The sequence below is a fragment of the Pecten maximus genome, chromosome 9, assembly GCF_902652985.1.
Source record: "Pecten maximus chromosome 9, xPecMax1.1, whole genome shotgun sequence".
Classification (NCBI taxonomy): domain Eukaryota; kingdom Metazoa; phylum Mollusca; class Bivalvia; order Pectinida; family Pectinidae; genus Pecten; species Pecten maximus.
Window position 1 is genome coordinate 20,879,639 of NC_047023.1, and position 141,268 is coordinate 21,020,906.

The 141,268-nt window shown below is 37.6% G+C and overlaps 6 protein-coding genes across 11 annotated transcripts in view; 3 read left to right on the top strand and 3 right to left on the bottom strand.

The window, feature by feature from the left end:
* The first annotated feature begins 1,272 nt into the window (after positions 1-1,272).
* LOC117334501 lies at positions 1,273-39,673 on the top strand. 6 transcript variants are annotated; one of them, XM_033894161.1, is made up of 3 exons: positions 1,273-1,445; positions 28,892-29,093; positions 37,782-39,673. In XM_033894161.1, exon 3 carries the CDS (start codon positions 37,888-37,890, stop codon positions 39,205-39,207), a length of 1,320 nt encoding a protein of 439 aa, XP_033750052.1. In that variant the 5' UTR covers positions 1,273-1,445; positions 28,892-29,093; positions 37,782-37,887; the 3' UTR covers positions 39,208-39,673. The 6 variants fall into 6 exon arrangements, with proteins under 6 accessions (XP_033750052.1, XP_033750051.1, XP_033750048.1 ...); XM_033894160.1 differs by lacking the exon at positions 1,273-1,445 and adding an exon at positions 2,261-2,472; XM_033894157.1 differs by lacking the exon at positions 1,273-1,445 and adding an exon at positions 12,796-12,926.
* Positions 39,674-48,435: 8,762 nt separating this feature from the next.
* Positions 48,436-50,091, bottom strand: LOC117334502 (purpurin-like). The gene is made up of 2 exons (XM_033894163.1): positions 49,772-50,091; positions 48,436-49,153 (listed from the first exon to the last, which is right to left on the bottom strand). Exons 1-2 carry the CDS (start codon positions 50,010-50,012, stop codon positions 48,921-48,923), a joined length of 474 nt encoding a protein of 157 aa, XP_033750054.1. The 5' UTR covers positions 50,013-50,091; the 3' UTR covers positions 48,436-48,920.
* Positions 50,092-52,979: 2,888 nt separating this feature from the next.
* LOC117334503 (purpurin-like) lies at positions 52,980-55,559 on the bottom strand. The gene is made up of 2 exons (XM_033894164.1): positions 55,042-55,559; positions 52,980-54,281 (listed from the first exon to the last, which is right to left on the bottom strand). The coding sequence occupies exons 1-2, from the start codon at positions 55,388-55,390 to the stop codon at positions 53,782-53,784; spliced, it is 849 nt and encodes a 282-aa protein (XP_033750055.1). The 5' UTR covers positions 55,391-55,559; the 3' UTR covers positions 52,980-53,781.
* A 27,183-nt stretch (positions 55,560-82,742) lies between these two features.
* On the top strand, positions 82,743-94,837 carry LOC117333922 (putative ammonium transporter 3). The gene is made up of 9 exons (XM_033893340.1): positions 82,743-82,884; positions 86,015-86,083; positions 87,446-87,995; positions 90,024-90,095; positions 90,277-90,336; positions 90,738-90,814; positions 91,865-92,013; positions 92,493-92,660; positions 92,963-94,837. The coding sequence occupies exons 1-9, from the start codon at positions 82,743-82,745 to the stop codon at positions 93,314-93,316; spliced, it is 1,641 nt and encodes a 546-aa protein (XP_033749231.1). The 3' UTR covers positions 93,317-94,837.
* A 6,705-nt stretch (positions 94,838-101,542) lies between these two features.
* LOC117333923 (pantetheinase-like) lies at positions 101,543-110,029 on the bottom strand. Its single transcript, XM_033893341.1, has 2 exons — positions 109,790-110,029; positions 101,543-103,401 (listed from the first exon to the last, which is right to left on the bottom strand). The coding sequence occupies exons 1-2, from the start codon at positions 110,027-110,029 to the stop codon at positions 101,917-101,919; spliced, it is 1,725 nt and encodes a 574-aa protein (XP_033749232.1). The 3' UTR covers positions 101,543-101,916.
* A 6,680-nt stretch (positions 110,030-116,709) lies between these two features.
* LOC117334681 (alpha-2-macroglobulin-like) overlaps positions 116,710-141,268 on the top strand; it is a gene marked incomplete in the record, with an annotated part of 42,803 nt that continues 18,244 nt past the window's right edge. Inside the window, 18 exon segments of the mRNA XM_033894438.1 lie at positions 116,710-116,821; positions 125,324-125,475; positions 125,711-125,890; positions 126,443-126,495; positions 126,870-126,942; positions 127,362-127,475; positions 128,845-128,929; positions 129,115-129,238; positions 129,815-129,929; positions 131,084-131,199; positions 131,934-132,107; positions 132,556-132,780; positions 133,176-133,335; positions 134,242-134,339; positions 135,084-135,290; positions 135,898-136,047; positions 138,147-138,258; positions 140,654-140,721. Coding sequence (XP_033750329.1) covers positions 116,766-116,821; positions 125,324-125,475; positions 125,711-125,890; positions 126,443-126,495; positions 126,870-126,942; positions 127,362-127,475; positions 128,845-128,929; positions 129,115-129,238; positions 129,815-129,929; positions 131,084-131,199; positions 131,934-132,107; positions 132,556-132,780; positions 133,176-133,335; positions 134,242-134,339; positions 135,084-135,290; positions 135,898-136,047; positions 138,147-138,258; positions 140,654-140,721 — 2,262 coding nt within the window.

Below are 141,268 nucleotides of genomic sequence, written 5' to 3' on the forward strand. Positions count from 1 at the left end.
TAAATGTTGTCATAGCTACACTTCCGGCGTGTAGCTCTGTTTCAGACTGTCCAAACATTTCCAGTACGCCTGATATTTACTGTTGACGGTTGTGTAATGTTTTGTCCACCTTAAACATCTCTACAAAGCGAAGTATGACAGTCGCCATGAGTTATAGGCGAGGACGCGATAGGACTTTGGTATTTTCCAGACACTAACGGCATAACTAAACGCTTCACGCGTCTGTGATGGGGAGTTCCCACGAGACCGGAAATCGATAGATACGAAACAGAGACTCGGCACAGGTGCAAAATTCAGCCCAACATACGTATGAATTATTGAATATGGAGCATTAGTCATGAAACTTACAGATTATTCATAGACAAACTACTGTCCATTCTTATTTACTGTCGTAGAATATCTCCGCGCAGATAGATAAAACTGACATGGAACAGACAGGCCACCCAATTTCTGACATATGCAGTATGAAACAGGTCTACGTGACAGTCGTGTGGTATATTCAGTAGCTCGAAGGCAATAAATATGCTGATGCGCATGTCTATTCGTGCCACTTTAAAATAAAGTTTATTTCAGGTTTAAGTCAGAAATGTACAGTAATGTTGTCAAAATGTATAACTTAAATTACACGTGATATTTGATGTAAGGAATGTGATATTTGTGTATTTAACGCTCGCGACGCAGGATGCAAGTGGCATGATCAGGGCGTTGACAAAACCGGAAGTAGGCCAGACACCGCAGTCACATTTAACCGGAAGTGGCACAGACATCGCCATGTAACCAGGTCAAACACTTTATTAGCCATGGGAAATTCCGGCTATGTTTACAGAATAAATTACACATATTTGTAAACATGCAAAGAACCGAATCTAATAAACTTCTGAAAATCGCGGACCGGATTTTCCAATCTCCAATGTAAGGAGAGCTCATCCTAATCCAATCACGTGACGTACTGCTGAAGCTGAGTTGTGTCTATAGCTTGTGTATTCTGTTTAGAAGGACCTTTATTGACATTTAGTTCCATACAATACATTGTATTCGCGTGCTGAACTTGATATTCAGAACGTTGCATGACAAATTCCATGTTTTAAGTAGACAGTCGTATGCGTCATACAAATGTCCTGCATAAGCTGAATGTGATGCAGCTTACAAAAAAATAATATATTAACAGAAGCATCTTTAAACTTTTATATCGCTATCATTGATAGCTGGTCCTTGGAGACGATCGGTGTGATGTCTGTTTTGATGATGTGAAGAATTGCTGCTGTAACTGAGATTGACGGATTGGTACGGTGGGAACAGTCGTTATATAGATGTCATTATTCTCCGTATCCGACTGTCACTGAGAAGTAACCCTACACGTTCTCCACCACAACACTACAACGGCAGTGCCACACATATAGATGTTTACAAGACTCAGAAAGAGACACGATCTAAACCAGGAAAAGGTAGGCTTACCTTTGTTTGTTGCACGTGCTGCATGTTTATATCAATTATCAACGTTCCCTATTCTAAGGAAATTCCTTAACTTCAATTTCCCATAGGAAAGCATTACAGAATTTAAGGGGAAATTATTAGTTAAGGAACCATCCTAAAATACTATGGTGCTCCTAAGGAAATTTTGAGTTAAAGTATATTGAGGAAACTGTGGCCTGTGCTACATGTGCTAGTGTTCTTTAGTTCATTCATATTTTATAAATTCATTGTTTGAGCGATGAAAATGTTTCTCGTGGATGAACAGTAGCTATAACCATTAAACAACTGATCTGTGTGTACACACGTACAGTATAGTTTGTAGGTTACCTTTTTGTTCCCGAGTTTTATAGCATACCTGTAACATGTAAGTGCATAAAGCGGAAGCAATGTGGTTTGTTCTCGCCGCATGTGAATTGTCAGAGGCGGTGAAAGGTCAGTGGAGTTGATAAGAGGAGGTGACTGCTGACAGATTTCCCGAGTATAGATAGTTTGTTATCTACGTATTATCGTCTTCTCGTCTATAATACATAATGCCCACGTGTAAAGAAAAAGCTGATTGAGACATGAATTGTTTGTTTTTGACCGAACAGAAACGGCTTTGAAGTTGTCAGAGGTTGAAGGAGTACATGTTTTACGGTAATTCAAGCTATGTATACCTACCCACCCGTACATGTAACTTGTCAGCGATTATCGTATACATGTAGGGCTCAGGAAACACAGTTTTGTGGACTTGACCCCCGGGGATAATAGTGCAATATATTATTTAAGATCCTGAAGCACTGTAAGCCACGAGTTTCCATAAAACAAAATCCTACGGTAGGGGTTGTTCCATGTTTCCCGACCCTCAGGATTTATAGAAACATGTGCTAGGGAATTCTGTGAACACTGTTGAATCATGTGTGTGAAACCTGTCTCTCCGGATTGACATCGCCGGGTAAGACAATTTCCCCGGATACTAATACACTGTCAGGATTCCGCCGGATTACAGCGACACGTAAGGTACGTCTTGTGTCTAATATATATATATATGTATATGTTTTGCAATTAAATCCGTATGTTATCGGTCGTCACCATCTTGGTTGTACACCCTCGTCACACTTATCTCGTACATACTCGTCACACTTATCTCGTACATACTCGTCCTATCTGTTATCGTGAACACCCGTCACATTTATTGTTGTACACACTCGTCACATTAATCGATGTGCATACTCGTCACATCTATCGCCGTACACACTCGTCACATTTATCGTCGTACACACTCGTCACATTTATCGTTGTACATACTCATCATTTCTGTTATCGTACACACTCGTCACATTTATCTTCGTACATACTCGTCACATATATCGTCGTACACACTCGTCACATATATCGTCGTACACACTCGTCACATGTACAATGTATCGTCATAAACACTCGTCACGTTGATCGCCACACTAATTACACCTGTCGTTGCCTATGGTGAGGTGTTCAGTTATACTTGCTTCAATGAATTGTCGAGAAATTCCGATATAATCTTATTAGTTATTAAAGGTCAAGGAACTTGTTTGGTATTTGGGTTTTAAATGTTGGTTTAAATGTGTCTGCTTTGTTTGAGGTATTACGTAATGAATGCAAGTGTTGTACCATTGATTCTCGGCAAGGAACACAGCATTGTTGTACGTAATGGAATCAGTCTGGAATAATTCAATTGTGAAACTCCGCCGCCTCCATGTATAAGGGCAGAGGGGAGAAATTAAGTTAACACAAAGATTTGAGAATCACTGCAGTGCATATCACGTGATTCTTTGGTTTGAGAGAAATGCACCAAGGACTGTCATGCCAATAGCACTGACAACGTCATGCCCTTACTTTTTTTTTATTTTTTTTTTTTATTTTTTTGTTACTTTGAGTGAAAATAGTTCTGCCTAGTAAAGCCCCAATTTAACCCATCAACAGACTTTCTAATTTCACCAATTTAACCACCAGAGAAATATCCCCACTAAAATCTTCCAGCAAAATAAAACTGAGTATGCTGATTTAGAGAAGAAGTCGTAGTCAAAACCGACGAAAAAAGGGGAAAATATGAACATACTATATAAATACACTAAGACCAAGTGGTCCGGAAGAGTGAACGTTTCTTACTTCATCGACGATATCCGGGGCAACCGAACTATTAGTCATATCAATAAGCATCGGTCATGCATTCCTTTATATCGCAGAGGGAAATAAAATATTTTGGAATCAGATAACGATGTCGGCCATTAAGAGAGGTAAGCGAACGTCTTCATGTTTTCTCGGTCGTATAAAGACACTAATAGTCGTCAACAGTTTGTTTTAGATAAAAGATTTGACAAAATAATTACTAGGTACCTTGAAAAATAATGTCTGAATCAGTATTTACAAGAGGCTTTAAATCAGAACACAGGAGCGTTGAAGAATGCCTTACCTACTATCCCGAAACAGAACAAAATTGTTCCTACTGTGTTTTCTAGAATGTGAAAAATAAATGAAAATAGAAATAAACTTTTTTTTACAAGTTTATCAAACTACAGTGTCACAAATGGGACAATTATTGATCAGGGTTCGTTAATTCCCGATTTCTAATAATACCTTTAGTATTACAGATATAAACGTTCTAATAAAAATATCCAGTGATCTCCATCAAACGTCATCTCTGGAAACAATTTACTGGTAGCAAAGTTCTCATTAACAAATTCCAGCAATATAACTCCTAGAAATAATTCCAGAATTTTTATCGCGGAGCTTTTAAAACAAATAATACAAGAATACAAAAATGTGACAAGGAAGCCGTTTATTTGCGTACAAATAACTTGAGCGAGAGCGACAAAGTGCATCTTTGAAGCAATAACTGTCGTGTGACGTTGGGTTTATAAGATATTTCTTGCGTTGGTGATGGAATGATGGATGCTATCTATATCATACATTGATCTGGATCTCGATATTTTCTGACGATATCTTTCCTTCTCTGTCATCGCTGGTTATTCTATTCCTCGCACTTGGTTTCGGTATTGTTCTTGAGCATTTTTTTTTCAATTTTTATTGATTTTTGATCGCCGGTTGTAATTTCTTTGTCATTTCTTGCCGACATTGAATGTTTATCCTGAAGGTAAATAGATGCTAGCTTTGAAGACCAACCGTCTCATTTATGTAAGTCTGAAGTCTTTAAATCGCCCTATTGTCGTTTCCAGCTTTCACATCATTCGAAATTTGTGTTGTTCCGGGTTTCCATATTTGTGAATATATAGCTTTATTAAAGGAGCCAGACGTGGTCTGTGTGCTTCCACGTAATTAAGAAACTGTAGCTTTTATGACACAAATACGGTCTTGTGGCAGTTCATGTTGTGATAAGCGTCAGTCATGGTTTTGGCCATGGACGTACGTATCGATAAGTTCCGTCAATATGAGCCGTTGTATTCTGGTCGTTTCCTTTGAGACCGAACATCACCTAAGGCCACCGTGCTAAGAGGTTTAATAATTCCTATACGTACAAGTCTGGTTAATTGGTCAGAGGCGTTCATCTACATGTTGTTTCCGAAGTGGACACTTCCGCACGCTAAGCTAACGTTATTGACTATCTTTGCTCTGATTGGCGTCGAAGAAAAGCAGTTCATTCAAAATACTCTGCTGGCCTGTCAGTCATCTTAATGGTGTTTTCATATGACCTTAAACCTCAGGTCAGTAATGTTGTTATGGGACGTCTTTGAGGGGTTCCGTGACTGACCTTTTTGAACTCTTGGTGACACTGAAGTTCGAATTGTGGTACTTATACACAACTGTACAGTTCTGACCCAGACAGCGATCGATATTTTACGAAACTACCAATAAACAGTCCGTAGCCGCCATTAAACGATCACTAAAGATATTAATTGCCACAACATTCGTTTTAGATGTTACGTCTGAGGGCCATTAAACACCGCTGTGGTGAAAATTCGACGAGGGACAGGCTGCATTTGGGGATGAAGAAAAAAGACAAGGAGAAGTAACTGATGCTGAGAAAAGGATAAATAATGTCGAAGGGGCAGGCAATATGGATGGGGAGTCGAAGGTAGGGGAGTAGGGAGACAATAGGAAATAGTGAGGCAATAGGGAGTTGGGAGACAATAGGGAGTTGGGAGACAACAGGGAATAGGGAGACAATAGGGAGTTGGGAGATAATAGGGAATAGGGAGACAACAGGGAGTTGGGAGACAATAGGGAGTTGGGAGACAATAGGGAATAGGGAGACAATAGGGAGTTGGGAGACAATAGGGAGTTGGGAGACAATAGGGAGTTGGGAGACAATAGGGAGTTGGGAGACAATAGGGAGTTGGGAGACAATAGGGAATAGGGAGACAATAGGGAGTTGGGAGACAATAGGGAATAGGGAGACAACAGGGAGTTGGGAGACAATAGAGAATAGGGAAACATTAGAGAGAAAGGAGACAATAGGGAGTAGGAAGACAATAGAGAGGGGGTCGCAAGGGTACAAAAGAGGAGTGGTATAAGATTTGGTTTGTTTGTTTTGTTTGTTTTTGTTAAACGTCCCATTAACAGCCAGGGTCATTTAGAGACGTGCCAGGTTTTGGAGGTGGAGGAAAGCCGGAGTACCCGGTATAAGATAAATTACATGCTGAGAAAATAAGCATTTGCATAAACATAATGAAGAAGGGTGAATTAATTCTTCCAGGATGTGTCTATGGTATCGATTCACAGAGTAACAAGTGGAGACAGGACGTGTACAGTCGCCATTACGCCAAATACTGATTGGTCTAAGTTAGATAAATCGTCAGCATCTGTGATGCTCCAACAGGAATAACTGCTACGATAAAGTCAGCCTGGAAAAGTAAATTGTATTTTACAAGTGATGAAGGCAAAGTATCACATCCAAAATAATAAAATCAATTCCAATGCATAGGTTCGCATAGACAAGAGCGTTTATTGCATGTTCTATAACTATATCGAGCTATCCAGACTCAAGTACGAGCTGAATGTATCACCTGCTATACATTAACAATGGGATTGGCTGTGGGGAGAATCAACGATAAAACAGCAACATGTGTTTACTTCTCTTAATCCAAAACTGACAAAAATCCAATTTAGAATATTGTCCACGGTAATACATTTACTGATATTTTGTGTTGTATTTACATATCTTAAGCCTTGCTATGTTTTAACGTTTGACATGAAAGTAGCACGTCTCTCGGGTGTGACAGCGTGGGGACGGTTTTTGCTTATCATACTAACTCATTCGGGGTATCAACAGGGAACTGTTCTGATATCTCAGGGCGCGTTAGGTCACCGAGCCGCTATGGGTCGTTTGTCTGGTGATAGTTCTTGTGATCAAGGCGCGTTTGTCCGGCGAGGGCGAACATCATCGGTCCAATTGTCAGGTGACATGACAAGGCGAATGGTCGGTCTGGTGACCAGAGTGCGTTTATCTGGCGAATGTCATTGGTGGTCCAATTTCCAGGTGTTGTGACATTTCTAGGGTTCTCTGGGTCGATCTGGTGATCAGGATGCGATTGTCCGGTGAGGGGAACATCATTGGTCCAGTTGCCAGGTGACAATGCGAAGCGAGGGTTCTCTTGATATATCTGGTGATCAGGGTGCGATTGTCCAGTGAGGGGAACATCATCGGTCCAGTTGTCAGGTGACATGACATTTCGAGGTTCTCTGGATTGGTCTGGTGATCAGATTGCATTTGTCTGGCGAATGTCATTGTCGAAATGCCAGGTGACTTGATATTTCGAGGGCTCTCTTGATCGGTCTGGTGATCACTGATCAGAATGTATTTGTCTAGCGAATGTCATTGGTCCAATTGCCAGGTGACAAGACATTTCGAGGGTTCTTTATTGGGTTTTGTGATTTTACATAACAACTGTATGTTGTGTAATAGTTTGACGCGTCTGTGTGTTCTGTCTTTGTCATTAAGTGGCTTCTATCAGTTCCGGAAGTACGCTTTTTGTAGCTTCTCCAATATATCATTTCCACTTAATGCATTTGACGGCTTCGAAACCTCTTGTGTTGACACTGGACACATTAATTGTCTGGAGTTCAAGTAAACCAGCACCGTAGGACATATACTCACAACCCCCGGAATCAAATAGAGGCTACATATACAATTTACTGTCCAATGTAATGACAAATATAGTCAAGTCAGCCGATGAAACGGAAAACTTTATGAAGACAGCAACAGGCAGGGATCTTATGATTTTGGGGTTGGAATACAGGAACAACATAACACGTAGTGGGTTTCACCGATACCGAGTATCTATACATGGGGGATATTCGGGACGGACAACAATTGGATCATTCAAACACATTAAAACCAAAAGAAATAAACCAGGAATGTAAACTAATGTCACTTACTTTAGAGCAGTTATGGTCTTGTTCTGGTGGATATCAGGCAGCGATAAAAGCTTACATCATGCTTTAGGATTGCATCATTTTATTTTTCATTTTTATTTATTTATTTTTTCAAAACGCTGGTTAATGTCCATGATACGACCTGCCTCGTTTGTATTGGATTTCGTAACTCCAAAATAAACCTGATATACTACGTTTTATATCTGACTCAAGCCGTTGTATCACTAAGCCTATATCCAAACTTCTAACTATCATTCTTACAGTGTAGTTTCATTAAGGTAGGTTTACAGTTGTATTGTGGTACTGTATACACCAGTAGGAGAATTAAAGGTGTGTGGATTTTGAAGAACTCCAAAGAGCTTTTAATCAATATCGAATTTCCGTGTCTAATCTTGTTCCACACAAAAGTGTGGCTGAGCAAAAATAAATATCGTTGAAATCTCGTTACAAATGACAAATCTATCAAAACACGCCTGTGGATTATCCATTCTTAACACTATCATATTCCTAACGGGCGACATTCTATTTATCTGTCATCCAAATTGTATTTATATCGACTGTATCCCAGCATTTGATAACTGTTCAATGCTTTAGTAAAAGCCTTGTGGTATGAGATAGCCTGTCGATATAAACATATAACCTTTTATCATGTTTTGGCCTTTTAGTAGCATGGGTTTGTGTGTAAATGGTCCAAATGATGAATAGCACACTGTACTGACATTTTAAAATTAAAAACTGTTCTAATTCTGTTGAAATATCTTACTTTTTGTACAATTGCACGGCGGGAATAATTACGGTGTCATAACCTGTAAACCGCCGGAGCTAATTGCAAAGTGTGCCTAATGACTTGTTTGTTCCTTAACGACTTCCTTAACGACCACAGAGGGACAAGCACATGCACCTTGTTTGAAAGCGCAATTGCAGTCAAGTTCCTTTAACCCTAATTCTCAAATCGGCGGATCCAACAACCACAAAAATTGGGTACGTGAGGAAGTCCTACTGGGATAGATGGGAAATATGGTAAATCTCTAAGTCTGACGTCATCATAGCCCCTTATCATAACATTGGGCTTTATCAATTAAGACTAACGTGAACATAATTGAACACTGCTGTAAGTATCACGTGGTCCACGTGTTCGTGTTTTATGTTCATATGGATTTGGGGTTAAAATGTCGGACGACTGGAAGTGAAGATTGTTGGCGGCGTTTTAGATATAAAGTCGTGCTGGTTTGCTGTCTAAATAATATGTTCATTGCAAATTAGTTCCTTCTGTACACATGATATGATTTTGTGTTTTTCGCTAGCTTATGTGTGGCTTGTGAGAAGTTAGAATCTCGGTCTGACTGTCCAGAAACCCAGAGATGTATTGATGATACTCATACAGCTCCTAGATCTGGGAATAATCAGGAAGTTCGTAGGACGCCTTCCAAGGTCAGAAAAACAGGGAATGTAATCGGATCCTGCTATGACGGTGTGATTGTGTTTAATAATAGATTTGATTTAAAGTGTTATGTTACATTAAATTAGGACCTGATTTTTAATCAAAGTTTCTCTTCCGTCTTATCTGTGCCACAGATGTCTGCTAGTGACAAGCTGAAGGTAGAGAACACGGAAAATTAATATGATTTCCTGTAAGGTCGCTCCCTCTATATCGGCTCTAATATGGACGGCAGCCGTTGGCCATCCTATGATAAATGGATCCGTGTCTTCTCAATCGTTCGTGTCTTTTCCGTATTATGTATACAAGGACTGTGGTATCGTTTTCAACTGGAAGGCGACGGCAATGATAACATGCCCGTATAGTCTTTTAACCTTTAACTTGTTTTTACCTTCCAATCTTTTTTAAAGCCAAAGTATGTTTTCGGTGTTTAGCTTCGACGCAGTATTGAAAAAGAAAAAAATATATATATATAAATTGCTTAGGATGTACATTGTATCTTACTAAAACATCATTCACAATTTCAAGCTTAGAATTATCCCCTCCTAGTATTGTGAAGCCGTTCGTCCTATAGCTCTTATTGCGGCCTTCACTATTGGAGAATTGGGGGCGCTACTCGGACCGGATATGTGTCTAACTGGGCCTATGTGTTGACATTTCCGCTTCCGGAAAAGCAGACTATGTTTCATCTGTAATTCGTTTTCAAAATAAATCTTTCCAAGATTCACTTTTCTGTCAGGTGACAACATAAACTAAATAAAAATAATTTTGTATCAAAAAGCAGGTTAACAAAAATGTCGTGGTAAGCTATCCTATACAGTGATGTGTGAGTTTCTAAGAGGATGGGGATTAGAGGAAGGTGAATGCTTTATTCCTATTGTTCGCTGTCGGATAATATATATCTCAGACGATCTTCCGGTATGGAAAGTGAGGCCCAGGAGAGAAGGAAAGCTAAATTGGCTCGACGTTGAAGAACAATAAAACTTACATAACAACAAATTACACATCAGGTTTCTCCAGTGTAAATCAAGACAACACAGGATAGTTTTGTTATCCCTGTGTTTGATAAACAGCTGGTATACGCGTGCCGACTGCTTTCAAAGTAACCTTTCTGATAACACTCGTCAAAAGGAGTGCTAGATTTATCTATCATTTAACTTGCAGGTTTTCCTGCCAATGGTATCAAAATCTGTCTATTTAACTGAAGGCAATTAGCTTAAATGCATTGATCACTTTTCCAATTCACGGGGACTATTTCTGGATTTTGGAAACAGAAGAAAGTTTCTGGTGTAATTCTGATCCAGATATACTGGTAAAGGTGAGATAATGAAGAGTTGTTATAAACTTATGACGATGTATGTTATCTAATGACGTTTAGATAAGTAAGAAATCTTTTTGGTGTAATCATCTACAGAGAGTATTCGATGATTTAACGCGTGCGCGTAAGGAACGAATACCAGAACGGACAAATAAGCTTTCAATGATAAGAATGAAGACGTAGTGAGGGAATCCAACTGCAGGTTGTGTTGAATTACTAGAGTAATGAATGAATGGTCTGTACAATACCAAACCATTAGGCCACTCCCTCTGTGGTGGATCTGTTTGGTCTGGTTTCACTATAATTAGCGGTAAATGTCGTCGTGGAGCTCTCAGTGATATATGTAGCTCTCAGTCTGACGAGCTATCGTACGAGTAACAGGAAGGAATAATGAAAAACACCCTGTCCGCGTTCGGCCTTGAACAAGCGACCTCTCTCACTCTCCGAGCGGAAAGCCTACAGGAGATTCCCGCTTGCCTAAGCTGGTAAGGTGACATACACTTGCTACTCGCAGGTTCTTTGGTTCTAAGGAAGCCTCATTCTCATATACCTTACACTTGGAGTGGTCAACGGCACCAGCAGTAGTGATGGGCAATCGTTTTAAAATCATAATCGATTATCGGTTTGTGATCGGATGGCATATATACTGTCCAGCAGCACCCTGCCCGCGCTGGACGTCAAACTAGCGACGTCTTGTTTCTTTCTCCGTGCGAACATCCTTCGACTATGCGTAAACGGGGGAAACCGACCCCGCCCTCGGTCGCCACTTCATCATATATTTTTAACTATTCGTCGGGTAAATAGAAAACAGACATACGTCGAAACAACAATCAGTTTAGACATACCTGACCGTACAGACATACATATGTACATGTCAGTATCGTAACTTGGTTGGTTTTATCTCGGTCTCCGGTTAATATCGTATTATAACTCTATCTACCATTGTACCACATTTAGGATTGAATTCACGACATATAAAATATTCCACGTTTGTGATCAATCTGTCTCGCTACGTTAATATACTGTTTATCTAACTGTATTTACTCCGATTTCACACTGAAGTGTCCCCACTTTAAAACTCGAATAATTTGACTCGCAACAGGTCGTATACATATATTTATAATAAATGTGATCGTTACAGCATGTATGCTGTTTCTGAAACTGATAGTCATCAGGTTGAATTTATTAAATGCGACCAAGCTTTTACAACAAATGTTAGGAGTAAAACAAACTCCAATGTACACTGGGTTAGGCGATTTAGTGTATATATACCAGGGATCCTAATGGTGAAAGTTTTGGCATCGACGTTAAAGAAATGTTTTATTCATTGTCGCGACACTGATCTCCAAATCTCGCGAGATTTGATATCGCTATTACGCCGTAAAGTTAAAAAAAAATGATGAACATGAATATTTGCATGTGTCAATCAAACGCAGACTTACTGAATGAAGCATTCCAGGGCACGTGCCGTTTGCATAAGAGACCATGTGGTCGTTATATTTATATATAATGTGGATTGTGTCAAAATCAAGTGTTTTAATGACCAAAATACCGTCGAAGTCTAGCCAGCTGTCATTTTCTGTCTGAAAACTTGCCAACTCTCCATATTTCAATGAGAAACATCCGATTTTTTCATTGACATTTTAGACATTACTTACGGTTTATTATTCATAATTTCAAAAATCTAATTAATCCACCACAAAGGCGAGCTTAAAATGTATGTGCGTGTTTTTTATTGTATTTTTTTTTTTTTTACAATGTAGTATTTTATTACAATGCAGTATTTTTTTACAATGTAGTATTCTTTTTTACAATTTAGTATTAATTTGCTAAAAGGTCTGTTAATGTGCATTTCTGAATTGAAGGCGTGCGGTTTCTTCACCGTGAAATTCTGACATGGCGGATATATAATCAGCCTTAATTAAACATTGACGTATAACATGAAAACACCTCTACACCTTAATGTTACATAAAAAGAAACAATGTTGGGACGTCCTCTCACAGCAGTCTAAAGCCGATGGGTGTGATATATATAAAAGAAAAGAAAAATCTCCCATCGGTAGAACAAGCCGCTATACTGAAGCCTCTTTAGTAATGCTAATTCCGCTATTGCCCACATCCCAATGATGAATTGTAATGTATGTAAATTATCGTGTAGTGTGACGTCTGAGGTTTACAGGCCCCGGGCGGAGCACCATCCGAACCTCGACATTACGTAACGACCGTGTAAACACATTTTATGGATAAATGAGAGTAATGTAAAATGGCGTCGTTACACCATCTGTCTGGAAATGTTTTGATTGCTGGATGTAACATCTGTCTGAGAGCGGTCCTAATTTGATAACTGTAAGTACATAATTACATACCTACAATCCAACATTTCAATTATCGTAACCTGTTTTGACTATACACTCGCAGTTTTTCAATTAACGCTACGCCATGTCGACATTTTCTAACTTACACGCGACTTTTTTAACAACCGTTATACTTGGCATATTGCTTGAAAGAAATGAGATGAAGCTCTGTTCCGCGCGTGCATTTTACAATATCGAAAGGGAGTGGACTTCTGAAATGACATTTTGGGTAATTTTCATCCCGATAATATTATTTTAAAAATGAACAATCAACGAACACATACATGCATGATATGGTACATGTATATTTGCCGTCATGAATATAAACAGTTTGTCTTTAGAAAGTTCTATGAAATAAATTTGGATAAATTGGTATGTAGTTCATCGCCATCCTAAAATATTTGAACACTATCTGCATATCATATTTCATCTCTAATACAGGCGACAACATTCGTTAATCATAAAACAATACTTGTAGTGATATACATTCCCACGACAGTCACATCAACGTGTCTGGCCTCTGCTGGTTAAAAAATGGAAATACCACATTTTAAAGTTCCTATTGACTCTAAACATGTACTGTTAGGCTAATGTACATAAACAATAGTTAAAGTAGGCCATAAACTGTCAATCCTGATCATTACGTAACAAAGTACAATCCCAGCTCAACCATTTTGGTAGTTTTTTTCCTCGCGAATCGACTTGTAACGCACGAAACAAAGATAGGCAAAAAGTTATTATAGACCGCACGTGAGGCTTGCCGTGTATATTGATTTTATCACCTTACGTCCGGGAGAGTCACTTGAGCGGGAGGGGTAACTCTCGACGTCAGTCATTTGGCGGTCGATTGGCAGTATTTATGAAGCGGGAAAGGTAGACGTTGTGACGCGACTTTCGTGATGCCGTAATAGCCGTGCTCGGTATACATGTACCTCTGACGTGAGGCGCCGTCTATCAAACACGGCTGGTATGGCTATCTCCCATGTACTCCTCCGTATTACGTTGTAAACAAGAACACTGATGTCCCGAGGCTGGTCTTCAGTTTCCAAGGCGAAGTTGATCAGAATGAAGACATTTGTCATCAAAATCGATACGGATAGTGTCATTTGTCTGTCGACTTCTTGGCAATGTGTAGATGTAACATATATTCGTGCCTCGAGCGAGATATCCTGTATATTTATGATAAGACATCGTTGCTATGTACTTGTTAGTGATATCATTTCCCATATTTATGTTGAATGGTACGAGACAAAGCAAATGTTATTGGCCTCCCTTCAGTATTTTTATCAATCCCTGTGTATCTGGATAGGTCTGTTTTCAGTGCTCGAACTGAGCGCCGCCATTTTAAAATCCGTGTTCTCTAAATTACAGATCTCGAAACCCAAACGTAACATTGCTGTTCAGAGCCGTGGTTCTTGTCTTGCTAATTGATCAACTGTCGTAAAAATATCGTTTGTAATCCCGTCAAGTACTTTATGGTCTCGATAATCTGACGTAGGTTATCAAATATTCCTTACTAATTACAGAACTGTTGAATCGTGGCGACATGTTGCATGCAATAATTCAAAATCATTGGAAATGATCATTTGAGTAAGATTTCTTTATGTTTTTTTTTTTTTTTTTTTGTCCATGATTTTGAGAAATATGGCCCGTTTTTTGGCTAATTTTTTTTTTTATTTATTCTCATAAAAAGGGGATCGGACAGTGAGACACTGTCTCGTTGACTTGTTCTTTCAAATTTTTGATGTTATAATTATATTAATTAAAATATATCCGATAATCGTATGGTCTACTATACCTAGTAAAATATAAATTTAACGAAAAGAGTAGTCGTGAATGTGTTTAAGGTCCCTTGTCGCCTTTGTCTTGATAGTAAGATGTCCGTTAATTGGTAACGCTGGAACAACCAACAGGTGTGTGCATGCTATTGACACAGTTTCATTTTACAGAGAACGTACCATTTTAGGTCAGATATACAGTAAAATATGGCCTCCAGACACTGGAGAGATAGATGAACCGTGAATTGATACAGAGACTGGTTGTGTTTTGGCCAGTTTCCCACTTTAAAACAAAGTACATTGGGGCTGTAGCTCGCGTACTCGCTAACACGAATTCTGGCAAATAACGTACAATTGAGGGAAAGGGTAGAACTATTGTCGTCAGTCTCCTTGTCGCCACTGGACCGGTCGTTATTACATAACTGACTGTGTCTTTAAATTACCAGTTATGGTTACGAGCTGGGTACGGGAACTCGTGATACCACAGGGACTTGGCATGAGCTCCGAACCTGCTGTCTGTATGTTTGTATTCAGGATACATTTAGCTGTCCCTGTGGCTGATGCATGTAACTTACTGATCGCTACAACGTGGAAAACGCCAAGCGACAATGCGAAGAAACGATAAAAAAAAACCAAAACGAAGTAAAAAAGAAACGTAGAGTTAATATGGCGTCCTCTTCCTCCCACTTTGACCTTTTTCGTCTTTTCGATTTAGCGCGTTCGCAGGTCGTCTTTTCGCTTTGGCAGTTTTCGTTTTTTCGTCATTACGCTTTGCAGCTTGGTTTCTTTATGGGGTAACGACGGCTGCCATATCAACCGTCATACCATGCTGCAACAAAATAACATACCACGTAAAATGTCTGAGGTAGCAGTACATTCATCATCGTGAACGAAACTTGTAAAATTAATTAATTTACGTTCTATATATGGAATCAAAAGACTTGAACTTTCATCTACTAACCTTTCAGCTGTTCCAAAGTTAATACACGTTTTTTTTATTTTGAAAATGCAACCGAGATATCCGTAAACACATTTGCGTTGGGACGATGCTTTATGTCATATTTTGACACTTTGAACACTGTTTTGATAAAACTAGTCTGAAATTGATTATTTAGGGTCCTTATGGAAAATAGTTTGCCATATGCGCTGGCACGAAGTGTCACGTGATCAGCGAATTTGGATGGTGTTTTGGGAGAGAATGTATTCATCACTTAGAATCTTTGTGTTTCTTATGTTTGAGAAAGACGTACGTTTGAAGACAAGATCCAAACGTTTGATAGATTAGAGATAATCCAATCTTTGTACCATATCGTCCATGTTCTGTATTTTGTAATACATCATTCGTTACGCATACGTCGGTTTAGAGAGGCAGAAGCTTGAGTAAACGGTACCAGGAGTTAAATAAACAGTGTAGGTATTGTTGTAGTTTACAGCCATATAATAACACATCATTACAGATCAATTTCAATATTCTATTGTATCGTCATTATAATTGGACTGGATTTATAGTCTGATAACGTTTTAAGCCTCCCTCAGATCAAGATGGCTTAATAAGAACTCGATCATTAATTCTAAGTTTAGACGATATTTTTTTACTAGTTCGTCCAAATTGTACTATCTCCAATTTTCCTTGTCAGCAGAAAAGACATTTTCTACTGTGCCTGCTTTTTGCTTTTGTTGGTGTTTTTTTTTTTCTTTACTTTTTTCTGTTTGTCAAATCCTGTTCTCTTCATCGTCAGGTGACAGAATGCAAGCGCGATTTGTCAGCGTAAAACCCGCTAGGTGCCGCCACAAGTCTGCATGTTTCTCCCCGGGAGCACGTTTAGGCTCAGTCATGGATTTCCGTGGTGCCAAAATTGTGAAATCCTTAATCGGCTGTCTCAGCTTGAAGTCTTGGTTGGATCTCAAGTTGTCTTAAATGGTAGAAGTATCACCGGAACAGGTCCGCGGGGAGATGTTAATTACCCATATTTGGTCCTTATTACGTATGCACGTTTCTTTGTAGGAGTTCCATGATGCTGAATGTTACCAAGGAAATAAAAACTGAAGTTTCATAATTAGAAACGCCAATCGGTTACCGATTTACTTTTTTGAAATCGAATATGTGAAAGTGAATTAGTTTAAATTTAACTAATTTGATTTTTAAGTTTAACTTTAAACTATCAATATTTGATTAACCAACTGGGTTGGGCGGGTATAATGGGCATGTATTTGCCAGAATTACAATGAAACAGACAGATGGTCGGGTTAAAATGAATTATTACTGTCTTTAATGTACAGAAACAAGCAAACCATATTCCTAAGCCTAGTGAATTTCTTTCCGAAATCTAAGGAATAATTACCGATGTTTTGGAATCATATCGGGCTGGTTCAAATGAGTCTGCTTTCTTTATGTGAGAACCTAAATTTCGACCTTATAATAAATGTTCTATGTCGGATGTATACAAAGACAGGCCCTGTGTTATTTCCCTTTCTTACATTTGTTACAAGGTACATTAATAACAAAATATCGACAGTCTATTTTTGTTCATTTCCGAACTATGCGGAAAGAATGCCACGTGACGCCATTGAATACATAACATACCGATTCCAGACTTTCCGTAAGCTCTGATTTATCGCGCGCAGATCCTGTTAAGACATTCGATTATAGAATTGATATGTGGATATTTTACTCGGCAGTTCATATCCAGTACACAGAGATGATTAAAGCGGTAGACATGTACGCCTGACATTGTTCATGTTCCGAGCGATAACGGAATCTCTCCTTTTGGATGACCCGGAGCGCGTTCGAGACGCTGTCCGGAGCATTCGATAGTTGTTCCGACTGCAGGACGGCCCAAACACACCATGTGCTTAGTAACTTTTGCTGAAAGATTCTCAAACTCCTTCAGCTGGAATATTTCCACGTGACTTTCATCACATGAAAAATAATGCTATTTGCAACGTTTTCCCTCAAACACCACTTATTTTTCTGAGCAGTCCGATCACGAAAAACATCTGAGAACCAGTCGTCAACTTTTCATTTTTAATTACTTAACGTTATTTCCCTGCCATTTCCGGACATGCCTGATATCCATCGGTGGCGCTCGCTAGTTCCAGTTTTACTTAACTTTTCATAAAAAATAATGTCAGTATTTTTAAGTACATACATTGTACTATATATCTATTTTCCATTTTGACCAATAAGAGCACATTTATGCAATTTTTTACCGGCGAACATTGCAAATGAACTAGATATGGATACTGTGACTGTATATAATTAAATTGAAATTGAAACATCTTATTTAAATTACTATTAACGAACACAATTTTTAAAAAATGTATATCGACCATGATGATATTATAAAATAACTTCGTTTTTGAAAGTATGCAAAATAAAGTGCTGCAAGTATGTTTTGGAATATTGAAAACGTCCATAAAATAACTTATCTCGGCACCGTTATTAAAGAATAATTGTCCATACAGGGTAGTTGAAATGCGAAGAATGCAGAGATACGATATCTTTAGAGGCAGAGAGAGAGAGAGAAGAGCAGAAATGGGACGTTTTAAAAGCTGAATAGAGAGAAAACATGTTATTCACAATCCGAAACCAAGTTTGATTGCTACTCAACAAAATTGTAATTTGATGGCAACAAATCACCCACTATGTACATATGTACAGTATATCTAGGTGATGGAGTTAACTATACATATCACTACCAACTATAAAAGTACCACTACAATTTTGTAGGAGCCCCTTCGAACCAGTTTTATGCGAAATACACTAGAAACTTCTCAACGGTTTCTTGTGCGCACGTGCCGCCTAACTACGTGAACTCCGCATGATACTTATCACTAAATCACATTTGTCAGAACGTCATCCATATACAAACTAGTAACTGCCTAAGTATGATAAATGGCACCTCCCTTTATGTGAGGATTTCGGATTGGATCCGAGATCCCGTCGGTATCATCGTGGTAGAATTCTGCGGTGACAAGTAGGGGCTGAGAAATGATATATTCTATCACAGTATTACATTATGTCTTCATCAGCTCAGTGTCCAGATAATGTTGATCATCCGCCTGGAGATTGATTGTTCATCAACAGTTGGGGTATTAGACAATATAGACTAATTTGTACTGCATAGATGGTCAGGTTTTCTGGACAAACAGACCGACGAGATCGGAGCTTTGTAAGCTCCTTTACGATTGTGATTTATAGCCTGGTGTCGTGTATCATATACCACTATCTTCTCATTCTAACAAGCGTCTGTTCGAGTCTGATCGGGCTCCAGTCCGTTAAACTATAGTGACTATGGTCTAAATAGAGAAGGAGCGAACACACTTTGGTTTATGTAATACGCATGTATACAGAAACAAAAAGTTAATGTGCGCATGTTTAGTCAACTATGATTCAACAACCAACTTTACTTTGGTCCGACCAAAGTAACTAGACTTCATCTGCGCATGCGTCAACATTTGGAAGCACGGTAGTGATTGGTTGTTGTTTTTCCGCATATGTAATCACATTAGATGGAACAGCCTAACTAAAGTAATGATCGAACTCGCCCGTTTTTGTTCGTCTTTTTTCCTGCTCGTCCAGATTTCGCAGTTCACATCACGCGGTTGACCCTGATTAGCATTTTAAAGTCTAGTTGATGTCCAGTGTCCGTTTAATGTATCTGATGGAAACCTATCAGTATGTCTATAGACGTCGTGCAACGGGAAAACAGACCGACCAACAGACTTTAAGAAAAACAAAACAAAAATCTTTCCTTTATCGCTGATAGACAGTTGCCTCCATTTGGAAGTAAGCTTTGAAGTTTTCTAATTACAAAAACTGTGCAGAACAATGTCCGCCTCGTTGTGATTGGGTTAGGGACTCGGATAGATGTCACTGTTAACGAGGTAGGATGTTAAAGTAAGTAATTTCGCCGTGTACTGGTACACCAACTGATCTATTAGGTATTAAGGCCAAGTCTGTAACACTCTCATCCATCTCTGTAACTTAATTCAATGGAGATCGAATCTAATCACATCTGTAGAATATGGCCCTGAGGCAACCCCAACCGGTGGATTCCATTACGAACTCTATTAAAATAAAACCGTGTAACTATTATCTCAGCCCTGAGATACAGCCTAGTCTGTACACTGAAGTTTCAACTATTTCCACTTTTTTTCTTCAAATTCCGGAAATCAACTGCCGGACTCCGGCTCCTTATCGATTGGAACTAGATTTAAGCTAACGAAATGGTGGCAATTTCTCTCAAAGCAGTAGTTTCGCTCGATTAATCAATATCTTATCAATCCTCTCCAATATTCCAAACAGCCTGGTTTCAGTGGTCGAGTTAACGATGTTTACGAGAGTTTAATACTCTTTTCGTTTTGTTGCTGATGGTTGCCATGATAACGAGCCATGACAAATAATTGTTAATAACCCAATGTATCTGCCGGAAATAATACATTACTGTTTACTCGATTTCTTTATTTGACGTCAATAAAACAAAGGACAGTATTTTGAACCATAAACTTGTCGATTCAGCACGTTCTCCGCCATGTTGTATATTACTTTGGACCAAAGGCATTATGGGAAGATGAGCAATGCATTCGAAGATTTTGCTTTTGTTGGTTTTTATGCTTCAAGGACTCCAGTTCGTTTTTTCGACAGAAAATGGCTAGAACCGCTGACGAAGCACTCGACCGAGATACAGATTGTCTGATTAATGGTGGATCATCTAACGTGAAAAAAATATGTGAAATATTCAACAAATGCTGCACGTTTTTTTTATCCCACACACGCTACAATTAAAATAAATTGTCCGTGACTGTTTTGAATGAATTAAAATAAACACAAGAAGTTCAGTGTGTCTTCATCAGAAGAAGGGAAGCAATGTCGATAGTCAAGTGATGTATGTTCACTCATGACATATATTTTACTTAATGTATTCATGCGAAAATGAAAGCTGTGAAGAAATCACGTGTGAAAGCGTTCAGTCGTTCTAAATATAGACCAGTGACACAAACTACAACAACCTTTATATAATATGCGCTGACTGTTTCGACAGATCAAGTCAATGTTTTATAGAAACAGCTGCCTCATTTAGACGCTTTTGGATTAGCCTCGTGTTACATACGGGTATTTATGAAGGTGCCAAATCGTAATGTCAAATAGACGTCAACTACGACGCCATTTTTGTAACGCATGCTGGCTTGCGGGTGCATTTCTGAGAATGGTTCCCGCCCTAATTGATTGTTGTTTGGTTGTTCAAACTAAATACCCACGTGCTTGATTGTTTCGTTCACTAAATAATTGTGTAATGTGGACGTCGGTGTTTTTGGGTCAGTTAAATGTTTTGCTTGACAATGTTTTCTTCAGGCAGAACTCTGGATGCAATGCCTTCTATCATGATAATGAGGCCTCTATCTGTCAATTCATTGGGCCCCGGGTCCTCCCGCCTGCTGGAGACACTACTTGTAATACAGGAGAGAATGTTTAATCTAGTAAAGCTGATCGTAGATGTTTTTTTGGTCAATCAATCAGGAATATGTGCTTAAGGGACAAAAATCATGAAGTATTTGTCGATAAAAGCTTCCATTAGCCATTACGTAATCGGGTCGATCTATTGCCACCGAGCTACATAACGCCAAACGGTTTACGACTTTTAATTCTCAAAACGACAATCAAGGCATGCAGATATAACTATTGAATTATTAGGGTTAATAAATTGTGGTTTTAAATAGTTACGTCAGTGAAATGTGACAGTTTCTTGCGATGGGATGGGGGTATGTGAATTAGAAATATGTTTGCCAGTATCAGTTGAAGTGAGACAAATGGTCCCAGTGTTACATACGACGTAAATCTCTGTGTAGATAAAATGTAATTTTAATCTTATTTCATAATGACTGATGCACGATGCGTTTTCAAGTTTCAGATACATGTATATGTGCGCAGTCCATTGCTCGCGGTACCGCGTTTTTGACCTTGAGATTTATCCTTGTACAAAATATAAATAAATGCATCGTGTGTTCCTCGCGGATCCATGAGAGTCCCGTAGAGGTAAACTCTGCCACGTGCAGCATGATGCTTCATAATTACACTGCCGTGCCATTGATGAAAAAACAGACACCAGACCTCATGGGAAGATTTAGTGAAGACGACCCATTACACATTACAAATATTAATCTGAGGAACATGTATGCCCTCGCACGAATATGTATTTAAGGAAGACTTGAGCCCACGTGCAAAGATATTTGAGGATGATGGCCGACCTCGCCTGGATGTGGTTTTATAATGTCTGTGGTATATTTGTATCACACGCCCTCAACTCTTTAATATATTATACAAATATGTCATAGTTGTCTGTGCAATAGTCCAGAATGTTTGACACGAGGCACTGGTAACCGACCGCTGTTTAGTCCAGAATGTTTGACCCTCGGTACTGGTAATCGACCGCTGTTCTATCGTGCAATAGACCATCGGTCGATTACCAGTACCTCATGTCAAATATTCTGGACTATTGCACAGACACCCATGATATACTTGTTGCATTACATAATCGCTAAAACACACTTAGAATCACTGAAATCTAGACTTTCTTGTAGACCAATAAGTCGCCATGACTGTCGTCTGGCAGTGTTGACATCTGAGTGACTAAGACGTTTAAAAGGGTAGGACTAAATTTCGAAACGTCATAGTGTTCAATAGTTCGCACGTGACCGTGCAATAGTCATTTTAGCCGTGCAATAGTTCATAATATACCTTATGATAGTTTCGGTTTCTGGTTATTGACATCTGGTGTGTATTAATAAAATGTATTAAATAAAAAAGATGATGTTATGTGGAACTCTTTTCTGTTTTCTACCTGAAGTTGACAACCTCTCCGGCCAAATTGGGATCGGCTTGTTTGCTATTCCATTTGTTCCGTTTGTGGGTATAACGTCCAACGGATGAAGATAATGGTTTTTTAAGTAGTATAAAGAAAAAGGTATTGTCAAAATGTATATCTGTAGAAATAGTCTTCTTAATAGTATATTAAAAAAACTTAGGTGAAGACATGCCCTTGAAAAATGGGACCACTGACGAGCAAATTTCCCATCACACCGCTAGGCACAGTAACAAGACACCCCAACTCGTCACAATATTAACACCAACATGAGATTGGAACGACAAACAAATAGCAACTATTGAAAATTTTATAGACCATGGTTAGTCTCGGTCTGGAGACAGGATCCATAACTTCCCTCGCTTGGACGGGCGCTCAACACCAAGGTCAAAAGTTACGTATCGCCAAGTAAGGCGTGAGGACAAGAAAAGTAATTGGGAAATAGAGAAATGGCAGATCTTAAATATTTCAATGTCGACAGAAGATTTATTTGGTTCCTTCGCGACGCCAAACGGAAGCCGCGACGGCAATTCTGCAGAGAAATACTCTTGTTATTATCTGACCTGCAGGGACGATATCAAAAAAGACACCAGACATTGAACTTATTTGTGACCTAATGGCCATATACAAATGTAATAAACTACACAAAACAGGAGATTATTGGTTGGATGGATATCCTGTATATCTTGTACATTTGTTTGCCCTCAAATGTCTGCCATCCTTGTATAATTAACAACCTGTAAGGATGGGTTTTCCGACTCTCTACCCGTCTCCAGGTCCCGTGGTTAATTTTTCTAGTGCAACCACGTGTCAGTCACGGTTTGTGACGAGTCACGGGTCCCCGAACTCCATATTGACATCAGTTGCGCTCCACTACCACGTGGCTCTCTCTTCATTAATATTACTGTACCTAACGGCCGTTTTATTTCCGCAGTGAGTCCCATGTATAACGTTTGAATGCGTAATATCGAGAAAATGTTACTAAAGTAACAATGTTACTGTTTAACCTTTGTTTAGCTGTCAATCAGCAGTGTCGCGTGTCTCTCTAAACACATCTACTCGCACCGCACGTATGAATATTGAATGAACAAACACGCCTTTTTGTAATGTAAACCGTTTCTGTGACGTCTCTTTTTGAAATATGGACACGTACGAGTTTTGTAATAATGCACGGTCTTATGGGTATAGATAGGTACCCTTTGTGCATCGTCGGCTGTGTAATGCACGCGCTATTGGTACTAACGATGCGACATTATGACATGTCGCCAGGTTCATGCCATTACGCCTTATTAACGTTCGTTGCAAATTGCCCTTCTGGAAACGGGCACCATTGATCTAGAGCTTTACGATATTGTATAGGCAGCCTTTTGTCTGGCACGTGTCGATGTGCAGTGATTAATTATATGGATAGTGTCGGGATCAGCTGATGAGGCAAGTTATGGACATCCACTTCCGGAATAATTTTACTAAGACGTATATATCACATACGTAAAAGATATACATGTACGTCTCTGCCTGCCCGGTGATCAGGATGAACTAACGAACCTATGTAGTAGTGAAATAGAATATTGTGTTAAAAGTTAGATGTAGGTAGAGCTGTACGGCTGATAAACCACATATCACGCATGCGTGAACATATTAGTATACTAATAAGTCGTTTACCGTGTGTTCATTGCATGTACTGTAGTAATTATCGCTGTGAACTGGTACTACATTGCATTGACATGCGGTCATTACTCCATGAACAACACGACACAATTTGTATGCTTTTTTTAAAGATCCTAGTAACACCTAAAGTCATATGGATACAGACACATAATGCAGTCGCCCCACACGTTAGCCTGTTAAAGAGCGAATCAAGTGTGTCCTTTGAATCGAATCTACAGAGTTTATTATGTAAATGTACTCTTAGAATAAATATCAGCTGGTTTATCATGTGTGTTTTATACCTGTAAACGGGTGTATAGAACGGACACGTGTGTTACTATGTGTATGTGAAAACGTGGGAACACAGGTGCTAGATATAGCGGGCATCAAATATAGCTTTACATTGTAAACTAGACGTAAGCTACATTGTTATTACAGATCATCAGTGACGGGATCTGTACAAAATTACAGGGGACTGTCACCCTTGATCACGACTGTACCTAGCGATGCGTGACTTCCTCCCCATCACGGGCCGTGTCTAGTGAAGCTGTACCTGGCGGTGTGTGACTTCCTCCCCATCACGGGCCGTGTCTAGTGAAGCTGTACCTGGCGGTGTGTGACTTCCTCCCCATCACGGGCCGTGTCTAGTGAAGCTGTACCTGGCGGTGTGTGACTTCCTCCCCATCACGGGCCGTGTCTAGTGAAGCTGTACCTGGCGGTGTGTGACTTCCTCCCCATCACGGGCCGTGTCTAGTGAAGCTGTACCTGGCGGTGTGTGACTTCCTCCCCATCACGGGCCGTGTCTAGTGAAGCTGTACCTGGCGGTGTGTGACTTCCTCCCCATCACGGGCCGTGTCTAGTGAAGCTGTACCTGGCGGTGTGTGACCTCCTCCCCATCACGGGCCGTGTCTAGTCAAGCTGTACCTGGCGGCGTGACTTCCTGTCAGTCGTGTCTAATGAAGCTCAATGACTAAAGCTGTACATCAGTAATATAGCCAACCGTAATGTTTGAATGGGCACAATGTTCCTGATTAGTTTTGGGCCGGAGTTCCATTTCCGGGTCCTCTGGACATTGTATACCGTCCGTCACTGAAATTGTCATGTCTCTGGACCAATCAGAGGACTAAAAATAGCTCTACATAGAACCTTAATTATCTTCTTGTTTGTAGAGAAGCGAAAGACCGGTTTACTGTGGACACTGGACAAATTACTTTCCATCCTTTAAGAGACTGGAGTATAAATGAAAAAGAACTGTAGAGTCGTTTAATCAACGGAACCTGGAAATTGGACAACAAAGGCATGACGTCACAGTTCCGGTGTAGACTAGACAACAGAAGTTTAGCATGATAAAGCCGCATTATTTTTATGAAGCACGGTTACGTGGCTATGGTTCATTGAGTATGAAGTATGTACTAGATAATGTCGACTATATTTTGTATTTACATATTGAATGTTGTATAAATAGAGCGATTAAAAGACCCTCAAGGCTTGTGGATGTTATTGCGTTTTATCACACACACACACACACATATATAGCGCTTATGTAAGTGATACTGACGGCCCTCTGTAACTCATCGGGAGTTATCTTATAAAGATATCATTAAAATGAAATATAAATGAATTCCGAATATTTTACATTGTGTCGTGGCATTTAACTCTGGAAAACATGGTACTAAACAAATACACATAAACGTAACAAAAATATTTAAATATAGATATATTTGCATCGCGTTACTGACGTCAATCCGCCTCCGATCCCGCTCGACACCAACACCTACCTAAACTGACAAACACATAATAGACTATAGCTACTCTGCCTTGAACGGCGGACCGACGTACAATGTAAGGTATGTGTGATACTAAATTTGGTTTTGTTTAGCACAACTGCGGATTATATTACAGATTCATGTCATTATGACGTCACCAAATAATTTAGTCGCGATTACCGGATGCACACAGTATTGCTTCATAACAGTTACAGAAATCAAAGTACGTATTTCCTATATGAAGCTAGAGACTTTCAACTGACAACTGACAACTGAAGCTTCAAAGCATGCCATTGTATTTAGGTAGAGACATACAATTTAGCAATGTCGTCATACTAACGGCGTTTAATGAACGCATGCTTATTCAGTATACAGAAGATATACACTATCACACGATGTCATTCCGGTTATGACTTTGTTATATAATATCGTACACATGGTGTCACATCCGGTTATGACTTTGTTATGTAATATCGTACACATGATGTCACATCCGGTTATGACTTTGTTATATAATATCGTACACATGATGTCACATCCGGTTATGACTTCGTTATATGATATCGTACACATGATGTCACATCCGGTTTTGACTTTGTTATATAAATATCGTACACACGATGTCACGTCCGGTTATGACTTTGTTATATGATATCGTACACATGATGTCACCCGTTTTTTTGGGTTTTTTTTTTTTTTTTACATAATATCGTACACACGATGGCACGTCCTGGTTCGAACCGGATCACACAACAGAGCTACAGATTTAAAAACGTGACGTTCCACACATAATGCTCTTTAAATAACACGTTGCGCAATACATGTGCATGTGTATCGCAGTAGTTTATAAAGCTATCTGATTTTCCGATTACAAAGGCTAAACGTTTAAACAGCTGATAAGCATATACGTAATTCAATAAGAAGGGAAAACAAACAGCATCGTTTGCCAAATTAAATGTCCATTGAACGAGTAAAAAAGAGATCCGAATTAAAGGAAACCCTATGCCGAGGCTGCCAGCGATAGGGTTTTCACTGTGCTCGGCTGGTAAAGTCGCTAAGCAGTATTAGTCGAGAAGCAGTGTATAATTTCTTTGTGGTAAGTTAAACCTGCCCAGTATTTCGATCGTCTCAGCAGGAGGAGGGACAGCTTGTTGAAGGCTAGCCATTACATGTTGATAGATGCTTCCGTGCATTTTCAAGATCACGCGCTTTTAATTGGAGTCTAATCGACAAGTTTGGTGTTGCATGGTGTATTTCCTTTATTGATTTCGAAAGTATGTCGCTTTTACAACGTTAGTTTTTAAGTGTTCAAGTTGACCAAGCATGTCTTTATCACTCACCTGGAACCTGCAATGGATTGTTTGAAGTTTAATTCCTCCAGTAAGACATTGCATCAAACAAAACACCAGTTAATAATTTACTTCGTCGCTCCATGTGTTTTCATTCATAAATAATGCGGAGGACGTCACGCCTCCTGCTCCAAACATGTTCGAACGCGATGCTTATAACGGAATTATTGAGGAAATTGCGACTGTGTATTGAAGGTTAATAGTGTGGATGTTAGGCGATTGTGACGTGGATCTTCCTTGACAAATTTCAAGGGAGGGAGAGAGCCCACAGCGGGAGGGACGAGGGGAGGGACATATAAGGAGAGAGAGACAAGAGAAGGGACATTCTGCTTCAGTAACACAAGTAAAACAATGACTGATGGAGAAATGTGTGAGATGTATTAAATAATTCCGCTGTCACGGACCCTGTATACGGTAGGTAGGTCAGACGCATAGTCTTAATAATCAATAATAAGATCATGTCTTTGATACGACTGATCCAGAATTTATATAGGACCTAGGTAGAGTTAGGGCTTGTGATTGTTGCTTCGGGGATAATACGGAGTCTGTGATGAATAAAGGTAAAAGGAGAATGCAGGTAAATCTCGCATCATACTTGCCTAGTGAAGAATATGTTTAAAGACACAGCGTCTACACAGGTTTAATTAAAGTAGCATCATTATCAAAGTCTGTCTGTATAGTATTAATTGGTTAACTGATTCATTTTATGATGCACAAGGGGTTCGGAATAATTCGGATATCGTAATTATTCCAGATAAACATGGCTTCTCGATATGGTCTATTATCGGATTATGTCTAGTCTCAACTTTATGGTCCCAATGCCTGTTCCGGTTAACAGTTTCATTCTATTTCCTGTTCCGGTGTGGGTCGACACTAGTGATGTGCATGTTTCCGTATAGCGGTGTCATAAGAGATGTGCATAGTTTATTGGAGTCAGGTTGTACACGTTTCGCCAGCTGTGGCAAAATAGTAATGACGTCTGATGATATGATTCCATTTCTGTGTGAAATGTACAATATATACATGTACAATGTATATTACAGCGTTCTGGTTTTATAATGCTGGATCTATTTCACCTTACACTGATGTACTCATACAGGGATAATCACGTGACAAAGATCGCGTGCTTGTGAACCAGGTTCGGGTTTTTGTTTGTAAGTTTATTCCGCATTCGGGAGAGTATTTTATCTAAAGTACACGTAATGTCGCTCACTCCAAACAGACTCCCGGACCGCCCAGCGATTGATCCGCGAGCCCGGGAAGCCTCCCTCGCTCCACGGTCTACTATACATGGAAAAGCTATGCGCTCATTTTACTTTAATGTGGAAAGGATGAGAAAATGTCATATTGTGTATGATGAATGCACGTGTTTTTAATTGGAAAGGCATTACGTGAGGGGTCGTTTACGTACAGGGAAGAGCGCGGTACCCTGCGTGATATGCAGGATTCAAAACAGAAAGGTTTCACCAACTCACTTCTCAATCAGCAGACCTACATGATCAATTTAACCATCTAAGTTCGTACAGGTCACAACTAATTACGTCCTTTTTCACAGGAACACTGGTGCGACCGATGATGGCTGTCCTTAGAAAGTGGTGTTTGATGTGAACTCCAAGAGAAATCCGATACGGAGGCTGGGCCTGGAAGTATTTTAAACAGGACATTCCGTGTCGGATAAAACGATGGGAACGTTCGAGGAGACTACGGTGCAGGACGTTATATACCTTGTACCTATGTAGAGGACTACTTGTTTATGGGTAAGTACCGTACACACAGTTATAAACCACGAACAGATTTAACAAGACAGTATAACAAGGTATTTATTCTAATATTTTGTCGACATGATGAGCTTGAGACCTGGTCCTATAAATGTCTAAGAAAATCTAACGAAGGAGAATAAAGGTAGTCAAAAACTTGATAGACATTCGTCTCCTCTCAATGAATGTCGGAGTAAATATTCTCTCATTGAACATAGGGGTAAATATTCTCTCATTGAACATAGGGGTAAATATTCTCTCATTGAACATAGGGGTAAATATTCCCTCACTGAGCACTGGAGAAAGTGTTCTCTCATTGAACCCGAGTAAACATTCTCGCATTGAACTAGAGTAAATGTTCTCTCATTAAATATATATATACCCCATTGGGGAGCACTGGTCTACTTCCCGAAAACATCTCTGAACGTTTTTGTGTAGCTATTTCCTCTCTCATATCGACATCTCTGAACGTCGTTGTTTAGCTCTGGTTTCACTCCTGTCAACATCTCTGAACGTCGTTGTTTAGCTCTGGTTTCCCTCCTGTCAACATCTCTGAACGTCGTTGTTTAGCTCTGGTTTCCCTCCTGTCAACATCTCTGAACGTCATTCCCTTATCTCTGAATCATCATATTGAGAGCTGTCCCCAGTCTAGGCCTACCCTTGTTTGGAGCTGGCCTCTTGTGATTAAATTTCCCTGTTCGCTACTCCATTCAAAATCCCTGTATACATTATTTGTACACTGACTCATCCTTGCATTACAGGTGTAATTTGTGATGTGCATGTTACACGTGTATTACATGGCCCTGTCACGCTAGCAGCTGTCATCCAGTCGAGAGTTTGAGTCATTAGCAGAATTGGTGGAACATTAAATGTGCAATTTATCAGGATTCATACCAGTAATAAGCTGGTAGTTCTACTTGTCAATGTACCGGTCTTCTTAAGTCTGTAGTACTTCATGTCAATTTACTGGTGTTAAGTCTGTAGTACTTCATGTCAATTGACTGGTCTTAAGTATATAGTCCTCCGTGCCAATTAACTGGTACATATTATGTGTGTAGTACTTCGTGTCAATTAAGTGGTGTTAAGTCTGTACTACTCCGTGCCAATTAACTGGTACATATTATGAGTGTAGTACTTCGTGTCAATTAAGTGGTGTTAAGTCTGTACTACTCCGTGCCAATTAACTGGTACATATTATGTGTGTAGTACTTCGTGTCAATTAAGTGGTGTTAAGTCTGTACTACTCCGTGCCAATTAACTGGTACATATTATGTGTGTAGTACTTCGTGTCAATTAAGTGGTGTTAAGTCTGTAGTACTCCGTGCCAATTAAGTGGTCTTAAGTATGTAGTACTCTGTGCCAATTAACTGGTCTTAAGTCTGTAGTACACCGTGCCAATTAACTGGTCTTAAGTCTGTAGTACTCCGTGCCAATTAACTGGTCTTAAGTCTGTAGTACTCCGTGCCAATTAACTGGTCTTAAGTATGTAGTCCTCCGTGCCAATTAACTGGTGTTAAGTCTGTAGTAGTCCTTGTCAGTTTACCGATCTTAAGCCTGTAGTACATTATGCCAATTAAGTGGTGTCAAGTCTGTAGAACTTCGTGCCAATTAAGTTGGTCTTAAGTACATACTACTAAATTTCAATTTACTGTTAGTAAGCTTGCAGTAATCCATGTATTTCACTGTTAGTAAGCTTGCAGTAATTCATGTAATGCATTGTTAGTAAGCTTGCAGTAATCCATGTAATTCATTGTTAGTAAGCTTGCAGTAATCCATGTAGCAGTAATTCATGTAATGCATTGTTAGTAAGCTTGCAGTAATCCATGTAATGTATTGTTAGTAAGCTTGCAGTAATCCATGTAATGTATTGTTAGTAAGCTTGCAGTAATCCATGTAATGTATTGTTAGTAAGCTTGCAGTAAGTAAATCATGTAAACAGTGAGATATACATGTAATAATGAATATAATTCTCTGTTTTCTTTGGCTAAACTCTGTCAGAATGTCTAAGTTTGGTGTCAGGGCAGGAGGAAAATCGGGCAACCTTCTATTGTATACGTATGCAGAGTCCGCTTTATTCCATTCTGTGTTGCTATAAATGAACATGACATGTCATAAACATTGAAATATAAACATTACGTTGATGTTTATAATTTGTCGTTCGTGGTACATGGAAAGAACGCCTAACGCGTCATTTATAAGTAAGGGGTTCACATGAGAACTGTTTGTTTATTTGTTGAGTGTATCGTCCCGTGAACAGCCATGGTCATTTTAGGTGGGGTCTCATTGTAGTAGTTGGTGGCTACCTCACTGAACAACAAGCGAGAGGTCCGTCGCATGCCATCCAGAACAATTAGGGTAAAGTGTCGTGCCCATTGACACAACTAAGACAGCACAGACAAGCCCGTTTCTCACCTTCTCGAGAAACAAAAACTGACACGTGTAAAGCGTCGAGCCACGCAACTCGGATATTCACCTGGGTAACGTGCACGTGACCGACTGAGCTATCGCGGCCCCACGAATGAGAACGGATGTCGAGGATAAAACAACGAACGAAAAGTAAACACAGAAAGAAAAGAGTAGACATGGAGTAACAATTAGACAAGGTGTCTGTTCAATGTCGTATTATATGGCAATACGGACAAAAATCCAATAATCCGTAAGGGGTCCAATCTAAGTCATCTCCCACAGCCAACCTAATTACAGTGGGGTATAGGACATGCCTTATTAGTTGTCTCTCCAATGTCACCTTATATTGGAATACATTTCTTAACCAGCCCGACCCTGTAGGGGGCCTACAATTAGTCACCTCGTATGACATGCGGCGAGATACAGCTGTTTTTTCCCTGCTCCTACTCACGTTCTGTCAGTCCGTGTCATTCAGCTTGGTTACAAAGGAAAATAACATGTTACAAAGTCGGAGGGCTGTATTTATTTTTATTATATACATTTACATGACTAGTATTGCTTCGTGCAATGTATTCTTTAAAAAATGATGTAAAATCAATGTTAAACTACAACCACATTAGTTTTAATGGGGTGGTTTATGTATGAAACGCATCATATTCCTAATGTTTACAAGGACATGGTCCTACCTTTTAGTTTTTACTTCTGTGACTTTCCATAAAGTTACATAACTGACATACGTATCAGTATTTACACTTTGAACAGGTGTGCACCGGATATGACGTAGAGTTCAGTGTAGATCTAACATATCTCTTATCTAGACAGCGGTGTGAGATCGGACCTTACAGGATAAGGGCGGATAGTATTCTCGTGTTTCATGTCCCTTTTGTCAAAGGAAGAGAAAGTGTAGCACCATCTGTCGGACGGTGTTAAAACTAACCGCTCTTACATGTTGAAAAAGCCATGTAAAATTAGACTCCACCGTACGCACCAATTCAATAGATTGGAGACAAAACCCACTTCTGTGTTGCGTGAGAGTTGAATTTTTAGGTTGCACATGTAATGCACCTTGTACATTGTATACAGCTATATGTTTTGAGGAGGGTGGTTCATGGTTCAAAGGAGTTAACAGCTGCAGGCATGGGACGTGGTTAGCAGTATTTAGGTAGTATACAAGGTTTAAAGCGACTGTAACTGTAACAGGCCGTATTCGGAAATATTACCAGGCGTAATAATTCTTAAAAATATATAATAACGCCAAGACTTTCCTTTAATCACAGAAGTTAAAGGTGTTCTCTACTGTGTTTGTAAATATATTGTACCTAAATAAGTGCAAAACAATAAAATCAGAATGTGTAGGACCTCCAAGGAGGCATGTTCCCGCGCTACGCAGACTCATCACGCGCACCCACGTGACTGCATTCGGATTTTTTTTCCGTGTAACATTTTTTTACAAAACACTAATAGAGTGTTTTAAAACCAGTAAACATATATTCATGAAAAAAACAATCTACGGTATACGCTGGTGTTTCGCTAAATCTTAAACCCGTTTTACTATGTATAACAAGAAAACACTGTTAAATGATTATGGAATATACAGTAACAGTCGCTTAAAGGAGGTAAATGAGTATGAAATATACAGTTATAGTCGTTTTAAGGAGGTAAATGAGTATGATATTTACAGTAACAGTCGCTTTAAGGAGGAAAATGAGTATGACATATACAGTTACAGTCGCTTTAATGAGGAGCTATAATGTAGTGTTATCCCTTTATCTTAAATGGACCGGATAACTTTCCGGAATGATAATTATTTATTTCAGCATTCCCGACCAGTGATACCATTATATATAACAGTAACGGTCGCAAGAGATTTTACACAAAGCAAAGTGAGTTTGCATCTGAACCATGTAACATAAAGAGAGAAAAAATATTGAAAAGGAACACAAGTCTCGTGTCAATTAGCCAACTTTTTTTAGCGTATCATTAAGTTTAACACAGTGTCGCAATATTAGCACATCAAAATCATTTTTATATGATCACTCTTATAATATATAGAAATCAATTTCAGCGTAATCGAATTTTAGTGCAATGCTTAAATAAAAGAGTACGGAAATATCATTATATGTAAAGTATGATACAGCCCTCAATGAGCAACATCATCAGAAATTGCGTTCATGAATTTAATTAATGGGATCAGTGTAACTTTGGCGCTTTACCTTGTATAACCTACGACCAGTGTTCGGAAACAAACATTTTGGTAACGATAGGATGTTCCAGGAATATTGATTGCACTGACAATACGGAGCGTCAGTCCTATAGATTCAGAATTTAAATATACAATTATTTTTTAGGGTTGAGCTATATTGCAGTGAGCGTCGTGATAGATCTATATTACTTTCGTCTGAAATGCCATAAGCGATGAAAAATGTCGTTTAATCACGAGATAACATCTTTTCTCAATACGATCGTATCCGCCACCTGGTTGTGCATATACTATGTACAGTATTTGATGCCGTTGTTTAGAAAACTCATCTATAAGGAACTGAAAACAGTAGCGAGACAGATCTAAACATTAGACCCTCTTCGTGGTTACTGATATCAGGCGATGTTCTGATAAATCTTAAATCATAAATACTTTATATAACTTCGAACACTTCTTATCAATCATCGGATGTTTAAGGTTTTCATTTTCAAAAATTCAGTTTTTGACATCATGCATCGATCCATATTCAACGATCGAAAAATCAAAACATTAGATATTGTATTAAATATTTCTAGTTATAGATGATGGGATATAGAAATAAACTGAAAAGATTATACCATGTAACAGACACACAGGAAATTCTCCTTGATGGTATCTTTGTAAATCTTTAAATATTTTTGTGTATTTTCAATTTACGCAGCTGCAGTATCAGCCACACCGTTTGGCTTGTTACAGACATTACCGAAGGCTGTTTCTACCACAATAAGTGGATGTTAATCAACTCCAAAGGCATGCAATAATCATTATAGCTGCTGAATAACATTCATTAGTTATTTTCCAAAGTTATTAAACAAAAATAACTAACGCTTGTGAAAGAAAAATACCCTATACAACCACCACCCGTTGCGTAACCTCTATATATATGACTGGTAAACATGTCCACGAGGAAACTCAACAGAGAGCTGAGTTTACATATAGGTCATCTAAATGTTATTTATATAAATTCGTTGTAGACAGCTTTATATTGCAATTTTACCAAACAAAGTCTACTCCTGTTGCGCATTGATACTCTCATCGCATAATCTTTATATAGAAGGCCGGTACCGTAATACCGCAAGGGCGAATGGGATATGTCGTTATTGTAACCAAATCCAATTAGAGGACGAGTTTCATTTTGTTCTTATTTGTCCACTATATGTTGATATTCATAAAAGGCTCATTAAAAAAGTATTACTGGAACCGTCCTTCTTCATTCAAACTTTCCCAACTGCTAACTGTACGTAATAAAAGAGAACCATGTAACTTTGGATAGTTTTTGCAATCAAGCTGGTTAATACGGTGAAGATTCCAACCTTTGTTAAAGATCAATATCCTATTTGTACGTGTTTATCTCCCGTTATACATATTGTTTGGCCCATCCCCTAACAATTCTTACAAATTGTTTATTTGCTGTTGAAAATAATGTTTCTTGTACTTAACTCCAGTTTTACATACGGCTTTGTCAATCCTCAGACTCCTTATGAATTGTATCACCAGTTACGACTATTGTTTTGTCTATCTCCTAACTTACATATTGTATATATGTAGTTGGAATTGGTGTTTCTATGTACATACTTATGAGCCGTAAGGCTTCAAGTTGAATAAATAGTGAACTATTGAACAGACAGGTTTGACTATAATTAAATACGACTGTAGCCATATCGATCTTGGCCATTATGATCTGACCTACTTCAGCAACATGCATGTTTTTTTACCCCATTAGTAAAAGAAAAGTAGCTGTGTGGCTTCCCAGCCCAGCACATGGCTTCTGTAGTTACAGTTTCCACTTCCGTTTGTACAAATGTCTCCCAACATCACATGCTGAGCAGTAAAGTTCCGCTCTGCCATGTATGCATCTGATCGAACTGTAAATATCAATAGCCGATGAGTAATACGGCTTTTCGTATAGAGTTTGTGTGGATTGAGTATTCGTGGTCAGAGTATTCAGCTGACAGTTTGAAGTGTTTCGGTCGTTATAAGAATTGATGACTCAGTGTTTCCCGTCCACATCAAACTCAATGTATTACCTTAGTTTTTATTACATTTAAGCCAACTCATCATATTTGTTTCATAACGCCGTTCGTGGGCACCAGTCGACAGTCGACGGACCAATGTGATTCCCCGAGAAGTGTCACGTACGCACATGCAAGCAGCGTTTCGCTAAGAAAACATATAAAAACGGGGCAAAGATACACTGATCAGATATCAGGAGGAATCGATGGTTCTATGGGCATAGTAACAACGATTTCCAAACTAGGAGATTCTGTCTCATTTTCTCTTTCTCTCGATCGATCGGTCGAAGGAAGGGGAGTGTCAAAAGTTGTAAAAACTTGTGTTCAATTCTTTTGTAGATATGTATTTGCAATGAAATACAATGCATGTTTCAACTAAAAAGCAACTAGTTTTGTACGCGCCATTCGCCTGAGGACAATGACATGCACAAACAACCTTGATCGATATATAAAGATTAAGATGACGTTGTTGACATTTTAAACCAAACCTGTTGTTTGTTTTCGTGTCTATTAGGATTAAATTGAGTTAATGTTTCTGTGAATCAATAAATGAGATCTCGGTTTATCCCGATGGAGTCCCACGGTCTCACACGTGTGATAGTGCGCTCACGACATCGGCGGTCTGTGTAGAGAAAAGAGGGCAAGGAGGGGGTTGATGAAATAGTTCTCTCCCTGGCGAATACTCCAATTTGATGATTCGACGAAATTTTAAATCAATTGTGATCACCATAATGTACTTTTGTCAAATATAGGCTCTTAGTTCTGTTTCATTCGCTATGATTGTGTTAACGTGGAATGTGTTAAGCCGGTACATTAGTAAGAGGTAGTCAAGTATAATTTATAAAGCTGTCACACAAAAAGGCTATTTTTGAAAGAAAAGTTGGAAACTGCTGTCGACAAAGGTGTGGGTATTGGTTTTTGTGACGTCAAATAATTGTCATTAATCAAATAATTGTCGTTAATCAATCGTTGATTAATTCAACTATGTATATGGCGTCATAAACATTAAGATATTGATGGTTTTTGACGAGAGCGTAATTAAATATCTAGTCGTTTACGGAGCCAGGCATGGTGTTTCCCATACTGATAGTGTTATGGCAACAAACTTACAAAGGAATATACATTTAATTTAATTTTCACGGATTTCATTGGCAATAACATGTCGATTTTGTGAATATATTACCACCCACTGAAAGCTGCTCACGCCATAGAGTTGACTGGGCATGCGCCGGCTAGCAACAATTCGACAAGTCATTACACGTGCCAGTGTCAGGCTCCATGATTGGATAGAACCTTTATTAATACGCCGTGTGCAAAACCGGAAGTAGTATTACAAATACAAAACATCGACAATATATTTTTTCGGATAATTGCAAACAATGGGAAAGTAGTCTCTAATAACAGGTTTCAATTGGCCAACATACGTATCATATGTGAATATCAGATCTATGTTACAGTGGCAGAAGTAACAGGGAAATTGTTGTCGCCGATCTGATTGCCCTTGGGTTTTTTCTTTATCAAATAACAGAAATTTATTACCATAGAAACAAAACTTGATGTCATAATGTAATGTTCCCTCATCGTAAAAAAGAGGCAAATTCCATTTGGAAACCAGCAACCTAATTACCCTTCACCTGCGGGATATATTGTATCATCTGCAGTAACGTTGTTGACTCAATTTAGTGTAACTGTTGTCTGGTAAAGCTTTTCTTGTCGATCATGCATGTATCTACCCTATATATACATGGAACACGATATCCGATAGAATCAAGTCATTCCTACTCGGGGTTATCGCCCTTTGCCCTCAATGTCAGAGGAATTAACGGTAACTCTTGGCCAAGATCGATTACCTACACTTTACCGAGATAACCTTCTTTGTTGTTCTGAAGTTTTGAAGTGGATTCTCATAATTACCACATAACTCATGAATTGTTAATTCAATTTTATCTGTTTGTCATTGTAAAATAATGTAGGAAGAAAAAGCAAGTATCTATAATATCATTTATAATAGTATTTCCTTTTACGTTTCAGATCAGCGTATTTCGTTTTGTCCTTGGAGTGACCTCAACAGACATGGTGTGTAGCGGTCAAATGAACTTTGCAGGAAACAGTGGCATCACATCAAATCTTTGTGTGAATGATGTTCGGACATGCGCAGACTCAACAGAATATTCACGTACAATCACGTGACAAACAGGTTAAGGATATGGTGAAAAAGATGGTATTAAATTTGGAGCATCTCCAAGGTAACCTACAACAAGTAGTCAGCGATCTCAGAACACTGGTGGAACAGATAGATTCTGTTACTACGAAAATTGACAAAACGTACGGCACAAAATGGCGACGCGAGGAAAAACCACTATCATCCAAAACTGCGCGTTCACCATCAAATATCCCTAAAAGAACAGATGACGTTAAGCGTGACCTTCTACGTGTAGAGGAAACGAGAGCGTGTGACGCATCTCCTGACCTTGACCTTTCTTATTTACAAATCACCCCAGGTGAGCACCGGTCAAGGTGGGGTAGATCATTAGTGTTTTCTGACCCTTTGAATATCTCTAGCAATGCCGAACGAACACCAAAACGGTCCTTGTCTTTAGGTACCGATATGGGTGACTACGCAGGCGCACCATTACTTGATCTACTACAGCACGAATCCGCCTGTATCGTACCCCACCCGGCGCCAAAACGTTCCATATCTGTCAACACGGATATGACTGACAATAGCGGCGTGTCTGTTCAGACCTGCATTCCTGTACCTGTTGCTAGGTGTTTCGCGCAAATCAAACACGACGTTGTTGAGGAGGAAATGTCAAAGCAGAGACCGGAAATAGATATTACTCCTGAATCAAAATCCTCCGGAGAAAACATCGTGTGTAAACCTGAAATAACGGTAGATATAACGCCGGGCGAAGTGACTACTGAATTATTTGGTTTCGGGGCCGAGGCAAGTGGTAACAGCGCCTCTGGGGGAGGGATACCTTACGATTTGTTGAACTCAAAGATCGTCAATGTTGACAGCTCGAGCGAGCATGGTTCGTACAGCACCGAGGACTATGACGGTATGTACGAGCGGTTGATGGAGAACGAACTCGAGAACATGTCGGCGTCATCAGATTGTACGGACCTTACGGAGTCGTCCGAGTACAACATGGACCTAGGTAGTCTGGACAAGAGTGACACTACCAGTTTCTCAGACGATATCGAGGTTCGATACGACCGTGACATTAATACATGGACGTCATACACTTTGGCACATATGAACAGCTCCGCGAGAAGTTCCGATAGCTGTCTTTCGGAAACTCCTTCAGATATACTAAATGACAATACTCAGGCAACTGTTATGTATGGAAATATGATATTTTCAGACCAGCTGGTGGTTCTTAACTCCCGGAAACACCGGCGTAAACGAGTCCAGAGGGATCACATTGTGAATAATGCTGTTGATATACCATAATCACGTCCTAGTCTTGTGCTTCTGTCGTGAAATTGTCCCTTTCTTATCATTCTTTCTCAAAGGGAAGAGTGATATCAGTTATATTTTGAAGAATATGTTGTCATTTTTGTGCAATTTCGTATGGATTTTTCAGAAATATTTAAATAATCTAACTGTGAATGTCCAGAGAGTCTATCTATGGCCTGATATAACCGGGCTTTAGGTATGCCGTTACGAAGGGAGTAGACACATAGCGGTTGGCATACAAATTTGTCGTACTTAAGATGTATTCCATTCGATTTAATATTGGATCGATCTGAGAAGAATGTTATTAAGACAATTATATGCCATTATCGGTTCTCTATAGGATTGTTAACACTTGTATGGAGACATACTTGTGACATTAGCAATCATTGGATTCTGTTATTGAGGATCACGCTCGTTCGGAAATCTTCGGTATCCATCGAATAAATTTGTGTAGAAACAGGTTAGTATTTTGTGTTGTCGATCCTAGACCATTTACCCAAGTACCAGATGATTTGTAACAAATGGCTGTGTGGTGTTGGCCACCTTTAGATCGATAGTCGGGCCTGACTGAGTCATGGCCGCACGCGAAATCATTCTCAATATTACCATATTTAGACTGAAACGAAAACAACAATTGGAGTCATGTTCAAAACTGATGGTTTTATAGGGTTGTTCGTTTTGACATATACAATATGATACCGAGTTTGGTATATATACCACGCGGTTTCATGTGTGGCTTATAGCACGTGTCGTCGTGTTGAGTTTATTTAACACGCCTCTACTATATGTAATTTATATAAAGGTAACATGTTCATTCACTTATTTCCGTGGAATTCACTTAGGTGTGTTTTAGTCCCGTGTGTTAGTCTGGGAACTAAAACATCACTATTGACTTTTTAAAAACAACAACCTGCACGTGGGTGTTTCCATCGATCCAATCAGGCAAGAGGTGGGCGGAGCTTGTTACTGAATATCCCTTCTGTTGCCAAGCGACGCGTGAAGTGGGTGGAGCTTCTCATTGAACTCGTTGTCATTTGTCAAGCGACGCTAAAAGTGGGCAGAGCTTGTTACCGAACACGCCTTCTTTGTGCTGACGCCAGTGTCTCCTTTTTTTGGAGCTGTCACTGTTTTCTGAATTAGATGAACGCGATTCAAAAGATACTGGAGCAAACAAAAACGTCGAAGTCAACCGTTGCCATTCTTTTAATTATTTGCAGGTGAAGGGGACGAATAAAAACGAGATTGACAGTGATCAGGTTGATTAATTCGATCAAGTTTTAAGAAAATTTTACGCTAAAGTTCTGATTAAGGATGAGTTTATGGTAAAAACTCACTTTCATCGAACACGAAACCAGGATATCATCAACGACAAATCATTCACCAAGTCAAATATTAGTTCATACAGCTAGTCATTTGAATTTCTTAAAAAGGAAATGAAGGTCACCGTAACCTGTATATTTCAGTTCACTCTGGTTGCGTTTGGTTCCATCGCCATCTAAATGACACGACACAGCTATGTCATACAACCTGTTTTTCTTATATTTTCAAGTTAAAAATATGTCTCCGGGCAGTAATTGTATAACAAAATGGTTACAATATGAGGTTGAGGGATATATAGTGTATATTTCGGCGATGCCCCGGAAAATAGACCAGGGTTCATATTCATGAAACTATTTTCGTACTCAAGCACGAAATCTCAGCTCAACTCAACTTCTTTTGAATTCGTTGAAATCATGAAATTGAAGTTTCAAATGAAAACCTAACGTCGAAAAGAAACTTAACTTAACTTTCTGAGATTCCTTCAATTGAAAAAAAGTTTATATACATGTATATGATTAATCATCAATATCATAAATACGGGCCCTAGTCTCAGGTAACCAAAAACTTGCTACATCCCTCAACCACATGCTCTAACTGTATACCTCACGCTCTAACTGTATACCTCACGCTCTAACTGTATACCACATGCTCTAACTGTATACCTCACGCTCTAACTGTAGGCCTATACATCACGCTCTAACTGTATACATCACGCTCTAACTGTATACCTCACGCTCTAACTGTATACCTCACGCTCTAACTGTATACCTCACGCTCTAACTGTATACCTCACGCTCTAACTGTATACCACATGCTCTAACTGTATACCTCACGCTCTAACTGTATACCTCACGCTCTAACTGTATACCACATGCTCTAACTGTATACCTCACGCTCTAACTGTATACCTCACGCTTTCATGTGAGGTTTATTACATGTGACGTCACGTTTTTATATACATGTGCCACGCGGTGTCGCATCTGGTATATATACCTTGTGATAATAACAATCCAATAATTTTATTGATTTTTATAAATAGAACTATCCAGTTAGTCTGTGACATCAACCAAAATCATGGACAATGGAAGAGACATTATTTTATCGAGAATTTCAGTATAATATCATGTAAAATAAATAAAATCCAACAAGTTATTCACGTTTATTCATATAGAGGCCTACACATAGGTCGCCTCATAAATCATAAAACGGGGCAACACGCAAGTTCTTCCCTCGAATCTATACGGGATACACTGTGTGTAATAGGCATGGCTATATATCAATAACAATATACGTTACATGTATTAACTTTGTGAAACAACAGAAAAATATTGTAGATCTTAAATGTTGATAATATCCGTTCAGCGTATATTGATAATATCCGTTAGTCGTATATTGATAATATCCGTTGGTCGTATATTGATAATATCCGTTGGTCGTATATTGATAATATCCGTTAAGCGTATATCGATAATACCCATTAAGCGTATATTGATAATATCCGTTAAGCGATTATCGATAATATCCGTTAGTCGTATATTGATAATATCCGTTGGTCGTATATTGATAATATCCGTTGGTCGTATATTGATAATATCCGTTAAGCGTATATCGATAATACCCATTAAGCGTATATTGATAATATCCGTTAAGCGATTATCGATAATATCCGTTAGTCGTATATTGATAATATCCGTTGGTCGTATATTGATAATATCCGTTGGTCGTACATTGATAATACCCATTAAGCGTATATTGATAATATCCGTTAAGCGTATATTGATAATATCCGTTGGTCGTATATTGATAATACCCATTAAGCGTATATTGATGATATCCGTTAAGCGATTATCGATAGTATCCGTTAGTCGTATATTGATAATATCCGTTAGTCGTATATTGATAATACCCATTAAGCGTATATTGATGATATCCGTTAAGCGATTATCGATAGTATCCGTTAGTCGTATATTGATAATATCCGTTAAGCGTATATTGATAATATTCGTTAGTCGTATATTCGTAAAATGCGTGAGTCGAATATTGATAAAATTTCAGTTTTGGTGTTGTTTCTTTCGAAAACGTTTTCGTTCGACCATGACGTTTTACATCAGAACACGTTTTCGTTCGGCCATGACGTTTTAGATCAGAACACGTTTTCGTTCGGCCATGACGTTTTAGATCAGAACACGTTTTCATTCAGCCATGACGTTTTATATCAGAACACGTTTTCATTCGGCCATGACGTTTTACATCAGAACACGTTTTCATTCGGCCATGACGTTTTATATCAGAACACGTTTTCATTCGGCCATGACGTTTTAGATCAGAACACGTTTTCGTTCGGCCATGACGTTTTACATCAAAACACGTTTTCACTTTGTAGATTTGATTCGGGATCTAAATAGAACAGCAAAAAAAGGGGGAGCCTTACTTGTTAAGTTGTTAACCTGACGATTTTAAACGGAGAAGGACTTCCGTAAATCATTTGTTTATTATACACCGTCTATTGTTAGAGATATAGACAATCCAAAATTATTACCTTGTTTCAGTATTTCGGAAAACTGTCATTTATGTCAGCGATGACCACCTTTAAGATTTCTGGTCATGATCACGTAAAGTCAAAACGCCACTTCGCTCAAAATGAGCAATACGGCATGTAGCGCTGCTTGTCTCAGCAGATATGCATCCGAATGGTATGGCAGAGGAAATGAGAGAACGTTTGGCCGAGTCCTAAAACGGCTCTAGGTACAAATCACCTTTCCGCCCCATAATTGGAATACATTCTATCAGGAGAGGAAACTACAATATATTGTGAACCACAGTATACATGTCAGGCATGTACTGTATACACGAACCAGCACGCGATCGATGGCACAGGGACGTAAAAAGCACATGCAGGGCTAATCAAGGTCAAGATGTAACTGGGCAAATCGCTGAGTAGCAATTCTACAGTAATTGGCCCGCATTAATCATCAACCCTGATTAGAGGCCGCTCAGACCATGCACACGTTACGATGTATGGAAGGTCATGATATGAGTTATGTCCCCTGATGCCGTCTCCCATATCCCATATATTCATCGAGACCCTTTAATTGTACACTGTCATTACGATAGTTTTGGGTCTTCCGTGTTAAAGACGGCAACCCGGGGTTAGTGCTCATCGTCATGCAGTCATGCTCTATGTAAAGCAACAAGATTGACAATGTTAGGGATGGCTCTATCAATGCCAGCTGACCTCTGTTGTGAATTCAAGACTCACTAAGAGATGGGATATACTATAGATAAACTATTTTTATTATTCGTCAATATAAATATCGAAAGTATGTTGGTGGAAAAGCTGTGTTAGCATCAACGGCATGAGACGTGTGTCTCCGATGATAATCAGGCTTCTTAACCTCTGAGAGAACACTAGGTCGGCCTAAATAATCACGACTGGAGACTGACGTCACCTTTCATCAACCATTTACACAAGAACAATAAAACAGACCAATTTCAAGAGAGTTGCTAAAGACAATTATTGGAAATATTTTATCTAAACGATTTTGTGATCTTCGCCCACGTAGATTAAAATTACGACTAGAATTCAGAATATTACATATCTCACGCGACAAGCTAAGTATCTTCCAGATAGTTATCTATATATATATTGGTTTAAAAATGACAGAGAAGATATTTCACATAATTTGCAACTTACCACGTTTTCTTGTCAGAGTTATCTCCCTTCCGTTAAGAAGGTAATCGGCAATATTTTTATAGGCCAAATAGGTCCTTACCAGGGGTAGGATCCAACGTCACATGCCTCTCAACGGCTCTTCAGGGTAAGTTTTTGTATTTTACTGTTGTTTTCCGTCTAATGTATATATCGACACATAGCCAAATGAAGATCTACACCAAAAAGGATTACTCACACGGCGATATTTCATGAAATTTGGCTATAAATGGGAAGCTCGCACTATAGATTGAAACCATGCTTTCATCTGATTAACCTAATGTGTAAATACTAGTACGCCCATAAGTATGGAAGTTTATACATGAATGCTGTATTTTAGATGAAAAATAATCAAAATTGTATCGATAACACTCCAGAGGAATTGGGATATCGTCAACACCTTTTAACCCATGGTTTTATATCCGCAGAACGTTTGATTGAGGTTTAACGTCAGCAACATGACTGTAAGACGAAATGAAAAGTAAGGAAAAGAATAAACTATGTAGTCCGTCCCCACGTCGACCACCGGCCGTAGTTGTCGCTCGTCCACAACGCCATTTAAGAGTCTGGCAAGACATGTTATTAAAAGTGTGACTAAATCTAGTGTTACTCGTGTAAAAACACCAAAGTCTATATACAAAATCTAGTGTTACTCGTGTAAAAACACCAAAGTCTATATACAAATTAGACGGAAAACAACAGTTATATACAAAAACCTACCTCGAAACGGGCCGTGGAGACGCCATTTTGTGTTACCGAGTCCAAGCATGTGACGTAGGTCTCTATCCTTGCTTACCACACAACACGAAGTAGTTGATTTGCTCAAGAAATGTATGTTGTTTATGGAAAAGGGGAACAGATCTCTCAACTTTTCGAACGATTGGCAAAGTGTATAAACTTGCCTAAACCCTGATAATTGCTCATCTCGGTTCTAATATGTTTATATTATTTTACATAAAGTCATGCTTGCAATCTCCTCCATCTAATCTTACCTATTTTCATTTTTTTGATATAAATTTGACCATTTATGCTGACACAGTAACTCATACTCCATCAGTCTCTCCATGTTGAAGTTCGTTTGAATGGTAGATAAACACGAATAATTTAACTCGAGTCTGTCAGTCGGTGATACGTACCAACCATTTCTTCTGTTCCTTTTCCCTTTCTTCACCTATTTTCTTTTTCTGTCAGCACCAATCCGCATAGTCTCTTCTCTGTCACCATTTTTTTCTTTCGTTTCTTCTTCTGTCGTTCCTTTTTTCTAGATCTTATCTTTAAAACAACAGTGTAATAGTGAAATAACATATCAGGGTAAGAACTCCATAGAAAAAATCGTGTATGATGCGGAAATATTATGCTTTGCATTGTTAAAAATCGCTTTGAAAAAATATGAAAATGACCGATTTTTTAACCCACCCCTTGTCGCCTGTAGCATATATATATAATGCATAATATATAATCCAATGTGTCATGGATCAGGGGAAGTAACTCCTACATTTAGGTTGTGTCTGAATGAGATTTTTCGGATTTTGAAAATTTCAAGTTTCTTCTCTACCCACTTCAGCAAAAGTTAAAAACAAAAACAAAAACAAACAAACAAACAAACAAACAACAACACACGTATATAAATATGTATGCATGTATTATACAATTCTATTACCCGGATTTATTCTGTTTTTGGTAGTAATGCAGTGTAATTACTACTGGTAATACTATCCATTGTGGTAATAATTCCTTAACCCTCTAATTCCCTAACGATGATAGACAAGGTTGACTGACAGGCAAACAAATTGGAATAGGAATGTGGTGAGGGATTCTACACTTTAAAAGGAAAAATGAATAAAATGTTAAATAAATGTATTGAAACTCTCTCAGACTGTACATTAATCAAAGATAAATAATGTACAATATACAATTGTGTAATTGATCGTTGACTTCCAGAAATAATCTTTTAGACATCTAATACTCTAGCGAATTTAGCATTTCATCATTACAAGGTTTCATATGATTCACTCCTGTTGAAGTCAAGAAATCAATTTCAGTACATAACAGGGACCATACGATGTATAGAACTATACTCTCGTCTAACATTAAACTGTGATTTTAAAGCTTGTTACGGCAAAATTGTACCCGTAGATTAACTTATAAATTAACACAACTCTAAATATTTGACTGTGACAAATCATTGTGTCCAGGGTACCGCGATGCATTCTGGTAGAAATTTCTGATTTAGCGTGATTGTTCTACCAGTTTAGAGCACAGGCGCTTGCATAGAAAATATGACTTTCAATTTTTTTTTGATATGACAGTGGTATGTGTAATCTGTAAGCACCTGTGGTTTAGAGGAGCTAACCTCACAACACTTACACCGACATTTCTAGACGACAGGGTACCATATGAGTAAAAATAATATAGATATTTGGTTTGATTCAAGAAAAAATACAAATTTAACAGATTAGAAAAAAATGTATATCTTAAATCGATAATTTCCCCTTCGCTGATTGTAGGTATTATCTGATGTTGAATCAGAGATGATCGATTAAATCAGTTATGTGGGAAATATTGCAATGTTATTAAAATTAGATACCTCATAGATTTTGACATAAAACAAAATATCTTTCAGCACGCTTGGAAGTCTGTGGGTGAAATTGTATTCAAATATGTACAGATGAACTCGTTGTTACACTCTGCATGTTTGTAAGATGCCTCTAATTTAAAATCTCGCTAAGAACCCTTTGAAGAAACAGAATTAGTTATGCCCCTCCTTGAGACACGAAAGAGACAACGTAAGTTCTCTAAGTGCCCTTGAAAGACATCTTACATTATGTAGAGTCACGGTGCACTTAAGTAGGAACCTCGATGAAAATCGATCTTATTCAATTTCTTTCTCTCTCTTTACCCCCCTCCCCCAACCCCAACAACTCACTTGACTATCTCGACACTACACCTCGCATTTCTATGTTTGGATGGACGTTATGGCGTTTTAAAGGGGCTTTGAGGCACCGATGTCCACATGTACTACCTTCAATCAGTTTGTCGTCACTATATAGAATGAAACCGCGCTATACTGTCAACGCTCTTTCGTATAATCTAAGTCTGTTTTGGTCCCAACATCAGACATTTTGACGGACAGTGCTAACGGTCTGGTGTTAGGACGAGAGGAAACGAAGGCTATCACACGATAATGAAGAACGCAGAAGGGTGCTGGGAGAAAATCTAACAATTGTATTACCGAATAGTTTTCGCAATTTCCATAATCACTGTTTGTCATTTGCTGTGGATATTGCGACATTTAATAACTATGCGATATTTGCTTGTTTGGTCTCCTCAAAAAGTTCTATACTGTCTCTAGATCTTGTTCCAGAAGATCAAACCCCAATTCTGCGGGGGTCGGGGGTACTCCAACAATGTTAGAGAATTACACGGAGAGAAACTTATGACGGGCGCCAATTGATTTAAACATATTTTCATTTGTAACTAAACTTTACAAAGGGATTGGGCACAAGTTATACAACTTATATAAAAGCCTCCATGTAACCTTTCACTTCCGAAGGCGGATTTACACTGCGCAACATGTGAAATTTTCTATGTTAGAATATTTATCGTATTAAATAGCTTAATTACACTTAAATGACAAACGATGTCATGCTATTACTTCTTTTTCATAAATCGATCATTTTAACCATAAAAATAGGGTTGGAGGTTGTGGGGGACGGGCGAAATATTTAGTTGTATCAGTAGAACGCGGCAGCCCTTTGGTTCTACATGTAATTGTGTGTCCTTGTTGTTTGTGGATTGTCCCCGTGTCCTTGTGTCCGGCCGCTAGTGGCAGCATGTTTGATCATTGCCCAAGGCAGGTATGTCATAAAACTACAGCATTATGTACATAGCTGCCCCAAGGCCCCATCAACTTTGTGTACAAGATCTATAAACACATGTTTATTTCGTCCTACACCGTGGTCAGAAATAACGATTTGTAATAAATGATTTAGATGTGAGATAGGAACGTCTTTCTAGTCCATCATACTTCCAGCATTGTTACCATTGAATACAATGGAACCGGAAGACTTTCAACAATCAAGAGACAATTTTGGTACAGGAAACGAAACTAATCGTAACAGAATGTGTGTGTAAAAGGGATTTATCGCAACGTCCTTTGTATTCAAATAATAAAAAATCACAAAACTTATATATAAAATATTAACATTTGTATTAAAAAAAAGACATTCACATTTTGAGTACAACATTTAAACATTTGTTCATAATGGAATTTAATTGTTCATGATGATTTCTACCATATCACTATTTTCCAAACAAATTCAACCACTGTCTCATGTGGGTGGCGATGTCGTGGTTCACTGGCGGAACGTTCAATGCAGTAGTGTTAAATGGGAATCCCCTACCCATATTCGGCATGAAGTTCCCCTGACTTCCGGTTCCGTTGTTTTGTGCAAACATGTTCCTTATCAAATTTGCCCATGTACCTGCATTGTGTAAGCCAGCTTCTTGTGGAAGTGGTGTTGGAGTAGTCACAGCTGGAGGGGGGAAGTGTTCAGGGTCGAATGTACATTCCCCTAGTTGCCTCATGGGTTTTAGGGTTCTTGCCGAAACACATACAGAATTCAGCGCGTTTTCGATGTTGACGTCTTGTTTCTCAGTATGGCCGCTTTGCTTTCTGTTAAGTGTATACACGGCTTCTTTGCTGGGGATCACAGTAACCAGACTCGGGCAGCACCTCGTCACAACCGTAGGTGACGGCGTATCCGTCATAGTCCGTACTGACCACCCACATGGAGTCTCCGGGGAGTTTATACTGTGTATGTAGATAGTCAAATTTTGTCAGATTTGATCCTGGAACAGGTACTGCCGAATGGATACTGTAGAAACAGCCATGAGGGGAAGAACTGCGACCTGTAAGGAACAAAAATATATAATAACGATGACGTACAACGACTTGTTGGATATAGAACAGAATTATATGGTTCATGTTGTGGCATTTGATCGCAGAGATACATAATCCCAGTCACAATACACAACATTGCCCAGGGGTAATTTAAAGGTTCTTAAGACAAAGCCGTTATACTAATCGTGTTCAATTTCCGCTATCATCATGTCAGAAAGTCGTAATATTGGCATTACTGTATACTTTAATTAATAAGTCAAATAAAAATGAATAATAACAAAAAACACACTCAAAGGCCAAAAACAAAAACAATAGCTAAATTTATGGTCGCTGAAATAGCCAGATACGTGTTATTTTATAAATTGCAAGCAGACAGTTTGGCTTGATTTATTAAACTATAAGAAATAAGTAAATATCGCTGAGCGAATCAACATCTATATCTTTTCAGTATTCGATATTGAAATATAAGAATTCCTTAAATTTATTGCATATCTAACATGGTGCGACATGCAAGGGTTCTTTTCTTTGCTAAAATGCTTCGCTCAAAAATAAAAGTTGAGACCGATACGAATGTATAATATATAAGATTATTACAGCCATGCTTCTTCCCTTTCAATAATACTTACTGGCCATGACTTCGAGTCTGCCGAACGGTAACATGGTAAAGTGTAGCTGCATGTTCATCGTCTCTCCAGCGATGGCGTTCCAGAACACGGAGCCAGGCCGTTTGGACGACACTACATACCAGAATCCTTCGAACGCTGTCATGTTGAAATCAGACTGCATCTCAAAGTCGAACGTCTTGCAGGTCGGCTGGCCATAGCTTAGGCCACACACTGCAAATACGACAGCAACAAAGAGCAACATTTCTTAGAAAAGTTCTATACTGTCCTATGTTACCTGACTCGTCCCTGACTGACGAGATAATGTCGACGACTGACCAGGCAATCATAGCCGGACTAGTTATAAGTCCCGTGACATGCGCACTTCTCTTGATTGACGTACATCATTATGGGACCTTAATGGGCATGTTTACGTGTACTCGATTTGTCACGTCACAATGCAGACTAGACGGCCCCACTGATGGTCAAAGCTGCGCTGTCCAAATGGTCAGTCTGGTGTCTTAGAGTATAGGTCAACCTAGACTGACTTGAAGTTAACAAACGACCAATATTTAAAAGGACTTCATAATTTTTGGAGGAATGCCTTGTCAGCAGTTTAAATTTTGAATTTGATAAGAAAATGCGAAGCGAAAATTAACATTGTCTTTAACTTGGAAACATAGATGTAATGATGTATTTAACGAAAAGAGTGATGTAAGATTACGTATTGGAGATATTCTATTCGCAATATTAATACAAGGCCTAAAATGTATGCAGAAATCTTATACATATATAACATCTTAAGTAGGACCAAAGTTACAGGAAGGATACAATTCATCCATATTTCATTTTAAACAACACGGTTCGTCATAAACCACGATATGCATTATGAATTACAGACGCATGCTAAAAATCCAACATGTTAATATAAACATGTTCCAAAACATAAGGTTGTCACTAAAATAAAAAAAAATATTTTCAAAAAACCGTGTTCTCACCATTAAGTGAAAATAACTTTTTAGAGGTACTGTGCATATTCAATAAATATTTCTTTTACTAACTGAATATTCAGTAAAGTGTTAAGTCTGTTAAATTATTGTCTGGGAAAGCTTGGTGTAGTTTTAAGTTCATTCCATAATGCACGCAAACAAAAAAACAAACAAACAAAAAACCGTTTATTTTTATGTAGGTTGTAGTCTTTTGTCACTTCATACAATGTAACTTACGAAACGTGGTAGGTCCAGTTGCTTTATTGCTCACAGCTGACCGTTAAGTGGACACGGTCCAGACTGAAACGGTCAGATGTGACATACCGTGACACTAATGGGACAGTTGCTGACCAGTTATGATTGACCACTCCATCATACAGTAGGCATTTTGTATGTTTATGATATTGACATACATTAATTTAATGTAGTGTATTTTGTTACATACATAATATGATCATGTGATGTGGCCGCACAGGTGCAAGTGTCGACAGCCCATTTCTTAATCCGCTTAGCTTGGGCGAAATAGGTTATTCTGTCATCTATTGTATCTCAATATTGACACTGCATTCAATTTGGGTGACTTGGATAAGTTTGTTTTATTTAGAAAATGAAGCTACTTTTAGAAAGAAAAGAACACGAAATATGAGGACTCCTGGAAATGTTTCAACAAAAATCTTATAAAATTATTCCTAAAATAGTGTTGCCCTGTTGAGCATACCACGACAGGAAAAGCAGTCCTCACACGTTAAAACTCTGTCCATTATTTTAATATATTTCGGTTGAGATATAATATCCTCACGTGATATGGTTCAACTTTAAAATCCTTTATTTTTATTTTGAAAACAACATATAACAACTTCCGGTGATTTACACCAGTTACGTCACTAATATACAAATATGACAGAGCCCGGATGTTCATTTGATGGGTAATAATCAATGTTAACATGTATACTGAGTATTGCAAAATACATCACACACAATTATATTTTGGGAAAAGACGATCACATTATTGTCATGTGATCAACCTGTTTCTATCAGACGTCTTATCCACAGGGACCTGAGAATTTGTTACAGTCTACGTGTATTTGGACCTTCAATGGTGTGTATAGCACATTTTCAGACGTTTTGTTTCTACGTCATTATGCTGAACATTTATCATGAGGTATGACGTGTTTTCGTACGCTAGTGGTTAGTGGTAGTTAGGGTTTGACGTATTTCTGTTTTGTGAGTGTCCTTTTATGTCGTTATTTGGCTATAAGTAACTTTTATTGTCAATGAACCGTAGCAAAACAAAAACAAACAAACAAACAAAAACCTATTTGTGTCGGAGTGACAATAATGTCCACGCCGGTAACCGTTTTTTAGATTTAAATTTCTATGGGAATTAGGCAAGAGTCGTCGTTTTTTTCATACTTTTCTTTATGACAATTTTAATCAAAGTTACACTATAAGTGGGTGGCTGTGATTCTGATAAAAATATTTTGACTATAACCAAATCTGTACTGCACATAACCATTATACAACTGCGTACCATATTGCGGTTCTTAATCGGTAACCAATAAAGAAATGAATTTATACCTTAAGTAATACTCTAAGCCGATGGCCAACTAATACTTCCCATCATTTGCATACACTTGTATACATGTAGTTCATACATACCCATCACAATATATTATACCAACAACTGATAGTACAGGCCATCTACATATGGCCCCTTATATTCACGTGTAGTTTATTTTAACTGCTTCAGTCAATAGTAATAGTCTTCATGGAATTCGTCCAAGTATACGACTAGCGGATCCCGGGGGTGGGGGTGGGGGTGGGTGGTTGTTCCTGGGGGTCAGCGCCCCCCCCCCCCCCCCCCCCCCCCCCCCCCCCCCCCCCCTTTTTCGGATAAGGAAAATTTTGTTATAGCCTAAAAAAAATGCCTGTGCCAACCAATAATGGGAGTAGAACACGTGTACACATGTATATCATCAGTGGAAATTGTCTATTTTGAGTACATGTACATTGTTCACAATCAATGCGCATGTGCATCGTCCATCAAGTGTCACACACCTACTTACTAAATGTTCCCAGTGACAGTAACACACTCACCGTCTCGCTGCTTTCCTTTCATGATACAGGTAACTATTTAACATAAATAACGAATTTATAATTAGAAGGAACAAATTTTATTTAATTGCTATCAGATGATACAAAGCAAAAATATTGGTAAAAGATAGCACGAGATCGTAACAAAATTAAAATAAGAAAACATTTATTATCTATTTCAAGATTTTGTGTGTGTGTGTTACTACACAAAATCTATATATCATTGTTACATTATTTAATACATGCGATGATAAAAGGAATATGTCGACAGCTGTGAGAAGATCACTAAATCACACCGCAACTTTCACACCCAGTAAGTTATTTCTATAGCTAAAGTCATACAAAGTCATCGATTTTTTCTAAGCATACTTCTTATATACGTACAATAAATCACTTTAAAGCAGCCCCTATCCAGACATACTAAAGGTAGACAAAAAACAGCCTACCAGTAACGGGGATAGATGGACAGACAGATGCAGTAACAAAGCCGTCGGAAAGCACCAGGTAGCGGAATAAAATTTCCATTATTTTCGACTATCACGAAATAAGACAATATTACAATATTTAATCTATGGGATTTTCCAGATGGTTCCGACATCGTCACGATCTGCCAAAATCCCTAACAAAACAAATATACATGATGGATTTTGTTTTTTCCAAGGCGGGATTGTGCTGAACTGTATCAATTATTCATGAAATATTGTTTCAACATTTTTCCATTTTTTCCCAACAAAATACGAAGCAGTTATGTATATAAGAAAACTTGCGTGAATATTAAGTTTCTCCTTATCTGGGGACCAAAGATGTCGTGATCATCCATTTCATCCGATCATTAAAATATCATGACCAAATTGCACAACATCACACGCATTCCGACACTTTCAGAATATGCATTATCTTTAACACGAAATTTAGATAAAGATGAAAAGGAGAAAATACATTGTTGATAGTTTATTGTCTTTTCTTTGTCTCAGTGACGCGATCAGTTTTAGAAATACAACAACACAATAGAATACCTAAGATCACAAACATCATTGTCGCTATGACTAAAAATGGAATTAAACCCAATCCTCCTGACGGGAATTTGTCGGCATCAAATTTACAACTTCCATCTTGTTTAAATGTTTTAAAATTGTCAGGTGAGATACACATGCGCGTTGCTGCTCTTTTAATCTCCTCTTCCTGTTCCGGAGTGTGACCGTCTCGCTTCCTGTTCAGGGTCCACATATAGGTGTGGTCAGGGTGGCACGTGCCGTCTTCCTGCTCTTTCCGACACGAGTAGATGACTGCGAACCCCTCATAGTCCGTGCTTACTACCCAGTATGGATTTTTCCTGGAAGATCTCGAGAGAAGTGTGTCAAACTGAACCTCGAGCTTCTGAGGCTGAGTTTTGTCCGGGATAGACCCTTTCCCTCTCATGAAGTCACAGAACGGAAACACAAACTCGCCACCTACAAAGAAGAAAATATTGAAAACACGTGAAATAAAGTTTGAGTGCCGGATGTAGACAACTTACATACGACGTGTAAGTAAAATAGTAGCTGATATGTAGATGTCAGAAATATTAATAACATTTCAGACGGAAAACGATAGTACATAGAAAATATTGGTTTGTATTTGAATTTTTCATTGGATAAACAATACACAAAATTTAGCAATGATCTAATAGTAGTTCTAGTATCCTAAACTGAGCAGTAAAAGACAGATAAAGGGAAAAATAGAAGGATACACGGACAAAGAAAGGTAACTCTCGGATACTTGTATTAGATTTATTGATTTATTGTTTTTAGTCAATACAGATTTAAGATGTAATGTATGGTGTTCAGTTGTAGATATTTTCAAGAAGTTTCAGGACATGTGTAAGTCTACTCTAACTAGGTAAAGTAGAAATACTTTTTAACGAACTGATGACCGGTTCTCGTCCGATCACCGAAGTTAAGCAACGTCGAGCCTGGTCAGTACTTGGATTGGTGACCGCCTGTAAACTTTGTATGTATCTATATATTTTCTTATATTTTCTGTCGAACATGGAAACATCAAAAAAGTTACCAGGCAAATGTCTTACATATAAAATTAGAAATATTCGAGTCTGGATGAGTATTTGTTCTATTGTACACATGTGTTATTATTGGGTCCCTTGTGAGAAGATGACCCAAATATTGAGTATAAACAATACATTATAAATAATAGACGCGTCTTGGAGCTACAAACCTGTTTTGAGTTCGAGGCTTCCGTCGGACAAAAGTTTGTAGTTGACCTGGACATTGGCCTGGCGGACACTGAGCCAACTAGGGATGGCTAACCAGTACCTGTTAGTCGTTATCGAGTACCAGTACCCTTGGAATTGGACCAGGTTAAAGTCTGGTTGGAGCTGGAGAGAGCTCAAACGACAGTCCTTCTCTGCTCCAGTGTCCGGGACGAGGGGTTCACTTTCTCCCTGTGATTCAGAGTCCAACACCGGTTCGGTCTGTGTGTTTGACTCGGGAGCTTCACACCTGACGGATGATACGAAAACTAAACAACCAAGCACACAAACCCATACGAAATTTGGAGACTTCATCGCGAAAAGTTTTAAAACGTGTACTCTGGCCTAGTATGCCTTTTTTCTGTATTGATTAGGTAACATGTGGCATGTCTGTTGAGTCAGTGTGATGTTAGACTGGCTGGTTAGACTAAAAGGTAACACATGTGCCTGTTCAATAACACTGTCCTTGTTAATGCATCAAGCGTGACCGCATCCGCCCGGTGTAACATTAAATAGACACCCTGGGAAAACAACACGCCCTACATGTCAATTGAAAGTTTAAAAGTATTTCGAACTCTTTCTTCATGATCAGAGTCTGGTCAGGTCGTTTTCGCGAAGAATCTTTTTTTTTCGTCAGGACTAATGTGATGATTACAGAAATCGATCAGTTTTTTTGTGTGATTGTCAACATGATCTTGTTGGTTTTGGTTTTTGATCGTTTAACATCTTATAAATAGCTGAGGTCATTTTAGGATGGCCTCTAGTTTGTGCGAGCTGCATACGTGTGGTGAGTGCAATGTGTGGATTTTGTGAGGCTGCGGTATATTCGTATTTGCCTCCTTTCGATAGCGTAGAACTGATGCTGACTTCATAAAGTATATTGCCGAAGGTCATATCATATTGACTAGGGACGAACAGGGCATCCAACTTCCAAAATGCCGAGCGTTAAACAGTGGAGCAACTATACCATAGATTCCGGTATACCTCGACCAGGACACATGACCCCAAGCCTTCCTCACAGGGACGAATGCTTTATTACAGGCCAAACGTGAGGTAGTGTCAAGGGAGATATTAGGTAGTAGACAGAGGTTTAAAAACTTGCTTTTACAAATCATGCAATGTTGACAGAAGGTACAATTCTTTCGCAATAGCTGTTGTTGTGGATGAAAACTGGAATATTAAAGCATATCGCAATTCTGGAACGTTTTGACAAAGAACCCACAAGTCGTGAGCTGAAAGCACCAGGGAACACCGACGTCCAAACGCAACTGTAACACAACATCAAAACATGAACAAAATATAGACTTACCTTGTTTTATATTGTTAACATGGAAGATCTTGAAAAGGTGGTGTTTCCAGCAATGTTAATTATCCATAGAGGTCGGCCTAAAGATTTTTTTACACTTAGAAATCACTCACTGATACATTGCTTAGTGCCGTCAAAGTTGGTCCCCTTGGCTATACAATCAACCCAAATAAATCGATGATACACTTGTCTAATTAACTAATTAAGTAACATAGTTACTAATCTAAGAACGCAGATTGTCACAAAACAGATAAAAATTAATTATTAATTTTAACGAAATAGGAAAGTTTGAACCGCTACTCAAAACCAAAATACTTAAACCGTTATAATACTGCCAATAATATTTATTTTTAAGCATTTTGTGAAAAAACGTTAATTTTTTGTGAACAAATGACATTTTGAGAGTCTTCCATATTCAGTCCATTCAAAAGTATTAAGCGAATAGAGGGCTATATTGCTTACCCTAATCCTGTCCAAAGATCAAAGCTTTACCATTTCGGAAAGTGTTGCTTTTTTGCCTTGATGTATGTCACCCCAATGACTTGCTGAACGATAGAGGGCATAGCATACCACCCTGTTATACTACAAACCTTAATCATTACATGTGTTTTTCATAATATAGAACAACACGTAGCAATTATACAAGTAATGTAGACTTATGGAGGCCACGTCTTTAAATACATCGGCATTAATTATAATTAGGACATTAAATACGATATATGACTAATGGTGACTAAAAAAAACAATATATCTCATATACCCCAATATTATTGTTCTTTTGCCATTACTTTGTACATTTTCTTCATAATAAAAAAGGGGGCTTTTCTGTCCATGATCTGAAAAATTATATAATTAAAGCTCTTTCATCCTATCTATAAAATCGCGTTTGACGGAGTTTTTAATTAAACACCTAATATAGTACCGTTCTCACAATGAGCGATAGGTGTGAATTTGCGGATTGTAAATTTGTCTTTAGGAGGGACATTAAAACCAAGAAATCTGCTAAAAAGAAAAACCAGGAGTCTTCCTTTAGCCTGCGTTTCTCCTTTCTGGATGATGCAGATTGTAAAGTCTGGACAGGTTGGACAAGAACACTTTTTCTAGAATTAGTTCGCATAGGTCATGATATGCCAGATGGTTACCTTCTGGAGACAATATGATCTTGAAAGCGGATGTTTGTTTTCTTTTATCTTTTTTTTTTTTAATATTTGTTTACATTATATAAATTGTATTTACTTTTATCGGAAAGCAAGCGGTTGTCTCATTGTTGTCATGCTGTCTGCACATTTCTATTGTGTGCCAGGCTGCAATGGGACAACAACACATCTTAATAAATTCGTCAATTATACACAGATGGAAGGTGTAAAATCATTTTCGCTTCCAAACAGGAAACATATTCGGAGAAAGAGGACCTCTTTGATATTGCCTGGCCCTGAACAAACTGCTCACGTCATTTTTGTGGATTGGAAACCCAACGAGACGAAACGTTATTCTCTTACATTAACTGGACTTTCACGTACGCGGTACTCATAATTCAGTTATTCGTTTTGTGTACCGAGTTTCAAGGTGAACAGTTATAGATATTGTTTAGTTTTCTGTATATAAGATGTCTGTTACTACATTTCAAGTAAAACAAATGTGTTACGCAAGTCTGAAACGCACCAAGCTAATACGTTTTACTTGATAGTATATCATAATGTTTTGGTTCTACCAAGCGACAAATCAGAAGTGAATTTATCTCAGCAGTTTTGAAGAAGAAGCCATTCGAAGAAATTGTTGACAGACGACGGACAGATGACAGACGACGGAATGACGACGGACGACGGACAGATGACAGACGACGGACGGATGGCAGACGACGGACAGATGACAGACGACGGCCGACGGACAGACGACGGACAGATGACAGACGATGGACAGATGACAGACGACGGACGCTGCGGTACGGCATAAGCTCACCATTGCCCTTCGGACCAGGTGAGCTTACAACATAGTATTTATCTCGCCTCCATACTATATACTCGAGTTGTTGTCTGTTGATATCTCCTATTATGTTACAAAGAAACCTTTTTAATCTCTATAAAATTAATTATTTTGTTCTGTTCTACATTCTTGATTTAACAACCATGGAATTAATTATGTATGTCGCGTCATACTGAACATTGTCGGTATCTTTAGAAAGTCTATGATTATGTTGGTATTCGTTTCACATTCAAACATCTGTCTGTTTCATTTCTCTGGATGAGCTGATGCCATGAATAACACTGATGTAATAGAAGTAATGAAGGTAGGAACAGAATTTCTCGTTTAACATTTTATACACTTTTGATGGTAATATCTAAAAATGTAAACGTAAAAAAAGCATTTTGTTTATTTTCATGAATATTTTTATATTTTTTTTTAAATTTTTCTTCTTTTTTTGTATGTTTCATTTATGTAAACAAAGTCCAACATAATTCCTTTAAAACTTTTATTTTCCGAATAGATATTTCGCAGATGAAATATTAATGTTTTTTTCCCCGGTGGATTTTGTTGACAAAGAATCATAGTATAGCGCTTCATGGAGGTCACGTGAAATATATGTGGGAAAGGGCAAATGAACAAAAGGCAAAAAGGTTATCTTATTCCTGAAGTACATTGACTTATTTAAAAGGAAATGTTGGAAATGTCCATGATTATGTTGATTGCAAAGATTTTGTTCTTGTTTTGTATCTAACAACACAACATCTACCTAGCGGTGCGTCAATATCGGTAAGACAGTACAGAACACCACAGCCTAATCTGATACTGCAGGAAGTTATGATGTATCTAGAAAACAACAATTAACGTTGCAATTAAGCAAATGTCAATCAATTTGTATTTCAAAGTCTTTTAAAGTCTTAAAATCTTGTGTTGGTAAAATAATTATTTCTATTTTAATTAGAACACTTTTATTCTAAACAGCAGTTATTATACAGAAATGAAGATTTTTTTACCTCATAAAAGAGGAGGATTTTCATGCAATGCGTCGTGTTTCCGTGTGTAAAGGACAATAATTAAATGCATATCCGACTGCCGATTGTCACCAGTGTAAGCCATACTTTGAAGCAATCATTGCACATAAAAAGAAGCTATTGAAACTGTATTCGTCATTTAAATTCCTTGAACAATTTTGAGGACATTCATTCTAAAAAATCATTTTGAAAGTTTTGATATTCTATTAATGATGGAAAATTATATACAAAGCGCCTTCCCACAAATTCACATATTTGCATAAATGATCGGACTACCTGTAACAATGAAAATGTCAATTACCATTTAGCCTTAAAGTGAGAGTAAAGAGAATTTGCAGTAACAATGCAGACTTCAAACGGAAAGGCAAAACCATCAAAATAGGAAAGAGAAAAAATGGTTAGAACAGTAATTAAAGAGAGTAGACGTGTGGACAGGAGGGATCTGTTGGAGTATCATGGAAGAACACGGAGAAGAAAATAAAATGGGTTCCGCTTTGCCTAACATATTCCAATGCCTTACCAAACGTACATCAAATCGCTCCATTTGCTCTACAAGTCTGACCGTATGAAGGAAATCTTTCAAACACAAATATTGGTATCACACAGAAAGGAAATAAAATTGGAAGACTTTGTTTTTTACTACAAACATAGCCAAACTTTCAAAAGGACACCAGAGAGAAGCATGAGGTGTGAAATAGGATGTGAGGTTTGTCCTAGGGGTCATTGAAACGGAACACTTTAACGGAAGGGATTAAAGCAAATGCAAATATGATTACACAATCAAATACAGAACGGCAGATACAATCTGTATCATCGCATGTCACAAGTTCAATGAGATTAAGTGTGTTGGGTAAACAGAAAATGTAATAATTCGGAAACAAATATTTAGAATAAGAATATTTCAACATATAGACTAGAATGTGGATTAATAAACTCAAACGTTCTCCAGCCAAATGGACTCAATAAACGCAAATAGTTCAGTACACAAATCTCCTGCATATCACCAGGAAAACAACAACGTCGATGGCATCACAGCTGGGCCATGCAATTGATGACGTCACAGATGAGCTATTTTTGATGACGTCATATACAAACCACGCAAAAGATGACATCAGTGTAACAGTAAGGGGGATACTATGGCAAGCCAAGTTGTCATTTATTCCCGGAGGAATGTTGATCCAGTATTTTACCAAATCTTATATATTATATAAGATATCTTATATGTTTATGATATATCTTATATTTCCATAAGATATCTTATATGTTTATAAGATATTTTATGTAAAGTTTATAAGGTATCTTATATAATATATACGATATCTCATATAAGATATAAGCTTATAAACTTTTCTTTATAAGATATCTTATATCTTTTATAAGATATCTTATAAACTTTTCTTTATGAGATATATTATAAAGTCTTTAAGATATCTCATAAAAGATATAAGATATCTTATATAATTAATAAGATATCTTATAAAGAACGAGATTCTCGTGAGACCGGCAAAACCTGAAAGTTAGAGAATGACTGCTCCCTCCGTATGGTAACTTCCGTTTTGTGGAAAGGCACGCGGAACATACACAATCAACCCTCTGCCGCGACTACGATCGACTAGGCATGGAACAGATGTCGTGTTAGAGCCAACATGAATATATGGCAATTATAAATCTGTTTAAAACCATTATATGTAGTTTTAGCTTCATCTCGGCTATGCTATTAAGTAAAATATAGATATTTCTTTTATTATATAAGATATCTTATGAAATTTGATAAAATCCTTGATCAACGTTGCTCCGTGAATAAATGATATGTTGGCTTGCCATAAGATACCAAAACTCCGCCAAAAACAATTATTTATGTCGTGTGTACCAACGATTTGTTGTGAATCACTGATAATTAAATCAATCAAACTAATCTGGACTGAATCGGATAAACTTCAGAGAATCCTAAATTGTTCTATCATTAAAGAGATCGAATATCTTTCTCGTGATCTATAAAAGTTGTCATTTCACAAAAGGTTATTTGATATAGGTTATTTTCACTCGATAAACACTAAAAACAGACCATATCACAATGTATCAACCAGTAGGGGCCTATTTAATTATCATAAAATGTTATCAGTTTGGTGTTCACGAGCAATGAAAGATGGATTACCTAAAGTTTTCAGTAAAACAATACAGATATCTAATTCCTTGTCGCCTTCGTAAACAGGATTTTCTTTCATCATTAAATAGTGACTTCCTATCACCAGACTGCAGATAAACTACTTTCTCGTCGAGGTATAAGGTAGTTTTGTCAAATTCGAATTATTTTTCTATAAACAAATTTAAAAATATTAGTTTGATTTAGTCTCACTTTGCAAATTTGAAATGATGTAGCTTGCTTGCATAATGAGTATGCTTATTAAGTCTAAACTCGGATAGATATAGCTTAATCTTTATAACTTGATTTTGAAAAGAAACCTAAAAGACAAAACTTCCATAACGAAAATATGTTTAGGAATACTATTCATCAGTTTGGTATGAATGATATAAAACCGCTGAAATCAGCTGACTACCATATTTTAACATCCGATAAGGGGCAGAATAAGTAAACATCTTACCCGTCCCTCTGCCTACGTATAGTATTAGAGTACATTTGTACGAAATGTTGCGCTTCGAATTTCACTTTACTAATTCGGCCTATTTTGGGTAGTAAGCCGATGTCAGCGATCAGAACACCAATACTCGGCTATTTTACGCTTTGCTTGACATAGGAAACACATTTTCGAAAGCTCGCAAATAAAGTTTTCAATTTCTTTTGTGTAAAAAGCAAACTTGTTATATGAAATCAAGAGTATTTTATCTATGACGCCACGAGTTTGACGCTGACCAATAAGAGCCGGCCTTTCAATTTATATTTACATGTATACATTTGCCAACATTCCAGCGACAATAGACAACATAACAGTGGGGAAACCATTTGTAGGAAAAGGCTTGAACATGTAAACCAAAATATATGCAAAGCTAGTGAATATTAATGTTTCACCCCATTTCTTTGCCCAGTGCATGGACGTGTGGATATCTACAGTGTTGTACATTTTTGTAACGGTGGCACTAAATTAACAAGTGAATTTAAGCTCCATGAGGAAACCGTCCGGAATAGTCTTGAATACCGCAGAAAAGTTAAGAAAATAATTCAGATACATAAAATGATTTTTAGCTTTTCTTCTCCACACCTTTCACATCTTCTTCCACACAGTAGAAACGACTCTCATCTTAATAACATACGTGCTATCATAATCTAAGTAATATATTTTTTACTCCTATCAGAAATTTTTCTTTCCTTCTTCTACTGATTTGTGGAACACTTTACCCCGGATATCAAGATTAACCCTCCTATAGGTAATCTAAAAAATGTCTACACAGACATTCCCCAAAAATACAATAATGAACAATAATGTCCTTATTACTATTTTGGAAAACGTATTGACCAAGTACATCATGCTAGACATAGGAAGAACTGCAGCTCTTTAAATGCATTCCTTTATGATTAAAACCAGTTGAAATTCCTTACTGTTCCTGTAGACAGGCACATGAAACTATTAAATATTTTCTTCTGCTCTGTCCTAACTATACGGCTATAAGACACGAGAGTTTTTCTTAAAAAAAACTTATCTGAAAACTACACCATAGGCGGTAATCCTAATTTATTCATTGATTGAACGAAAACATCTTCAAATGCACCCAACTATTTATTTAAAAAACTAAACGTTTCGTATTTTAACAGTGCTGTCACGCGGTCCAAATCTGCCACATAGAATGTATCATCTTTATGTTATAAGTTTTCATCTATATTGTTTTTACTTTGACCGTATGCACTCTTATACCTTTGTTTTCAACTAAATGAAGGACTAAAGCCATGTTTTTTTCAATCAGCCTATGACATGTGATGTCTATATTATTTGAACAATTGATTCGTTGTATTCTATTAAATTTGAATTACCAATAATCAATATGGAAATATACTTTTTACTTCTTGTGAAAGTCTTTGACCAAAGGAAAACTTATCACGGTTTTATGATAATCAAATACTATTTGTATCTGATAAGACAAATTATTTCCCCTTGACACTAAATAATTTCCCTGATAAACCACAATTTACGTCAGCTTTATGATAATTGATTTTCACTGAACAATACCTTTAATGATCGTTTAGGATTTATTACAGGTGTTTAAGAGATTTTTTGAAAGCCAATATCCGAAAGATAGCAAAATACCAGAATTCATTGCAGCAATATTGAAATATAATATGTCTTAAGATCGTAAAATACATAATCTATTTTTACGTCTTTACATGTAAACAGCCGAAGTCGTTTTCACGCACTTATCACAAATAATGCAATGAAGAAAGACACCGTACTTTTTTTCTTAAAGAAATCCATAACAGGCAAAGAAAGATTACTACATCACATATCGAACAACTGAAAAACTTACAGGATGGTAATTGTACGTGTCATTATCCTGTACTTAATATCAGAATTAAATTCATCGTCAAGCGAAGTATCTATTTCATCTCTTCAGCGTGCTTGCCATGCACAGTTCCATTCATGTGCAAGTATTAACAATACGCTTTGTCAATGTGACCGTTTATGTCGATATTACGATGACTGCTGCTATGATGCAGATAGGAAAGTTGAATGGACAGAACTGGATAACGCACGGGTTTCGTTACTTGAGGAAACAACATGCGAATATACATCATTTAGGGAAAAGATTACCTTTGACCGCGGAACATTCATGGTGTCAGCTTGTCCAGCAAAATGGAAAGGAAATGCTGAAGTCAAGTTTAAATGTGAATCGGATACCGACATAGAATTCCTAGACTTATTACCTGTTTTTGACACAACTAGGAACGTAACATTCAAGAACCGTCAATGTGCATTATGCCATGATGTACATACATGGATATTCTGGTTATTGAAAGTAACATGCATGATCGAGGAAACTCTAATCAATTCTGAAAATCTTTCTCTTGAAGACACAATAATGCGGAGATTGAAAAGTCCCCGTTGTAGTTACAGCTTTAGACCGCCGAAATATATCAGCGTGCGATATTGCTATCATAATTTCAACTACACAGTGTGGAACGGTTTGGGAGAGGTGAACAACACATCTTGTGGAAATCGTGTTCTAAGCCCCTTATGGTTTTACAATATAAAAACTTACCAAACATCACCTCACAGAAACGCCCATTGTTTGATTGACAAATATGGCCTCACTTATATGGATCAAGGTTACATGATCTGCTTTATTATACTTGGTGATCTTCCAATGTCTGATGGTGCAGCAACAATCAGCAGCCTGATAGACATTTCCGCTTTGATGTTCACGCAAAAATCCACCAGACCTTGCGGTAAAACGGAAATACGTCTCTCCGATACGGTAAGAATTACCAGTATGTATATCAGCTCTGATGTGACTTCCAATACACTCACAAAAATCATTGAGGTATAATTTAGTTTGTGGTACCAATAGATAATACCATATTTGATCTTGTATCAACATGTTATCCAGTCCTTAATAATGCCCCCCCCCCCCCCCCCCCCCCCCCCCCCCCCAGCCTTATGTTTATGATGGGGTATGACTGCATTTAATTATTATTTATAAATAAGCACTCTATCTAACATTTGTGTATTCCAGTTAAATGTGAATGAATTATTTTTTTCAATGGTTTTCATGTAAATCAATGTTTTAATCAAATTTCGTCTCATGTTATAGATTAATGTCCGTGTTATAGATTAATGTCCGTGTTATAGATTAATAATTTCTGTATTGCCGTGTTCAGAACGAGACAAAACATTGCAAGATTTTAAAAGCTAGCATAGAAATACTGTTACTAAAGTATCGAACTCCTCTTCTTTACATCCTCACTTTTTCTTCTGCATCAGGTTGGCTGTCAGACCTTGTACTGCCCTGCCGAAATGGACCCAGTAGGTGGAAGATGTGTTGGGGTTAAATACAAAAACAATTGGATAGTGTTGGATCTTTTATTCGAAGCTAATTACGCTATGCGGGATAACAACGCCTTTACAGAATGCGTTGCAAACATGCTCGAACATTTAGCAAAAGAAACAGATGACTTGTTCATTTTTGACACTGTAGATGAAAACGTCTTGTGGCGAATGGGGACAAAAAGGATTTTTGGAAACCATGAGACATCAATGAAGCTTTGCTCTATTATAAAAGTCCAACATAAGGTCCAGGAAAAACTCAGTTTTGCTGCAACTTTGGAATACAAGAGGTCTGTTGTCGCCAACTTCGTTGTAAATTATCGACACAATTTCTCAAATGATCTTTTCATGAAACATATAGATGATATCCGGGAATCATTCTGTAATTGCAACATCTCAATAGAAAATCCGTCGTATGTGTCCAGTATATTATTACCTGCTACCTTGTTACCATGTCCAGCAGTGAAGGTAAGCCACAATGAGAGCTTCTTAGATTCAAATATTAGCTTACTTAACGGGACGTTTTATCAACAGCACTTTTATTTAAATAGAACGATTATTGAACCGGCAGATGTGTTATTCAAATTCGGAAGCTACTTTCTTTGTGTAGACACATTTTTAGCAAAGTACCAAGACAGCATTAAAATTGACACGACCGTGACCTTTTACAGATATGTTGTCAATACGATAAGTACATGTTTATCATCCTTATCAATGATTTTCTCTCTGGTACAGTATTGTGGCATACCATTTCTGCGACAGGGAAAGTTTGAGCTCTTGTTTGTATTGATGTTGTATTTACTCGTTGCCCAAACAAGTTTTTTGTTGCTCTCCCATATTACGATAACGAGGAATTTGTGTGAATTGATAGGTATGCTACATCATCTTGTATGGGTTGGTACATTTATTTTCATGTTTCTTTGTTGTTTCCGCCTGAATTTCGAGATAAGAAGCTTAAGGACTTTGAGCAGATCAGAAAGATGCTCCGAAACCATTAAATATATTTTGAGTGGATTGGTGTTAAATATTTGTGTTGTTTTGTGTACAAAGATATTAAATATATTTTTAGCACCGACGGAAACATGGTATGGAGGAAATAATTGTTTCATTTCAAATGATTATGCCTTGTTGTATGCGTTTTTGCTCCCACTGTCATTATTTCTCTGTGGAAATGTGATGTTGTTTATTTCAATCATTCAATATATATATAGTACCTCAATGTCCAACAACTCTGACGCTACTAAATATGCATTATTTATAGCAATCAAACTTTCATCGATGATGGGGTTAAGTTGGATTATCGGAATTGTTGCTGTCCTTGTTCAGTCTGAAATCTTATTAATAATATTTGAAAATGTATCTAGCCTACAAGGAATGTTCATTACACTAAGCTTTTCATGTAATAATCGTGTATATCAATTTTACAGGAATATTTGTTCTGTGAAACAGAAACCTACCCACAGACATGCACCAAGAGATTAAGTCATTGTACAGGAAACCGGAAAAAAATATTTATCCAGCACAATACTTTTCATTTAGAAAAGCAAGAATGCAGAACGAATATGTGTTTTTCATAGAAATTCTCAAGATGTTATCCACACAAAAAAATTCATTGCAAAAAATACGCGTGATGGTTTTCCCTTTGTTAACTTTATTACACAAAACAGATTATTGACAAATGTATTTATGTCTTTCAGGACATTCCTTCAAATGGTACAGATTAAACTTTAGTAAATATTCAGCTAAAGTACATCAAATTGACATAATTCCGACTTCCTATTGGCTACATACAAGATAATTATGAGGCAATAGTCCCCATTGAGGGGCGTGGCTTGAGGGTTATTGATGTATAATCACGGATGTGTAAATCTCGCTAGCGCCGTAGACCTTGAATCAATTGGAGCGTCAATAATAATCTTGAAATGGAGGTCCAGTTATGGTGTGGGGAGGAATTCCCCGGGAAAATGTTTGAAATTTGTACTTTGAATTGTGGCATTTGGCTGTTTTTTGGAAATTCCTTGTCTGATTAATCATTAGATGTGTGTTAATACCGACATGTGTTACGCCAGTGAGTTTTACCTCCACAATGTCAAAGGAAATCATATGATACGTACAGTTTATCTTGATTCCTCATTTACTGGTCAGAACGTCATTGAATTGCTGATACAATGTACATGTATCATATATCAATTTTCTATCTTAACATGCGCTGATGTTTCACTTCAATGGAAAGTATTTAAATAGTTCGCTGTAGAAATCACTTTCAATAGTATAGTTCTTTTTTATTATTGTTTGTTTTTTCTTTCTTTTTTGACATTTCCAAGTCAATGGATACACGTAAAACTGCAAACGAACTGGTCAGTACGTTTGACGAATTCAGAACAAACATTCCATGGAAACATTTCTTTAATACACATCGGAAAAGGATGTGCACGCACGGTCCTAGGCGCTTACACGACAGCCATGCGCCTGCCCTCCTCCGGTCACTATTAAATTAGGCGCGAGATTTAATCTGAATCTATTGTGACCAAATATTGGCTGAAAACCTTATTTATTCAGGTTGATTAAACACGTTGAACTTTCCCGGGATGGTAAGGAAGGTTGAGTAGATTAATTTATGTTTCGACAGATTTTCCAGAGTGGAACGTTTGTGAGACTCCTTTCTGTGTGTTGGTCGTTGCTTATAATGGCTGTATCTGTTGATAGATATAGTGTTGTTTCGTCCAGTAATCTATATGATTTGAGTTATAGTGACATTGTAGTCGCTCTGTTTCTGAACAAGATACTGCGGGGCACAGTGATAAGGCTGGTGTTTATTAAACGTTATCCAAGATGGTTTGACCATTCAAGCAATCATTGTGCATAGTTTATTGATACCTGCATGATGTAGAACGGATCTGTCGCTGATCTGTATGTATTAAAGCGCTTTCAATAAGATTAGCATTTTTTGGTATTTGAAAATCCTATGTTTTTACTAGATCAGTTTTGTAGCCGTGGTATACTCCAAGTACATCTTTTTTCTTTTCTGCCCGGGACACCGAAAAATGAATGTCTTCTGGGTTTTTTTTGGGTTTTTTTTTCATAGCTTACCTGAGCCAGCGATACTTTTTCATATATCATTAATTGGTGAAATGTTTTGGACAATAACTAAAACATCATCCACAAACATGTTATTTCTGCCTGAATCGGTGAGTTCTTGGGTAATGGTAACGATGCAGAGAATCGGAGCTGTGGGACCTCCCTACTTTAATGACCTAGATAGAGTGAAGGATTATCAGAAATTGCCATTTCACTCCCCTCTCCCCTGCCACCACATCTTATGTAAGAATGAAATTATTCAATTCGTACTTGGTCTAGCGTATCCTTGAGTGAATAAAAAACTATTTTGTAAAAATGGTCGGTCTCACCAGGCGGCTAAGGGGGAATGAGGGGCGGGGTCAATATCGAGTATGCTATTGCAACACTTCTATATCATATGAATAATAGTAGTTTGTGCAAATTTCGTCTGGGTCATCATTGCGGTAAGGGAAACGGCATTTTGTATAAATGATGTGTCTGGATCTCCATTGCCTAATAGCAATTTTTTTTTAAATTTTTTTTCATAATCGAGGACTTTTTTTCCAATGGCAGGATTTGGGAAAATTTTTACTTTGAACCATCCATGGATAATGAGAAAAGTATTTGTAGAAAACCTAAACGATGTTTTGCCAAAATCACTGGAATATCCAGGTAATCTATTCAGATCCATTGGGCCACTTGTTGTCAAATCAGAACTGCAAGAACTGAAAAAGTAGGAATGGAAATTTGTATGCTTGATGATGGATTTGTCGGTAATTTATTGTTGCTTGCTTGGCTTTATATGAAATAATTGACTGTTTTATGTATAAACATATTGATGTTGCCTTTATGACCAATAAAAATGGATATTGTGAACTAATACATTTTATTTTTTATGTTTTATCTGCATTATCGTCGAAGTATCCGCACGAAAATATAATCTAGGATATTTTCATTGTGCACTTGTTTAGTGGTCAACTTTACAAAAGCATGTAAGCAGGTGGGATATTCAAATTAAACTTTTGGTCTATTTATCATTCAAGTAATTCCATCATGGTTATATAAAAGTTTATTCAGAAGATGCATTTAGAAATATATATCAAAAGCATGCGTTTGGATAAAAATATTCTCAACTCTGAATAATGGGTTTTTTCCAAGAAATAAAAATTTGTGCATATAGAAATGAAGTTCGCTTTGGTATTCTTTCACTAGAATACTGATTAAATTGTATCACTATCAATTTGAAAATAAACTGAATTATTCATCGAAACACCGCCATTTTCAAATAATTTGCATGAAATGTAAATACACGAAGGTAAAACTACATCACCCTGTTATAGTAGCGTTATTGTGATCAAATGCCTCACTATTGTCTATGCCTTTATGACAAGCCGTCTTGGTCGTCTTACATGTATGTAAAAAAAAGCAATTCAATTTGTTTCTGTAATAGTATAGCTTTAATTATCGCATTTTTGAATAACATTTTGGTGAAAATTTCATTTTGAGGTGAACATTTCCACAGGAAAAACAATAAATAAAAATTGCCTCGAAATGATTTTAGTCATATTACTCATACTAATTCATGCAAGATTAGATCAAATTTCAAATTGGTGGTATCTATAATCTTTGAAATACTTCAGAAAGCTTTATATGACTTTCAAATTTCATCTCAAAAAGTTGGCCGAGAACCTCATTTAGCTCAGAGGGCAGGTGAGGATATCCCACAATACGGCGTCCGTCGGCCGGCCGGCCGTCAGTAAGCCTGTCTAGCCTGAGTCAAAATTTACATTTAAGCAACTTTTCAATAACCCGATAGCCTTTTGGTATTCATATTAGGCAATAACAAAACGTTTGTTAGTTGGAAAATGTTTTACCAAATCTGGTTAAATGGATCATGTTGACATATTTTCAAGGTTACAGAGACTATAAGACTCTTTCATATGTGTATATGTAGGATAGGGATATTCCACCCGAGGGGTCACAAAATGTGGTGAAACCCGAGGCTTGCCGAGGGTTTTACCACATTTTGTGATCCCGAGGGTGGAATATCCCTATCCTACATACACACATAATGAAAGAGTCTTTTTCTCTCATATCATTACCGAATTTCTGGCGAAAGTGTCCCTCAGCCATCCATTTTCTTCAATTTTTTAATTTCTTTATTTGACGTTTTTACTAAATATACTTGTGATATTCTGAAAGATCATACCCTATTTTGACAAACTATGTTTGCACACAAATTTCATTCATTTTGTGGTTAAGTGATGAACGAATGAACAATTCGCCGATAAAAATTACCGTAACTTGACCGACTTTTACGTGGCCGTGATCAAATTGTCAACATCCGAGAAAAAGAAGTTCTATCAACAATACTGAAAGCCAACGCTGAAATGAGTTTTCCAACTTCACATATAATTTGATTTGCACCTCGACATATTTAATCATTTCACAGAACACACTGTACTTTTAAATGTCAAGTCAATTTTTTTTTATAAAATACTACGTCACTGTATGACGTCACGACTGTCATTGGAATTCCATTCATAGTTCAAGGATATTGAGAGTGATGTCGATCTCGATCGCCATGACGCGGCGATGTTTCGTGGCTGGTAATTTTAAATTCACTGTGATTTTGGCAACTTCGTGTGTGAACCAGCGAACAGTGACTCTATACGAGTATTCGATCTTTTCTGTGACATAGGATTATATGTGTTTGATGGAATGACGAAGGTAGGTCAGTCGATAGGCTAACGATGATCATATTGAAAGGCTAGGATGGCAGTTAGTTTTCATGGTTACTCTACACAAATATAGACTCTGAGTTACAATTAAAATAAATATTTTTATATGAACATCGAGGGGTGTCATTTTTTCCGAATGTTCGTTCATTTAAGAGCCAATTCCCAACTTCCAAATACACAGGTTACTGTGTAGGCCTAACAGTTACTGACAGTACAGTAGAGTAAACAAATTCCAGGGCCCCCTGCTGACGCAAACGGAACCGTTTCATAGGTTGTGACGTTTGACATTTTATTATTTATTTTTTTTTATGTATGGCTTTTATTTTACTTCCTGTCATTGCCAGGTGATTGTGTGTGTTTACATGTTTTTAATGACAAATGACAAATCTGTCGGGTGGGCAAGTCTGTATTGTACTGTAACTGTTACAACAGGCATGAAGGCGTAGTCTGTTTGTTACAGTAACGGAGTTATATGTTCGCTCAGATGAAATGTCTAATCGTTTAACCGTGTAGCCCTATTGATTTACTGCTGATATGATATATATTTATCTAAGAATGTATGTATTTTTATAGTTAAGTCCAACGTTTCAAAACCGACACCGACGATAAGGACTGTCGGATGTGAACACAAGCAGACGACGTTGTGAGAGTTGTCCCCCTTGAACGCAGATTATTCCGCGCGCGTGAAATGCTATGTAAGATAGATTTATCTTACATAGCTATCTTACATGGGCAAATTCTATCCAACATGGCGAGATATGAGAGAAATAACATATAATCGTACGCAATTGCCTATAATCAGTTTATATAGATAATGACGTTACAGTATATTTACCCACGAGATGGATGGGGCTGATTGACTTTTACATGTTTATCTCAAATCAATGATCTCAAGTTCGGTTCCTATAAGACGGCAGAGCACTGGGGCTACTGCAAATGTGTAAACGACAACCAACAGACCTGGATAAAGAGGAATAACTTCTGTTGACCATGACGTATCATCTTGTGTGTACATCTTATTGTGTGGTACGTATGACGTATTATCTTGTGTGTACATCTTACAATGTGGTACTTATGACGTATTATCTTGTGTGTACATCTTATTGTGTGGTACGTATGACGTATTATCTTGTGTGTACATCTTACAATGTGGTACGTATGACGTATTATCTTGTGTGTACATCTTACAATGTGGTACGTATGACGTATTATCTTGTGTGTAATTCTTACAGTGTGGTACTATGACGTATTATCTTGTGTGTAATTCTTACAGTGTGGTACTATGACGTATTATCTTGTGTGTAATTCTTACTGTGTGGTACGTTTGACGTGTTTTCCTTTGCTGTGCCAATTTTGCGAGATTTGTATTCCACAATCAAGTGCGTCATGGTACATAAAAAGATGTAAGTATATTTAGATTTGTTGTTTGCAAATGTTTTGATGTTGAGCCTCAGTCTTCAGGTTATTGAGAGGAGGTCCTTTAAAGATCTAAACACATTTTTCTCTCATATCTCGCCATGTTGGATAGAGTTTGCCGATGTAAGATAGCTATGTAAGATAAATCTATCTTACATAGTATTTCACGCGCGCGGATTAATCTGCGTTCAAGGGGACAACTCTCACAACGTCGTCTGCTTGTGTTCACATCCGACAGTCCTTATCGTCGGTGTCGGTTTTGAAACGTTGGACTTAACTATAAAAATACATACATTCTTAGATAAATATATATCATATCAGCAGTAAATCAATAGGGCTACACGGTTAAACGATTAGACATTTCATCTGAGCGAACATATAACTCCGTTACTGTAACAAACAGACTACGCCTACATGCCTGTTGTAACAGTTACAGTACAATACAGACTTGCCTACCCGACAGATTTGTCATTTGTCATTAAAAACATGTAAACACACACAATCACCTGGCAATGACAGGAAGTAAAATAAAAGCCATACATAAAAAAAATAAAAAATAAAATGTCAAATGCACAACCTATGAAACGGTTCCGTTTGCGTCAGCAGGGGGCCCTGGAATTTGTTTACTCTACTGTACTGTCAGTAACTGTTAGGCCTACTCAGTAACCTGTGTATTTGGAAGTTGGGAATTGGCTCTTAAATGAACGAACATTCGGTAAAAATGACACCCCTCGATGTTCATATAAAAATATTTATTTTAATTGTAACTCTGAGTCTATATTTGTGTAGAGTAACCATGAAAACTAACTGCCATCCTAGCCTTTCAATATGATCATCGTTAGCCTATCGACTGACCTACCTTCGTCATTCCATCAAACACATATAATCCTATGTCACAGAAAAGATCGAATACTCGTATAGAGTCACTGTTCGCTGGTTCACACACGAAGTTGCCAAAATCACAGTGAATTTAAAATTACCAGCCACGAAACATCGCCGCGTCATGGCGATCGAGATCGACATCACTCTCAATATCCTTGAACTATGAATGGAATTCCAATGACAGTCGTGACGTCATGCAGTGACGTAGTATTTTATAAAAAAAAATTGACTTGACATTTAAAAGTACAGTGTGTTCTGTGAAATGATTAAATATGTCGAGGTGCAAATCAAATTATATGTGAAGTTGGAAAACTCATTTCAGCGTTGGCTTTCAGTATTGTTGATAGAACTTCTTTTTCTCGGATGTTGACAATTTGATCACGGCCACGTAAAAGTCGGTCAAGTTACGTTATTTTTATCGGCGAATTGTTCATTCGTTCATCACTTAACCACAAAATGAATGAAATTTGTGTGCAAACATAGTTTGTCAAAATAGGGTATGATCTTTCAGAATATCACAAGTATATTTAGTAAAAACGTCAAATAAAGAAATTAAAAAATTGAAGAAAATGGTGGCTGAGGGACACTTTCGCCAGAAATTCGGTAATGATATGAGAGAAAAAGACTCTTTCATTATGTGTGTATGTAGGATAGGGATATTCCACCCTCGGGATCACAAAATGTAAAACCACATTTTGTGACCCCTCGGGTGGAATATCCCTATCCTACATATACACATATGAAAGAGTCTTATAGTATTTCAATGAACATAACTGGCGATATTTTGAATAAAAATACATTTTCTGATATAAATCACATGATATTTCGAACACGGTTAACTATAATATTCAGCACTAGCGATGGATCAGAACCCATTAAATTCGTTAACGTATTGTTTTTAATTACTAAAATCATTACGTAGAATATTCAAATTGGTTAATTATGGGACTTCTGTAGAATAACTTTATATAAATATCATAAATTACAATTGTTAACTACTATTCACTTAACGAATGACATAAAATCCTGATCTTAAAGAACATAGCTAAGGTTTTGGAATCCAGTGTGTTCTTTAACTTAAGCATATACGGTATATTTACATTAGACATTTTGAATGCATCAATTAAATTAATCCAATCAACGTTCAGTCAAGGCATTGCTTTATTGTTTTACCTCTTTTTAAATTATTACTAGTATTCATTATTTACAATCACTCTTCCTATTGCAGCATTCCTTTAGGGTGTTATTTCTGTAACACTGTGCAACATTTCAATGAAAACTGCTATAACAAAACTAACATCTATATTTCGTACATGTGACTAGTATGGGACAAAGAGTATTTATATCAAAACCGGAAGACGCCAAACAATAATAAGGAATGCTCTCGGGAGGGTGACACACTGTTACTTATTTGGTATTCCGATATGTCACGTGTTATATATAAACGGAAGTCATTACACATGTGTCACGTGCATAATGGTCCCCTTGTATATACATTTTTATTAATTTGTACATGTTCTCAAATCCCCAGTACACACACTTATAAAATATATAAACATTAATCTTTTATGAATATATCACTTTCTCACTCTATCTTCCATCAACAACTCTATCATTGCTAAAATCCTACCATCTGCCTCCCTGCAAACCAACCCAGCCTACATTTCTACAACCCTATCTCCCCCATACCAATCCATCCCACATTCCTTACAAAGCTATCTCCACTATGTCAGCCCATCCTACAATTCCTACAAGCCTATCTCCTCCACACCAGCCCGTACTGCAATTCCTATAACGCTAGTTTCTCTGTGTAAGCCCATCCTACAATCCATACAATCATATCTCCTCTTAACCCACTCATCCTACCATCCCTACCATCCCTACAATCCTATATCGCCTGTACCAGTCTTTCGTTCCACCCTCGCTCGTATATAACAGCCCATCCTTCCATCTCTACAACCCATACAATCCTTTATCGCCTGTACCAGCCTTCCCTCCACCCTACTCCATCCTACTCCACCCTCTACCCTCACTCGTATATAACAACCCATCATTCCATCCATTCAACACATAAACAATCCTTTATCGCCTGTACCAGACCTTCCATCCACCCTACTCCACCCTCTACCCTCACTCGTATATAACAACCCATCATTCCATCCATTCAACCCATACAATCCTATATCGCCTGTACTAGACCTTCCTTCCACTTTCACTTGTGTATAACAGCACATCTGTCCATCCACTCAACCCATACAATTCTATCTCCTCTTGATAAACTCACCTTTCAACTTATATAACCCTTTTCCCTCTGTACAAGCTCTTTCTACACACCTATATCCTACTATCTATACAACCCTAAACCATTTTTACCTTCCATTCCTTCCTCCCCTGGATCCTACAATCCATATGTTCCTATATTGTCTGTACCATATTTGTATTACACTCCATACACCCTACCATCCATATAATCCTACATCATCTGTACCGTTCTTTCCTATCACCCCTACATCCCGCCACCCATACAACCCTAAATCATTTGTACCTTCCATTCCTTCGACCCCTACATCCCGCCACCCATACAACCCTAAATCATTTGTACCTTCCGTTCCCTCGACCCCTACATCCCGCCACCCATACAATCCTAAATCATTTGTACCTTCCATTCCTTCCACCACTACATCCCGCCACCCATACAACCCTAAATCATTTGTACCTTCCATTCCTTCGACCCCTACATCCCGCCACCCATACAACCCTTAATCATTTGTACCTTCCATTCCTTCCACCACTACATCCCGCCACCCATACAACCCTAAATCATTTGTACCTTCCATCCTTCCACCACTACATCCTACCATCCATATGTTCCTAAATCTTCTGTACCATCTTTTCATTACCATTCATACACACTACCATCCTTATAATCCTATATCATATGCACCCTCCATGTCTACCACACCTACATCCTACCATCAATATAGTTATCTATCGTCTGTACCATCTATTCCTACCAACCCTACAAACATATTCTCTTTGCGTCAAACTTTTTAATATCACGGTCGCCTAATTAATACCCTGATCATGGTCATGTTGTAACGTCACGTTAAATGAGTCCAGGAGTGTCCTCGTAAACCACTGCCTTCCTGTGTTTCCATGCTAAGTGTCTAGGGTGAGTTACAAGGTGTACATAGAGCAGTCATAGCATCATATCAGGATTAGCTTAAGGTTTCATCAGGAGATAAATGCTTATTGATTATAGGAAGATAAGTTTATGTTTTAAGACTTAAGAGAGTTAAGCCGCCAAGACAGGTACATCAACCGCACCCAGTATATGGAACAACCTTCAATTTAATACTACAGTCTATAATACAGTGTAAAGTCAGCAACTTTTTAGAAAATGTCTTATTGTTTTTTCTCATTTATTTACTAATTTCATTAAATCATTGTAAGATTTTAGCATTATTTTTATTTTATCTTATTTATTTATCTACTTATGTAGGGGTGGGGGGAGGGAGTAAGTTTTATATGATGAATTTAAACGAGAATCGTTGTTACGAATTCTTCGCTTAAAAAGGAAGAACATGTAGAGGGTTTGATCTTTTATCCACAAGAGCTCATCTTTACATGTCTGGATAATACATGTTAAAGTTGATCATGTTTGATTATGTACTCTTACATGGCAGACAAGAGGCTTTTAAGAATTTTACGACTCGCTTTGTGCATTTTAAAGTTCATTTTAAGCGGTATTAAAGTTTATTATTCTTTTATATGGATTAATTTCGTTTAAACTGACATTACCTGGTGCGTGTATCCGCAGACTCTCTTTTTTGTTGATGCTTCCGGCTGTTTTGTTGTTATTGTTGTTTCTCTTTTCATTCCTAGTTGCTAGTATTCAAAGATTTTTTTATCTTTACTAATAAATTGGTTGTCTTTATAAGTGCGATGGCCGGCGGTAGTCCCTTAATGACGCTGGGTATGTTGAAAGGCTAGCTTAATGTATCACGTATATGGCTGTAAGTTAGGGGTATACATGAACTTGAGGTGAAGTATCTACTATAAACCTGGATATATACTTTGCAGAGAAACCTGCTACATGCACATCTATGTGTAAAGGAATGAACGAATGAAATCAACATATATTTCAAAAATACTTATTCTTTTAATGGAAAATGTTACAAATAGTTTCACATACAACAAAATTAGGTCTCAGCAGTAATTATGAATATGAAAAATTATTATGTTTCTTTTTACAGGAAACCTCTATCCAATGTTCATGTATAATCAAATATATGAAAGAGTTCTTTTATCCTTGTATGCCATTTCGATTCCATTTTGTCCTTCTTCCATGCCTTTCTTTTACATTTGTTTTCCAAAATTTAGTCTTCTGAGCTACAAAGACGATTCTCGTTAAAGCATTAACAGTCATTGTCATGTCTAGATTTACAGTTATCATTCTCAATCCGGATTTAACCCGAGATGAACGCCTTTTTGTTTGTTCACAAGACAGGCATGTCGCATAAGCACCTCTTCCACTACGCTTTATTACAAGATTGTGATATCGAGTGCATGCATATCAAAAGAGTAATGGTATCTAAACACCTTAGGCTGGGGAAGCAGAAATGCTATCATCAAGTAATGGAAAGTTAAAGAAAAAAAGGAAAATTGAAATCACAATGTAGCGTAGTGGTTGTTTCTGTTTGCTACGCTGTAATTAAGATCCAGGTAAGGATAAAAACTGTCTGCGTTCTTGATTAATTTGATTCTTGTTTTGTATGCTACATCCATGTCTTAAATAATTTAATCAAAGCAGAGCACGGGGTTTTGGGAGGTACAGATTGAAGAAGGCTATGGGATAATTATGTGGTCGTCATTATATGTTTCGAAAATCTCTCATTCCATTGTTTGCTATAACATTTTAATGTTCTATGCTCGATGATATACCTTGTCGTTTCTGCTATCATTATCCTTTGTTAACTTATTCGTATTCTCCATTTTTCTTTTCAAAGTTGTCCGTTGAACTCTTTTGGGAGCACCAGAAATTAGATGACCTACTCGGAGTAGTACTTGTTATCAATTTCAAAACATAGATAGACTTTAATGACGTCCTGACGTAAGCTTATGATAAAGGGCTCAGTGCCGACCCTTGGGAAATATATCCAATGAGGTTTATGTAGAACAAGTTCCCAGATAAGTATGTATCAATGTAATGAAGGGAAAGACAAACTCAAATTACCTTAAGCTGAAGAGTCATCGGAAGGAAATCAATTTTGTTGTCAGCACAAGTGACTATAAAAAAAAGGGTTCCTAAAAATGTCATCAAGACCTGATTCATATTGAGACAATCCATGTAAGCTGTCTAGACAACCATTTTCATCTGTCCTTGTGTCTTTTGCTGCTTAGTGGTATATGGTTATCAACAAGCCATTTCTTACCTCACCCGTAAACCAATAAATCAAGGTTAAATCATGTTAATCGCGCAACCACTCGGCCGTAATGCGCCCGCGAACTACATTGTGGTCGCGGCATAGGGGACGTGCGTTTACGCGTGAGAGGGACAAGTCGACAAAGAGGTAAGTGCATTGTTTTTCTATTGTATCAACTAATAAACTGTTATAAGGATATTAAACTTTGAATATATTTACTTCAACTGGTCTTGTCTATATATAGACCTGAGTTATATAGGTTTTCAGCTTGTTTGCGCTGTCATCATTCTACTACCTTGAAGAAAAACCAATATACGCATACACAATTTTCCGTGTATCAAATATTAAAAAAATAAGTTTGTTGTTGCAAAATAACTAGTATAGGACGAAATTTAATACAAAGATGTCAATAACTTTATCTCTATCCAGGCATTTTACTTATTTCAAAAATCGAATTATTTCAAAGTTTTTCTTATTGTACGCACAATTTCATCTAATATTGGAAAGTTGCAAAACCAGTTTTACTGTCTATTCTATCGTAGATAGGTGTGGTTTTTAATGTTCGCATTTCAATTGTATAATGAAACTATAATTCAAATTTCCCCATTGTGGGAAAGTTCAAAGATAAATTTTACACGGTCACGTGGCTATGATTATGTTCACCTAAGAAAATTGTTTAAATAATACATAATGTGTTTAAAGTATGTGTGATATGCACGTTTGACCAAGTCTCCTCCTCAAACTACATACTACATTCTATAAACAATTACTAGGTGTGCGTAAAAATACTTGTAATGCTATGGTTTATATAGAACTTGGTAGATACCCATTGTCATTGTAAAAGAAATTAAGATTGTTTAAGTATTTGATAAAAATAGTAAATACTGATGATGTATTTAAGATCATGTTATAAAGACATGTTGGAGAATAACGATAAATGGGTGTTAAATATCAAGAATGAAGTATAAAGAATAGGCCTAGGCTATATATATCAAACAGAAAATATTGACAATATCTCTTACATTATAATTTAAGGCAGACTTTTAGATATTTACAGACCACATTGCATAGAACTAATTAGAACATCTTCAAAGATTTTTTTAATACATGTCTTAATGATGAATTAAGTTGGCAGGGTTATATGGAAAAACCATTAGGGAAAGAGTACATAAAGAAATTACTAAAATTCGGCTTGTCAGCTGATAACTACAGAGTAATTACTTTAGTATCGTACCTAGGTAAATTGTTTGCATCTATTATTAACAATGGACTAAATAAGCTAGCAGATTAATTTAATCTTATATCTCGAGCACAATCTGGTTTTAGAAAGAGATACTCAACCACTGAAAATATCTCATACTATATGCTCTTGTCTCTATTTATTTCTCTGAAATTAAAAAGCTATACTGTTTTTATTTATTGATTTCAAAAAAGCGTTTGATACTGTGTGACGTATCGGATTAAGGAAAAAAAGGCAGTCCTCTTTTTTCATGGGTAAAATTTTCAAAGTTATCAATAATTTATATAATAATAATAAAGCATGTGTTCGAAACAGAAGTGAGTTTTTATGGTTAACGTCGGTTTAAAACAAAGGGAAAATTTGTCGCCATTTTTGTTTTCTATATACCTTAACACGATTTAGAAGAGTATCTTCAACAAAATGATGTATCTTGTTTGCAAGAAATTGATACTTTATGTGAGCAAATTCTTGGTGTATATATTCGATTATTTGTTATTTTACATACAGATGATAAAAAAGATATTTTGAACACTGGTAATGAACAGTTAATACCAATAAGACAAAATTGTAATTTTTGAAAACGTCAAGATAGACGACAGTTTCTCTTTACCATATTTGATGAGCAAATATAAGTATTCTTATCCTTATATTGGCATACTATTTAACTTTAACGGCCCATTTCCTAAAACAAAAACAAAATTAGCTGAACGAGCAAAGAAAGCTTTATTTGCATTGTATACAAAAATAAGAAACATCCCATGCTCGATTCACTGGTTTCCTCGATTCTACTTTATGGCTGTGAAATCTGGGGATACGAAAACGTAGGTATAATTGAAAAAAGATGCACTTGCAATTTTGTAAGAAAAATTTAAATATTAGAAGTAGTAAACCAAATTACATGGTTTATGGCGAACTTGGCAAAATTCCACTTGAAATTGAAATAAGATTAAGGATGTTAATGTTTTGACATAAACTAATCACAGTGACAAACTTTCTACTACATTCTATCGCTTAATGCTAAAAATGCAAGAAAATTAAGTAGCAGACTTAAAATGACTTAGCTATATAAAACAAATACTTAATGATACTGGTTTTAATAGGATTTTTACATACCAAAAGACTTGTACATTAAATAAAACTGTATTCAAAACATTGCTTAAATGACGGTTATGTGACCAATTCATTCAAAACTGGTTTTCTACTATCCAATCATCGTCTCGTGGACACTTTTATTCTATCTTTAAAAACAATTTAGCATTGCGTCTTATCTAATTAAGCTAAGATGGATTGGTATACCACGTAATAATCGTGATTGCTTACTATGTCATAAAGGTATTAGTGATGAGTATCACTATTTATTTCAATGTATTAATGTTTTAGAGTTTAGACACAAATACTTTCCTAATTATTACTATATAAATCCAAGTTTAAATAAAATGGGAGGTATGTTTGAAATATGTAACAAATAATTGTTATTTAGAGTGAGTCATTTCATCAAAAATGTAGAAAAACAAGTAGATAATAGTACATGTATATTATTTCATATGTTGTATACTTATTATATTATAGTGAGATAACCTTGCTTATCCCTACGTTAGTATATACACTCTTGTATTTTCACGTTATTACGCTGTAAGCCATGTACATTGTTGTGTCATATTGACCTCTTGTTACACACTTTGTGAGTCCTGAGTGAATAGAAAATCTTAAAATCTTGAATCTTGGTTAAATATATATGTTTTTAAATAATGAAGGAATTAAAGAGAGAAAAAAATGTTGAAGGATTGTGGAGGCAAAGGCATAAAACGAATCCTATCTTTAAACATAGGTACAGTATACTGGTACAGGCCGAATGATGAATTCAGAGCTGCGTCACACAGCTTAGAGTGGTCGTGATACAAGAAAACAAAATCTAATTTTTTAAAAGTGATAACCAGTCACGCTTAAAATTAATGTCTTTTTTTAATCTTGTGTAAAATATTTTTTCAATTTTTTATAAACTTTTGTAGGTTTTCCATCTGATCTATGCTAGCCAAGGTCGTTTAACTGGCCTTTTATAAGCAGGAGATAATCTTTCTTATGATATGTGGTAGCGTATATATATTAAACAAATCATTATGACATGAGTTTTATATAATGATCTAGTCCAAAGGGAGACATCGTCGTAGATTGGCGGGGTTCCGTGCTTGATTACGTTTAGGTTAATTAAAATGGCTGCGGGACAGAAACACCCACTCAACTGTTTATTGTCTTATATACCGACTGGAGACGTGACCTGGTGTCTGTACAATTACCTGGTATATCACCATGGATTATGACTTATGTTTTCAAGTACGAAATTTAACCTTTTTTTTTCTCATTAGGCCTATAACCATTATAATGAACTTTTATTTGAAAATAAATATATTATTTTAATTGGAAATGTATCCAATGGATAGGATACCTGTCAGTTCTTCAGTGTGTATCAAATATCTTATATCCAACATGGACATTACAATGTTGTTTACCTCCTAACTGATATACCCTGAAGTATTATGCGAATTGTAATAGCAAGGTATCTCTCCTTCAGAATCAGGTGTGGAAGTTGACATAAACACACGTCAGTCAGTAGAAATGAGTTCCCAGAGAGCAGACAATGTGTCCCAGGACTCTGGCGACACCTCTAACACGGGTACGGGAAATGTTGGTCCTATAACCTGGGACGATGCCACTTGGATCCTCACAAGTTCGTTTATTATTTTCACCATGCAGTCAGGTAAGAAAAATAAACGAAATAAGATGATGTATATATATATATTTGTACTTCATAATGCTTTATGATTAATAATAATTAATATTTACAGTTTTCGTATTCCATATAAAGCAAAACAATTATAGAATGTATCATTTTTTTCCCCAAAAAAATAATTTCATGTCAAATGTATAACATAAAATATACAGATATTCCAAAGTATATCTTCATTTAACCAAACCTTGTGTGCATTCTCAGTCAGGGAGATTAATATGAACCTACCTATACCTCACAAATTATTGTGGATTAATATTTTGAAAAATCAGTACCACTTTGATAATTCTAATTTACTGGTTCCGTATAGGCATATTCAAAACGTATCAAATCGACCATCAAACACATTTCATATCATATGTTGCAATATTCCTTTTTCCCATTGGTAAATATAGCAATTATTTTGATAAAATTTTAACAAAACCGCATCAATGTTCACTTTGCTAAATGTGCGATAAAAAAGAATTTTCTGCTTCCGTCCATTTTCACATGTAGATATGCATAGAATAAAGAAACCCGCAGCATCAAGTTTTAGGCAATATATAGGATAAAATCCCGCCCCAACTTCCTTTAAACGACAGTAATTATTCGCTTCTGGTAGAAAAACATTTTAAGACGTGTTGACAAAATATGATGTTTGTTAAATGACCTCACTGGACGATAAGAATTGTAGAATAACCTGACTACCTTCATAACTTTACAATGTCGGGAAAATTATATTGCTAACCTTGTCGTTCAAATTCTATTTTGATTTTCTTTAATTGCTTAGTTATGCTTGATAAAAAATTGATGAAATGATCACTTCTTTTGCGATTCTGTTTTCGACTGCTGTTAGAAAAGAGTGGGTCATGCTTGAAATAGTGGCAGAGTAAATTAAAACAGATAAAAGAGTGTCCACGTAACGTTTGATAAATGAGTTGGTTGATTTTAAGCGACAGAAATTTAAATTCCACACCACATTATTAAGAGATGAAGATAATCTTTATTAAATATCTTTATGAAAAATCAAAAAAAATCAAAAAAAAAATCAATGAGACATGCATACCTGGACCAATGACATGCTTATTTCCACATTTGCTTGTTATATATTTGTTTCCATTATCTTAATTTGCTTAAGGGTAATCCAGAATATCAGCTTTTACACTTTGAAAACACATTGAGTTATGAACATTTACATTACTTAATAAGATGTATTGTTAGAAGATTTTGTGACTAAAGTAGTACAATAATAATACAATTGATGACTACATCAACATCCACTACAAAACGATCACACAATCTATCATATTACGCTTTACAAGAAAATCACGATGTCTGGTCTACCAGGCTTAGATATTCGGCCGATTAGAAATCTGTTGTAATCCTGATACTATATAGACATTAACACAGATATATATCTGTCCGAATGTCTGTCTGTAATCAGGACTACACCAGACATATATTTGTCCGAATGTCTGTCTGGTATCAGGACTACACCAGACGTCTATCTGTCCGAATGTCTGTCTGGTATCAGGACTACACCAGACGTATATCTGTCCTGATGTCTGTCTGGTATCAGGACTACACCAGACATCTATATATCCGAATGTCTGTCTGGTATCAGGACTACACCAGATATCTATCTGTCCGAATGTTTGTCTGGTATCAGGACTAAACCAGACGTCTATCTGTCCGAATGTCTGTCTAGTATCAGGACTACACCAGACATATATCTGTCCGAATGTCTGTCTGGTATCAGGACTACACCAGACGTCTATCTGTCCGAATGTTTGTCTGGTATCAGGACTAAACCAGACGTCTATCTGTCCGAATGTCTGTCTAGTATCAGGACTACACCAGACATATATCTGTCCAAATGTCTGTCTGGTATCCGGACTACACTAGACATATATATGTCTGGTATCAAAACTACACCGGACATATATCTGTCCGAATGTCTGTCTTGTATCAGGACTACACCAGACGTCTATCTGTCCGAATGTATGTCTTGTATCATGACTACACCTGACATATATCTGTCCGAATGTCTCTGGTATCAGGACTACACCAGACATATATCTGTCCGAATGTCTGTCTGGTATCAGGACTACACCAGACATATATCTGTCCAATGCCTGTCTGGTATCAGGACTACACCAGGCGTCTATCTGTCCGAATGTCTGTCTGATATCAGGACTAAACCAGACGTCTATCTGTCCGAATGTCTGTCTGGTATCATGACTACACATGACATATATCTGTCCGAATGTCTGTCTGATATCAGGACTAAACCAGACGTCTATCTGTCCGAATGTCTGTCTGGTATCATGACTACACCAGACATATATCTGTCCGAATGTCTGTCTGGTATCCGGACTATACTAGACATCTATCTGTCTGGTATAAGGACGACACCAGACGTCTATCTGTCCGAATGTCTAAGTCTGTTGTCAGGGACAGAGTAATTGAATATTCTGAAACGAATCTATCAATGTGTATAGCATACCGTAAAATGTGCATATGATGCTAAACGCCAATCACTATAAATATATTTGTTGTTACAATGTTAAACTGATTTACATATTCCCTATTGAATAAATGAAATCTTCAAAACTTACAAGTAAATATTATAGTTATACATTCATATAAACTTAGCAACAAATATAGCATATCAGGAATGATCAATACCAAACTTTAAAATCATACAACAGCCTTTTAGGACTCATCATTAATTATTTGGGACACCATTGAGAATCAAAAGAAGGTTAAAATATTAAAGGTAGTGCGAATTAATTTAATGAACATCGTAAGTTTTAGATATCTGATAATTCCAAACATACATGAAACAAATGTGTATATTCTGAACTGAAGCCAAGATTCATAGGAATTCAAACATGGCGTGAAGGTTAAACGCAAATTTCGGGGACTTAAGTTTACCAGCAGAGTTGACCATCCAGCAATCTCAACATATTTTAGATAGACGAGTGGTTAACACTAGGGGGCTTTAGAATGTGATTTGAAATATGTGGAATTGGCATTGATAACGGTCCTGTTAACTGGTGACAGGACATTGTGGCACTCCATGACATTCTAATATGTAATATCTTTGCCACTGTTATAGGTTTTGGACTTTTGGAAGCAGGCTTTGTTTGCGGTCAAAATCATATCAACCTAATGTGCAATGCTCCTGGTGAGAGTTCAATAAATCGCTTTATTTTGTATTTGGTTTAATTCATTGTTTCTGTGTAATTTCTTCTTGGATTTGATACCACTCTTTAGAAAATGTTAAAATTACACATTAAACAATTATTGAATAATGTGTGCATGCAGCATTTTCACGAAAATATCGAAATGTCACCTTAATTATCCAAAACGTGATATTGTAAACGTACATGTTTTGTCTACTCAAACTTTAACGCACTGATAAAACAATCAAAACGTCGATTAGTGCAATCATTGTTTAGCGCACTGTTGTCCACGAGAGAATCGTTCAAATAAACGTACATCTGAACAATTACGTTTACAGTTTCTGGCATGTATATAGTTATCTTCCCTATTTTGAGAGATACTGTGTGATCAAATCCATGTTAGAAAACTCAATCCATTATTTCGTCATATTTGTTTTAATTCTTCGAAATTCAATTTGTCCACTTTTTTCTTTGCATGGCTATTTATCTGAATTTAGAAAACATTAATTTAATGCATGCAAAAGAAAGCGGCTGTGCCATTTTTAGTTGTGATATATTTTGGTTTTCATCACGAATGTCTAATACTGATATATGTACTATCGTTCTGAAAATCACTTGGAATCATTCCATCAAGTTAATTGATTATGATATACAATTTATATTTTACAATCCAGTGCTGTCGAGCTGGTTTGGAATGTTACTTCTGTTTTACTGTTTTCGTGTTACTTGGAACATTGTACATGCAAAACCGCGATATGACAACCAAGAACTCATTTTTTCCTGACATTTTAATCCATCTGTAACGGTAATATCCGGTCTGCATTCCTTGTAAATTTAGTTCTAGTTCACCACCACGACAGAGTGAAAGTAGGTCGTAATACTTCAGAAATGATGACATCACAATTCAGGTTTGTGTCGAGAGAATTATCAGTATAATTCTAAAGAAGCTCGATAAACTGACTTTTTTTTTTAATTTGCAAAATTTGTAAACAAACAATAATCAAATGAATAGCAAATGACAGTACATATTAAACAAACTGCTGATTTTAAACGTTTTTATTTAGGCGTAGTGCTGATTATTTTTAAAGATAAGCGCAATAATGAATGAGCGCATCTATAAAACCTGCCGAAGAAAGAAATATCAAGAAACAGCAAAAGCCACCAACATAATTTGATGGAATGTTCTCAACGCGAAAAGCGCTTAGATAATATTACAGCCAAAATGTGTACGCTTGCAGTATTTTTGATTGACTATGCATAAAGGGTTAATTTAAGCCTGTTTCTGTACGCGCTAATACTGTAGATAATACATTAATTATTTGGATAGAATCATTTTGCATGAAATCAATGTTTATATTTTACAGGTTTTGGACTGCTTGAGGTAGGATGTGTTTCGGGAAGGAACGAGGTGAATATCATGATGAAGAATGCCGTCGATGTTATCTTTGGTGGTATATCTTATTGGGCCGTAGGATATGGTCTCACATTTGGAATGGATTATGGTTCGAATCCATTCTGTGGCATTGGTGACTTCTTCGTTGACTCTAATGACGAACGAATGGGTCTTCTATTTGCAACGTTTGTTTTCCAGTTGTCCTTTGCTACAACGGCGACAACCATAGTCTCAGGCGCTATGGCAGAACGGACCAAGTTGCTGTCGTATATATTGTTTTCTGTGTTGAACACGTTGGTGTATTGTATCCCTGCTCACTGGGAGTGGGCGACCAATGGTTTCCTTCGAACCATGGGATGTGTCGATATTGCAGGTTCCGGTGCAGTGCATCTTACTGGTGGTGTTTCCGCTTTGGTGGCCGCCATCATTCTTCAACCCCGTTTGGGAAGGTACGATAAGGGAACTGGTCAGAAAACGCCACCGAATCCTGTCAGCGCTCTCGTCGGCATGTTTATGCTTTGGTAAGTTGATTATCATGTCTTACAAGCGGTTTGTTGATTTCTTCTGTATAGTTTTATGTTTAGGAAGTCTTATCTGCAAGCAAGTCTTTCTTATAAATACTCATGAGAATATGCCTTAGCGAGATATAACCTTTGACCTTGGGCTAGAATTACAGTTCGTTTGCTTGTCGTTATTACCTTCTTGCTTAATCATTATTTCAGCTATTTTCCTGTTTTTATATTGAATAAGTAATTATTTTGTGTTGCTTGTATTTTTTCTTCTTTTTTTTTCAAAATAATATTTCTTTTATTCCCTCTTATTTTTTTCATTTGTTTTGTTATTTGATATATTTCAAAACGAGTTGATTTATTTTGTAGGTTTCTTTCCTATTCGAACAATTTCTTTCACCGGAATAATAATTATGCACGTGTTTCATAAAATCACAAATTCTGAACCTCAGCGCATCTAGTAATAACCACTTAAACTACCGTCGCTTGCTCTGAATCTAAGCAGATAGAAAACGGTCAAGAATCGAATGTAGAAAATAAAAGACCCGTTCTGATCAGTCTAACCTACGCGTGGCGTCGTCACGTGAAGATATTAAAACTTTACGATAAACACTAGGTAAAACTACAATAAACATAACATTAAAGTAGCGTTTTAAAATAGTGAGTATATTTTTCTGTTCTTTTTTGGGGTCAGCTACAAAAAATTGATGCTGAACTTGTGTTAGAATTATAAATTGTTTTATAATAAAATTTTGTGTCAGAAAGGCAAGAGATTTTTTTTTAATTCTTCTTAAGGTAATATCGAATTAAAACCATTAGACTCCTTTGTCGTATGCATGTATTACAGGGTATTGTTTCAATATACCGCTATCAATTGCGTGAAAATCGTTTGACATGATTGACTTGGGCTTACTTTGATGGATTTCTAATGTGCATTAGCATTATCAAGTGTCTAAACTATATCCACGCACGCAATGTTCCGCCTCTATTGTCTATTGAAGATACCATCAACTACTCACGCCACGGAAACATTAGACTAGCGTCAAAACTGTAAAGAGGGATAGTTACTTCAGAATTAAATCCCGACAGTGGCTGTCACTAGCAGGACCAACGTGTCTAAGCATAATGTACATTGGCACTGACCACCTGTTTTATCGGCTAATTTATGTAAATAAATGCTGATTATTATTTCTTTATTATAGTCTTTTATATTTGGTTATTATATATTGCAGCATAATATAGGGTTCGAAACCTATGTGGGGCAGTTGTCAGGTACTGACCGTAAGCCGGTTGTTTTTCTCCGGGTACTCTGGCTTTCCTCCACCTCCAAAACCAGGCACGTCCTGGCTTTTTTAATAGGCCGTTAAACCAAATAAACCAAACCAAAGGGTTTACGTCCGAACTGATTTTTCTTATTATTAATTATTGTTTCCTACGTACGTATCGTGCATGTGAGCTTTAAGACACTGTATCAGTTATGTGTCTTTTTTACATTAAAGGCGTTTTTATTATTATTTTTTAGCTAGTATTACAACCTGGTTACAATCTGGAAAAGGACATTCATCTATAGGAAAATTGAAATCAGCACGCTTTTGTTTATATTCTCTTGGATCATACTGATGTTTGAGTAACGTTTTTAAGTGTAACTGTCTCCTCGGACCAAGATGTCTCATATCGAAATTTATTTATTTACTTTTTTTTGTGCCTTTGTGTTGATGCCGACTTTTTTATTTCGATTATACATGCATATATTTTTCAAAAGCAATACTGACATAATAACGAAATCATAATTATAACTAAAAGTCGACAAAAGAGGGGAAAATATGCACACAAAATTAAGATTTACATGGAGACATTAGCAAAATTCAAGAGGAATAAGACCAGGCGTTCCAGGAGAGTAAGTGGGAGTCGATATCTGTCTTGGAAACCATGGTAATGGGAACGACATGTAACACAAATGGCACTTTGGCTACAAACTCTGATTCTGGATTTGATTATTTCTGTTTTATCTATAACATTCCCTTTTCATTTCTGCTTTAGGTGGGGTTGGCTTGCCTTCAATTGTGGAAGTACGTTTGGAATCTCTGGTGGAAAATGGCAGCTTGCATCAAAGTACGTAAATATGTTAACAAAGAAATGTACAGTGATATGTTATATCTGGTTAACGAATAATTCTTATTAGAATACTAATAAAATCAAAATGTTTTATAAAATATTAAGCAGCTTAAGTACACCAGTTTTCAATACACTCAATATACAAGGCTCACTTCTATTCCTTAATTTTATATTACAGATCTGCTGTTACAACACTGATCGGCTCTATGGGTGGAGGTGCCACAGGTGTCATAATCTCGTAAGTAAGAGGGGTTGGAGGGGATGGGGCGGTTTGGTGATCAAGATTTAATCTTACCTGCAATGCATTCTTGTCATGGTGAAGAGAACAAAAAATGTCAATTGTCAATTTTCCATTTTCAAGTACAGGCAATAACAATTGTCAATTAGACTTGACTAGAGGTATGCTTTTTAATTAATTTGTACCTACTTCAGTATTGTCTTATTACAAACTCGAGAGAGTAGGTATCTCTAAAATACATATAACACAAAATCACGTATTGATTTTCCAATGGATATTTTACATCGTAGGTACCTGAGGAGTAACATTAGTAATTGGATTTTTTAATCAAATCTCACGTACAGTTAATACAATAAATAACTTGGAAATATTAATGCTTCCTTTGTTTTCTCTTTGTTCAGCTTCATCATAAACAATAGGAAGTACAATGTGGACTATCTAGTGAACTCCGTACTTTGTGCTCTAGTCTCGATCACAGGTAAGCGTCCCGTTCCAGCTTCCTGCTAAAATCCTAGTGTGGAAAACTACATAGGATTATAATGACGAGTGTCATTCCGTGCAAAGCAACAGAAAACGTTACTTAACGCCAGGATAGGAAGGAAAGAGACGTGATCAATATATACTATACAATAATAAATGTTGTACTCACTTTGATGATTCTCGTATTGATTAGGGCTCCAGGTGTAAATGGATCATAGAGTGTCTAGAAAGCACTTTCAAGTCAAATGGCCTATATATTCAAAGGCTTCCTGAGTGGTGTGATAAGTCTGAAGGCTTCTTCCTAAAAGAACGATATTGACCTGTCGAAGAAGTATGTCATTTTCAGGTCAACTTGTATGCGTTTTATTTTATCATACAAATGAATTAGATATAATAGCAGAATACAAATGTGTAAATGACCCCTTAATTAATCTAAACATCGAAATCTTAAAGGAGAGCAAAATATGCAACTTGTAGCACTGATAAGAACACCAATTAAAGTTCGAACATTAATATTAAAGGTCCTAAGATATGATATAAACAAAATAAAGAAAAGACACTTTTAATTGCAATAGAGATATACCTAGAATACTTACCTAGACTTGTTATATGAATACACTTGAAATACAATGATGCTGCCTTAAATCTGGTAACCTGGAATCTTAAGGTTGATACGTCCCCTGGGATTCGTTATAACCGTGTTGTACTGTATATATTTAATATTTAGTACCGGAATAGAATAACGAAACACGCACCGCAAAATAAGAAAAGAAAAAGCTTAAGTCCTTGATTTAAGAGATCCGAAATATTTCATCTCGCTCATTGTCGTAATGTCGTCGCAGCTAATCATCGTAATATTGCTCCGTCGCGAGAGATAATATTAGTTCTTTCATGCCGAAGGCGAGATAACGATTTTCATAGACTTTTCGCATAGAAAGAATAATAATCTTAAACATTTCGCGCTGTTGATGTCGGTGCTCCAGGTGACAGCTTGAATATATTTCATGGACCCTAGTAGAGATTTAAAATTAACTAATGCTATTTACAGCTGGATGTGCCGTGATCAGACCATGGGAAGCCCTCATCATCGGCTCTATAGGAGGCGTCCTAGCTATATGCTCGACAAAGCTCATGGACAAGCTGAAGATAGATGATCCTGTCGGTGCCACAGGTGTGCACGGAGCCGGTGGAATATGGGTAATACATAGATAAACATTACAACAATAAAACCTATTAGACATAGATCTGTATTCCAAGAGTGAAAATGAAACTAATATAGTTAATTGTATCTGGTTTTGGGGTTTGTTCTTGATATGACTCATAGTGGCGACAACGTCAACGTAGACCTTGAGTCATTCTTTGGAATTCAATTTAGCATAAACAGAACCTGTTGTGATATGTAATACACTTGTGGATAAAACCAGATAGTCTAGATTTATAATGCCTGCTTATCACACTTCCCAGACTAAGAATAGTGAGACTTGGCCACCGAGTGTACTAAATAGAGGCAACGTCCAGGTACGAATGACCGTTATTTTTCTACGGCTTACCTTAACACGTTTTCAAATGATTGACAGAAAATAAATCCAATTCAGTATAAACAGTTTTTATACACATTTTCTTTCGGAAGATGTGTACATAATCATTAAATTTGATTGATCTGTGATTAACTGCAGGGCATGTTAGCGGTCGGCTTGTTCGCCGAGAATGATTCCTTGGAGAACACGACTCGAGGGCGGTCCGGAGTGTTTCACGGAGGTGGTTTCTACTTGATAGGAATACAACTTCTCTCGGTCGTCTGCTTGATAACTTGGAGTGCGCTGACTTCCTTTATTTTACTTATAGTAAGACTTTTTTTTTCATCTTCCTGATAAACAACAAACCATTTTTATCGAATTCTCAAAGCTTTCAAACAGTGTTCCCTTTCAAGGAAGCTGTAATTATAAGGGTAAATCAATTGAGCCCTTTTTCCAATGATCTTCACGTTGTCAAAAATGTATGATATGAAGGGGAAAACATGTTTAACAAAGGTATCACTGGTTACTGGTATGTATATTTATAGAATAGTGGCTTTGTACTCAATTTGTCACAAATACACACACGACCATATCATTTACACATAACATCATTTTAATTCTTCTCGCAGATTATTAAGTACACTGTTGGCCTCCGTCTGAGTGAGGAGGAGGAACGCCTTGGCGCAGACTTCGTTGAGCACAACATTGGCGCGGACATACTCGGAGGACAGTTCCTAGGTAGACCGGACAGTGCATTTGACATGCGACGCCGGGGCACGTTACCATGTACCCAGACCGATGAACCCCAAACAGTCGACAGTAACGACAAAAGACGCCGCGAGTCTGCCACCTCCAGAAAGCTGAAAACCGCGACCCAACAGCAACGCGGGAAAACCACGACTCCACAGCAACGCGGATTACTCCGACGACAAGATAAAGTCGTGCCTGACACCATACCAGGACAATGTATTCTTTATCAATAATATACTACAAGACAAGCAGCGCCTGACAGTTCTAGTGAAGTACAATGTGATCTTTATAGAGTAGATCTTTATACAACAGATCACGTAAATCTGAAACATTCGGGTATATGTTATTTGTGCAGTTATGCAGTTGGTCGGATGTGTGATTTCATAACTACAGGTAGATTTAAGATGAATGGGACACGGCAGGTTTTCGGATGGACCACTTTTGGGTGAGCGTCGATCTTCTGAATTGGAAAGAATCGCCAGAAAAATGCAATAATTTGGTGAAACAAAATTAACTGGATCTCTATTTTAACCATATGTGACCGCGCCGTCGCTGCCGTCCATCTCTGGGAAGGGAAAACACAAAACTTAACCTTAATGAAATAGCAGTGTCTTTTTCATCTTGACAGTTGACGTCTTGTTAATCGCTATCATGGCTAGCCGTAGTGTAAGTTCGTCATGAGGGGGATTGGGAATGAGGTTGGGCAGTAATTATCGAAGGGAGGGGATTTCCATGGCTTTTGAAACTACTGGTGGTTGTAAAAGGGATTACTTACAACAACGTTACATACAATGCCCGTGTTATAATCTGTATTACCCGGGGTATCACAATAATATGACGTCACACTCTTAACAAGGTGAGTACGATACCGATGTGATCATATTACTGTGACGTCATATATAGCAGATGTTAGAATGATATTCATGGGATCACATTATCGTGACGTCACATGTTATACTATGTTAGTATATTTACATTTGCTCCGCATTTCCCCATTGACACAATGCTAAGAGGCAGTTGCCACCATACGCCTATAACACCCAGTGCCTCAGGCTATAACACCCAGTGAGTCATGTGACATTAAAAAAGGCAGGTTTAGCTTTTTTTCAAAGTTGACGGAAATGGTAAGACAATGTAAATATAAGTGGTTTTAATGTTGTTATAGTTGATATGTCCACAGTGTTAGTATGACATCAAACTACTGTGTCGTCATATGTACTACAGTGTTAGTGGTAATGTGATGTCATATGTAGTACACGTACAATGTCACCATTAATGAGTTATACATGTGATCACGAATTACTTCAACTTAACTTTATGTTATGTTTTTATTGTTCCAGTGTTTAGCTGTCATTTTAATAAAAGTCTAGGTAAATGCACATTGTCAAAGCACACTCAGTACCTGTATGTGTATACTCAAGTCATTATAGATATTGTCCAATTTAACGATAGTAAGCTGTGATGGATATTTTTCATGGAATTTAAACATGTTCATATTTTTTGGGAGATGAGTTTATTCAGTAAACAACTATACACAGATTGTACATTGTTACATTATTTTTGTAAATAAAAATGCATCAACCTTACTTCTGAGAATTTCACCTCAATTTATGTTTATTTAAATTACGTTATTGAAGAAAAAAAAACAATGTTGGCCATTATCTTCAATAATTTAAAAGTCTCATTGTTATATTGCGTAAAATTCAATTTCAAAGTTCTGATGAAATGTCATAATTATTAAATCGTTGTTAAGGTAATGCGTACATTGTTTTTTTATTACGCTTTAGTTCTAGTAAATTTGTTCCTTTAATATTACGTGTATTGTTATGAGTAAATTTTATTTGTGAAATGGTCTATTGTTTTCATTGTTATTAAGTGTTTCCGTCCTTAATGAATCGTTACTTGTACATATTACATTGTGTACATATGTGTGAACGTCATTTTGAGGGTTATTGATTTAAGTAAAATGTATTCTTAAAAGGCATAAAGGTCAATTGTTCTCAAGGTGATGCTCCTGTTCAAATGAATATCTGTTTCTATATGAATGTTATCTGCAAACCACATAACACGTTCTAAATACAGGCTTTTTGTAAGTCTTTGTTTTGAATAGTCGCTATTTGTTTCATTTTTCTCGGTAATTGTCGCCTGTAAGCCAGTCACTTATAGTTTAAATTAACAGTCTCTAGACCAGCGAATATTAGTTTTCAGTCATCTGCGTTGTCCCCAGTTTTCCTAATTATAAAAGTAAAACTAAGATAATATTGACATGTAATCGAAGCCGTAATTCTATTTTCATAAAAACCTAATAGCTCGATGGCGTCAGATAAAATGGAGTTCTAAGTAAAAAAAAATCAAAGCCCAAGACGTAAGAAAAACCGTTATTCTATGTTCAGAAAAATCACAGCTTGCTGGCATAAGATCAACCGTAATTCTAACTCAAAAATCATAACTAGATAGTATAAGATCAACCTTAATTCTAAGTAAAAAATCATAGCTCGATGGTATAAGATAAATAAAGCATAAATTCACACAGAGACTCTTGCATAGGTAAATTTAAAGGACAAGACAATGTTAAGGTCCTCCGTCGTCGTTATCTGTTTTGAATTATGATGGAACAAATGTGTCAACTTTGAAGTAATGATGGGGTCAACAGATCAGAAGCCAAAATAACGAACCACTGGTATTATAATTGAACATTCGTAGGTGTAATGAATTACCGAAGAAATAAAGGGCAAGCCTCTGAAGACCATTTCAACATAAGTTGAAGATTTGAAACATAGAAAATACTTAAATAAATCCATTTATATTCATTTTAATATTGACTTTCATTCTTAATATTACATTCCGTAAACAATTTACACTGTCATAAACGTCATGTTATATAGATATAAATTATAATGTATATATAAATGCATACTATTATGTTTTAACTACACATTTTTATAAAGCTGTAATACTATTGGGATAACAGTCGGACAAGGGGAGATAATCCATGATTTAAACCTGGTTGTCAATAACCTGATCACTGTTAAACCAAGAAATTTCAATTTCACACAGAGACTATTTCATGTGTAAATTGAACGAGTAAGTCAATATTAAGGTCCTTTATAAATACTACTAGTAAATACTTAAAACCATAATATCATCCTCACTTAACAAATTAACTCAATACCAGTTCTGGATATTTATAAACAGACCATTCGTGACTTACTAACTGATATTTTGATAACTGGAGAAGATAAGTATAGGCTTTATATTTTACACACTTGTCCATGTTTTAAACATTTTAATAAATGAAATGAACACATATTCTAGTTTAATCGCCTATTCTTTCTACATTTTTGATTAGCGATAATCGACTCGGCTGTTTGTCTCGGCATTTACCCTTGCAATGCCATGATGTCTCATTCGAATGATAAACACTTAAAGCTACTTAACTTATAAGCATTTTAAAATGAGAAATAGTTTTAGTGTAACTAAGAACGATTAAACAGAAGTCTATTCCTAAATTTATTGTGTGGTGAATTGTAGGTGTGGACTATAAAATACATGTATATAAACTTAAGTGTTATGTACTGAATAGACAGTGTGTTATTGTGTAACATCCGGTAATACACATAACATTGGACAACATCAACATCTCCTATAAATAGTATGTGCATGTGAAAACCTGATAGAACCAGTTAAAACATCCTCTGCTCGTGTATTACATCGTGTCATAAGGTGACCTTCAATACATTTATTTTGAGATGAGTAACTTGTTGACAATATTAAAAGGAAATAAGTTATTTTGAAACGGAAAAAAGTTTCGTGTAATTAAGTTTGTTTAACATAACGTAATGATACACAGACAATCATGTTAACGTATATTTGTTTTTCTGTATTTGTACATAATCATTATTTCAACTTACTATTCCCTTTTATGTCTTTCGTACAATTACTTAATCCATAGGACATAAGGATGTACAAAAGACACACACGGTATAGGTACAGCTTTTTCAAAAGAAATACAAGAGGTATATACAGTAGAGCCAAGAAAGAAATAAAACTGCATCCTGCAGTTGTTTCGTCTTTCTATGACTCGCCAGTGCTGCTAGGGACACCATATAACTGTTCCGGCCTTCTAGGGCTCTTCGGTGATGCGAAAGGTATCATACAGCTGTTTCGTCCTTCTAGGACTCGTCTATGATGTTAGGGACATATACAGTTGTTTCGTCCTTCTAGGACTCGTCAGTGATGGTAGGGACATTATACAGCTGTTTCGTCCTTCTAGGACCCGTCAGTGATGGTAGGGACATTATACAGCTGTTTCGTCCTTATAGGACCCGTCAGTGATGGTAGGGACATTATACAGCTGTTTCGTCCTTCTAGGACCCGTCAGTGATGCTAGGGACATTATACAGCTGTTTCGTCCTTCTAGGACTCTTCAATGGTGCAAAAGGTATCATGCAGCTGTTTCGTCCTTCTAGGACTCGTCAGTGATGTTAGGGACACCATACAGCTGTTTCGTCCTTCTAGGACTCGTCAGTGATGATAGGGACACCATACAGCTGTTTCGTCCTTCTAGGTGTGAAACGTATTTAAATATGTCTCCTTTCATAAATATACATGTATAAGCTTACAGCGACAGCTCAGTTGCAAAATGGGTTTGGAGGAGAATCAGAGGTGTTATTGTGTGTTTGTTGGGTTTTTCACCCCGTAAACAGCAGGCGTCATTTTGTGGAGAAGTCTCCATGTAGTACTGAACAATATACAGGAGGCCCGTCGCCTGTCGCCCACAGCAATTAGGGTAAAGGGCCATGCCAAAGGACACAACAACCACAGCGCAGACCGGTTCGTGTCTCAGCTTTACGGGAAACACAAACCGACACGGGTAAGGAGTGTCGAACCACGCACCTCGGATCTTCATTATAGATTACGTGGAGAGGCCTAAAACTGACAAAGCTATCGAAGTCTAAAAATAGAAACAAGCGTCGTCTCTCACGATAGTTTGAACATGTTTAGTGGATTCGATCTTAATGAAACAGTAACGTTCACGTGATAAAATTGACAAATCCCCATTGCTAAAAACTGATGTCACCATTCGTTAGTTTGACAGTTACAGCTAATGGGATATGACTCCTATTTGCCACATATGACATCACATAGCATGACCCTTGTTTTCCTTATAGATAGTAAATGTTCTAATTTGTGATAAAAATAGAATATTATGAATAATGTGACTTTGTTAAGACAAAATAAATTTAGAATCCTGTTTACAATAATCATTATGTACGAATTTTTCGATCATGTCAACTTACAGTTTGGTTGCCAAATTGACAAACTATCATTCGATAAAACGATGAAAATGAAAATAACCTTTCAAACCACAAAAAAAAACCTTCAACACATTAACGGTTACAAATACACTGATCATTGTTGCAGGAAGCATCTGACCTCCTTCTTGTTCCTTGGTATAGAAAACCTGCTTTTAGCCTTACATATAGAATACGGGCAGAGGAGCTTGAGCGATAGTTAATTTCGTCTACATATACTTGATTATAACAATGCATTGTATATCTATAACAATGCCACATTATTGTTGTTTCTGTAGAGGTGACCTCTATAGATGACCTCTAAGTACTTGGCACACTCGACCTTGTAATCTGACATGGCACACTTTAAATACCGGATGTGATACCGGAAGTGGAAAGGAGGATCTCATATTTTAATCTAAAGAGTCAGCAGTTATTGCTGCCTTAACTTGCGGGATAAATAAAACCTCGGGAGTATTCCAGTACATTTTACAACACGACACAGACATTGGATATATGTATTGTAGATTCATAGGTCTATAATTAAGGAACTACTTTTATAAATCTTTACGTAGCACACAATTTCGTCACATTTCGTATTTTGCTTGGTTGATATTTTATCTGTTCGTGTTACCTTAGATTATGGCGTTGCCTATCATTTCATTTTTGTTTTGGTGAGGAAAATAACAAAACCTAATTCTAAACCCTTTTATGAATTTGGCCCATCTGATTCCAAACAGAAGAAGCATCAGGTTAAACAAAGTATCAAATCGGCAACCACAGCAATAGGAAAGAATAGGTTGCGGCGAGAACAGTACACAATGCAGTAATGCCCGACAAAAATAATGTTAGGAAAAGGAACATGGACGAAAGCTGGTACATAGATATCAACACAGCCTAAAAGAACAAAGTCGGCAGAAGCCAAAAGAAAAGCACAAACAAAGTCAAAAGTAGGAATAGATGAGAGATCTAAACAGACTGAAAATCTACAACATTCCAATATGAGAGATCTAAACGGACTGAAAGTATACAGTAGGAATAGATGAGAGATCTAAACGGACTGAAAGTCTACAGTAGGAATAGATGAGAGATCTAAACGGACTGAAAGTCTACAATAGGAATAGATGAGAGATCTAAACGGACTGAAAGTCTACAGTAGGAATAGATGAGGGATCTAAACGGACTGAAAGTCTACATTAGGAATAGATGAGAGATCTAAACAACATGAGAGTTTACAGCAGGAATAGATGAGAGATCTAAACAACATGAGAGTTTACAGCAGGAATAGATGAGAAATCTAAAGAGTTAAATCTACAGTAAGAATAGATGAGAGATCTAAACAGACTGAGAGTTTACAGCAGGAATAAATGAGAGATCTAAACGGACTGAGAGTTTACAGCAGGAATAGATGAGGGATCTAAACAGACTGAAAGTCTACAGTAGGAATAGATGAGAGATCTAAACGGACTGAAAGTCTACTGTAGCGATAGATGAGAGATCTAAACGGAATGAAAGTATACAGCAGGAAAAGATGAGAGATCTAAACGGAATGAAAGTCTACAGCAGGAAAAGATGAGAGATCTAAACAGAGTGGAAGACTACTGTAGGAATAGATGAGTGATCTAAAAAGACCGGGAATTTACAAAAGGAATAGATGAGAGATCTAAACGGACTGAAAGTATACAGTAGGAATAGATGAGAGATCTAAACAGACTGAAAGTTTACAACAGGAATAGATGAGAGATCTAAACAGACTAAAAGTTTACAACAGGAATAGATGAGAGATCTAAACAGACTAAAAGTCTACAACAGGAATAGATGAGAGATCTAAACGGACTGAAAGTCTACAACAGGAATAGATGAGAGATCTAAACAGAGTGAAATCTACAGCAGGAATAGATGAGAGATCTAAGCGGAGTAAGAGTTTACAGCAGGAATAGATGAGGGATCTAAACAGACTGAAAGTCTACAGTAGGAATAGATGAGAGATCTAAACGGACTGAAAGTCTACAGTAGGAATAGATGAGAGATCTAAACGGAATGAAAGTCTACAGCAGGAAAAGATGAGAGATCTAAACAGAGTGGAAGACTACTGTAGGAATAGATGAGTGATCTAAAAAGACCGGGAATTTACAAAAGGAATAGATGAGAGATCTAAACGGACTGAAAGTATACAGTAGGAATAGATGAGAGATCTAAACAGACTGAAAGTTTACAACAGGAATAGATGAGAGATCTAAACAGACTAAAAGTTTACAACAGGAATAGATGAGAGATCTAAACAGACTAAAAGTCTACAACAGGAATAGATGAGATATCTAAACGGACTGAAAGTCTACAACAGGAATAGATGAGAGATCTAAACAGAGTGAAATCTACAGCAGGAATAGATGAGATATCTAAACAGACTGAAAGTCTACAACGTTCAAAGATGAGTGATCTAAACAGACTGAGAGTTTACAGCAGGAATAGATGAGAGATCTAAAGAGTGAAATCTACAGTAGGAATAGATGAGAGATCTAAACAGACTGAAAGTCTACAACGTTCAAAGATGAGAGATCTAAACGGACTGAAAGTTTACAACAGGAATAGATGAGATATCTAAACAGACTGAAAGTTTACAACAGGAATAGATGAGAGATCTAAACAGACTGAAAGTTTACAACAGGAATAGATGAGAGATCTAAACGGACTGAAAGTCTACAACGTTCAAAGATGAGAGATCTAAACAGACTGAAAGTTTACAACAGGAATAGATGAGAGATCTAAACAGACTGAAAGTCTACAACAGGAATAGATGAGAGATCTAAACGGACTGAAAGTCTACAACAGGAATAGATGAGAGATCTAAACGGACTGAAAGTCTACAGCAGGAATAGTTGAGAGATCTAAACGGATCGAAAGTCTACAGTAGGAATAGATGAGAGATATAAACGGACTGAGAGTTTACAACAGGAATAGATGAGAGATCTAAACAACATGAGAGTTTACAGCAGGAATAGTTGAGAGATCTAAACGGATCGAAAGTCTACTGTAGGAATAGATGAGAGATCTAAACGGATCGAAAGTCTACTGTAGGAATAGATGAGAGATCTAAACGGATCGAAAGTCTACAGCAGGAATAGATGAGAGATCTAAACAGACTGAAAGTTTACAACAGGAATAGTTGAGAGATCTAAGAAAATGAATGATTACATGAAGGCCAGAAGTTACACCAACAACAGTGAGAAACCAATACAAGAAAACAATACCTCAGAAGTGATACCAAACAAGCTGTAAGGCTGACGTTGCAATACATCACCACCACAGTTTGTAAAATGTATAAATGGAAGACTATGCCAGGAAGATTTTGTAAAAGTGTTTGCTCACAAGCCTTTGGGTATTCATGTTTTACTCGGATCATAAGATCTCTTTTTCACCTCATAATTGCTTTAATTTTTGTCCAATGACGTTTTCTTACTTTACACTTTGAATATTGTAAATAATCAGGTAAGAATAATTAAATTCCATCACTGATATTTTGGATCTTTGTTGCATGCTCAGTTGGTCGAATCTCCTAAGGAATACAATGACAATGACAGAGGTGTTCCGGGTATCCCGGCATCAATGATAATACCGTTCCCCATAAACCACCATGTGAGCGGAACACTGTAAAGTGTGACATTGTCTGGTGTAACCAACATTTCCGGCAAAATGTTACCAGAAGTGAAGTTTCCTGACAAAGACATTTTGTCCATGTCCCCACTGGCGGAAGTTGTAGGTTTTCCACAACTTGAGACTGAACTGTTCGCGCATGCTATAAATACACATGACTGAAGAGGATATCTTCCATTATAAGTGTGTATTCCACTGAACGCGCCGAATGCAAGTCTCTGATTAGGAAACGATCCCTCAAAGAAACCCTTGCAGCACAAATTATTTTGGCACACATTTATGCTAGCACCTTGTCCAGTTATTACCGAATTAAAGGTGTACAGATCATGGTTCATCACTGCTGTGAACTCACTGTCGCCGGTTTTCATTATCTCGTCGTCCGTGAAAAGAACGCCGGTCATCTCCATTTTGTCGCGTTGGTTTGCCGTTTGTTCTCTCGTCCGACGGACTCTTAAATCAGACTGTTTCTGAGCAATTGGTTGTAGTCTATTCCGTTCTACACGTGTTCGATCATGATATATATTCTGTGATTCACGCATTGTGCTCGTGTTGTGATTCCTAGACGCCATCTTGCTCGTCTCGCGTGGCTCACTCATTGAGGAGTGTCTTTCCCTTGTATGCATTTCCGTTTTGGTATATTTGATAGGACTTACATCTTTCACAAGAAGTTTCCCCTTACTTCCCAGGGTCCTGTCGTAGTAGAACACCATATTGTTTGTACTTGTACCAACCGGCCAGTAGATACCACTCCCGTGGTACCCGTCGGACGGCAAGTGAAGATTTGCCGCCAATAGGTTTACGTGCATACCCACGGAAAACGCCGCTTGGAATTCGATGGCTGCTTGAAGTGGTAGTTCATCCTTCCATGCAGTAGGATACACGATGTTTGTAACATTCATTGTATTTATCAAAACCCTAGCTGGATTTTTAAACATTATATCGTTGGAGGAAAACGTGCCGAAACGTCCAAATTTGGTTGTAAATATTGTGTAGTCTGTTTTCGATGGTGTGTCGAAATGCTTTTCGTCATCATAAAGATTTCGTTTGAAGTATCTTGCTATGAATTTTCCCTGAGGATCATAAATGAGGTTTGTGCTGTACTGGAAGAAGCCGTCTCCGGGACAATTTGGAGAAGTGAAATCACATGGTTGTTTTGATCCGAAGTTGACTACCAGGTATAATGCACTCCCCTTTGCCATACAGCTGAGTTGTCGTTGAGTTTCAGTGTCGTTATACCGCAAGGGGTCATCACAGGGAGACCAGGAGACTATCTGGGGGTCGGGCACAAACTCTAAATACGGAGCGATGGTTTGTCGGGTCCAGCCGAGTCCATATAGTCCGTATTCTGGAAAAACGATAATCTGCACTCCCTGTAAATTATCAAAATAGGATAGTGACTGATTGGTATGTAGGAGGGCGTCTGATATTGGATAGAAAAACTCCGTAAATATGACGCATTAGTATACAATGTGTGATGTTCTTTATGATACTGTATGTCTTTCTTTTCATCCTTAATGTGTTTTAAAGTTTCATTTCATACCATCGTTTAACAAAAAAGAGAGAGAAAGAGAGAGAACCTAAAAGGAGCCCACCATTGAATAATCTTTATTGGGTATATGTACGTCTGATAATTAATTCCTCTACATCTCTTATTTTACCCCTTTTTTCTTAATAAGATAAAAACAAAGGGAACCTGTATGTAAACTGAGAAAAAATGCATCAAGAACTTTCAGAGAAATAAAACATTATGTAGTTAATATCAGTAAATTCCAATATGGTTACCTGTCAGTAATTTTGTTTCTCTGATCAGTCCCAATATCAAATGGACAAAATAGGAATATGATGGGAATCTACAAAATCTACAAAATCCAAAAAGTTTGAGAAATATCCTTCCTATACCTCTTAAGAAATATCGATAACAAACATGAAAGTGTCAAAATCCAAGATGGCCACCTGTCGGCCATGATGTTTCTTAAATCAGTCTCAAATTCCGTTTGCACAACTAGGAATCAAGAGAAACCTATACATCAGATTTTAGAAATAACCTTCAAGTACGTCTCAAGAAATAGTTACACCGAGAAATATGGATTGACCACGGACTATGGACCAAGGAAGCTAGGGCTATATGAATAGCTCACAAACTGATGATGGTGGGCTGATAAAAATATGCACCGTATAGCCCCAGGGATACGTACTTCACTTCCTGTTTCTGTACACTGTGTGGCCCCGTAGATACTTACTTGACTTCCTGTTTCTGTACACTATGTGGCCCCGTAGATACTTACTTGACTTCCTGTTTCTGTACACTGTGTGGCCCCGTAGATACGTTCTTGACTTCCTGTTTCTGTACAGTTTGTGGCCCCGTAGATACTTACTTGACTTCCTGTTTCTATACACTATGTGGCCCCGTAGATACTTACTTGACTTCCTGTTTCTATACACTATGTGGCCCCGTAGATACTTACTTGACTTCCTGTTTCTGTACACTATGTGGCCCCGTAGATACATACTTGACTTTCTGTTTCTGTACACTGTGTGGCCCCGTAGATACTTACTTGACTTCCTGTTTCTGTACACTGTGTGTCCAAGTAGATACTTACTTGACTTCCTGTTTCTGTACACTGTGTGGCCCCGTAGATACTTACTTGACTTCCTGTTTCTATACACTATGTGGCCCCGTAGATACTTACTTGACTTCCTGTTTCTATACACTATGTGGCCCCGTAGATACTTACTTGACTTCCTGTTTCTGTACACTGTGTGTCCAAGTAGATACTTACTTGACTTCCTGTTTCTGTACACTGTGTGGCCCCGTAGATACTTACTTGACTTCCTGTTTCTATACACTATGTGGCCCCGTAGATACTTACTTGACTTCCTGTTTCTATACACTGTGTGGCCCCGTAGATACTTACTTGACTTCCTGTTTCTGTACACTGTGTGGCCCCGTAGATACTTACTTGACTTCCTGTTTCTATACACTATGTGGCCCCGTAGATACTTACTTGACTTCCTGTTTCTATACACTGTGTGGCCCCGTAGATACTTACTTGACTTCCTGTTTCTGTACACTGTGTGGCCCCGTAGATACTTACTTGACTTCCTGTTTCTGTACACTGTGTGCCCCCGTAGATACTTACTTGACTTCCTGTTTCTATACACTATGTGGCCCCGTAGATACTTACTTGACTTCCTGTTTCTATACACTGTGTGGCCCCGTAGATACTTACTTGACTTCCTGTTTCTGTACACTATGTGGCCCCGTAGATACTTACTTGACTTCCTGTTTCTGTACACTGTGTGGCCCCGTAGATACTTACTTGACTTCCTGTTTCTATACACTATGTGGCCCCGTAGATACTTGACTTCCTGTTTCTGTACACTGTGTAGCCCCGTAGATACTTTCTTGACTTCCTGTTTCTGTACAGTTTGTGGCCCCGTAGATACTTACTTGACTTCCTGTTTCTGTACACTGTGTGGCCCCGTAGATACTTACTTGACTTCCTGTTTCTGTACACTGTGTAGCCCCGTAGATACTTACTTGACTTCCTGTTTCTGTACACTGTGTAGCCCCGTAGATACTTTCTTGACTTCCTGTTTCTGTACAGTTTGTGGCCCCGTAGATACTTACTTGACTTCCTGTTTCTATACACTGTGTGGCCCCGTAGATACTTACTTGACTTCCTGTTTCTGTACACTGTGTAGCCCCGTAGATACTTACTTGACTTCCTGTTTCTGTACACTGTGTGCCCCCGTAGATACTTACTTGACTTCCTGTTTCTATACACTATGTGGCCCCGTAGATACTTACTTGACTTCCTGTTTCTATACACTGTGTGGCCCCGTAGATACTTACTTGACTTCCTGTTTCTATACACTATGTGGCCCCGTAGATACTTACTTGACTTCCTGTTTCTATACACTGTGTGGCCCCGTAGATACTTACTTGACTTCCTGTTTCTGTACACTATGTGGCCCCGTAGATACTTACTTGACTTCCTGTTTCTGTACACTGTGTGGCCCCGTAGATACTTACTTGACTTCCTGTTTCTATACACTATGTGGCCCCGTAGATACTTGACTTCCTGTTTCTGTACACTGTGTAGCCCCGTAGATACTTTCTTGACTTCCTGTTTCTGTACAGTTTGTGGCCCCGTAGATACTTACTTGACTTCCTGTTTCTGTACACTGTGTGGCCCCGTAGATACTTACTTGACTTCCTGTTTCTGTACACTGTGTAGCCCCGTAGATACTTACTTGACTTCCTGTTTCTGTACACTGTGTAGCCCCGTAGATACTTTCTTGACTTCCTGTTTCTGTACAGTTTGTGGCCCCGTAGATACTTACTTGACTTCCTGTTTCTGTACACTGTGTGGCCCCGTAGATACTTACTTGACTTCCTGTTTCTGTACACTGTGTAGCCCCGTAGATACTTACTTGACTTCCTGTTTCTGTACACTGTGTGCCCCCGTAGATACTTACTTGACTTCCTGTTTCTATACACTATGTGGCCCCGTAGATACTTACTTGACTTCCTGTTTCTATACACTGTGTGGCCCCGTAGATACTTACTTGACTTCCTGTTTCTGTACACTATGTGGCCCCGTAGATACTTACTTGACTTCCTGTTTCTGTACACTGTGTGGCCCCGTAGATACTTACTTGACTTCCTGTTTCTATACACTATGTGGCCCCGTAGATACTTGACTTCCTGTTTCTGTACACTGTGTAGCCCCGTAGATACTTTCTTGACTTCCTGTTTCTGTACAGTTTGTGGCCCCGTAGATACTTACTTGACTTCCTGTTTCTATACACTGTGTGGCCCCGTAGATACTTACTTGACTTCCTGTTTCTGTACACTGTGTAGCCCCGTAGATACTTACTTGACTTCCTGTTTCTGTACACTGTGTAGCCCCGTAGATACTTTCTTGACTTCCTGTTTCTGTACACTTTGTGGCCCCGTAGATACTTACTTGACTTCCTGTTTCTATACACTGTGTGGCCCCGTAGATACTTACTTGACTTCCTGTTTCTGTACACTGTGTAGCCCCGTAGATACTTACTTGACTTCCTGTTTCTGTACACTGTGTGGCCCCGTAGATACTTACTTGACTTCCTGTTTCTATACACTATGTGGCCCCGTAGATACTTGACTTCCTGTTTCTGTACACTGTGTAGCCCCGTAGATACTTTCTTGACTTCCTGTTTCTGTACAGTTTGTGGCCCCGTAGATACTTACTTGACTTCCTGTTTCTATACACTGTGTGGCCCCGTAGATACTTACTTGACTTCCTGTTTCTGTACACTGTGTAGCCCCGTAGATACTTACTTGACTTCCTGTTTCTGTACACTATGTGGCCCCGTAGATACATACTTGACTTTCTGTTTCTGTACACTGTGTGGCCCCGTAGATACTTACTTGACTTCCTGTTTCTGTACACTGTGTGCCCCGTAGATACTTACTTGACTTCCTGTTTCTGTACACTATATGGCCCCGTAGATACTTACTTGACTTCCTGTTTCTATACACTATGTGGCCCCGTAGATACTTACTTGACTTCCTGTTTCTGTACACTGTGTGGCCCCGTAGATACATACTTGACTTTCTGTTTCTGTACACTGTGTGGCCCCGTAGATACTTACTTGACTTCCTGTTTCTGTACACTGTGTGGCCCCGTAGATACTTACTTGACTTCCTGTTTCTGTACACTGTGTGGCCCCGTAGATACTTACTTGACTTCCTGTTTCTGTACACTGTGTGGCCCCGTAGATACATACTTGACTTTCTGTTTCTGTACACTGTGTGGCCCCGTAGATACATACTTGACTTCCTGTTTCTGTACACTATGTGGCCCCGTAGATACTTACTTGACTTCCTGTTTCTGTACACTGTGTGGCCCCGTAGATACATACTTGACTTTCTGTTTCTGTACACTGTGTGGCCCCGTAGATACTTACTTGACTTCCTGTTTCTGTACACTGTGTGGCCCCGTAGATACTTACTTGACTTCCTGTTTCTGTACACTGTGTAGCCCCGTAGATACTTACTTGACTTCCTGTTTCTATACACTATGTGGCCCCGTAGATACTTACATGACTTCCTGTTTCTGTACACTGTGTGCCCCCGTAGATACTTACTTGACTTCCTGTTTCTGTACACTGTGTGGCCCCGTAGATACTTACTTGACTTCCTGTTTCTGTACACTGTGTGGCCCCGTAGATACTTATTTGACTTCCTGTTTCTGTACACTGTGTGGCCCCGTAGATACTTACTTGACTTCCTGTTTCTGTACACTGTGTGGCCCCGTAGATACTTACTTGACTTCCTGTTTCTGTACACTGTGTGGCCCCGTAGATACTTATTTGACTTCCTGTTTCTGTACACTGTGTGGCCCCGTAGATACTTACTTGACTTCCTGTTTCTATACACTATGTGGCCCCGTAGATACTTACTTGACTTCCTGTTTCTATACACTGTGTGGCCACGTAGATACTTATTTGACTTCCTGTTTCTATACACTATGTGGCCACGTAGATACTTACTTGACTTCCTGTTTCTATACACTATGTGGCCCCGTAGATACTTGCTTGACCTCCTGTTTCTATACACTATGTGGCCACGTAGATACTTACTTGACTTCCTGTTTCTATACACTATGTGGCCCCGTAGATACTTACTTGACTTCCTGTTTCTGTACACTGTGTAGCCCCGTAGATACTTACTCGACTTCCTGTTTCTGTACACTGTGTGGCCCCGTAGATACTTATTTGACTTCCTGTTTCTGTACACTGTGTGGCCCCGTAGATACTTACTTGACTTCCTGTTTCTGTACACTGTGTGGCCCCGTAGATACTTTCTTGACTTCCTGTTTCTGTACACTGTGTGGCCCCGTAGATACTTACTTGACTTCCTGTTTCTGTACACTATGTGGCCCCGTAGATACATACTTGACTTCCTGTTTCTATACACTATGTGGCCCCGTAGATACTTACATGACTTCCTGTTTCTATACACTATGTGGCCCCGTAGATACATACTTGACTTCCTGTTTCTATACACTATGTGGCCCCGTAGATACTTACATGACTTCCTGTTTCTGTACACTGTGTGCCCCCGTAGATACTTACTTGACTTCCTGTTTCTGTACACTGTGTGGCCCCGTAGATACTTACTTGACTTCCTGTTTCTGTACACTATGTGGCCCCGTAGATACATACTTGACTTCCTGTTTCTATACACTATGTGGCCCCGTAGATACTTACATGACTTCCTGTTTCTATACACTATGTGGCCCCGTAGATACATACTTGACTTCCTGTTTCTATACACTATGTGGCCCCGTAGATACTTACTTGACTTCCTGTTTCTATACACTATGTGGCCCCGTAGATACTTACTTGACTTCCTGTTTCTGTACACTATGTGGCCCCGTAGATACATACTTGACTTCCTGTTTCTATACACTATGTGGCCCCGTAGATACTTACATGACTTCCTGTTTCTGTACACTGTGTGCCCCCGTAGATACTTACTTGACTTCCTGTTTCTGTACACTGTGTGGCCCCGTAGATACTTATTTGACTTCCTGTTTCTGTACACTGTGTGGCCCCGTAGATACTTACTTGACTTCCTGTTTCTGTACACTGTGTGGCCCCGTAGATACTTACTTGACTTCCTGTTTCTGTACACTGTGTGGCCCCGTAGATACTTACTTGACTTTCTGTTTATGTACACTGTGTAGCCCCGTATATACTTACCTCACTTTCAGCCTGTCTACATTGAGTTTCGTACACATCAAGGTTCTGCTGTATTACATGTAACGCAGGCTGACGTGATAACACGGCTGATCGTTGTGACGGGAATATGACGTCATGCTCGTATACAGCTGCCTTGAATGAAGCTGCACCACACAGCAGAGTACACAGTAATATTATGTCATATGTGGACGCCACATGGAAAAGATGATGGTATCGCCGTTCAGTATTCTCGTGTTGCATGGTGAAAATATTAAACCGGTAAAAGTATGATTTTAGTTATATCTGGATTCTAGATAGTAAACTGTATCACGTGACTCTGACCTATAGCGATATCACCAGGTCATGGACGTCGTGTTGTTTATCATATCAGATTTTATAGATATTTTATATCAATAGGTTTTTTCGTTTGTCGGTTGAAAGGCGAACTATAAATTATCAAATATAACTATTGTTACGCTATGTAGTATGTATCAATTTACTCGTAGTGCTAGAACTTTTTGATGCTTGTATGTTTCAAAATATAACACGACTGCTTTGAGGAACCTTCGAAAATTACGAAACTGCATCACCAATGGACGTGTAGACTGGGTTCCTATGGAGACCCCGTCAATGGACGTGTAGACTGGGTTCCTATGGAGACACTTCCAATGGACGTGTAGACTATGGGTTCCTATGGAGACACTTCAATGGACGGGTTGACTATGGGTTCCTATGGAGACACTTCCAATGGACGGGTTGACCATTGGTTCCTATGGAGACACTTCCAATGGACGTGTAGACTATGGCTTCCTATGGAGACACTTCAATGGACGGGTTGACCATTGGTTCCTATGGAGACACTTCAATGGACGGGTTGACCATTGGTTCCTATGGAGACACCACCAATGGACGGGTTGACTATGGGTTCCTATGGAGACACTTCAATGGACGGGTTGACTATGGGTTCCTATGGAGACACGTCAATGGAGGGGTTGACTATGGGTTCCTATGGAGACACTTCAATGGACGGGTTGACTATGGGTTCCTATGGAGACACTTTCAATGGACGGGTTGACTATTGGTTCCTATGGAGACACTTCCAATGGACGGGTTGACTATGGGTTCCTATGGAGACACTTCAATGGACGGGTTGACTATGGGTTCCTATGGAGACACTTCAATGGACGGGTTGACTATGGGTTCCTATGGAGACACTTCCAATGGACGGGTTGACCATTGGTTCCTATGGAGACACTTCAATAGACGTGTAGATTATGGGTTCCTATGGAGACACGTCAATGGACGGGTTGACTATGGGTTCCTATGGAGACACTTCCAATGGACGTGTAGACTATGGGTTCCTATGGAGACACTTCCAATGGACGTGTAGACTATGGGTTCCTATGGAGACACTTCCAATGGACGGGTAGACTATGGGTTCCTATGGAGACACTTCCAATCGACGTGTAGACTATGGGTTCCTATGGAGACACTTCCAATGGACGTGTAGACTATAGGTTCCTATAGAGACACTTCAATGGACGGGTTGACCATTGGTTCCTATGGAGACACTTCAATGGACGGGTTGACCATTGGTTCCTATGGAGACACCACCAATGGACGGGTTGACTCTGGGTTCCTATGGAGACACTTCCAATGGACGGGTTGACTATGGGTTCCTATGGAGACACTTCAATGGACGGGTTGACTATGGGTTCCTATGGAGACACTTCAATGGACGGGTTGACTATGGGTTCCTATGGAGACACTTCAATGGACGGGTTGAATATGGGTTCATATGGAGACACTTCAATGGACGGGTTGACTATGGGTTCCTATGGAGACACTTCCAATGGACGGGTTGACCATTGGTTCCTATGGAGACACTTCAATGGACGTGTAGACTATGGGTTCCTATGGAGACACGTCAATGGACGGGTTGACTATGGGTTCCTATGGAGACACTTCCAATGGACGTGTAGACATTGGACGGGTTGACTAAAGGGTTCCTATAGGAACACTACCAATGGATAAGCTTACTATATAGTTCCTATGGAGACCCCGTCAATGGATGGGCTGACTATTGGTTCCTATGGAGACCCCGTCAATGGATGGGCTGACTATTGGTTCCTATGGAGACACTTCAATGGACGGGTTGACTAAGGGTTCCTATGGAGACACTTCAATGGACGGGTTGACTATGGGTTCATATGGAGACACTTCAATGAACGGGTTGACTATGGGTTCCTATGGAGACACTTCCAATGGACGGGTTGACCATTGGTTCCTATGGAGACACTTCAATGGACGTGTAGACTATGGGTTCCTATGGAGACACGTCAATGGACGGGTTGACTATGGGTTCCTATGGAGACACTTCCAATGGACATGTAGACATTGGACGGGTTGACTAAAGGGTTCCTATAGGAACACTACCAATGGATAAGCTTACTATATAGTTCCTATGGAGACCCCGTCAATGGATGGGCTGACTATTGGTTCCTATGGAGACCCCGTCAATGGATGGGCTGACTATTGGTTCCTATGGAGACCCCGTCAATGGACGGGTTGACTATGGGTTCCTATGGAGACACTTCCAATGGACGTGTAGACATTGGACGGGTTGACTAAAGGGTTCCTATAGGAACACTACCAATGGATAAGCTTACTATATAGTTCCTATGGAGACCCCGTCAATGGATGGGCTGACTATTGGTTCCTATGGAGACCCCGTCAATGGATGGTCTGACTATTGGTTCCTATGGAGACCCCGTCAATGGACAAACTGACTGGATTCCTTTTGAGACACCGCCGCTTGACGGAAGTATAGAGGTTACATCATATTATAAGAAGACGTTATAATTTTCATATGGTAATCATGAAATGAAAAGGCGCAGTCCCACGACACGATCATTTCTATGGAATTTTGATTTCACTTTATTTATTTATGATTTAGTATGACAATTTAAGAATTGTTCTAAGTTTTGGAACATTAACTTCCATCACGCAGACGTCACAAGCTCTGTAAAGTTTTCGATTGTTGCCTTTTTGTCCTAGTTACAGACCCCTGACAATTTCCGATTGCATAATGCATTAATATATATTCACGCGCGTCTGTTTTGGTTGTTACATGTAGTTTTCAAAACAAAAATAAATATGTACGTTTCGCCACATTATTCATCCCAGAAAGAAGCAGTTTAAACATATATAGAATACCAGTTATATTACATGTAGTATGTACTACCATAAAATATACTGACATTTTATCACGACTTATTACATGCTTACCATGAATAATATACAGCTTCATACGGATAACCTTATATAGGTGGTCGGACGTGGAATGGTATGGGGAAACCCTGTCAGTTACACGTGAGTTTTCTCCGGATACTCCGGTTCCTCCTAACGAGGACCTTTCGCGCGCTTTCCATCCGGGCCAACAAGTGATATTGATATAAGTTATGTTTCGCATTAAATTATATCGTAAAGATATAAGCTATATATCTTTATAATGTACATTTCTATTAACACTCAATAGGGTGTATTAGAAGTGTCCAAAGAGCTATTTAATCGACTATCTATTGATTTAAATAATATAGTCTATTACATTAAAAATAGAAGAAGAAAATCGACCTTCTCGATCTTATTTTTCCTCTCGTTTACCTGTTATATTACGGATGAAACATCTTGAATGTTTCTTTGTATTATATAACTACACGTTTTAAGGGGCAGTACAGTTTTAGTTACTAAACAATGTTTCGAATGAGTGCAGTCGATTTCACTGACCCAGGCCTAGCTATTCCCAAAAAAAATGCTAAGATGGAATATCTTATACCCTTCTACCAAAAGCAAGATTTTTTTTTATGTATTCATGGTCGAATATGTCGAAATACCAGAGTATGTATATTGATGTCCTTTATGTATGAGGCTGCAGTACCATGAGAACGGTAAACGTGGGCGGGGCTTGGACAGAGTCACTGTAAACAAGAAAAACAAGTCAAGGTCGTATAGGTCGAACACTAGGAATTCCCCGGATCAGTCATGTAAAAACCCATGACATGCTTGCTTACGCGCGATACGTCGGTAGTGCTAAAGCTGCATGTGGTAGTACATGAGGACAAGAAGTCAAGGTCAATCTATAACTGGGGCAACACTGGGAATTCCCCGGAGCCGTCATGTAAAATCCCGTGTGACGTCATTACATGCCAAATATTTGGTAAACAAGATACTTCTTGCAGAGGGCTTATAGGTAGTGCAATTGATGATTTGTAAAATGTAGTTTAAAGTGGAATTGTATTCTAGTTTGAGATGTAATTCATAATATCGAGTGAAGTACTTTTAAGTACTATGCATGGAGATTCCGGATCGGGCACCTGCTACGAATGTTGAATCTTTATTTATCTTTATTTATTTAGGTCGAACACTAGGAATTCCCCTATGCATGGAGATTCCGGATCGGGCACCTGCTACGAATGTTGAATCTTTATTTATCTTTATTTATTTATTTATTTGATTATTTGTTCAACAATAACAACACAAATACACCAAATACAAGAAATAATTCAAAAGATGCAGGAAATTAATAAAAAATCTTTTTGTTTTTATTATAATGTTAAATGTGACACAGCTTTGATAGTTTGCCCAGTTTTATTCTTGTCTGATGAATATTTATTGCAATCTTTTAATAAAAGCTAGAGCAATATATCAAGGGGGGTGGGGGAAAGTCGAAATGAACAAATACATTAACCTGTATTTGTTTTTCATCGTATGGATAATGAGTCACTGTATGAGGTAATAACAGTTAAATTGGGGTAGAGCGGCGGCCCCGTAGAAAGGGGGGGGGGGGGGGGGGGGGAGTAAGATAACGCGGAATTAATCTGTAAGGAGATCCCAGTTGCCAGTTCGGGGAATTCCTCGAATACATCATGTGAAATGTCATGTGACGTCATCAAGTGCCAAAACTTAGTAAACACGGTGCTGTGGAATTAGATTTAATCACTTTGCTAACATCCAAGAATTATATCGCTTAGATAATGACCCTTTGATGGATACTAAAATTAGATTTAAAAAAAAAACAACTGATCTCGTAAAAATTATTCTGTTTATCAATTTAGTTTCTAAGTTTTAAAAGTTTACACGCCATGCAGCTTCTTCCGCGTTATAGGTAATATATCAGAATCAGTATGATGCTCGCGATCCCTGTTTAGAGTCTCGTTATATTGTTTCAGAAAATTATCAACTATCCAAATTTGCGAAATTCATTGAAATATGGGACCGGTGCACCTCTCCTTCTATATTTATTAACCTTAATTACTATTTAATACGATTGCGACACAATTTAAGTTCTAACAGAACATTTGTTTAGAAACTTTTTTTTCATTTATCTTTATCTTATGTTCCTTTCTTTCCTGCGGAAATTCCTCAAGTATTAGAAGGGCAAATCATAAAGAGCTGTAAATATTGCCTATATGAACTCATAGTTACCGGGTCTGTCTTTACTTCCGAGTCTAGCTTTCACAAAGAAATGAGTCACGTTTGTGTGTGCCAAGGACAGCGTCCCAGATGTTTTGGTGTGATGTTATCAGGTCAGTAGGGGTCAGGTCAGCGTGACCAGTGCGCGCTATGTATAACGTATTACGACAATATGTCTGTCGTTACGTTATTGAGATTCATTAAAAATTCTCCTCGCTCTCTGATGTTGTTTAATTATTTTTAATTAGTTTATTCTGATGCTATCCTTATGTGTCACCCATTCCATTATTTCATATATATACATATATCATTAAAGCATCTATAACTGTAAAAATCACTGTCAAGTGGAAAATGATGATCGCAGTCGTTATATATTCCATTTATCATATACACGTTTCTGATATAATGAAGACTTTATAATTACAAAAATTAAGTGTCCGCAAAAACGTTCTGTAAATACCCAAATCAGTGCAAAATAATGCATCGCAAGTACCTATAGTCGTGACATTAGGGTTTTCCTTCAGTGATAAAGAATGTAATAGTTATGATTTTTTTTCTTCACTTACATGTACACTGTATATGTAAACAGATTTTTCTGTGCTTGAACCCCTGGGTTGATGTTTAACATGATGATTTATTGAAAAGTCACCATGGTTTGATCTACCACCATATATTCAAACAGAAAAAAACGTATATTTGTACACAAAACACATATTGCAATATTCACAACACTGAATGTCAGATATTGCAAGCATTGTTTAATTCAATGAGACACAGTGTTAAAGAGTTTTTATTAGCTATTCAAAAAACTTGATTATATTATTTATTTTTTGAATCTGTTGAAGAGGATCAAATTTATATCTTGTATCTGAAAAATAGAATAAATTAACTAAACGAAAAAGTTGCATAAAAGTTCATTATAAAGACTATAGAGGGACGTCAGGGACATACCTAGATATGTAGACTCGGTACATGATAGCAGATAGCCTATATATACGTCCCTGAGAGAATATAATACATGTAGATCTTACAATTAAATATTATTACCTTAGGGATAAGGATACAATTTGGTAATACTACAGCACTAAATCACCCATGCAAATGAGTTATATACTCATTCCGAGAACAGGAGTATTTGGAAACCCTGTACGCATGAAACGTGGTAAACAAATCAGTGAGCACACGCACGTGGCTTCCCGCCAGTTGTTGATGTTTACAAGTCGGTAGGTCAAAGGTTGAGCGGACACTTTGATGCTGAAGCCATACACACTATATTAATCCGCGCGGGATCGGGGAAGAAACATAACCTCAAATGTCTTTAATTTGGCCGATAATAAGCACTTATATCATACAACTATCCGAATATATAACAATAATAATATAGATTATATGATACCATAAGAGTTAAGTCGCGATGTTGGGAACTATATTTTGACAGTTGGGGTGACTTGGTAGTAAGTTGATCAGTTAGTTGTAAAAAAGTTGCTCAGGACTGTGAAGTTGAGCAGAAGAACAGAATACTGTGATGAAGGAGGTTGTGTTGTTATTGATGTCAGTGACCGGTGTCCTGTCCTCAGAGGCGTAAGTACACTTGTATTACAGTCTTTCTGTCTAAATGTAACGATTAAACAGTTTAATATTGTAGATCTATTTTATAAGTTACAAGTTTACTGTACTATTATTTATAGGCCTTAAATTAGCGTAAAGCAAGGTAAATGAGCTACTGTAAGGTAATTAGAATTAAACGGCAAAATGCTATTATAAAGTGACTGTTTGCTTAATTTTTGCGGTGTGATATTTGACTAATTTATTTGCCTGATAAGTAGGATTCTATTGCCTATTATGCAACGGCGCCGTCGGCGGATAATATATCTATAAACAGTTGACCGAAACTTTACATTTATGAAAGATCAAATTCTATATTCCATTTGTTGCTGGAGTTAATCACCCGTTATGGCTTTTGCACACAGGTAATTCTCAAAATTTACTATTTTCTATACTTTTTTTTCTGCCAGATACTACATGAATTGGGTTACCTATATATATATGAAATTTATGTCAATATTTTTTTTTGTTTTTTGCTGGAGTTATAGCTTTTTACAATTAGGAAATTTTTCAACTGTTTATTTTCTGCTAATATTTGCTGCATCAATTCAAAACCTGGTTTATATGTATGACTTTGCCATTATGGATTGCAATTGTGTAATTTTGAACCCTGTAATTAATATAATTAAAAAAGTTCCGGACCTTTGTTCGCTACCACTTGCTGCCACGTACATTAATTTGAAGCTTTGTATTTTACTTTTAATTATCGTATAATGGATTACAAATCATATTCCATGTTTTGCTTGAGTTATATGGCCCTTTTTACATACAAATTCTCCTAACCAAATACTGGTTTTCCTTATTACTTTAAACTACTGTTTGCCTATATATAACCGGGCCTGTAGGCGTAGACACCACATTCACTTCTGTGGAATTATAGTTCAATTTAAACAGTACAAATGCCTGTGAGGAGCATTCCAGATTGGCATAGAGACTTAATAAGAGAGTGGAAAAAAAGTTGAAAAAGTTGTCAAAATATCATACATCTTGTATATATATGGAAACAGCAATCATTTTTCGACATAGCACCTGATCATGCAGGCATGCATGTCAGCATATACATAAACAGGTCAATCCATCCATATTTAATTAACTTCGAGTTTCAAAACATTTCCTCATGAGGTCAGGTCAGTTTTTTCATGACTTTTAGAAAAGCTGATAAAACATCAGAAACCTTCAGATTAAGGGTATATACGTAGTAAACAAGGATTCCCAGATTTAGAATCATGATTTAGCCTGAAAAATGCTGTACTGAAGCTTAAGGACTACCAAATTTGTTTAAATGGAACTCATTGATCCACTTTTAGGTCAAAGAGTTTAAATACAAAATGTATATGTAAAAATTGTTAAAATCTTAAACCCATGTCTTCTTAAAATAGGATTGATATTTGCCAGAGGACCAGTAACATGTTGGACTGAGATTGTACTCATTTATGTCCCACATTGATGACCTAGATAAGCATGAAAAAAAACCCGTAAGAATCACATTTATCTTCCAAAAAACTATTTTTTTCTAACACATGCAGCTGATGCAGCATGGGTGATCATGAGCAATTATTGATTTATGATGTCACAATATATATAGAGTTATATATATATATACATTTCCTTATTTATTGTGACATGACAATACAGCACTGTCTCATTTTTAGCTCGACTCTTCGAAGAAGAGTGAGAGCTTATGTCGTCACGTCGGTGTCGGCGTCGGGGTTGGTTTTCCAAATGTTAAATTTTTGGTGCAAGTGTTGAAAGGCATAGTAATTTATGGTAATATGGTCCCTGTGGGGGTCAAACTATCCCCTGCCGGAGATAAACTAAAATATTTTTTTGGGAAAAAAACAGAATTTTCAAATTTTTGGACTTAGAATATTTCTGCGTTAAGTTTTTGGTGCAAGTGTTGAAAGGTATTAATACATCACTTTATAATTGTACTAGGGTGCTGATAATTGGTAATAGACTCCCTCTTGGGTTAAACTATCCCCTGCCGGAGTTAAACTAAAAGATTTTTTTGGGAAAAAACCAGAATTTTCAAATTTTTGGACTTCGAATATTTCTGCGTTAAGTTTTTGGTGCAAGTGTTGAAAGGTATTAATACACCACTTTATAATTGTACTAGGGTGTGATAGTTGGTAAAAGACTCCCCTGCCGGAGTTAAACTAAAAAAATGTTTTGGGAAAAAAGCAGAATTTTCAAATTTTTGGACTTAGAATATTTCTGCGTTAAGTTTTTGGTGCAAGTGTTTAGAGGTTTTAACCCTTTGCCACATGCAGGCTATAACACTTCAGCACTCTGTGCCAATAGTGCAAAGATACATTGTTGCAATGCAACATTATTGCGCTGACTGAAATATACATACACCATCTCAATGGCAGTTTTTGAGAAATTAAGCTTTGTTTTGATTAATTTTTCTAAACCTAATTTTGAAAGTGAAATAGTTGTTTTAGACATTTTTAGTAAGCTACAATTATGTTCAGAATTTCTTAAATTTTAATTCTGTGTTATTTTCTTTATAAAACCAACAACACATAACCACGAAATCAGCTGTATACAAACAGAACAGAAAAATTTCAAAATATTTTGACAATGTAATTTATAATTCATTGAATTCCTGTACATGAAATGATTCAACATTAACTCCCAAATGAAACAAACTGAATTTGCAAAGTTTTCACAAGAATATTTCAACAGTTCAGGCTTAAGCCTAGAATATTTCATATATTAGATGTCGCGACGAAGGAATGTGTATCCGACCATTTTGGGTCAAATCTACCTTCGTTTTTCAAATGCCAGCGAGCGTAGTTATTAGTGTGTCGAGCTATGGTGGAAAACTGATTCTCATTGAAGAAAAGGTAGAAATAATCAATGGGACTTGCAGTATCAACATCAAAAGTTTCTGGAAGTACTGGCCCCGTTTTCCCTAACAAAATCATTTACTGTGATCGGCGAAAAATCTCGGTCAACATTACCTAATGGCGGCAGTACAACTAGTCGCCGTTCGTCCTCATTTTCGGACTCGTTATCTATTGACAGTTCATTTAGAACATTGTTAAGATCAATATCTGACTCAATGTATTCAGGTCCAAAGCCATCAAACTCTAAATTATCATCATCGTCGTCAAAAACGTCGCGCAAAATCGTAGCCACAGCCGCCATCACGCCTCGTTGTTGTCACACTTTTCTACACTCATGACTCACACTTTCTAGGTTAATTTATTCAAAAACTTTCGTATGAATGACGTGTACAAATCTGATTGGTCGATGCATTGATATCTTCTTAAAATAGTATCAGGGATTTCCAGATAGGTGTCGCTCTCAATCACGGGATTTTCCATGTCTAAGTTTACCGAACCGGCATGGCGTCGAAAGGCGCTTACATTGAGATAACGTAGAGGCGTCGAGAAGCGCTTACATGGAGATAATGCAAAGGCGTCAGGAAGCGCTTACATGTGGCAAGGGGTAAAGGCGTCCAGAGGCACTTACATGTGGCAAAGGGTTAATACATCACTTTATAATTGTACTAGGGTGCTGATATTTGGCAATAGAGTCCCTATGGAGTAAGGCAATCCCTTCCTGGAGTAAAACTTTAGAAAAAAAAATGAATTTTTTCTTTTTAAATCTGTGTTTTTTTGTTTTTGTTTTTAAATCTTTGGACTTTGTGTTAAGTTTATATTGTGAGTGTTGAAAGGCATAGTAATACATGGTATTATACAATCATTCGATCGAAGTGAAATTTTGCATGGTGTTAGATAATGGTCTCATAAGTATGTTACAGAAAAAATAATCAAAAAATCTTCAATAACGAATTCCTGGACGTGCAAAATGTCCCTGGACACTCCCTGGTCACTCATATAAGTACACCGTATCTTAATGCCCATTCTATTAGTCTTGTATAGACAAAGAGCATTTATACATAGACTTGGCCTTCCCAATCCATGATGATATTATTTTAAATGAATAGCTGTTACATTTATGTACTCTATTAAGTGTTTCTCATATTTTTTCACATGTGCTACTTACTCAAAATATTTGCTAGGATCCTTCAGTGAAGTGTTATTGTTACTCATCAGGAAAGTCAGAATTTTTCTATATATTGTGGCCACAAGGCCTAGACAGTGTCTGAATTGCATTTCCTTCATGGCGGGTCAAATATACAGTCTAGCTGTACTCTAGGCCACTTCATCAGAGAATCACTTATGTCAAGAGCTTCTCTTAAGACAATCTATCTGTGTATATTATGACACAGTTTCACACAATGAAGATGCCTCTTGTTAAGATAGAATGTCATGCCACTTTCTACTGAAAAGCGACCTTGAGAAAAGTGTTTTCCTGTACATGTAAAAAAAATTGATCTGTATTGGTGCGAGGAAATTGCAGGGCATCAGACTGTATTAGAAGTTAGGACATTTGACATGGTTCCCAAACAAATTGAAACTATAACTTCTTTATCTTATTGGTGTATGTGCATTTGTTTACATATTAAAATGTTAAGATTTGCAGTGTCCAGCTAGAGTGTAACATATTTTCTTTGCCATTATTAGGCAAACCTTTGACATAGTGGCTTGTTACATTATGAGATCTAGACCCCAATGTCTTCTGCCTTATATTTACTGGCCATTGCAAAAAGTCAAACAATGAAATACTCTTTTCTAATTAAATGTATACATGTATATAATATGTATACATATAAATATGATACAATGAAAAAAGTATTTTTTCATGTTACCAAGTTTAAAAAAAAAAAAGAACCGAATTCTTTTCTAAACATGTGCACTTTCCTTAAATACCTCTTCAGCAGATGCTTGGTAATTAAAAACATGTATATATATAGGTAAATGTACATACTGTTTCATCTCAACCTTAAGTAAGTTGGGTTGGAGAAGGGGATATATATATGTATGCTGTAACAGTAATGCTTGTTATCAAACAAATCTTCAGTTCCTATAGTCAATTCTACAGAGGTGGGATTAACAGAATCTTACATGGGCCTGTTTTGTTGACAAAAATATCTCCGGGGATCCAAATAATAGAGTGTAATGAAGAGTGTGAGAATGTTTTATCCCATCCCTAGTAACCACAGATCACCCCGTGAAGGGTGTGAGAATGATTTATCCCATCCCTATTAACCACAGATCACCCTGTGAAGAGTGTGAGAATGATTTATCCCATCCCTAGTAACCACAGATCACCCCGTGAAGGGTGTGAGAATGATTTATCCCATCCCTAGTAACCACAGATCACCCCGTGAAGAGTGTGAGAATGATTTATCCCATCCCCAGTAACCACAGATCACCCCGTGAAGGGTGTGAGAATTATTTATCCCATCCCTGGCCTAGTAACCACAGATCACCCCGTGAAGAGTGTGAGAATGATTTATCCCATCCCTATTAACCACAGATCACCCCGTGAAGAGTGTGATAATGATTTATCCCATCCCTATTAACCACAGATCACCCCGTGAAGAGTGTGAGAATGATTTATCCCATCCCTAGTAACCACAGATCACCCCGTGAAGAGTGTGATAATGATTTATCCCATCCCTATTAACCACAGATCACCCCGTGAAGAGTGTGAGAATGATTTATCCCATCCCTATTAACCACAGATCACCCCATGAAGAGTGTAAGAATGATTTATCCCATCCCTATTAACCACAGATCACCCCGTGAAGAGTGTAAGAATGATTTATCCCATCCCTAGTAACCACAGATCACCCCGTGAAGAGTGTGATAATGATTTATCCCATCCCTATTAACCACAGATCACCCCGTGAAGAGTGTGATAATGATTTATCCCATCCCTATTAACCACAGATCACCCCGTGAAGAGTGTGATAATGATTTATCCCATCCCTATTAACCACAGATCACCCCATGAAGAGTGTAAGAATGATTTATCCCATCCCTATTAACCACAGATCACCCCATAAAGAGTGTAAGAATGATTTATCCCATCCCTAGTAACCACAGATCACCCCGTGAAGAGTGTGATAATGATTTATCCCATCCCTATTAACCACAGATCACCCCGTGAAGAGTGTGAGAATGATTTATCCCATTCCTAGTAACCACAGATCACCCCGTGAAGAGTGTGATAATGATTTATCCCATCCCTGGCCTAGTAACCACAGATCACCCCGTGAAGAGTGTGAGAATGATTTATCCCATCCCTAGTAACCACAGATCACCCCGTGAAGAGTGTGAGAATGATTTATCCCATCCCTAGTAACCACAGATCACCCCGTGAAGAGTGTGAGAATGATTTATCCCATCCCTAGTAACCACAGATCCCCCCGTGAAGAGTGTGAGAACGATTTATCCCATCCCTGTAACCACAGATCACCCCATGAAGAGTGTAAGAATGATTTATCCCATCCCTAGTAACCACAGATCACCCCGTGAAGAGTGTAAGAATTATTTATCCCATCCCTGTAGTAACCACAGATCACCCCGTGAAGAGTGTGAGAATGATTTATCCCATCCCTAGTAACCACAGATCACCCCGTGAAGAGTGTGAGAACGATTTATCCCATCCCTGTAACCACAGATCACCCCATGAAGAGTGTAAGAATGTTTCATCCCATCCCTAGTAACCACAGATCACCCGTGAAGAGTGTGAGAACGATTTATCCCATCCCTGTAACCACAGATCACCCCATGAAGAGTGTAAGAATGTTTCATCCTATCCCTAGTAACCACAGATCACCCTGTGAAGAGTGTGAGAATGATTTATCCCATCCCTAGTAACCACAGATCCCCCCGTGAAGAGTGTGAGAACGATTTATCCCATCCCTATTAACCACAGATCACCCCGTGAAGAGTGTGAGAATGTTTCATCCCATCCCTAGTAACCACAGATCCCCCCGTGAAGAGTGTGATAATGATTTATCCCATCCCTAGTAACCACAGATCACCCCGTGAAGAGTGTGATAATGATTTATCCCATCCCTAGTAACCACAGATCACCCCGTGAAGAGTGTGAGAATGATTTATCCCATTCCTAGTAACCACAGATCACCCCGTGAAGAGTGTGATAATGATTTATCCCATCCCTAGTAACCACAGATCACCCCGTGAAGAGTGTGAGAATGATTTATCCCATCCCTAGTAACCACAGATCACCCCGTGAAGAGTGTGATAATGATTTATCCCATTCCTAGTAACCACAGATCACCCCATGAAGGGTGTGAGAATGATTTATCCCATCCCTAGTAACCACAGATCACCCCGTGAAGAGTGTGATAATGATTTATCCCATCCCTAGTAACCACAGATCACCCCGTGAAGAGTGTGAGAATGATTTATCCCATCCCTAGTAACCACAGATCACCCCGTGAAGAGTGTGATAATGATTTATCCTATCCCTAGTAACCACAGATCACCCCGTGAAGAGTTTGAGAATGATTTATCCCATCCCTGGCCTAGTAACCACAGATCACCCCGTGAAGAGTGTGATAATGGTTTATCCCATCCCTAGTAACCACAGATCACCCCGTGAAGAGTGTGATAATGATTTATCCCATCCCTAGTAACCACAGGTCACCCCGTGAAGAGAGTGAGAATGATTTATCCTATCCCTAGTAACCACAGATCACCCCGTGAAGGGTGTGAGAATGATTTATCCCATCCCTAGTAACCACAGATCACCCGTGAAGGGTGTGAGAATGATTTATCCCATTCCTAGTAACCACAGGTTCACCCCATGAAGGGTGTGATAATGGATATATATGGCTGATTAATAATGTTATGGGACATCATCTCTGGTGAAACTTTTCGTAAAAGTGCAAAACTAGTTTAAATGGGATAACATTTTGTAGATTGATTAAGAGTTTTTGCTTATTTCTTGCCTATTGTGAAATTACAGAACTGATCAATTTCAAAAAGACTACTATTTTCACATATTGTGATCAATAATAGAGAATCCTAATTTGATTAATCAAATTAGGATTCTCTATTATTGATCACAATCAAAGTTTCACATATCATAACTAATCAGATTAGGACTTTCTATTAATGATCACACTGAAATCAATCAACTATAGCAAATAAAGAGGAAGCAGAGTGAGTGATTGTTTTGCTGTTTATTTATACACTAGAGGTTTTAATTAATGCACAACACATTTTAACAATAGTCAATAGATTTACAAGCAAAAGTTATGAAGCAAACATGAAAACCCTTAAATTGCATTGGACAATCCTGCAATTCAAGTACATGTACTATAATCTGTCAATCAATATGTATTGTAATTGTATTCTTGTGCACCAAATTTGAAATCGGGCAAAATCATGCTCATCAGAACTAGTTCCAAATGGTGTTGCATGTGTTGATTGTCATCAAGCTTAGCTTTAAAAAAAAGGTTGATGTCAAATATATTATGCTAGTGATTCACATTCTTGGACAGTTACTGTTTTAAAAAATGAATCGGGTGAAATATTTAGGTTTTCAAAATCATTAATTGCCATCCTCTATGTACTGTTGTAGAGGGTACCTGTTCACAATGCCTCGCCAGCTGTGGCAGGGCACCAAGGAGAAGCTGTGTATCACCAGGTTTGAAGAAGGGGATGCCCTCGAGTATAACCTTGACCTTGTTCACGTCGATTCCAATAGCACCACCAGATACATATTTGAATCTGGTAATTATAAGTCTTTTTGTATAATTTTTATTATATAAATATGTTTTTTTATGTCAACATTTTATCTGGAGAATACATCTTACATGTATTGTTAAGATTTTAGTAATTTACACCAATTGCAAAGACCATACAAATTTATTATGTATAAGATCTGACTGGATATTAACAGTTTATTTGTTGTTAATGATTGATTATACATCCATGTATGTTTATGTTTAAAAGTTGAATTCTACAGGTAACAGTCAGTGCTGGACTTTTGATGTTCCTAATGCCAATGGGAAGTATTTAGCCACTTTCTCAGGGAGATATAGAAATGGGGAACAGTTCCAACACGAAACTGAAGTCACAGTCCAGAAAAGCAGTCATATCACTCTTATTCAGTGTGACAAACCCATGTATAAACCAGGGCAAACAGGTGAGTATCTCAAAGATCTGCTGTAACTTTTGTGTACGTTCACCTTTATGAATGTCCTCACGACCTTCACTTTGCCATGTTTAATGTCCTGTCAACAGCTAAGGTCATTTAATGACGGCTTCCTTGTGTATATACATGCGTTTGTATTTTGGGAGGCTGCCGTATGTTTGTGTTTGTCTCCTTGTAACAGCACAGAACTGATGCAAACTTTGTAATAATACCTATCTAAATGAAGCACACCCAGCAGGACACCCCACCCGGTCACATTAAACTGACAACAGGCAAACCTGACGCCACACTCCCATAAGGCTGAGCACTAAAACAGGAGAAGGTGCAGAACCCAACGCCTTCCTCATAGGAGCAAACACTCAACTAAAGTCCTAAAATGAGACAGTGTCAAAGGAGAAGAGAAGAGATAAGATCCCAAAATAAATTTAGCTTTTTCAAAGGAAAACAGTCATTCAGATACATAATTTAATAAAAAAAACTCTTATGATATGTATGTCAAATATACCTACCTTGCTATATTATAGAACTATATTTTTGTTACAGTTAAGTTCAGAATTATGACAATTGATGGAATGATGAAACCAATAACTGGAGTGGTAAGTAAAAATACATTTCTGTAACAGACATGAACACATGATATTACCATATTGATCTGCAGATAAGCCCATGCCCACAAATAAGCCCTCTTTTAATTTTCACAGAATCGGTAATTTTAAAACACAATAAAAATTGTTTCACAAATAAACCCTCCCCAAAACTTTGTAACTAAGATTTTTCTCTAGCGAAAGGGGCTAAAGTTATTAACATGTTTTGAAATTGCACAGATTACAATTGCAAGAGCACACAAAAAATGTGTTTTGCTAATTTTGTAAAGTAACCTTGGAGGAGGATGCAGCATTCATAGATAACAGATGAAGAGTATCATAATTTCCTACCATGTATCCTTACATCAATCTAATTTATGTTACAGATTTCTTTGGTCAGCATAGAGAACCCTGCAGGTATCCGGGTACGCCAGTGGAGGGAGGTTGATGCATCTAGAGGTAAAATCATACTATAGTACCTCCTTTCTATAGAGAGCAGCAATAGATAATATCATAATTAGAAGAACAATGGTAATATATATAACATTGGTTAAGTAAATTGGTGGAATATTCAAACATAAACAGCAATTTATTAATTGATAATAGGTTGTTTGAAAAAAAATGAATGAAAATGTAAAACTGAGGTTTGAACTAGCAACAATCCTTCTCTGAAAGTGGACATCCTACCATTTGGTTAAAGGGAGATTCTTGTTATTCTTGAAATTGCCCTGCACTAGTAATGATAACTTGACTCCCCATTTTACAAGGGGAGATAACTCTACCAGAAAACTTTACATTAGTCAAAGATTCTAAAATAAAAGCCTATAACTATAATGATAAGTAACTTGGTAATTCCTGTATGTATATATCTGCTGTAGGTTTAGCAAGTCTGGAAATGGCCCTATCCACTGATCCCCCAATGGGAAAATGGACCATCTCTGTGGAAGTGGAAGGAGAAAGCAACAAACAAACTTTTATTGTCAAGGAATATGGTAAGTGACCAAACAAGAAAATCATGGCTGATATATCTTCTACACTTAATACTCAGAAAATGGGATATTCATGATGGTATCACATCATACCAACACTATTTACCATTGTTTACGGAAAATGCTAGACTTGTGCTCATTTAAAACATTTGTCAGTGTCATCCGGGGATCAAATATAATAGACTCTTGGGCGTTCTTCCGTTCAATAGTTTTATTTACATTCAAGACAAAGACCTGTAAGACAAAAACAAACATGTTACTCAAATATAAACTGACGTACACACACTCTCCGGCTTCGTACCTATACACAAGTATACACCAAATTGAGCACACCCTCACTCCCCATTCGCACCAACACTATGCTTACCAGGCTTCCCGATCCCCTCAGCTGGATGATATATATATATATTGCTAAAGTGCTGACCATCAGGATGTTACAACTGATCCTCACGGATAGCAGTTATAGAATGACCAGTATAGGGTAAGAGATTTAGCAAGAAAGCTCAGTGCGCAGGCACAGTGAAAGTAAAGAGAGAAAGTCGTGCCGCTCGTCGAGTGTCGTGTCCACGCTCATCTGTCCGATGAAGCGTGCATGTCTGAGGTCAGAGTTAACATCACAATACAATACATGAGTACAACTCATAACAGGTAACAAGTACGGATATAACACCACAATACGATTCACAGGTACAATAAGTACAGGTCACGAGTATATTGCACAGGGACCTGACACATACAACGTACAACAATTACCCTGGGTTACATCAGCTTTCGGGTTCACATTTGAAATGTGATCTGGGTTGATTTTTTAACATAAAAATAAAATGATTACACTAAAATTTATTATTGTGATACATATATAATGCTGGTAACGAAAACTTTAACCAGGGTTTTTTCCCCCCAAGTTTGGGATGGGGCCTTTTTGTTTCATTTTGGGAAGAAAATTGGTGAATTAGGAAAGATTTTTCAGGAGTAAACTGCATATTTTGTGAATTTTACTTTAATATGAAATAATTTCAATTGGGAATGGGGCCTATAAGCCATAATTAGCCCTTAGCAAAAGCCCCTTCAAACAGAAGGTGTAAAGTTTGGAGAGTGAAAATGTCAAGAGCAAGAGTAGTTTTATTTTTCGTTGGTTACACTATGTAACATGTCATTACTAGACACCTACAGGACCACATGATTTTTCTGGATAACTGAGAGTTCTGGATTTTAAAGAGTATCAGTGTTGGAACAAAATTGTTTGGTCTGGACAGTAATCTATATTGAACAGTCATATTTAGACAGGAGTATACTGAATTGCTGTGTAAGCAGAAATTAATTATGCTATGTAATACAAAAATACTTATCAATGTGAAACTTTGCCTTACAGTACTACCCAAGTTTGAGGTGACAGTCACACCACCAAAATACCTGTTACCAGATACTCCTTTGATTGAGGGAACAGTATGCGCAAAGTGAGTACATTGGAATTCTTATCATTTGGTTACTGTAAACATGAAAATTTACGCAGAGGGGAAATTTACGTTAATTACGCGAAAATACTCCACACACATTATTACGATATTTCTAGTTTTTTTTTAAAGAACTGACAAAATATTGCATGAAATTACCATAACAAAATTTGAATCATTCTTTGAAGGTACACCTATGGGAAGCCTGTGCGAGGCATAATGGGACTGGAGATTTGCTATATAAATGAATACTACTACTATGGTCGTGGAGTTGATCCTGATGAACGCCCATGTTACAAAAGTCTTGTTGAGGTAATTCTTATTACAAGTAGTTTCGATATAAACATGTCACTGGTAGCTTATGTTAAAGATTCAAGAAAAATATAGAAATAAAAATCAATTGTTGTTGCTAAGAGACAATGCTACCTATCGATGTTGCTAAGAGACAATGTTACAGAGTTAAAGAATGCTGCTAAAAAAGGTTAAAGAATTTGTTGCATACTGAACTTGCCATATCCCAACTTTCAATTACCTGAATTCATGTCAGGTACCCTATCTGTAGGTATTGGATCAACTCCAAATATCTCAGATCTGTATAGCCAGACAAATTACATGCCTGAGGCAGTTTGAAATGAAGTTTATTATATACTGAAGCATATACTTTGTTTGTTTGTTGGTTTGTTTTTGTATTTTTTTCAAATTTTTTTTTATTATCAACTCTAATTTTTTGTCATAGACCAGTTGGCAGTTTTAACTGATAGCTACCAAGACTTGAAGCTAAGGTCGCATCAGAGACAAACCATCATTAACAGTATGATAAAAGATGTTCAGTTAATGTCATTTAATTAATTTATGAATTCTTATTCCATAGTATGTGTTTTTTACCAGATCGATGGTTGTTACACATTTTCTGTGAACTCCTCAGACCTGGCAATGTCATCAAATCGATATAGCTTATGGGGTAGCCTTATTGTCAAAGCCAACATCACAGAGACAGGAACAGGTAAGATTTAGTCAACATCACAGGTACAGAAACAGGTAAGATTTAGTCAGCATCACAGGGACAGAAACAGGTAAAATTTAGTCAACATCACAGAGACAGAAACAGGTAAGATTTAGTTAGCATCACAGGGACAGAAACAGGTAAGATTTAGTCAACATGACAGAAACAGGTAAGATTTAGTCAACATCACAGGTACAGGAACAGGTAAGATTTAGTCAACATCACAGAGACAGGAACAGGTAAGATTTAGTCAACATCACAGGTACAGAAACAGGTAAGATTTAGTCAGCATCACAGGGACAGAAACAGGTAAGATTTAGTCAACATCACAGGTACAGAAACAGGTAAGATTTAGTCAACATCACAGGTACAGGAACCGGTAAGATTTAATCAACATCACAGAGACAGGAACAGGTAAGATTTAGTCAACATCACAATGACAGGAACCGGTAAGATTTAGTCAACATCACAATGACAGGAACAGGTAAGATTTAGTCAATTTTACAGAGACAGGAACAGGTAAGATTTAGTCAACATCCCAGGTACAGGAACAGGTCAGATTTAGTCAACATCACAGACAGGTACAGGTAAGATTTAGTCAACATCACAGAGACAGGAACAGGTCAGATTTAGTCAACATCACAGAGACAGGAACAGGTAAGATTTAGTCAACATCCCAGACAGGAACAGGTAAGATTTATAGTCAACATCACAGAGACAGGAAAAGGTAACATTTATACCAGTGATATAAGTCACAGCCAAAATAACCATTTACAGTCCTATCCCCTTTAAAACATAATTGATGAACACTATATATAGAAATTTGAACCAACAGTAAGCAGTGCTCCTTTTTCTTTGAAGGAATTGATATTTGTAAGATAACAAGAGTTGTCAGAAGACAACATATCTCACTGTGTGGTTTGAAATTCAGAATTGTCCTGACAAGCTAAAAATCAATATTCCATGGTTGGTATACTGGTGTCCTGATCCCACTTACACTGATATTCTATGATAGGCAATGAAAAAGTTTTTTTGTTAGTGAAATCTACAAATTTTGTGATCTACATTTGATATACATGTACAATAAACCATTTTATAACATATCTAAGAAATAAGTTCTTTCTTTCCAATGATATGTGGATATTTCTGTGTAGGTGTCACCTTATATGGCGAGTCCAGGGAACCAGAAATGACACAGACCCCATACACTTTAAAAATGACTGATGAGACCAAAGGATATTTTAAACCTTTGTTTCCTTACAGAGTAAAGGTATTTATAAAACAATCTTGTCATCATGAAATAAAATTTTCATAGGTTTAACATAAATATTCTGGAGAGTAAATAAGTGATCATCAAATTTCTATTTAAAATATACATGTACATAGTTTGGGTTGTGCTGTATCTACCTGCCTGTCAGTCAAACCACATTGCACATAAATATTTTCTGAGAGCTCACCTGCTTAAATTTTATTTGATTTAAGCAAAGATGTGCAATATACAAAGTCTTGAAGCTAAATTCACATGATAAATGATGGCTTAATTAAATATGATAGCATAAAGTATGTAACTTTTGGTATTGTTTAGAAATATACAAAGCCTATTCTTTTTGACCAATAGTAATCATTCTTTGTCATAGATGTAGGACCATAAATTATTTAAAGATACATTCCTTAGGACAGCAAAATCAGGTGCAGTGTGTTTTCTCCTCTCCCCACATTCAACAGATATGGTGATTTCACTTGTCTTGTAATATATAACAAATAATTTTTAATGTAATATATAATAGAACAAATAATGTTGAACATAATATAGAAAAGATGATGTTTGATATTGTATATAATGAATGATGTTTAACATTATATAATACAAATGATGTTTAACATTATATAATACAAATGATGTTTAACATTATATAATACAAATTATGTTTAATTCCAGTTCTTCCATCAGTATTGCTGTCTGTTTAGATTAAATATTTAAAACCAAACTTTCTACAACCTTAGCTGACAGCCAAAAAGCCTGATGGTTCTCCAGCATCTGGGGAATTGATTGAAGTGTCTGCAAGGAATTGGGAGTGGGATTTTTTCCAGCAGAAGAATTTTACAACAGATGAAAATGGTGTCATAAAGTTTGCTGTTACTGATATTCCTGAGAATGTAACCAGTATCAACATTCAGGTTTGTTATCCAATTATATCTCCCCCCCCCCCCCCCCCCCCCCCCCCAAAAAAAAAAATAAATAAATAAAATATAAAAATACATGGCTATTGTAAATATAGAATTAGAACAACAAAAATCCCTTATGTGAATTGTTAAGCTATGTAGTCACTGATTAATCAAAAGATGTAATTTGATACATCAACATTAAGATGTATGGATTTATTTTTTTATTATTTAAAGAGTATTTGATATTTTCTCATGACTTTAGTGTTTAATATTTTCTCGTGACTTTTTTAATTTTAATCAAACTTATTACTTGCATTTTGAAGTAGATGAAAATGAAATGGATATCAGTTACAGGCATCATGTTTTATAAAGATGTTTACAGAAAGACCTGTACATTTTAGACTGTAAAAAAAATCATGTTAATTGATTATGATTATACAGAATATTTATTGTTCTGTAGGCTAATAGTCCTCGGTACCGAAGGAGCTATGACTACTACGCGATGATGGATTACCATCGTCTGTATGAGCCGCAGGGATACTTATCTGCACGACGGTGGTATTCTCCATCTGAGAGCTACATGCACATTGAGAGAGTCAGTTCTACACCCAGCTGTGGTCAGATGCTAGACGTGAGAGTCCTGTACACTGCAGATTTCAATACAACCTACAAGTTCTACTATATGGTAAAAATTCTTATGGCTCTTGGTCAACTTATAGTTCTAATCTGACTGAATAACATGTCGCATTATCTCAAATCAGCACATTACAGTTCTTTCTGACACTTACGGTTGGTCGGGTGGCACAGTGGTAACACACTCACTTTTCACCTAGGCAACCAGAGTTTGACTCCCGGATCAAATATAAAAGGTATGACGGTCACCTGTCTGACCTTTCAGGTTTTCTCCAGGTAAAAAAGTTACATCCCATAGTAAGACTCCTCCTGTATTTCTAGCCAGGCCAACAAGATTGATAAGTTCAAGTTGATGGAACTTGTTTCCCAATTATTGTAAAATAAAAATTAAATAAATATATATACATTGCTGAAGCTCCATCAACCAAGTTTTTATGTCTGTAACAGGTGATGTCCCCGCGCCATGTTGTTTATCACAGTCATCGACATCACCATTTCTTGAGACATGATGCCGTCGAAACAAATCCTGTATTAGATTCAATGAAGCTTGACGACATCACTCCTCCTACCAGGCGTCCTTATCTAAGATACCCTCGTATAATCAAAGGTCAGTATAATTATGGTAGGACCTAACTCCCAGTCATAGGTTCAAAGTTTGCCTACCTGTATTTATCTTTCAATAAGCATATGTCTGGTATGGTATTCCCACACGCTAGCCCTCCACCTCTGGGTTGCGAGTTCGAAACCTACGTGGGGCAGTTGCCAGGTACTGACCGTAGGCCGGTGGTTTTTCTCCGGGTACTCCGGCTTTCCTCCACCTACAAACCTGGCACATCCTTAAATGACCCTGGCTGTTAATAGGACATTAAGCAAAAAACAAACAAACAAAAGTATTCCCACCAAAGTCCAGGAATTAAAGCTAACAAAATGCTTATTTCATTGTTCTGAGTGAGATTTTCTGTATTGGCCACTATGGCTTGAACAGTTTTTATATGGTATATGCTTTTGGGCCTGGAATTAAATTTCTCAATTTTATGCAAGAAGATTGTTTTGTGGGCATGGTATTCGATAAATGGTGAAGGGGAAATAGATTCAAACATGTTTCCAAGATGTCTACCTGTACAGAGATCTGGAAATATTTTGCTCATCCGAATTAAAAGTTTCCATACCCCTTTCCTGTAACTTTCAATTGATGTGCAATGGTATGAAAAGATTTTGCTTAACTTTGCTGTCTGGAACTTGTTTTAATAAACTTAGTTTGGTGATTTTATTTTTAAAATGTCACTGAAATAGAATGCTGATCCTTGGCTTTTATATCAAACATTGAACTGCTATAATGTCTTAAAAACAATCTTTAGTGGGCAGGGCTTCATTCCTTTTAATTTAGAAATACAAAATTTTGGAATATCCACCAATTCCACTTCTATAGATTAAGTCAGAAACCAGAAGTTTGAAATTTGATTTGTGCAATGTCGAAAATTACTTAAATCCTTTAACAAAATTGTTTTTTCAGTGAGGGTTCCTGTTGAAAACTCGACCAGTGAATCAGAACCTACTGCTGCCCCCGAGTTAGAAGTGGTACAACCTGAACTGCCAGAACCAGAAGTTGAGGTTTGTATCGTTTTATACAAACAGAAATCATCCCTTGTCTTTCTGTGTTGATTATATATATGGGTCTGCGATAGCTCAGGCAGTTAGAGAACCAGCCATGAAATCTTGGGTGAAGGTCTGAGGTTTGTGGTTGGATGCTCCCTACCCTTGTCAGTTTGTGTTTCTCAGGAAGCTAAGAGTGTGCTGGTCTGTGTCCTTGAGAAAGACAATTTACACTAATTTGCTCAGGATGGCATGTTACGAGCATTCCATATGTTGTTCAGTGAGGTAGTCACCAGCTATAGTAATGAAACCCTGTCTTGAAATTACCCTGGCTGTTCACGGGGCGATAAACCAAGCAAACAAATAAGTTGATTATCAGGGCTTAATTACTCAGTTGTAATTACTCACAGAGGGGGGCAATTGAAAGACTTTAGATTTATAGTCTCAATGTCTCCTCATTTGATAGTATGGGAATTAATGTGATGTACTAACCAACTAAATGAAACAAATCATGAAAAACATACATCTGGAAAGTTTTTGAAGGATTTGGATGGAAGGGATGATCTTATTAAAACTCTATGCTTGAACATAAAACACATGGTGACAGGTTTCATATTTGTGAATCGGTATGTAAAAGCTTTTATTATGAACTTAACATTATAAATCTTATTTTGAAATTAGCTCCAAGAAATTACACCTGCACCCAAAATTTTCAGGTAATCAGTGAAATTTATATGTCTTAACTGTCCTATTGGTATCTAGGAGGAGGAAGAAGAAGAGGAGGAGGAGGAGGAGGAAGAGGAGGAGGAAACAGAACCACACAGACATGTTGCATCCTTCACCTTGCATATTCCCATTGTTGCGGCTATGGCACCTAATGCCAAGCTTCTAGTGTACTACATACGAGACGACATGGAGACAGTCGCAGATAGCATCACATTTAATGTTGAGAAGTGCTTCAACAACAAGGTAGGTTAATGATTTTTCAAGACCTAAAATTTCTCCCAGTTTCTAAAATTTTGTTGGAAAGGGAATATGTTTTGGTGAAAGAAGGAATTAGATTTGTAAACTTTTAATTTTGATGACACAATCGGTATTCTTAAAGGGCTGACCAGAAATGTTTAGCTTAGTACGTCTAATGAGCTAATTTTTTAGCCTGATGATGTAGGGCTGTTCAAATTGCTCTTCATTCCTTGTCCTTCGTCCATCTGTCTGTCTATAGATATTGTTATTGCTATTTCTTGAGAAGCACAGGAATTTTCCTCTTGACTGTTGTTTGACTTGTTAAATCAGAGGTGGACTTTCATTTGGCTGATTTTGACAAAGCATTCCATCTAATGAGCCCAGTATAGACAAATTTCTACTGTTTTTTTTATTGGGGGGGGGGGGGGGGGGGGGGTATTTAGCATTTGTTACATCTTTTAGTGAAGTAGTAAAAAAAAAAAAAAGTTGTATGCTGCACAATTGCTTAATTTATTTACAGTAAATTCAATGCCTTACTGCTTCCTGAAGAATTAAGCATATAAGCATTGTCAGGAATTATAAAAAAAAAAAATTTTTACGTTCAATTGTTCAGGTGAATATGACGTTTGAACCCAAGACTGCCTATCCGGGCAGTGAGGCAAGGATCCGTATCAAGGCTGAGGCAGGTTCCTTCTGTTCCATAGGAGCAGTGGACAAGAGTATCAACCTATTGGGAGGCAACCACCAACTTACTCCAGAAAAGGTAGGTCCACGGTTCTGTACAGCACATACAATCGCATCAACTTATTCCAGAAAAGGTAGGTCCCAGGTCCTCTCTAGCACAGATAGTCACATCACCTCACTCCAGAAAAGGTAGGCCCCAAGTCCTCTATCGCACAGATAGTCACATCACCTCACTTCAGAAAAGGTAGGTCAAAAGTCCTCTATCTCACAGATAGTCACATCACCTCACTTCAGAAAAGGTAGGTCACAAGTCCTCTATCGCACAGATAGAGGCATCACCTCACTCCAGAAAAGGTAGGTCTCAAGTCCTCTCTAGCACAGATAGACGCATCACCTCACTCCAGAAAAGGTAGGTCACAAGTCCTCTATCGCACAGATAGACGCATCACCTCACTCCAGAAAAGGTAGGCCCCAAGTCCTCTATAGCACAGATAGTCACATCACCTTGTTCCAGAAAAGGTAGGTCCCAAGTGCTCTATATCATAGATAGTCACATCACCTCACTCCAGAAAAGGTAGGCCCCAAGTCCTCTATATCATAGATAGACACATCACCTCACTCCAGAATAGGTAGGTCCCAAGTCCTCTATATTGTAGATAGACACATCATCTCACTCCAGAAAAGGTAGGTCCCAAGTCCTCTATATCATAGATAGACACACCACCTCACTTCAGAAAAGGTAGGTCCCAAGTCCTCTATAGCACAGATAGACACATCACCTCACTCCAGAAAAGGTAGGTCCCAAGTCCTCTATATCATAGATAGACACATCACCTCACTCCAGAAAAGGTAGGTCCCAAGTCCTCTATATCATAGATAGACACATCACCTCACTCCAGAAAAGGTAGGTCCCAAGTCCTCTATATCATAGATAGACACATCACCTCACTCCAGAAAAGGTAGATCCCAAGTCCTCTATATCATAGATAGTCACACCACCTCACTTCAGAAAAGGTAGGTCCCAAGTCCTCTATATCATAGATAGTCACATAACACCTCACTCCAGAAAAGGTAGGCCCCAAGTCCTCTATATCATAGATAGACACATCACCTCACTCCAGAAAAGGTAGGTCCCAAGTCCTCTATATCATAGATAGACACATCATCTCACTCCAGAAAAGGTAGATCCCAAGTCCTCTATATCATAGATAAACACATCACGTCACTCCAGAAAAGGTAGGTCCCAAGTCCTCTATATCATAGATAGACACATCACCTCACTCCAGAAAAGGTAGGTCCCAAGTCCTCTATAGCACAGATAGACACATCACCTCACTCCAGAAAAGGTAGGTCCCAAGTCCTCTATAGCACAGATAGACACATCACCTCACCCCAGAAAAGGTAGGTCCCAAGTCCTCTATAGCACAGATAGACACATCACCTCACTCCAGAAAAGGTAGGCCCCAAGTCCTCTATATCATAGATAGTCACATCACCTCACCCCAGAAAAGGTAGGTCCCAAGTCCTCTATATCATAGATAGTCATATCACCTCACCCCAGAAAAGGTAGGTCCCAAGTCCTCTATATCATAGATAGTCACATCACCTCACTCCAGAAAAGGTAGGTCCCAAGTCCTCTATAGCACAGATAGACACATCACCTCACTCCAGAAAAGGTAGGTCCCAAGTCCTCTATAGCACAGATAGACACATCACCTCACTCCAGAAAAGGTAGGTCCCAAGTCCTCTATAGCACAGATAGACACATCACCTCACTCCAGAAAAGGTAGGTCTCAAGTCCTCTATATCACAGATAGTCACATCACCTCACTCCAGAAAAGGTAGGTCCCAAGTCCTCTATATCACAGATAGTCACATCACCTCACTCCAGAAAAGGTAGGCCCCAAGTCCTCTATATCATAGATAGTCACATCACCTCACCCCAGAAAAGGTAGGTCCCAAGTCCTCTATATCATAGATAGTCACATCACCTCACTCCAGAACATCATAACACTGGGTTCTACACCTGATCACGTCATTGGTCAAGGTTAAAGAATCAAAAGTCACCCTTGACCATTACTACACAGGATTCATTGTTGTATAGCAGCAGGAGCATTCACATCTAACAGACATTTACTAGTTCATTTAGAGTAACTTTTACTTGGTTTGTCATTCCAGATTTACAACATGATAGATAACCCATACTTCCACTATGGATACTGGAATGATGACCAGGCATACTGTGAAAAACATTTTCCAGCACCAGAAGAAGAAAATGATGAAGAAGCATGTATGTATACACTGAGATACCTTGCCTCTCCTTATAGTGTAGCCAGATTGGAGTTGGTCCCATACGCAAGGGCCGATATCTCCTGATAGTGTAATCAGATTCGAGTTTATCCCATACACAAGGGCCAATATCTCCTTATAGTGTAATCAGATTCGAGTTTATCCCATACACAAGGGCCAATATCTCCTTATAGTGTAATCAGATTCGAGTTTATCCCATACACAAGGGCCAATATCTCCTTATAGTGTAATCAGATTCGAGTTTATCCCATACACAAGGGCCAATATCTCCTTATAGTGTAATCAGATTCGAGTTTATCCCATACACAAGGGCCAATATCTCCTTATAGTGTAATCAGATTCGAGTTTATCCCATACACAAGGGCCAATATCTCCTTATAGTGTAATCAGATTCGAGTTGATCCCATACACAAGGGCCAATATCTCCTTATAGTGTAATCAGATTCGAGTTTATCCCATACACAAGGGCCAATATCTCCTTATAGTGTAATCAGATTCGAGTTGATCCCATACACAAGTGGATTAGAATGTGGGCCAGGTAACCTCAGGTGAAGGTACGAGGTGTATGGTTTGACGCTCCCTACCCGTGTCAGATTGTGTTTCTTGGTATCCTTAGATACAGGCCAGTCGGTGCTATCGTGGTTGTGCCCTTGGGCAACACACTTTACTCTTATTGCTCTAGAAGGCATGCGACAGGCCTCCTGTATGTTGTTCAGTGAGGTGGTCACCAACTTGGAAACCCCACCTAAGAATGACCCTGTAGTTGGTTGTTCAGGGGGCAGTAAACCGTGCCAACAAACAAATAAAAGTGACAGAGTTTATTCAAACATGAGGAAAAGGTTAAGTTGTTTATTGGCAGTATATTTAATTAATAGCTTGTTGTAACAGAATAAGTTTCAGGTTTGTTTGAATGGCCATTTTGTGTGTTGGTCTATTTGTAGTAGCTGTTGTCTCCTTCACTGAACAATATAAGGGAGGCAATCAAGAGCAATTGGAGTAAATTTACCGTATTTATTCTAATAAACGCCCCCACCCTAATAAACGCCCCCCCCCCCACCCTTTTTTTGGAAAGAAAATTCCTCAATTCGAGAAAAAGAACTTACCGTGGCACATCCACGTGTGTCCAGAGGTAATTATTTAAAGGATATCCAACATAAAACTAACACAAACCACAAAACAAAGTTTCAGTAACTAACAAACGTTAATGTCCCGGGCTGTCATACGCGCCACTGACCTCGCTGTCATCATCACTTCCGGTGGATTCACTTTCACTTTCACCGAGTTCAACTGCACCTCCCATTAAATTTTCCAGTACATCCTCAGCTTCCTGGACGTCAATATTTTGGAATTTTACTGACCTTCCTCCTCCCTTACAGCGTTTTGATGTTTTAGAAATGTTTTTTAGTTTTTGTTTGTTTTGGCACCAGTCCCGCACTCGTTTCCGGTCAACCTTAAACACAGTAGCTGCCGCATGTTTTCCCTTTTGCTCGGCGTAGTTTACAACTTTCAGTTTGAAACTTACTTCATATAACTTCACTTCAAACCCGACATGATTGATAGCAGATATAATAAACTACAAGTGATGAGAGTAAACTGGATCGTGACCGGTTTATGACGCAATTTAACACACTCGACCCCGTGTTTCAAACAATGTATATGTTGTACGTAATGTACAACTACCGTAAGTATAAATAACAAAGTTTATGTTTCTTGCAATTTCATACACAAAATGTTTGTCACTTAGTTTTACAATGTTTTGGATACATATACAAATGTTTCATGGTGTGAAATGGGTACATACAACATATCTCACAACTTACCGACTCTGAAATTTTGATCTCCATTAAACCCCCCCCCCCCCCCCCCCCCCCCCCTTGGAAAAATTTCACACCCCCGGGGCGTTTATTAGAATAAATACGGTACTTCTACTACCAAATTGGCGATTCATATATTTTTGGTGATCAATGATGTCCATTCTTATTTATATTTGACTAGCATGTATATTATTGTATATGTGGTGTGTCGAACAACATCTGAATTTGAATTGAAGAAATTCAGAATGCATAAAATCTACATAAAGTCTGGGCATGTACATGTCTTTGTAAAAGAAAACACAGATAGCCCTCAAAAGACATCTTCAGATATAAAAATTGTATAGCCCACAGGCCCGGGTATACACAAAAAATTATGTTCAAACATTTTTCCTATGTACATGTACAGAAAAGATTGAAATTGCAATTCCTTTGTAGTTTTTGTATGAACCAACCTTAATTGTGTGACTAGATTATGTTTTTTTGTTATTATTAAATTGAATATTTGTCTAGCTTTTGTATGAACCAACCATAACTCTGGAACTGGATTTTAATATGTTGCAGTAAGAAGCTATTATTATGGATATTATACCTACGACACCAACACAGTAGATGCTATACAGGCTTTCAGGGTAAGTTGAATTGTGTAATATGGGATAGGTTAGTTTGTACAAGAAGTAAAAACATATGGACAGTATGTTAACATCACTATCAGAAATGACATTTAAATAACCAGGAAAACAGTTACACCAACTTCTCCCTTATCTGGATAATAAATAAAGGTTTAACATGTATTAATGACAAGTCCTGTTTGGATAGAGATGTGTAAAATTGTCGCAAGTTGTAATTAAGAGTGCATATCTTTATTATATACACTTATGAGGGACTCGTTCAATAAATTTTAGCCCACTTTCATCAAAATAGAATTGCATATCTTCCATGGTCCTTCGTTAATCCATCCATCCATGGTACATTGTTTGTCCATAAATAGCCATTGTTATCTCTATTTCTATTTGTCTAGAGCTGTTAAGAAGAAGAAGAGAAAAATAGAGAAAAGATTAGTCTTACGTAAGAGATTCAATTTGGTTTGATCACAGGGGTTTTTCTGTGGGCTTTTTGGGGCCGTTAACGGGCCCCATTCCCAACAAATTATGCACCATGAGACCAAAGCCTTCGGTT

Bases quoted from the DNA above. Each gene is read 5' to 3' on its own strand.
- LOC117334503 (XM_033894164.1), bottom strand. From the start codon at position 55,390: ATGAAGTCTCCAAATTTCGTATGGGTTTGTGTGCTTGGTTGTTTAGTT. The intron at 54,282-55,041 runs GTTTGTAGCTCC...TCTTCTTTGTAG, and splicing joins AAGCCTCGAACTCAAAACAG to GTGGCGAGTTTGTGTTTCCG.
- LOC117333922 (XM_033893340.1), top strand. From the start codon at position 82,743: ATGAGTTCCCAGAGAGCAGACAATGTGTCCCAGGACTCTGGCGACACC. The intron at 86,084-87,445 runs GTGAGAGTTCAA...TATATTTTACAG, and splicing joins CCTAATGTGCAATGCTCCTG to GTTTTGGACTGCTTGAGGTA. The intron at 90,337-90,737 runs GTAAGTAAGAGG...CTCTTTGTTCAG, and splicing joins GCCACAGGTGTCATAATCTC to CTTCATCATAAACAATAGGA.
- LOC117333923 (XM_033893341.1), bottom strand. From the start codon at position 110,029: ATGCAACACGAGAATACTGAACGGCGATACCATCATCTTTTCCATGTG. The intron at 103,402-109,789 runs GTAAGTATATAC...GATAATTTACAG, and splicing joins GTAGACAGGCTGAAAGTGAG to GGAGTGCAGATTATCGTTTT.
- LOC117334502 (XM_033894163.1), bottom strand. From the start codon at position 50,012: ATGTTGCTCTTTGTTGCTGTCGTATTTGCAGTGTGTGGCCTAAGCTAT. The intron at 49,154-49,771 runs GTAAGTATTATT...TGTTCCTTACAG, and splicing joins CAGACTCGAAGTCATGGCCA to GTCGCAGTTCTTCCCCTCAT.
- LOC117334501 (XM_033894161.1), top strand. From the start codon at position 37,888: ATGATGTTCGGACATGCGCAGACTCAACAGAATATTCACGTACAATCA.